General features: G+C 46.2%; 2 protein-coding genes across 2 annotated transcripts; one reads left to right on the top strand and one right to left on the bottom strand.

The window, feature by feature from the left end:
- Positions 1–470: 470 nt before the first annotated feature.
- On the top strand, positions 471–110230 carry REEP1 (receptor accessory protein 1). Its single transcript, XM_089922862.1, has 11 exons — positions 471–631; positions 53920–53992; positions 69568–69644; positions 77730–77850; positions 80350–80463; positions 90361–90546; positions 96619–96796; positions 101466–101501; positions 107627–107780; positions 108430–108531; positions 109781–110230. Exons 1-11 carry the CDS (start codon positions 600–602, stop codon positions 109854–109856), a joined length of 1149 nt encoding a protein of 382 aa, XP_089778988.1. The 5' UTR covers positions 471–599; the 3' UTR covers positions 109857–110230.
- Positions 110231–115994: 5764 nt separating this feature from the next.
- MRPL35 (mitochondrial ribosomal protein L35) lies at positions 115995–127415 on the bottom strand. The gene is made up of 4 exons (XM_022556004.2): positions 126762–127415; positions 119974–120163; positions 119186–119330; positions 115995–116340 (listed from the first exon to the last, which is right to left on the bottom strand). Exons 1-4 carry the CDS (start codon positions 126802–126804, stop codon positions 116152–116154), a joined length of 567 nt encoding a protein of 188 aa, XP_022411712.1. The 5' UTR covers positions 126805–127415; the 3' UTR covers positions 115995–116151.
- Positions 127416–129353: the final 1938 nt, after the last annotated feature.

Raw genomic sequence — 129353 nt, forward strand, 5'->3', positions numbered from 1 at the left:
CAGAATTTTAACTAGGGGAGACACAGGCCCAGATTTGTTTCTTATGCAGACAATGCCTTGTGGGGGACAACTGGAGGGGTCATATCTGGATACAGTGAAGTCCCTTATTAGGCTAGCGCAGTATCCGTATCAGAGCGAGGGATGACTGTATCTCAATCAGAACAGGTGGAGACAGGTTCCCAAGATCCAGGCCTCAGTTTCCCCACTGGAGCACAGATGGTGGGGCGGCCCCCGGGTCTCTGCCTTGCCAACTGGACCACCTCAGGGTCCCCTGTGAGCGGCGGGGGCACCGGGGCGCGCAGAGGAACCTCCCGAATTCAGCCTGGGGCCCGGGGCAAGCGGGGCGGGGCGGGCCCCGCTGGTGCCCGAACGGCTCGCCGCCCAATCGCCGCGGGCCCGCCGTGCCCCGGGGGGCTGGGGCAGCCGCCGCCGCCGCCGGAACGTGCCGCGGCTGCGCCGACGCGCCAGCGCCGGGCAGGGCGGCGGGCGCGTTCAGTCTGGCGGCGGCGGCCGTGCGCGGACAGACGTGCCCGGAGCGCCGCAGCCGCCAGCATCCGAGACGCGCCGCGCCGCCGAGCCGCGCCCGCCCGCCCCCCGCCATGGTGGCGTGGATCATCTCCAGGCTGGTGGTGTAAGTGGCTTTCTTCCCCGCGTCCCTTCCTTCCTTCCCCTCCTTCTCCGGCCCCCGGCCCCCGGGCTGCGCGTGCCCCTGCAGCGCCCGCCCCGGTCGTTCCGGCTATTAATACCCGGCGGCCGCTAAATTTAGCAGGTACAGTAGGTGCCGAGGTCGCGGGCGAGCGGGCTGCACAGAACGCGGCTGCTGCCCTGCGGGGCCCGGCCCGGGCGTGGGGGCCCGGCGGGCGGGGCCGCGAGGGCTGGGGGCGCACGGAGCTTCGCTGGGGTCCGCGTCGAGCCGCGCCCGGCCGCTTTGTTCCCCCCGCTTGGTGGGCTTGGCCGAGGCCCCGAGTGAGTGCGCCGCGGGGACACGTGTCCCTCTCCTTGGGAAGAAATGTTGGCCTGGGGTCGCCCGCTGCCGCGCCCCGCCGCCACGCTTTTGTCAGGTGAAAATGACAGAGCCCAAAAGAGCCTGGGGCGCTGCCTGGAGGGATCGGCGCGGAGAAGGGCGGAGAGCTGGAGGCAGGGCTCCTAAGGGGGTTGAAAAATACTCCTCCTTTTTAGGGTTCTCAAATTGACAGCGGCCTAGGCAAGTGGGACGGAGGATGACAGATCCGAATCTTGGGGTAGCCGCCCTGCGTACCCTTGTGTGATTCCTTGGGCGGGGGGTTTGAAGGAGAGATAGAGACGGGCATCTCCGGGAATTCACGGGAAATTTCCAAGTGACAGACGGCCACACTGACGGTGGCGATGACACCTGCCAGGCCTTGCGGGAGAGCGCAGAGTCATCTGGGGTGAGGCCTTGTGTGAAGCCATTGCGGGTGGGCGCGGGGGCGTTTTGCTCTGTCAAGCCCCAGAGCCGAGTGGACCTTTGAAGAGCTCCTTCCCTCGTGGATTTGTTCTCCTTTGGAGGTAGACATGGCCATCTATTCCAGTTCCCCTCCTTTCCTAACCATCCTTGCCTGAGTCAGGACAGATTTGCCACCTGCTTGGGGAGCCGGGGTGAAATTGTTCTGGGGTGTGGGAGCTGGTGGTGCCATTCCAGATTTTCCTTTGTCTGAGAAAGAGGGGCTCCTGACTCTGGTTGATTGTGTGCCATGTTGGGGAGCACCTCCCATCTCCTACCCTTCTTGCCTGATTTTCAAAGAAGCCGGTCAGGGTAGCCTTCTGAAGCCATTCTCAGCATTGTCTCCTGGCCACCATTATGGGCTTTCTTCCCAAGGCCAGTGTATGTCCCTCTCAGCCCCCAAGTCATTCATTCCTTGCTGGCCTCTCCACAGCTGTTGCCACCTGCTGGGGATTTGTGCTGTACATAGAGGAAGCATGTTAAATGTTTGGAAGATTCCTGCGGGCAGAGGTGGCATGAATAACCCAGGGAAGTGGCTGGCACGGCTGGCCCCGCCTCATGCCTGATCAAGGCCTGTCTTGCCTTCCGGGTGGTATTTTTTTTCTCCTGAAGTAGTGCCGTGATTGTCAGATTTGCAGGTGGCTTCTGGGGGGTGGGGGTGGGGGTGCCTCAGCGTGGGCCAGAGAGTTGAGTTGGCCAGGCTGGAGGACTCACTCCCTATAGGTCCTCCTGGGCTGGGGCTGGAACACTGAGCAGCCAGGGTTTCTGGTCTGGGGTCCATGTGACCGTCTTTAATTTTATTAGCACCCACCCCCTGTATACTAGACAACTAAGAGGGGTGAAGGGGAGAAACATATGTTTGGGTGGGGTCTCAGGGACTAGCAGTTACTTTCTAAAACAACCACACTCCCCAGAAGTGAAGAATTGCATTTCAGAGAACTTAAATGACCGTGAGAACTGCCCCTCAGGTCAGCCCAGGACCCTGTGCTCCAAGGGAGAATTTGTGAGATTTGGGGTTGTTATTCCCACTGTCAACTCCAAAAGGTCAGAGATAGGACCTATCCCTTCAGCCCCTAATGCTGTTTAGAAACCCAACATGGGTGTGTCAGTTGTGAGTTGTTCAAACCATTTTAATAAGCAGCACCTGTTTTGCGTAAATCATACCTGTTCACTATAGGAAAATTAGAAAATGTAGATCCATAGATGGAAAATCATCTACGCTGTTCCCATACAGAGATAGCTACTGAAAATTTTGAGAAGTATATTTGTCAAGCTGTGTTTCCCTAGGCATATATGCACATATGTTTATATTTACCATGCAAGGAAATTATCGATTCAGCCCAAATTTCCACAAACCTCTTAGCAAAGAGTAGAAACGCCATGTTTGGAGTCAGAAAACCCTTGATTCAAATCCCAGTTCTGCCTCTTGCCAACAGATCCCAGTTCACAGCTCAGATCACGGGAGATCCTAGTTCGCAAGCCCTAGTTAATCTCACTTTACTGTTGCAAAGATTTCGATGATACATGATTTCTAAATTGCCAAGTACCACAGAGGACATTCCGTCAATGAGTGTTCCCTCCCGTCCTCCGAGAGAGGTTGTAAGGGCTCTGGAAGGGGCTTTCAGACATTATTCCTGCAGTTTTCCAACTGGCTTCCCTGAAGGCCACTCAGCCTGAGTGGGCGGGCTCTGGGTTCCCAGCCCCGATTCCTTTTCTTTGTTTTATATACTGGGGTTCTATATAAAATATAATTTGGAAAGTACATGGGTTTTACTGCTAATAAAAACCACTGAGTCAGTCCTTCCCTCATCTGTAAAACTGTAGAGTGTGCTTTGCCCAAGGCCAGGAGGTGAGCTGGTGAAGAACACAGGCTCTGGATTTGGGGGTCAGTGCCCTTTCCACCTCTGCCTGTCCTTGACCTAAACTGATCTCTTTCAAGCTTTCGAGACCTCTAGTGTGGCATCCTATGATTTTGTCCACAGGTCCCTTTTCCTATAAGCAATCTTTTCATGGTTTCGTAAGCCTCTGTCCCATCAAAGAACATTTAAGGAAGACCTGCCACTGTGCTCTGAGGATGTGGGGGGAGCGTCTTCCTTCCAACCAGAGGCGTCAAGACAAGCTGATGGTGTCTGGGGACAGCCAGCTGTGATGGTGACTGTGTTGCCACGGGCTGTGAGCGTTTTTTAGGGCCATGGTGATAGTTTTTTCCCCCTCCCACCTCTCGCCCCCTCCCAAGGCTCTTTTTTGAAGCACCTGGCACTTCAAGTGCGCTCAGTAAAGTTGGTTGTGTTGAGCGAGATCAGAGATCCTAGGATAAGCAGGGGAGCTGGTCACTGTTATCCCCTGGGGACAGAGGTTAGTGGGCATCGGGACAGGCTTGTGCCCACTGGGCAAAGCTCTTGGAATGGGAACCAATTTGAGACGCTGCTCTCTTGCCAGCTGTCTTCCTCCTAACTGCCTTGGCTTAGCTTAGGAAGAATTAAGGAAGAAATATTAGTGCAGTAGCAAGGTTGGCCTTGTTGAAACCTGGTTGATATCTGCATGGAACATGGGAGCTCATTTAGGACTGGTCTGCTCGCCTCCTTTAAAATACTTTGTTTTCTTTCCAAACAACTCAAGGCCTAGGTGTGAAAGCATTTCAAACTGTGCACTGGAGCAGGCACACAGAGGTCGCTCTGTGTCTTCTTGGGAGAATGCACTATCTTGAAGCATTTATTCCAAGGAGCAGGTTTTGCCTCATTGTGTCTGGACAGAATTTTGGCTGAGGCCCACGGTGTTGGCTAAATGGATCCAGAGCTTCCCACCACTTACTGGGTTAGTAGACCAAAACTCCAACTCACTGCCTGGGGAAAAAGAGAGTCCTAATTCATAAGTAACCAATAGCTATGCCGAAGAATGTCATTTTTCCACCTTGCACATCTTTAAAAACCGTCATAGCTTTTAGAAAGTAGAGTCTGATGTTTAAAACAGCCTTGAGTTGATAGCTGAAGATCTAGCTAAGTCCTAGGACTGTCTCGAGCATGAAGTCTCTGTGCCTTGGGTCAGGGATGGACATGTAGAGAAGCCTGGAAGGAATGTGGGCTGTCCTCAAGATGTTCCTCAACTGTTGCAACACAAATGGAAAAAAAAGAAAAAAACATACACTCTTAAACATAAACTTACCTTTCTTTGGGGCCTGCTTTCAAAAGGGGAATTCAGAAAGATGATCCTGTTAATGGAGGGTTCAGGTTAGTTGACGATTTCTTTCCTGGCACTGGGTGTGGTACAGGGTAGGAGCTGGGTGACTGTTTCAGTTGAATTGTGAGAGGAAAGATGTTAGGTTCTAGTCCAAGCGCTGGTCTGACCCGCCTGCAGAATCCTAAGGGCAACTTGCACCTGCGCTGGGGCCCTGCTCCCGGTCTATGATACAATATTATTGGCCAACGTCATCTTGGAGGTCTTAATAATTCCAAGAGCCAGTGCTCCTCTGGGCCCCTTCCTTTCCCTCAAGTCCCCCAGCCGGCCTACATGCACTGTGTTTATTTATAAACAGGGGCCCTATCCTCAAGGAAGTGAAAAACATCAACCTAGATTTCGCTGCTGTTCTCCTGCCCTGGTCTTTGTTTATTAATCCTGCCTGCCTGCTGGGAAGTAGCTTTTGTGCACTTCCTCCTGCTGTGTCTTATTTCAATGGTAGCTGACAAGTGAGGGTCTCACCTGGTTATTAATGGCTCAGTTTTCCCCTTCCTTCTAAAGCGAGCTATCCTCTTTGTAGTGTATATTGTCTGGGGGGCGGAAGAGCCCTGGGAAGAATGAGAGAAGGTGGGTCAGACCCTCCGTAGCCACCTAGTGAGGCTGCCATTTTGTGTTGTGTATGTGTGTCGTGTGTGTGTGTGTGTGTGTGTGTGTGTGTGTGTATTTTCCAAGGGATTTCAAGAGGCTTGGGGATGGGGTAGACTTGGCCATGCAGTAGTCAGGGTGTATGTTACCTTTGCAGTTTTATTGCCAACAATGAGCTGTGCACATGCCCAACTGGTTACCAGGATTCTTGGTGTCTGTGGGAATTTTTCCGAGAACCAACAGGAGGGGGTTTGCATTTGGGCCATGAGAATATTTTCCTCTCACTTCAGGGCCTTGGGAAGGCCCTGATGGATTGGAAGATGGATAGTTACATACATACGGGTTTGTTCTGAACTCTCAGATCCCATCCATCTTCACATAGAAGCACACTGTTTTCCCTCTGGGTTGTTTTAGTCACACCCAGGGCCTTTCCTTTGATTTTAGAGAAAAAGTAAATATAAAGGACCAAGTATCTGGCACACAGTAGGGGTGTCTGAAGGAATCTTGACAGTTAATCTGGTATTATAGGCCCTCAAGCATGGCATGTGTACCTAGACCAGGATGGCTAGTAGGTTTTATCTCTTTTAATTGATGGGAGGCTGCCTGGGACCTGTCTTGAGATGGGGTATGAAGCTGAGTTGGGCTCAGTGGGGAAGGAGACCCCTGAATTATTCGTGCAGGGATGATGGTAACGGGGGCACACATGTTGGCTCAGTATTTGCTCCCCCAGGACTTATTTGGTGGTCCAGTGTTTAAGACTCCATGCTTCCACTGCAGGGGGCGCTGGTTCAATCCCTGGTCGGGGAACTAAGATCCCACATACCGCGTGGTGTGGCCAAAAAAAAAAAAAAAATTAAAAGTTTAAAGTATTTGCTCTCCCAAACTTGGCCTGTTCCTGATCACAGAAGGTCTGTCCCACTGTCAAGAGTTTTAAGAAGCTTCCCTAAATTAGTAGACAGGAGGAGCATCCTTTACCTGAGTTAACATCCCCTTCTGACACCCTGCCCCCACCAGGCTTTGTCAGTCACCTGGCAGTTCTAGGCCATAGGTACCTCCTTGACGCCAGCACAGGGAGCTGTCCAGCCAGTGGCTCTCCAGTCTGCTTCTTTCCTCTTAGGGTGATCACACGTATGCCACATTTTCCCTTTTTCCTTTGCCCTTCACCCATCACAGCTCAGTTACATTCTACCTTGGCTGCTCTCATGTACTTGTGCATTCACATCCTTTCCACCTCCTTTAGGGATCTGTGGATGGTACTCTGGGCTTCAAAATGCATTTCCCATTCCCCTCTGGTCACGTACCCCATCCTATCACCCTCCACTCAACCATGGAGGTGGGCAGGGACTCAGGCCTAGCGACACATTTCCTTGGGCACAGAGGTTGGTCCAGAGGTGGGTCTGTGGCCCAAATGGAACCCCTAGATCCTCCCTCAGGGTGTCTTGATTTGAAGCTGGGAGAGGAGAGCCTTGCCTATGGGACCCAGAGCTGGAAAGATGTGAAAGTGGGGCTGCTGGTGGCTGCCTGGCACATGGAGAAGGCATGGTATGACAAAGCAGAGGTAAACAGAGATGAGATACAGGCACAGAGAGCCGGAAGCTGGCTTGATTCTGGTGACCCAGGCCCCGGTTCCTGCAGCTCCTCGTTTAGGGCCTTGAGCTGTCCCATATCCTAGAATGAAGGCCTTGAATAGTGCTTGTGTTAATTAAGCATTTATTGTAGTGGTGAGGATGGACCGGGCTATGCTGTGGTAACAACTCTCAAATCCCGGTGGCTGGGGACAACACAGGTTGGTTTCTTGCATAATTATGCTGGCTGTGCGCTGTGGGTTGGCAGAGGCAACCTGCTTACTGTCATCACCAGAGGCTCAGGCTGACGGAGGCTTCTTTGTCTTAGGGCGCTATCATTGCAGCGCAAGGTACCAGGATTCACTGGAGTAGGGAAAGAAAGATGGAGAGTCATGCAGCAGCGCTTAAGTACCTCTAACCGGAAGTGACACGTGTCACTTCTGCTCACATTTCATCAGCCCAGGAAAATCATATAGCCAAGCCTGAATTCAAGCGGGTGGAGAATTACAGTCCGACTAAACATGTGTGAACAGCCCCAGTGACCACCGCATATGTCGAATGAATGAATCCTAACCAGCTTTGCAAACCTGTAAATGTCCTTTTTTGTTGAAGTTGGTGTAAGATGGCTTTTTTTTTTTCTTCTTCTTGCAACTGGGACAGTCCTAACACACTCCTTTACCTCTTCATGTTAGAAAAATCTCTCACTCTCCTTTTCACCTCTTTTCTTTATCTTGTTTTTGAGTCTTAAAAGGAAGTCTTAATTTTGAGGAGAAATCAGCAATTGCAGAGGACATGCTATGCCATGGATAAAGACCTTGAAGGTGCCCTACGATTGTCATTACACTCTCCATGTTGGCCTCCATCTACCTTCCTCCAGGAAACCTCCCTTGGGGCGCCTAACTGAAGAAAGATTTCTGTTCCTGGGGCCCCAGTGTGGCATTGTCGCTTTGTACCTTGTGACGTGGTGGTTCGTGCATTTACCTCCCGCATCTGTTTCGTAGTCTCCCTCTCCGCTCTTCGTGGGTAGTAGGTGCCCAGTGAGTATATGTTGGCTCGTGAATGAGTCAGGACCTCTCTATTCGAAGAGTGGTCTGTGCACCAACCACATCAGCATCACCGGGAGCTAGTTAGGAATGCAGAATCCGGGGCCCCACCCAAGGCCCGGGGAATATGCATTTTGACAAGACCCCCATGAAACTTGAGAAGCACTGAGTCAGGATTCAGGATGTCATCATCTCCCCTGTGAAATGAACAGAAATGGACTCGCCTGATATTCCCACTATTGGCTGTAAATGGGAATTCAATCCCAAGTCTTCCATTTGTGCTGGCTTGTGGTTCATCCCTCTGATTCCGAGAGGTCCCAACCCTGATTTGTACGAGTTCTGAATAGCCTAACTGGATTCCACCAACCCAGCGCTCGACTACAAACCTTTCACAAGTGGGCTGCCGAGCTGTGATCTATGTAAAATTTAGTTTTGCTGCAACTGGGGTTTAAACCGCCAAGACAATGCCTGTCAGACAGAATATTGCGGTGAGCAGCTCGTGCCATTCAAGAGGGTGGGTTACAACCCACCGTGAGAAAGAAGCTGGAGAAGCACAGTCGACTCACGCTGGGGACTCACGGTGGGTTTACAGGAACATGAAAGGACTTTTTCTCATGAGCACATGAGGCCAAGAACCACTGGTCCCTAGATGTCCCTCCTGAGGAAGCCACAGGACCCAGTGGGCTCTGTAAATGCTTCATGCCAGACACTGTGTGCTGTGGAATCCAGGCGTGTCAGTGAGTCCTCTCAGCCCTACCTTCAAACCCTCCCTGCCCAACCAACTCCCACCTCCACTGCCACCACCCTGTTCCAACCCCAAATTATTGCTCTCCTGGACCATTTCAAAACTCTCCTAATTGCTTTCCCTGCTTCTACTCCCATCTCTCCAATGCTACGTCGTTTACAATGTAAGATAGGGGAATTCCCGGGTGGTCCAGTGGTTAGGACTCCGCGCTTCCACTGCTGTGGGCGCGGGTTCAGTCCCAGGTCGGGGAACTAAGATCCTGCAAGCTGCATGGTGCGTCCAAAAAAAGAAAAAAAAAATGTGAGATAGGTCTTACATGGAAAACAAATTTATGGTTACCAAAGGGGAAAGGGGGTGGGGGACGGATAAGTTAGGAGTTTGGGGCTAACATACAAACTACTAAATATAAAATAGATAAACAATAAGGACCTACTGTATAGCCCAGGGGAACTATATTCAATATCCTGTAATAAACCATAATGGAAAAGAATATGAAAAAGAATAGATATATATATTTGTATAACTGAATCACTTTGCTGTACACCAGAAAGTAACACAACATTGTAAATCAACTATACTTCAATAAATAAATAAATTAATTAAATATAATAAAGGAAAAAATTTTTTTTAAAAAACCCATAAAGTAGGTCTTAGCTTTCCCCTGCTGTTTAAAAACTGTCTAAAAGGGCTTCCCTGGTGGCTCATTGGTTGAGAGTCCACCTGCCAATGCAGGGGACATGGATTCGTGCCCCGGTCTGGGAGGATCCCACAGGCCGCGGAGCGGCTGGGCCCGTGAGCCATGGCCGCTGAGCCTGCGCATCCGGAGCCTGTGCTCCGCAGTGGGAGAGGCCACAATAGTGAGAGGCCCGCGTACCGCAAAAAAAAAAAAAAAAAAACTGTCTAAAGAACTCCCGTCACACTAAGAATAAAATTCAGACTCCTTACCATTGTCAGCAAGACTCAGCAAGGCCTGGCCCCTGCCCACTGCCCTGATCTCACCTTGTACTGTTCCCCCCTCACTCGCTCAGTTCCATCATGCTCACTGTTCCTAGAAGGCGACAAGCTTATCCCACCCAGGGGCCTTTGCACTTGCTGTTTCCTCTGCCCTGAACACACTGCCCTGGATCATGCATGGCCCTTTCCCTCTTTCCATTTAGGTCTCTGCTTACATGTCACCTATTCAGGAGAGGCCTCTTTTGACCACCTTCTCCAAGATACACCCCACCCACACCTCTGTGCTTTTGTCCCTCCCTGAAACTATGCTTCTAATTCTTTTGCTTGCTTGTTTCTGGTCTGTCTCTCCACTAGGATTTGATCTCCATGACGTTTGAGACTTTTATCTTGTTCACAGCCGTTTTTCCCAGCAGTTCTAAGCTCATAGAACATGTTTAAAATGTATACGAATGATGACTTTGTATTCCCTCTGGGGTTAGAAGATCCTTTCTTAAACCTAGGTTTGTAGAACCTTGATTTGTGACCATGGCAAGTAACGTAACCTCTCTAAGCCTCAGTTTTCTCATCTGTAAAGTGAAAGATTTGATTTCTGTTTCTGGCAGTATAGAAAACTATATAGTCTGAAACCCCTCCCTAATAAAACTTGAATTGAACGTTTTTCTAAAAATTTTGCATGAAATATAACAGCGATCCCCTAAAAGTATAGCAGAGCTTTTAAGTAAGTAAATTTGCCAGGAGGCAAAACAGAGAGGGAATCATTTTGCAAGGCTGTAAACCAGTACTGTAGCAGCTGCACGACAGACTACCCTGAGATTTAGCTTAAAACAACAGACGTTTTGTTATCATCTCTCCTGGCTCTGTGGTCGGGAAGTTGGACAGGACACTGAACACAAAACTCATTTCTGCTCCATGATGTCTGGGTCTCAACTGGGATGATGCAAATGACAGTGGCAGACTGGCTGTCTCTTTCTTTTTTTAAAAAAAAAAAATTATTTATTTTTATTTATTTATTTTTGGCTGTGTTGGGTCTTCATTGCTGCACGCGGGCTTTCTCTAGTTGCGGCGAGTGGGGGCTACTCTTTGTTGCAGTGCGTGGGCTTCTCATTGTGGTGGCTTCTCTTGTTGTGGAGCATGGGCTCTAGATGCGCGGGCTTCAGTAGTTGTGGCATGTGGGCTCAGTAGTTGTGGCTCACAGGCTCTAGAGTGCAGGTTCAGTAGTTGTGGCGCATGGGCTTAGTTGCTCCGCGACATGTGGGATCTTCCCGGACCAGAGCTTGAACCTGTGTCCCCTGCATTAGCAGGAGGATTCTTAACCACCGCGCCACCAAGGAAGCCCTGGCTGTTTCTTTTTGTGTGTTTTAAGGCCTCTTCATTTGGTCTTTCTATGTGATTTCTCCAGCATGGAGGCCTCAGGATAGTCAAGTTTCTTACATGGTAGCTCAGAACTGCAAGAATGGGTGTCCAAGAAGCATCGATAGAAACTGCAAGACTTTTTATGAGCTGGTCTCAGAAGTCCCAGGATGATACTTGTGCTGCATTCTCTTGGCCAAACAAGTCACTTCAGGCCATCCTAGATTTGAAGAGAGGGGGATTAGACTACCTCCCCATGAGTGGGGTAGCAAATAGTTCGCAGCCATCTTTAATATACCACACTGGAGGATTGGCCTAACTTGGTTTTAATATCTCAATAGAGAAAAGAGGGGCCTTGAGTCTGTGGGGTATTAAGTCAGAGCTGAACGTTGGCGTAAAGTTCAGACTTGAAGGGCGATTCTGCAGCATAATCCTTAGTAAAAGAATAGACCCCCAAGCCCTGAGAGATGACAGTGAAGCTTGTCTGTCTGGCCCAGGGTTCTTGGTGGAGGGAAAATCTCCCTTGGGAAGTTGAAACCATCTATGGACCTGTCCTCATCTGGATTTGGGGTTTAACACATTCTGCACGGTCTGCGTACCCTTAGCTGAGAGATTAACATAAACATTGGTCTTGGGCCAGCGTTACTCCTGGGACATCTGACAGAAATTAATCCAGTCTCTCTAAGAGCTCTCAATACACATCATACAGAATTAGCCCCAAAGCACATGAATTCATACTCCAAAATTACGAACCCCGCTCCTAAGCAGGAGTTAACAAACACTACAAGGCAGGATTAGCCCTCCAGAAATAAATAAACAAATAGGTAAATAACATACCTATATTAATTGTATATTATTTATATAAAGTAGCTATCAATACTTAGAGACCTTAGAATAAATCTTTCTAAAATGAAAAAGTAAAGAACATACAAGAAGATAGCAGGTGCCGGGCTGGAGCAGGGAGAGGAATGGGCCCATGGGAAAAGAAGCAATTCTAAAAGTAAAAAATAAAGTATTAAAATTTAAAACCCAATGGATAGTTTGAAATGATGAGGGATTGAACACCAAGGGGGTGATGTTTTCTACCCCGCTTCTTGGAGCTAGAGGGGCTCTTAGTGATTTCAGGCTCTTGTTGACAGACAAGGAAGATGGGGCATGAGGGTTTCGTTTTAGGTCATTCATCAAGGTCAGTAACATGATCGGCTAGGCCAGGACTTGAGGCCAAGTCTCCAATTTCTGAAAGTGTCTTGATGTGGAAGAAAGAGGTTTGTTTTATGTGGTTAGAGGCTTGGACTAGGACTCGTGGGCGATTAGAAGACAAACTCCTGTCGTGATAGAAGGAAGAGTTTTCTAGTAATTGGTGCTAAAGTGAGGCAATGAGCCCCTGGCTTCCAACCCTAAGACCTTCCAACTCTGAAACTCTAGGATTTTAATCTTTTCCCTTATTATAGTGGAGGAAGAGAGATACGAGTTTTTGGAAAGATTCTGTTTTTCAGTGGGTAGGCCTTCTATCCTTGTTCGAGATTTATTGATTCATTGCTTGATTGATTGATTCATTCATTAACTGCCCATTTATTGACCATTTGCTTTGTGCCAAGCATACACTGGGCACCAGGGATAGAGAGATGAATGAATTCCAATTGCATCTTTGAGAAGTTTCTGAGTTCACATAGCCAGTCAGTGGGGAACTTGGACTTGGATTCCAGTGTCCTTCCTGCCTCGCCAGTGTTCTTTCCGTTGGGTGGTTATTTTGTGGGTGTGTGAACGACTTTTCTGGCTTTGGTTGGAAATTGTAGGGAGGAGCCCTTTCACAGGGGAAGTGGTACATCTGATGTGTGAAAGGAGATTAAACCACTGCTGTATCTCTGCCTGGGAGACACTGTGGCAGCCAATGTTGAGAAAGAAGAGGAGGCAGAGGAGAGGATGTGCTGCGTGAATACAATCAGGGACAAAGAGATGGGTAAAGTTGAGCATCCTTATCCACTGTATTAGTCTACTATTGCTGCTGGAAGAGAGAACCACAGAGTTAGTGGCTTAAAGCAGAAATGTAGTCTCTTAACAGATCTGGAGGCCTGAAGTCTGAAATGAGTTTTGGGGGGCTGAAACCAAGGTGTTAGCCGAAGTGTTTCATTCTGGAAGCTCCGTGGAGAATCCATGTTTTGCTTTTGGAGTGTCTGATGGCTGTTGGCTTATGGCCACATCTCTCCAGTTTGTGCTTCCATGGTCACATTGCCTTCTCTTCTGTCTTTATATCTTCCTCTACCTCTCTCTTAGAAGGACATTTGTGATTACATTTAGGGCCCACCTAGATAATCCAGGATCATCTTCCCATCTCAAAATCCTTAATTTTGAGACTCTGCAAAGTCTCTTTTGCTATATCAGGTAATATTCATAGATTCTGGGGATTAGGACCTAGACATCTTTGGGGACCATTATCCAGCCCATTAAACCCATGGCTGTTGGCCCTGCTGCCACCAAGCTGAGGGGAGTTAAGAAGAGCCTAAAGAAAGAACACTCTGGGGGAATTCCCTGGCGGTCCAGTGGTTAGGACTCCTCGCTTTCACTGCCAAGGGTGCAGGTTTGATCCGGTGCGGCAAAAAACAAAACAAAACAAAACAAAAACACTCTAATGTTCTAACATCTTATTTTGGTTCCATTTCCAGACTCTCCTTGATTTGTAAAAATTAATTATTGCACCAGTAGAAAAGATTACAAAGAAGTGGTTAGGGTATACAGTAATGGATAATAATACAATGAATACTCTTTTACTCACCAACCAGTTTAAGAAATAGAACATTACCTTCATTGTATCAATATACCACTGTTTACAGACATTTGGGTTCTTTCTAATTTTTGTTTTTCTCTTGCTCTTGAAAAGAAAAGACTTCTGCAGTGAACATTCTGATATGTGATTCCTGGCGCACTGGTGCACAAATTTCCTTAGGAATGGAATGGCTGAGGCATAGGGTATATGCATCTTTCGCTTGACCAAATAACATAAGTTTCGTAGACGTGTGGGTCTGTTTCTGGGCTCTTTATTCTGTTCCGTTAATCAATTTGTCTGACCCTGCACCAGGACCACACTGTCTTAATTACCATAACTTTTATGAAAATTCTTGATATCTGGCCTGCCAAGTCCCCTTCGCATTTTGTTCATCGTAAATTGCTATCCAACATCATTTTTCTCCAGCAACATAGACAATTTCAGTTGTTCCACGTCTTTACCATCACTTGCTATTGTCACACTTTAGAAGTTTTGCCAGTCTGGTGGGTACAGAATGGAATCTCATTATAGTTTTAATTTGCATTTCCCTGAATACTAATGAGATTGAGCATCTTTTCATATGTTTATTGCCCATTCATGTTCTCTCTCCTGTGAAGAGCCTGTTCAAATCTTGCCAGTTTTTCTCTTGTCCTTATCTTACTGATTTGTAGGAGTCCTTTAAATACTTTAGATGCTAATCCTCTGTCACTATGCATTACACATGTTTTCTCCCAGGCCCTGGTTTATTTTTTCATTTTCTTTATGGTGTGTTTTGATAAACAGAAGTTCTGAATATTAGTGCAATGGATTTATCAGTTTTTTTCATTTATAGTTTATACTTTTTGTGTCCTAGGAAAACCTTACCTAATCATGAAGGTATTCTGAAATCATGAAGCTATTCTCCTATATTGCTCCTAGCTAGCAGTTTTATAGTTTTTTCATTCACATTTAATTTCTTTTTTTTTTTTTTAACATCTTTCTTGGGGTATAACTGCTTTACAATGGTGTGTTAGTTTCTGCTTTATAACAAAGTGAATCAGGTATACATATACATATGTTCCCATATCTCTTCCCTCTTGCGTCTCCCTCCCTCCCACCCTCCCTATCCCACCCCTCTAGGCGGTCACAAAGCACCGAGCCAATATCCCTGTGCCATGTGGCTGCTTCCCACTAGCTATCTACCTTACGTTTGTTAGTGTATATATGTCCATGCCTCTCTCTCGCCCTGTCACAGCTCACCCTTCCCCCTCCCCATATCCTCAAGTCCGTTCTCCAGTAGGTCTGTGTCTTTATTCCTGTCTTACCCCTAGGTTCTTCATGACATTTTTTTTCCCTTAAATTCCATATACATGTGTTAGCATACGGTATTTGTCTTTCTCTTTCTGACTTACTTCACTCTGTATGACAGACTCTAGGTCTATCCACCTCATTACAAATAGCTCAATTTCGTTTCTTTTTATGGCTGAGTAATATTCCATTGTATATATGTGCCACATCTTCTTTATCCATTCATCCGATGATGGGCACTTAGGTTGTTTCCATCTCCGGGCTATTGTAAATAGAGCTGCAATGAACATTTTGGTACATGACTCTTTGAATTTTGGTTTTCTTAGGGTATATGCCCAGTAGTGGGATTGCTGGGTCATATGGTAGTTCTATTTGTAGTTTTTTAAGGAACCTCCATACTGTTCTCCATAGTGGCTGAACCAATTCACATTCCCACCAGCAGTGCAAGAGTGTTCCCTTTTCTCCACACCCTCTCCAGCATTTATTGTTTCTAGATTTTTTGAAGATGGCCATTCTGACTGGTGTGAGATGATATCTCATTGTAGTTTTGATTTGCATTTCTCTAATGATTAATGATGTTGAGCATTCTTTCATGTGTTTGTTGGCAGTCTGTATACCTTCTTTGGAGAAATGTCTATTTAGGTCTTCTGCCCATTTTTGGATTGGGTTGTTTGTTTTTTTGTTATTGAGCTGCATGAGCTGCTTGTAAATTTTGGAAATTAATCCTTTGTCGGTTACTTCATTTGCAAATATTTTCTCCCATTCTGAGGGTTGTCTTTTGGTCTTGTTTATGGTTTCCTTTGCTGTGCAAAAGCTTTGAAGTTTCATTAGGTCCCATTTGTTTATTTTTGTTTTTATTTCCATTTCTCTAGGAGGTGGGTCAAAAAGGATCTTGCTGTGATTTATGTCATAGAGTGTTCTGCCTATGTTTTCCCCTAAGAGTTTGATAGTTTCTGGCCTTACATTTAGGTCTTTAATCCATTTTGAGCTTATTTTTGTGTATGGTGTTAGGGAGTGATCTAATCTCATACTTTTACATGTACCTGTCCAGTTTTCCCAGCACCACTTATTGAAGAGGCTGTCCTTTCTCCACTGTACATTCCTGCCTCCTTTATCAAAGATAAGGTGACCATACGTGCGTGGGTTTATCTCTGGGCTTTCTATCCTGTTCCATTGATCTATCTTTCTGTTTTTGTGCCAGTACCATACTGTGTTGATTACTGTAGCTTTGTAGTATAGTCTGAAGTCAGGGAGCCTGATTCCTCCAGCTCCGTTTTTCTTTCTCAAGATTGCTTTGGCTATTCGGGGTCTTTTGTGTTTCCATACAAATTGTGAAATTTTTTGTTCTAGTTATGTGAAAAATGCCAGTGGTAGTTTGATAGGGATTGCATTGAATCTATAGATTGCTTTGGGTAGTAGAGTCATTTTCACCACATTTAATTTCTTAATCCTTTTTTTTTTTTTTTTTTTTTTTTTGGCGGTACGCGGGCCTCTCACCGTTGTGGACTCTCCCGTTACGGAGCACAGGCTCTGGACGTGCAGGCTCAGCGGCCACGGCTCACGGGCCCAGCCGCTCTGTGGCATGTGGGATCTTCCCGGGCCGGGGCACGAACCCGTGTCCCCTGCATCGGCAGGCAGACTCTCAACCACTGCGCCACCAGGGAAGCCCTATTTATTTTTTTAAACACATTTATTTATTTATTTTTGGCTGCATTAGGTCTTCGTTGCTGCGCAGGGGCTTTCGCCAGTTGCAGCGAATGGGGGCTACTCTTCGTTGCAGTGCTCGGGCTTCTCATTGTGGTGGCTTCTCTTGTTGTGGAGAACAGGCTCTAGGTGCACGGGCATCGGTAGTTGTGGCACACGGGCTCAGTGGTTGTGGCACATGGGCTTAGTTGCTCTCCGGCATATGGGATCCTCCCGGACCTGCATCGGCGCCACCGGGGAAGCCCTCTTAATCCATTTTGAGATGATTTTGGTATATGATGTGAAGTAGGACTCCAGAATTTTTTTTCCATAAGGAAAACCAATTGTCCTAGCACCGTTTATTATAAAGTATGTCCTTTCTCTTTACATCTGCAATGTCCAGCCCTGTCATAAATTCAGTTTCCCTGGATGTGTAAGTCTATTCTGGGCTCTTTATTCTCTTCCATTGAACAGTTTTTCTGGCCCTGTACCAGTACCACTGTTTTAATTACCATAACCTTATGAAAATTCTTAGAATCTGGCCTGGCAAGTCCCCCCACCTTCAAAAGCGCCTTAGCCCTTTCTCTTCCATATACATGTTTAGAATTATCTAGAATTATATACTACAACACAGACACACACACACACACACACACACACACACACACAAACACACTCACTCACTCAGAAATCTGTTGGGAGTCTGACTGGAATAACACTGATGTTCCTAAGATATTGACTGTTCCAATCCATATACATATATGTATACATATACATGGCATCTGTCTATATTAATTTAGATCTTCTTTAATGATTTTCAATATAATTTTATAATTTTTACTGTAAATGTCTTGTGCATCATTTGTTAGATTTATTCCCAGTTACTTGATGTTCGTTGATGCCAGTGTATTTGGTATCTTATTAAAATTTTCATCTTCCAACTGTTTGTTAGAACAATGCATCCTTGCCACACTGTACATCCTTTGGGGCTTTCCAGATAGAGTCATGCCATCTGAGAATAGCACAGTGTTGTGTCTTTCCAGTAATTCCTTTTTTTCCCTTACTCTTACTGTCCTGGTTAAGATCTCTAGTAAAAGATGACTAAAAGTGGTGAAGGCAGATCTTCTTGTCTTTTCCTGGTTTAAAAAGGAATGCTTCAACATTTTCCCATAAAGTATTGTGCTTGCTGTAGGGTTTTCAGAAATATACTTTATCACTAAGTTTTCTTCTTGTCCTAGTTTGTTGAGAGTTTTTATAATGAATGATACTGTATTTTAGCTAATGCTTCCATTGAGATGATAATGGGGATTTTTTTTTGGCCTTTAATTTGTTAAGTGGCAAATTGTATTAATTAGTTTTGCCATTAAACAATTTTACCTTCCTGGATAAACAAAATTTGGTCATAAAGTTGGGTTTTTGTTGTTGTTGTTAGAACAACCTAAGATTCAGTTTTGTTAATATTTAGTTTAGTCTTTTTTTTTTTTTAAAGCTATGTTTGTGAGTGATATTAGCTGTGCTGTCTTGTCTGGTTTGGGTATAAAGATTATACTAGCCTCATAAACCACATTGAGGGCGGATATATCCTCTTTTTTATACCTTGGAATAGTCTGTGTAAGATTGGATTTCTTTCTTGCGTGTAAAATACGTGACCTTACCAGTAAAATTATCAGGGATAGGTGTTTTTTCTGTGGGAAAAATTGAACCTACCTATTCGATTTCTTTAATGATTATAGATTTTCTCTATTTTCTTGAGTTAATATTAGTTTAGGAGTTTATTCATCTTAGTAATTTTTCAAATTTATTCATAGTTAACAACACTGCTTTTGCACTCCATTCCTTTTTTTCCTCTTTTCCTGGTACTCTCATTAGATATATGTTAGGTGTTCTTACTCTATCTTCTGTATCTCTTCATTTCTTATTTCCGATTCCTTTTTTTGTCTCTGCTGCTTTATGAATAATTTTCTTCATGTCTATCTCCTTAGCAGTCTCTAGTCAGCTGCTGAACATATTCATTGGTTTTAAATTTTCAATTATTCTATTTTAGGAATTCTATTTAGTTCTGTTTCAAAACTGGTCATATTTTATGGCTTCTGTTCCTTCCACATAGTTTCAATTCATGGATCTTTTATCCATGCATAATTTGTAACATCACACTTTGATCATTTAGAAACTATTGGTTTACCAAGTGAAATGCAGATCTTCTAAATGCTGACACATTTCATTATACAATATCAAAAATTCACATTCATTAATATCACCATCAATCCCATCAGGAAAGTCTTTTAAGTGTTGGGACACTGTCAGTTTCGTGGTAGTGGATAAAAATTTTCCAAAATTCTGGTTTTAGCTTGAAATTGAATATTATCATTGGCAACAAACACTATTGGTTTTTCTTGAAGTAATGGGCTCATTTCATCCATTTCCTAAAACCTGCTTGCCAGATACCCAACTCTGAATAACCATTGTTTGTCAGTCATTCAAGTAACTGTACTGTTCCCTGAAAAACAGTGGATAATCGGCACAAGGGTTTTTCCTCAAGACAGTCATCATACTTGGTATGCAGCAGTACTTAATGCATGCTTCCCATTTCATCACGAGATATTAAAAACACCTGTACTCCAGCGTCAAGATTTAATTAAATTGATGATTTCTGCTATATCATCAATGACATTCTTAAATGAAACAGGCATTTTTTTTCCTACTGCGTCATGGTGACGAATACAATGACTACGGGTAAAGTTTAGTGCCATTGCCTTGATTCATGCAAAGGCAGCGGTTTTACCCCTTATTGTTCTTACACCATCAGTGCAAGTTCAACACAGTGAAAAAGGCGTATGTTTTAGTATTATTATTAAAATTGTTTCAACCTCGTGAACCCTCTGCCAGGGTCCCAGCAACCCCTGGAAAGGGTTTTGGGGTCTCCGAGGAGTCTGTGGATCTTGCTTTGGGAACCATTCACTGTTCTGTACAATGAACAATCATTTCCATACCTAAGAAAATCGACTCTCATTCCACAGCTTCATCCAGCATGTGGTCCGTACTCAAATTAACCCCAATTAAACAAAAATCCTTTATTTATTTTTTTCTTGTTTCTATTTGGATCCAGTCAAAGCTCATACACTGAATCTGGCTGCCGTATCTTTTGATCAACGTAGAGCAGCACCTGCACCCCCCGCCCGCCAACTTTATGAAGAGTCTAGGCCGACTGTGATCTAGACGTTCTGGACTTCTCAGACTTGTCCTCATGATTAGACTCAGGCCATTGTGTCTACGTTGTGTAGATGATGAGGTGCACCTCCCACTGCCTTCTGTCAGGAGGACAGAATGTCAGGCTGTCCCACGATTGGTGATACCGAACTTGACCACTTAGTAAAAAAATTCACAATTTCTTTCTTTTTTTTTTTTTTTTGGTACGCGGGCCTCTCAATGTTGTGGCCTCTCCCGTTGCGGAGCACAGGCTCCGGACGCGCAGGCTCAGCGGCCATGGCTCACGGGCCCAGCCTCTCCGCGGCATGTGGGATCTTCCCGGACCGGGGCAGGAACCCGCGTCCCCTGCATCGGCAGGCGGACTCTCAACCACTGCGCCACCAGGGAAGCCCCTACAATTTCTTTAAATCCAGAATTTTTAGTTGTTGCCAATGGCAGGGTAAGTCAGAGTCTCTTGTCTGATACTATTGGAAATAATGGTCTCCTTTTGATTCTTCATTTTTGAGGTTCAAAGGTATAGCAGTTAGAATTCTTTTGGTTCCAAGAAAAAAATATACAACTCATGCTGGTTCACATAACTGAAAAGTCTAGAATGGCAGTGACCCAGGATCAGCAGCAATCCAGCAGGTTCTCTTGGTCTCTCCCCTGCACTCATGTTAAGGCTGGCTCCCCTTGTGGACACAAGATGATTGCCAGCAGCTTCTGAGTGGGGTGAATTTCTCATTGGCGTGTAGTAGGAAAAGGGCATCTCTCCCAAAAAGAGAGCATCTTCTATGGGACACAAGGAGGCTTCTTTCCCAGAAGCTCCTAGCAAGCATCTTGCTCTCCTGATTGTAGTCACACACCTGTCCCTGAGCCAATCCCTATGGCAGGGGGATGGGATGTGTAGCATGACTTACACCAGCCAAGACCCACCCTAGATCTGGGGATATGGTCAGCTTCTCCGAAGCACAGGGGCTACATGGGGCTGCGGAGAGGACCCAGAGAGCCTCTGCATCCTGTATCAAGACGAAGGCAAATATCCCCCAAGGATTAGTATCCACAGTAATGGAAAACACTTGACTGAGTACCTAATATGTGGCAGATACTGTTCCTCATTCATTCATTCAGCGAGTTCACTCAGTCATCTCATATTTAGTGCGATGCTCCTGTGGGTTGCGTGCTGGGCCACCACTGAGGCGAAACGGAGTCTTCGCCATCACAGCACTTCTCATGTAAGGCTCTGTGATGTTATTAATACAGCAGTCATACAAGGCGGGCATTACTCCTTCTTTCCCAAATGATAAAACTGAATCCCAGAGGGCTAGGTAGCCTGCCCCGGGCTCCCCAGCAAGTTAGTGGTGGAGCTGGACCCAGAGAAACATGGTGCTGCCAGCAGTGCCACCTGGCCCAGGACTGGGTGGGCCTTGGGGGGTGTAGATTCTGGCCCCAGCTCTACCCCTGATGGGCTGTGTGACCTGGGGCTTCTCTCTCAGAGCTCCTCTTCCTCTTTGTAAAATCGAGTGGGGTCGGGCTGAACCTCCTGGCAGGCAGGTTCCCTGGTTGTTCACACCATCCCACCATTTGCATCTCCTGGAAGTGCCAGCTGCTCTGAGCAAGGCGGACCTTCTCACAGCCTCTCAGCCTCTCTCCAGAGTCTCAGGGGCCCTGCAGGGTCTATGATATTTATAGTGAGGAGCTGTTGAGGACAGGAGACCCAGGAAGGAAAAGGCAGGACCCTCAGGAACTGCCTCCACCCACACATACCAGTCTCCCCATTCATAAAATGAAGTGGGGGGATTAGCTAAATGCTCACAGGGGTCCTGCTACATACGTCATTTGAGTAGTCATTGACAGTGTGCTGCTCGGTGCTGGAGGGTCCCAGATCTGCGCTTTGTTCCCAGACCTAAAGGCAAAACTTAGGTCCATTTTACTGTAATACAAATAAGTACTTTTATTGACGCATATTTATACTCCATGTCAGATGTTGCATTGGCAGTGTGCGTACATCATCTCACTTAATCTTGACAGTAGTCTGGTGTGATAGGTATGTAGTATTATTTCCATTTTACAGATGAGCAATCTGAGGTTTAGAAAGGTTAAGGAATTTGCCCAGTTCTTAATTGTTAGATCCATTGGATCTGTCTGATTTCACAGCATTTGCTTTGTCTTTGCTTCTGTGTTGCTGCATCCCCTTTGTCGGAAATGATCATTAACAGTGGAAGGCCAGGGGCTTCCCTGTTGGCCCAGTGGTTAAGAATCCACCTGCCGATGCAGGGGACATGGGTTCGAGCCCTGGTCAGGGAAGATCCCACATGCCGTGGAGCAGCTGAGCCCGTGCACTACAACTACTGAGCCTGCGAGCCACAACTACTGAAGCCCGTGCGCCTAGAGCCCCTGCACCGCAACGAAGAGTAGACCCCGCTCTCTGCAACTAGAGAAAGCCGCGCGCAGCAACAAAGACTCAACACAGTCAAAAATAAATAAATAAAACAAATAAATTTATTTTTTAAAAAAAAGCAGTGGAAGGCAGTGAGAGTAAGGATGCACTAAAACTCACGGAGATTCCAAAGTACTGTGTGCTGGGCTGGCTGGTCCCCAGTACTGTGAAAGAGGAATGAATGGTCTTCCAAATGCAGTTTGGGTTCCCTTCTGCAGGGAGGGAGGCCCATGCCAGGTGATATCGGGTAAGGTGTAGGGGGTGAGAATGTGCCAGTTGTGTTTGAAGGACCAGACTGGCTTGAGTTGAGAATTCATGTCATGCTGTCTGGGGAGTTCAGGTGGGAAAGGTCAGTTTGAGGTCAAAGTACAGGACTTTGCTTTGAGGCAGGAGTGAGCCAGTGAAGGTTTTTTTTAAGGGGGGAGTGATGTGAAAACAGTTATATCGATGTCAAGTTTGAAGCAATAAGGGTTGAACCAGAGTCTTGGCAGTGGGAATGGAAAGAGAGGACTGAATTGGTAAATCAGTAGAACAGAAGTAATTGACAGGACCTTGAACCCCACATGTGTATCATCGGAAGGATTTTTGGAAGTCATCTAGCTTTATCTTGTCCTGACGAGGGGATTCCTCCTCTGGTGACGTCTGTCACAGCAGTGCATCCAGTCACTTCCAATGCAGGATCAGGGAACAGTTGCTTACATGGCTGTTAGCTTCTGGAACCAGCACATAAGGGTGAGAGTTACGCAGTGTCTGCACTGACATGAATAGTGTCCTCCAAGGTTCGTGTCCACCCAAGACCTCAGAATGTGACTTTATTTGGGAAAGGAGTCTTTGCAAATGTAATCAAGTTAGGGTGAGCTCACGCTGGCTTGGGGTTGGCTCTAATCTAGTGACTGGTGTCCTTATAAGAAGGAAGTTTGGACACAGACTGAGACAGGCAGGAAGAATGCCATGTGACAACTGAGGCATTTTGGAGCGATGCCTCCACAGTCCAAGGAACACCAAGAATTGCTGGCAACCACTAGAAACTAGGAAAAGACAACGAAGGATTCTCCCTTTGAGCCTTTGGAGGGAGCATGGGCCTGCTCATACCTTGATTTCAGACTTCTAGCCTCCAGAGCTGTGAGAGAATAAATTTCTGTTATTTTAAGCCATCAAGTTTATGGGACTTGGTTACAGCAGCACCTTGAAAAACCTGTAGTCCCCTGCCGGTCTGTCTGTCGTAAGAAGAAACAAGGGCTGCCCGGCATGATTGCCCTCAGAGGACCTGTGCAGGCTCCAGGTACTTGTCTGTTTCCTTTCCAGCACTCACATTCATTCCATAATCCAGTCTAGAATTTTGCACTGATGTTCAGGGTCCCCCATAATGTATCAGTACTTCTAAACGACCTTATTTTTCACTGTTCCCCATGACCATCCCTACACATGTCATGTGTTTTCCATGCTTTGACTTGAGTCACTGCTACCGCACTCCTGAAGGCCATACCCCAGCCCCCACCACCACCACCAAGCTATATGCCACCCATCTTTAATGCCTACTTTTTCTTCCTGGACCATTTTAAACTAAAGTGGGTTCTCTGTCCTGCCACCTCAAAGCACATTCAGCTCGCTAGCACCAGTCATTGGGCAACATCCTTCCCAGCTGTCCTGAGACATCTCACATGTTCTTTTATTTCTTAACTCATAATTTTTTTTTTTATTTTGCCAGTGTTGATGGCTTGTCTCTTGGGCTCAGGTCTCAGTCCTTGAAGGTAGACAGTCTGTCTTTTGCTCCCTTTTCTGCTCTATACGCTTTATACATTGCTGTTACTCAACATACATATAGAGGAGTTTCTATGCAATGACAGGTGATCATTTTCTTTGTCTGGGAAAGATTAAAAAGAAGAAGGGTTGACTAGAAGGGAAATCTTCTTGACCTTTAGGGTGGAAAGCATACTCTGGCTCTGAGAAGGTGATGATATGTCTGTGTATATCTTTGGAGCACAGACTCTTTATCCTTCTCTCAGTAAGTGTAGCCCCGTTTATCCAAAAAGGCAACATCCAGGCACTGAACATTGTCTGTGTGCCTGCTTCCTTATGGGCATGAAGAGGTGGTGGTGGGTAAGAGAGAAATGACCTTTATCCTCCATGAGTGTTTAGTTTTGTGGGAAATATTGACCAAGAGGAATACCTCTTGACTTGCTGCCCTATGGCTTTTCATTCAGGTGACAAGGTACAGACAGGCCTGGAGATCAGGATAGGCTCCAGGCAGCCAGGTTTGTGCTGGATGATCTGTCCTCTCCACCTGGCTATGGCTGATTGGATCAGAGGTGGATACCTGACTCAGACTGAACCAATTCTGTTTTCCCTCTCTTGGCAACACAGAAGTGAGATTCAGAGGTAGCCAGTTGCCATGGACTGGATTGTGTTTCCCCCCAGTTTGTATGATGAAGCCTTAACCTCCAATGCGAAGGTATTTGGAGGTGAGACCTTTGGGAGATAATTAGGTTTAGATGAAGTCACAAGGGTGGAGCCCCCATGATGGGATTAGTGACCTTGTAAGAAGAGACACCAGAGAGCCCTGTCTCTCCTCTCTCTCTCTCTGTCTCTCTCTGCTTCTGTCTTTCTCTGTCTCTGCCATGGGAGGACACAGAGAGAAACTTGGACATCTGTGAGTCCTCACCAGAACCCAGCCATGCCAGTACCCTGATCTTGGACTCTGAGCCTCCAAGAACTGTGGGAGAATAAATTTCTGTGGTTTCAGCCCTCAGTCTGTAGTATGTTGTTACGGTAGCCCGAGCTAAAACACCAATTATTCAAGAGGCAGGAGCCGTAATAAGTAAGCGTGAGGAGGTGTGCAGGCTGTGTTCTGCCATGAGGAGCATGTGGAAGGTGGGCCAGCAGGGAAGGAAGAGTGACAGGAGACGTTCAGAAAACACAGAGGTGCCAGAAACACTGCATGGTTTCCCAGGCTCTTCAGTTCCTGATTCTAGACACTAACAAAGCCCAGCTGCCCTGGGGTTCTAGCTCTACCCCAGTGTCCTCCCCACAAATTCCCTTTGTTGCTTACTCCAGCTTTGTCAGTTTCTGTTACTTAAAACCGAAAGAATCTCTACCAAGACCCTCCCATTTTACAGATGAGGACAACAAGAGCCGAGGGCTACATTGGTGAGTGACAGAGTTCGGGCTGCAGTTCAGGTCCTCAGACCAGCTGTCTGCAGTCCTGCCCTTCCAGGCTAGCAGGGTGAACGTGTTAAGCAGACCCGGGAGGTTCTGGAACCATGAGAAGAAATGTTACTCCTCTATGGCCCACCGTTTAAAACACCACGATCTGTGTTTGCTCATACTTGAAAGTGCCTTTCCAACATCACATGTGTTTTCCCCTTTTTTCTGTAATCCTGTCAAATTGAGTAGCAGGGCTGTCACCACTTGCATTGTTTGCCTTTGAATCTTGCATCTAAGAGATTCTTAGCAGCCTGCACTGGCTGAAAACAAAGGTCTGCCCAGTCCTTCCTGCGTTCTCTGCATTTGTCTGCCTTTTGTTCTTGTAATCGGATACACGTTTCTATCAAGAACAGGTGATTTTCTCTGAGCTATATGATAGGGAACACCTGACACCCGTGCCCGGTTTGGTTTCTATATTTATTTTAAGATATATATTTTTTAAATGAGCTCATCATTAATTGGAAACACCTAACAATAGAAAGGAAAAGTTATTACTGTTTCTACCAGCCCACCACAACTGCCGATAACATCGTAGAGAATCTCTCTGGTAGTTTTCCACTTGTGAACTTAACTTGTAAAGATATGTAGTTGTGATTATACGTAGTAACAAATTTGTATTCTACTTTTCCCCTAAACATGATGCTTTAAACAGTTCTGTGCTCTTTAAGACATTTTGTAAATATCATTTTTTAATGGCTGTATCCATTCTAGTAAGTTGAGCACAATTAATTGTATAGTACATCCTTTTTGGCATGAATGACAAGAAATAAGTACGTGAATGTGAGAGCCGTGCCTCTGTGAGACATTTCATTTGTTTCTGATTTTGTGTGCGCCTGTTTGATTGTAGGGAATGGTATAGTCGCCTTTGTTTTTCAGATCTTTTCCTTGTACTAGTGGAATTACGGATAAACAGGTGTGAGTCTTTGAAAGGCTTTTGATATGTGTCATCGAATGGCTGTCACACAGGGAGTGCTGATTCCCATGCTAACCGGCAGTGAGAGAGGCCCTACCAGAATTTTGTTGTACGGCTCTCGGCCCTAGGCTCTGAATAAGTAACACAAGTAAGAACAAATAGCTGTTTCTATTAGTGTTCTTTGAGGTCTGTTAGGAGAACTCCCAGCCACTGGTTTGTAGAAGATCACATGACCCTTAGCAAGAGGGAGGGACATGCATTTTGTTCCTTCATTTGATAAAGTTATAGTAACTGTTTGTCTCTAGTGTATGGAAAAATGTTGCCAGTGTGGTACTGTAGTTTTTTTCTTTTTTTTTTTAGAATTGAAACTGTAGATTGTTTTACATAAAAATCCATCAGTCCTGTTTTTTTTGATGACTGGATAAAGACTAGGTAACAATGCAGACCAACTGGGAACATTTTCTTATGATCACACTTTTTCAAGCAAAGGTGGGAAAATGAGGAAGTAGATTGTCTTTACTTGACTGTTTTTGTATATTCTGTGTTTCAGGAAGAGAGGCCTCTGTGCTTTTTGGTTGAGGGTGGGTGGGAAAAGTCTCACAGAAGAGGTGGGACTTGATTTAGAGGGAACGGGACACAGGGTGAACACGATGAGGACCACGTGAGAACGCATGTGGTGTGTTGGGTTTGGCTGGATCGGCAAGTTGGGCCAGATTGTAGGATCCTGGGAAGCTGAGCCCAGGATTTTGGAAAAAGGTTACTACTCTGTATGGAGTCATTGAGAGGTTCCGAGCAGGGAGGGAATGCAAAGTGGTTCGGACACTTCAGAAGACAGTTTGTCAGTTTCTTATTAAGTTAAACATACTTATCATCTATCACAGCCATTTCACTCCTAAGTATTTACCCAAGAGATATGAAAACATATGTCCACAAAAAGGCTTTACTCAGATGTTCATAGCAGCTTTATTCATAATAGCCAGAGGTTATGGCAGGAGAGTGTCCTGAGGATCAATCTGGCCATGATGTGCAAGGTGGACCATTTTGGGTCAGGGCAAAGGGAAGGGAAGCAGGTCAGAAGGTTCTCACAGTCCTCCAGGAGTGAAATGAGAAGGGCCAGTGTCATGAGATGAATAAGAAAGGGCTGAGGGGCTTCCCTGGTGGCGCAGTGGTTGAGAGTCCGCCTGCCGATGCAGGGGATGTGGGTTCGTGCCCCAGTCCGGGAAGATCCCACGTGCCGCGGAGCGGCTGGGCCCTTGAGCCATGGCCGCTGAGCCTGCGCGTCCGGAGCCTGTGCTCCGCAACGGGAGAGGCCACAGCCGTGAGAGTCCCGCGTACCACAAAAAATTAAAATAAAAATAAAAATAAATAAATAAATAAATAAGAAAGGGCTGAGTAGAAGAGTCACTACAGAGGAAAAGTCCTGAGATGTGGGTTCCAAGGGAGAGAAGGAGGTTATCTGAACAGGGCAGGTGGTGGTATCTCAGATGGAAATAGGGCAGTGGTCTTCACAGTGTGTTCCCTGGGCCAGCAGCAACACTACCTGGGAACTTGCTAGAAAGGCAGACTTGGGCCCTACCTCAGACCTACAGACTCAAGACGCTCTGGGGGTGGCCCAGCAATGTGTGCTTTAACAAGCTCACTGAGGAATTCTGATGCACCCTCACGTTTAAGAGCCACTGACACAGGGAAATTGGGTTTGAGTGGGGGTATCTGATCCAGGAGGAAATGCTGACAGGCTGTTGGAGATTGGGGGAGGGGGAGGAGGCTGGGGAGGGGAGTGACGGGGCTGCTGTGGACACTGGGCTTGCCGGATCTGTGCACACAGGAGTGTAAGGGCTGCACTGCGGGACAAAGGGGCAGGGCTCCCAGGCAGTCTTGGGGTGTCTCAGTGAGACTCTTTGGTTGCAAGTAACAGAAATCTGCTTTAGATCTGCTTAAGCAAGAGAGGACATTTATGGGAAGGATGCTGGGACAGCTCCTGGAGTATGAGGTGCGAGAGTCCAGACCAGGAGCTGAGCATGGAGAGAACCCCGAGAGCTGCTCCCTCTGTCTCTGCCTCTCTCTTAATTCACTGAACCAGCATCTATCCACCTCCTTACTCTGTGCCTGTTTTAGGTAACAATGATGAGCTAAAAAAAGAGACTCAGCTCTGCCCTTATACAGCAAGTCTGTCTCTCTTAGCATGAAATATTGTCTGTGCTTCTCTGTGTTCCATCCTTCTTTTTGTCTCTGCAGACATCCATTTCTGCTCTGGTGAGCATCTGGCCAGCCGTGGCCACCCCAGAGCTGCTAGTTTACAGTGCTCATTTTCAGAAACCCGGAGGAAATCTGAGAGGCCCAGCTGGGAGTCAGCGCTGGTTGAATCAGCTCTGGCTGGAGGCAGGGTCCTTGGTACGTACCGTGAAGGGTGGGTGGTCCTTATGAGAGAGGCGAACGAACGCACGGCGCGGCTGTGCCAGTGTCTGTCCCAGAGTGCACTGTTTTCATCGTTACTGGTGTGATCCGTGGGGGAAAAATGGCTTTTGTTTTCTTTCATAATGAACTTAACGGAGCAGTCCCGCAACGTTGCAGGGCCCCGTTGAGGGTTTGCGCGCGCTAATTATTAGGAACCCTTGTTGGCCGAGGCAGGGGGAGGGGAGGAGCTTGTTGGTGCAGAGGGATTGACACGGTGCGTTTTTTCCTTTTGGGGGTGGGGCAGTAGCCTTTAAAGCCGCTCCCCTTAAGAGTCTGTGACTACACGTGAAGCAACAGAGTTTGGGCTTCCAAGCCTGAAGGATGGGTTCTGGGCTCAGAGGGAAGAGAAGGGCATTGCAGTGGTTTCTGTGTTTCTTCCTCTCAGCCAGAGTAGATTCACCTTCATCTGGTTGGTGCTGTGGTGAATTTGGGTACATGCATCTTTCTTTCCCGTGAAATCTAAGGCTTGGTTTCTAGTGGTTTTACAGGAATTGTTCCTTCGTTCTACTGGAATATTTATTTGAGTCCTGGGAGACCACAGGGCATATGTATGAATGGATCTGTTACCCACCTTCCAAAGAGGGGGAACTCCGACTCACTGGTTTCCTAGCAGTCTTGGTTGTAAATTGCTTCTTTAACCTCCTCTCTGCCCCTGAGCCATTCATTCATTCACTCATTTATTCATACCTTCTGGGTGCCAAGCACTGTGTGAGGAGATAGAGTTCATCCTACTTCGTATTTTCAGTCACGCGCCTTGCCACTTTCCTCTTTAGTTTTCCCCCCTCCCCTCAGCCTTTGGAGTGACCCTGGCAGAAGGTGCTCTGAGGAGTGACAGCTCCCTCCCAGCCTATGCCCAGCTAGCCTGGTCCCAGCTGCACTGAGCACCTTGTAGCCCCAAACCCACAATGTTCACCCCTGTTTCTGGGGTTTACTCATGTTCTCTCCCCTCCTGGAATGTCCCCTCCTTCCTCTCCAATTTACCAACCCCCTACTCATCTTTTAACATCTCCTGGAGCATCTTCTGCTAATGTAGTAGCCCAGCCTCGGATCACAGAGCGCAGTTGTGGGTGTGATGATCTGACTGAGTGTCATCCAGCTAGACTTGAACTCGGTGATGTCTGGGACTGTCCCACTCATCTTTATATCATGACAGTGATGGATAAAGGATCAAATGCTACTCTGGGCAATAGGATGAGGGAGAAAAGGAAAGGATAAAGAAGACAGTTTAAAACCACTCATAATTCCATTACAGAGATGCATCTGGAGGGATCCTTAAGACTTCTTGAATACAAAAATTTTGTGTGGTTGGAGTTATACTGTGTATCTTCCTTTCCCATTAACATTAATATATTAATATATCCTGTGTCCAAAAGATTTCTAAACAGGATTTTGGTGACCTTTTAAAATTGTACAGTTAATTCCTTTTTTAAAATTGTTGGACATCTATATTGTTTTCAATTTCTTATATAAACAAAAGCCATGGAATGTATTTGTGCCTTAATCTTTGTTTGCCTCTGATGATTTCTTTTGGATGGATTCCCAGGAGTACAATTACTAGGTCAGAGGGTAGTAAAGCTGTAAAGATTTGAAAGATAAGGGCAACTTGCCTCCCAGAAAGATTGTACCAATCTCTACTCCCATCTGCGGTTTTTGATGATTGGGTTTGTAAATTCTTAAAGAAGATGGAGGCAAAAAAATGAAGCACTGATAGCCTCTTAATTGGCTACGCCTTCCATCTGGAGGGAGTGGCAACTTTTCCTGTGTTAGGAGCCCCCGCGTGGAGAAAAGCCTGTTGCTCTGTAGCCCGCGGCCTGGACTTCGGCCCTCAGTGACAAGGGCCTGTGCTATCAGCACAGCTGCCCTTTCCAAGACTCCAGAGCCTCCTGCACAGCATTCCGAAGCAGGGAAAGAAGCTGCTTGCTGACCTGTGGTTAGGGGGCTCCAGGCAGCAGTGCACTGGCCACACATCCATCAGTGAGGAACTCAAGCTTCAGGAAGCCTGTCGGCTTTATAAAGCCTACTGGACATTAAAGGAAAATGGAGTGAGGATGAAGCATCTGTTGCCATCACGGTGTGGGGAGGTCTCTACTACTATGCATTCATCCGCACGGGGCCTCCTGGCCAGTTAAGCCCAGGAGCAAAGGTGGGTTCCAAGAAGTCATTCGTTTGCCTGATAGGCAATCGGACCTGCCTGGAAACTGAACTTGCAGCCTCTTGCACGTGTACATCTGTTGAAGTATTAAGTATACTCTGCTGGTATTGCTTATTTATTTATTTATTTTTATATAATTTCAGTTTTTTCCTTTTTTTAAATTCTTTTTTTTTTTTTAAACCCCACATTTGTTTATTTGTTTATTTTTTTGGCTGTCTTGGGTCTTCGTTTCTGTGCGAGGGCTTTCTCTAGTTGCGGCAAGCGGGGGCCACTCTTCATCGCGGTGCGCGGGCCTCTCACTATCGCGGCCTCTCTTGCTGCGGAGCACAGGCTCCAGACGCGCAGGCTCAGTAGTTGTGGCTCACGGGCCCAGTTGCTCCGTGGCATGTGGGATCTTCCCAGACCAGGGCTCGAACCCATGTCCCCTGCATTAGCAGTCAGATTCTCAACCACTGCGCCACCAGGGAAGCCCTGGTACTGCTTATTTTTGCTGACGTACTTTTGGAATTGGTGCCATTTCGAGGACACTTAAAAAATAAAATGAGTCCTGATCACGTTTTTATTTTCCAGCTGGGGATGATCTCTCATAGATTATGCTTTTAAACTGACATTATATTGTCACTTAGTAAACTGAAAAAATTAATTAAACCGTTGAATATGAACAGGAAGGGAGATGGGAAGCTAACACCTGGTGAGTATTAAAATTCTCTTGTTTTAACACTCTGGTCCCTTTAAAATTCTCGTTTCATTTAATCTTTGCAGTGGGAACTGTTGTTATTTCTTATTTTTGTAGATGAGGGAACTGGGACTTAGAGAAGTTAAACAGCTTAATCAGAGTCATTAAGCCAGTAAGTGGTAGAGATGAGATGGGAATCTGTCTGTCTGATCCAGAGCCCCTGCCCTTCTCGGTATTCGGGGGTGGCTTTTCTCCTGGCTCTGGCAAGGGCTGGAAGAAAGGGCGCCGTAAGCCAGCTGCCATTATCTGCTCCTGGGGAGGACAGGGCTATGCGCCGCTAGGAAAGTCTGTGGTACTTTCTGCTGGGGCTGAGGTCTGCTCTGAGAGGTGCTCAGAAGCGGCTTCAAAGGGAACCAGAGGGAGAAGTTGGACAGCTCCCGGCTTCTCCGGCCTTAGACCCTCACTGTGGGTGCTGGTGTTTAGTTGGGGTGATGTGAATTCTTACACAAACATACACTTTGGGTAGGTACTGCTCGACTGGATTTCTGGCTCAGCTCAGGAACTAAAGCCTCACCTTTTGGTATCATCACAATTGGGTTTGTTGGTGGTACTGAGGCGTGAAGGGCTTTGTGCACATGGATGCATAAAGCCCACCAGAGAGGCCTCCGTCAGCCCCAGTGGACGTGAGTTCATGTTGGAGAGAAGAAGGTTAAGGGGACCTGAGCTTTTAGGCATCCGTTGTCAGAGGCTGTGTCTTAGTCAAGGCTGCTTTCCCTTTCTGTTTTTTTGTTTTTGTTTTTGCATGAACCAGGATAGATAAAAACCAACTGGGGGACTTCCCTGGTGGTCCAGTGGTTAAGACTCTGCCTTCCAACACAGGAGATGCGGGTTCGATCCCTGGTCGGGGAACTAAGATCCCACATGCTGCGGGACAACTAAGCCCTCGCGCCACAACTACTGAGCCCGCGCCACAACTAGAGAGAAGCCCACGCACTGCAACAAAAGATCCCATATGCCGCAACTAAGACCCACCGCAGCCACAAAATATAAATAAATAAATAATGTTTCAAAAAATAAATAAATAATGAAAACCAACCAGACTTAGCATGATCCACAAAGGGGAATTCATTGTAAAGAGGCTGGGAGTTGCAGCTGGACTCTACAAGGTCCAAGCACCTGGGCTGGATGCTGTTGGGAAGCCTGCTGCTCTCACTTCCTCCCCCTCCCCCAGACCCTGGTCTCACATCTCTGCTTCTCTGGCCACATCTGCTTCATTTTCTCTGCGTGTGTCTGTGTCTGTGTGTACATCTGTGCTGCTCTCTTTCTGACTCTGTCTCTCTCTCCAGGTTTCTACTTTTCATCCATATAGGGCCAAACATGGGCACCTACAATGACAGTCCCCACTCCTGAGTTTGTATCTCTTTAGTCTAAGTATCCAGCAGAAACTGCTAACTCACGTTTCTCAGTCCCGGTGCCAAACCCTGGGAGCTAGACCCTGCCTGCTCAGGGTCAGAGGGAGGTCGTGTAGTATGAACCTGGCTGCTGGGGCCCACCCCAGTGTTTGAGAGGGGATATTCTCAGAGGGGAGGAAGGAGGGCTGGATCGATACCCTGTCAGTGGAAAACTGAGTGAGTAGATCAGTTGGGCTGAAAGAGGTAGAATTTGGACTGGACCGAGGAATAGAAGCTCCCAGGTAACAGGTTTCAGGTCAGCAGAAGAAAGAGCTCCTTAGAGGGGTCCAAGGTAGACCAAACTGCTTTGGGTGATTGCAAGTTCCCACACGTGCAGGGGTTCAAACAGAGTCAGGAGTAGCATCCTAGGAGATCCAGGTGTCTGCTGGGGGTGGACCATGTGACCTTAAGGGCCCCTTGTGGCCATGACAGTCTGGCTGTGAAATGCTGCCTCTGCTTGCAGATACTTCCCCTGGACTCTACTTGCATAGAAAAGATTGGAGGGACATGTACCAGTATTTTATTGGTATACTAGTAATGGAGGGACATATTCCGTATAGCAGTTTTTAAACTACCGTTATCGCTGGATGGTGGGATTCTGGGTGATTTTGATTTTTTTTTTTTTTTTTTTTTTTGCGGGATCTTAGTTCCCTGACCAGGGATCGAACCTGTGCCCTCTGCGGTGGAAGCTCAGAGTCTTAACCACTGGGCCGCCAGGGAAGTCCCTGTTTTATTCTTTTCTGTCTTAATTCTTTTTTCTACAACAAACGTAAACAAGTAACGTAAACAAGTTATGTTTGTGTTAACAGTAAGCAAGTTAAACCCAGTGGTTGAGTTTCACTAGGCCAATAGGTATCGAATGGCTTGTAGAAGATGAACAAAAGGTGGTCTTTGCCCTCAGGGAATTTATGGCCTAATAAGGAGGGGTGATATAAGCACACGTAAATCAAGCTAAAAGGAGGCTATGTTAAATGCTAATAGAATATTACAAAGGGTGTGGAAGGCACACATATATGAGATAACCCTCCTTCTAAGAAGCTCAGTGAAGGGTTTCATGAAAAGAGTAACACAGGATCTGGGTGTAAAATGGTGGTTCTCAAAACCAGGGGCTCTTTTGCCCCCAGGGGACGTTTGGCAGTATCTAGAGATGTTTTTGATCGTCACACCCGGGATGGAGGGAATGCTACTGGCATCTAGTGGGTAGAGCCCAGGGATACTGCTAAACATCCTTCAATGCCCAGGACAGCCCCCCGCCCCGAACAAAGAATTACCTGGCTCTAAATGTCAATAGTGCCAAGGTGTCTAATGCAATGCAAAGGATTCTGGCAGACAGAGATGGGGGAGAACCTTCCAGGCAAAGAGAATGATGGCAGCGCACGGTGGCAGAAACACGTGATGTGTGCACAGGAGTTAGCAGAGGCGCATGAGGCTGGTGGGGTGGGCCTGGCTGGATGGTAGAGGCCCTCAACGCCAAGGCAAGCAGTTTTCCGTGGTCAGTAGGGAGCCACGGCAGTGTTTGGAGCAGCGGAATCGCCCCATCAAGAAAGGTGTCATTTCTCGTCAGCCCAGCTTTGCCTCATCACTTGCTCACCTGCACATCCACAGACTAAAACGCACTTGTGTTTTCCTGTTTTCCACCCCAGTCTGTCCATTCTTTGTTTTCCATGCATCCGAAGGAAAGCTGTGTCAGCACTCTGCCTTGCTGGCCCATGATTCCCATCTGCTGGTGACAAAGGGATACAGCAAAAAACACGATCCCCTTTTGACCACTTCACTTCCCGCAGCAATTTCCAGGAATCTACCACGGCGAGGGGTGACTGTCCACCTCTGTCCTGATGGCCTTGCAGCAGCTTTGCTTGTTTGCTTATCACCCACCGCTGTTTGGGTGTTTGCTGACGTCCTCACTCTATCTCAGGATGCAGAGTGGAGCGGGGGGTGGTGACAAAGGGACAGTTCATGCTCAGCGGTGTCCCCAAGCTGCAAGCGGCCGAGCAGAGGCCGGGGCTGGAGCTGGGTCAGCCTGCAGTCATGCGATGAAAGAATGCCTGAGCTGGGGGAGGGGGCTGCCCCAGAGCTCAACAGGGTGCTCTCCCCATCTGTTCACTGCTGGCTTGTCAGCAGCAGAGTGGTGCTGGACACCTGCTGTACCAGGTCATGCAATAGGTACCAGGTCAGTAGGTCAGTGACTTCTGAATGGACGAATGAGGAGACCGAGGTCCGGGGAGAGATGGTGTGATGGCCCAAGATCACCCCACTGGTTGGGATCAGAGCCGAGCCTAGAGCCGTGGTTCCTGAAGCCCAGCTGGGAGCCCTTCCCCTGTGCTGCACCCCGCTTCAGCCCACAGGCACCCAGAGATGTCGTCCTGGGCGCTGGCTGTTATGGATCTTCCCCCAGATCTTCCCCCAGACCAGCCACCTCTACCCGGCGCTGTGCGCTGCAAACCCCTCCTGTTGCTAGGATTCCACTGCTCCCCAAACCAACCAACCAACCAACTAACCAACCTACCCTCAAAAGCAACTTGCCTGCTCTACACGCTGCCATGGCAAAGGAGCCTTAGAACTACTGCACACTACATCAGAGGCTTCCGGTTCCTTTAGTTATACCTCCCAGGATAGACTGTCCCCCAGGGATACCTCCAGGGATGCCTCAGTCCAGGCATATTTCTCCACAGACCAGTCAGGGCAGGGGTGCGAGGTAAGATCCTACTGGTGCTGAAGTTTGGGCCAACCTGTACCGTTTATAGTGAAGCCTTCTTGGTCAAATGCACATAGGGAGAGGGAGTGGTGTGAAGTAGTCCATCGTTTTCCCTCTCTATTTTGGGAGGGGCGCAGGCTGGACCTCAGGTGTCCTCTGAGACCCTCAGAACCTTCTGGAAGAGGCATTTCCCTGGTGTCACACAGCCAGAACGAAGCAACAAGTCAGGGTAAGGGGCTTTTCTCCCCACGCCTCCCAAAAACATACGTGTCGGAAATGTTAGTGGCCACTTCCCCACCCAGGCCCCAGGGAGGGGCTTGCAGGCAGTGCTGTCCTTGGTCTCCCAGCAGTGGGGCATTCCTGGGCCTCATAGGCACAAGGGCTTGACCCAGCCTCACCCAGGACTGGCTGGATAACTCCCACCGTGGCTCCTGCTTTATTCCTCTTGGTAGTGGGACACTACGGTCCTCTGCACAGAGCTCCCTTTCACAGATCTGTGCAGCCTTTCATTTCTTTTCAAAGTATTTTCTTGTGTATCATACCATTTGACTGAACTACCAGCCCCTGTGGGGACACCCTGTTGTGCAGAGGAGATAAAACCAGTGAGCCTCCTGGGTGCTGTCCAAGGACCGTCGTCTGGTGCGTGGTGCAGTACAGACCAGCCCTGAGGTCCCTGAGCCCCAAAGCCTCTAAGGCTGTCACTCCTTCCATGGGCAGATAAGGGTTCAAGCAACTTTACAGCCAGGCCACATCCCCCGTTCACAGGTGCTGACCAGCTCCGTGGACAGGGAAAGCCTCCGGATGTCATGAGCATGGGAGGAGATCCGGTGGGTGGTTTGCAGCGCAGTGCTGGGCACGGAGCAGGCACTGGGTCTGCGTGTCAGAAGGGCGTGTGGCACACACTCCCTGGGATAGGGGGTGGGGATCCTGAGGAGGAGGGGTAGACTCACAATGTGGTGGGATCCACACGGTCCCTCACGCTTTCCTTTGCTTTCAGCAGAACCCAAGTCGTGTTACCGTTTGCAAGAGCCTTGGGAAGTGGGGCTTATGTATTTCATATTCTCATTCTAGATAAACCAGCCCTCATGATGACTTAAAAAGATTTCCTCAGCAAAGCCTGAGGATTCCTCATCATACAGATAATATGTGATCAAAATATTTTACTGATTTTGAGCCGTCAAAAAAGTCAGGATATCAGTTTAGCACCGAGGCTTTGTAATCTCACGTTCTAGTTTCAGCCCTGACATGGACTCGCTGTGTGACCTTAGACTGATTACTTAAATTCTCTGATCTTCATATTCAGTGTGAGAAATGGAGATTAGAATCACGCCTACTTCGTTAGAGCCGTGCTCAGTAATTGACACCGCTTATTATGTGATGTTAACTTTTTTCCAAAATGTGAAGCAGTCCTTCTTGGTGTTGATTCCCTGGATGACAGGCCATCCCTCACCAGAACTTTCCCTTATGCCTGCCCTGTGATCATGGCCATCTGGGGCTCACAACAAATGGAAAGAAGGTGTATTGTTTTCATTCTGAATCCAACAAAATTTCTTATATCACCATCCTCAAAACCAGCTCTTTCTGTTATTTTGTGTTGGAATTTTTCTCTCCGTAGTGACCTAGTTTTATCCATTCTCTTCAGATCTGCAAAAGCAAATGGGACAGATGTCAGAAGTAGTTCTCATTCTGTGTAGTTGAGAGGAATTAGCTTTCTTTTCTAAACAAAGCAAACCATTTAGTGTATTTCAACTTCTTAACTCTTAAGCAGTATTCCACCATACCTTTTAGAGCAGTACCAAGGATTACCATTCCAAGCATCAAAACTAAGATGTTGTTACCCACACCAGGGTCTCGCCTTCCTCTCTCAGGGCCCATTTGCACTTGATGGCTGGGTCCCCAGGAGTTGTGCAGCCAGCACGGCCCCTCAGCAAGGCACTCGCTGGCCTTCTCCCAGGGGAGCCGTGGGCTTCCTTACATCAGCCGTAGGACAGTAGGACACGTGTTCCCGATGACGGGAGTGGGTTCAGAAGGCCCAGCCAGACCCGTTCTTTAGCAGCCAGCAGCTGCCTTTGTGCCCTAACCGTCCCTCATAATGAACATAACTCCCTCACCATTGAGACATGTGCTGGAGAGCCTCCTCTCAAAATTTAAATTTCACTCACTGGAGGAAACCTGGCTGTTTTCCACTTTGTTTTCTTTTCTCGGACTTTTATGGTCTCATTAGGGAGATATTCTGGGCACCGGCCAAACATCCCTGCTGCAGACAATCTCTGTTCTTCCATGAGCAGGTGAGTCAGGTCTGGATGTGATTGGCCTTCCTGTAGCTCCTCCCACTTTGGGTGAGATGACAACAGTGATTTTGTTAGCTCGATCCTTCCTGCTGACAAGCCCAGTGGCCTGGAATCGTGGTAATTTCTTATGAGCCACACAGTTTATAACCAGGTCACCTCAGATCTTTTCTGGAGCAAATCAAGGTATAAATATATATATATATGGTATCAATAGCAGGAACATACTTAGTAGTGAAACTTCTGGCTAGAATGTAATATACAGGCTTTTTTTTCCCCCTCCACAACCAGAACCATTTCAAAAATGCATATTTGATTTGCTTGCTAATTTTCATTCATCTCAAATGTCATTGTATCCTTTGTAATGAATTGAGATGGGTTTACAGTGCCTTCTAAAATTGGTAAATTTTATTTTGTTTGACAATTTCAGGAAATTAAATAAATAGCATTGTACCATGAAGCAGAACGGATGTAACCTGAAAAATTATAAATTTTGTTTTCTTCTAAATTTGTTAGAGTGAACCATTTATGGATTGAATGAGCCAGTGGCCTATACTCAGTATATTCTGTTTTTATAAAATTTTCAAGTGTGTAAAGATTTTTTGGGGGGGATTCATAAACATCATACATTTATTAATTTTAATTGTGGTAAAAAACACATAACCAAATTTGCCATCTTAACCATTTTTAAGTTGTTTTAAGTTCAGTAATCTTAAGTATGTTCATGTTGCTGTGCAATCAATCTCCAGAACGTTTTTATCTAACATATATAATTAGATTTTAAAGTATATATATACACCTATACATACATACATATGTACACATATATACATATACACATATGTACACATACATACATATACATAGAGACAGAACCATTTTAAAATCTGAGCTGCATTCTTTTTTTTTTTAGCTTATTTATCTATTTATTTATTTTTGGCTGCGTTGGGTCCTTGCTGCTGCCTGTGAGCTTTCTCTAGTTGTGGAGAGCGGGGCCTACTCTTCGCTGTGGTGTGTGGGCTTCTCATTGCGGTGGCTTGTCTTCTTGTGGAGCACGAGCTCTAGGCACGCAGGCTCAGTAGTTGTGGCGCATGAGCTCAGCTGCTCCGCGACATGTGGGATCTTCCTGGACCAGGGCTTAGAACCCGTGACTCCTGCATTGGCAGGCGGATTCTTAACCACTGCGCCACCAGGGAAGCCCCTGAGCTTCGTTCTATTCGGTTAACCTGGCTGACTTTAACCATAAAGAAATCAGTAACTCCACCCACAAGACCAGCCTCATTTGGCTGTATTTGTTCACTTAGTGTCACAGGATTGTCAGGATGAAGGGTGCCGCCTCAGTTTAGCTGAGTGAGAGGGTTGGAAGGACCTGGATTCATACCTGGGCAGGTGTGTCTACCACAGGCCCACATCCCTGCTGCAAGGGAGACTAGAAAAAAAGTGAACATCGACCATTTTCAGCTTCAGGTATGTAATGTGAAAGCTTCCCTCCACTAGGTGGTGGGGGTCATTGCTGTGTGGGGAGCCAGAAGAATGATAAAAGCTTGTTAGCTCACCAGCATCTAGAATTTTCACATCCTGTTAGGTCACAACAGTCTACCTGCCTTGAATGGCTTGGCGCGGCTGAGGAGATCACACCATGACACGTGCACTTGGGTGGTGAACATGAGTGTAGGACCACTAGGTTCCTGGTGCTCGTGTGGTCATGGGGAACCTTGGGAAACCCCTGCACTTGTGTCCATGCTGGTTCTGTTCCACGGGATGTCTTCCCTACCTCTGTCTCTGCCGGAACCAGGTCTTGCCTTTCTCTAGGGTCCCACTTGAGTCCAACTTCTTGGGAGCCCACCAGTCTTCTCTTTTTTAATCTGTTCTTGTAGTTTTATTCAGGGGTGGATCTAGGTTTCATGGAGCCTGAAGCTTTCACAATGGAGGGAAGGCGCTTTCTCTGAAAAAGTCATGACAAATCTGATGAACACATTGCGAGGACCCCTTCCAGGACCCATGCAGTTCAGGGGTCTTGAAACTTAAGCTTCATTAGCTTCACTGTAAACCTACTTCTGCTTTTTATGTTCATTCTCTTTTTCTCTTTTTTCCCCATTAAAAAAAATTAGAGTATAATTTGTATACAGTGATATTTACCCTTTTTACCGTGTAGCTCTATGAGCTTTGACAAATGCATACAATCATGTAACCATGGGACTTCCCTGGTGGTCCAGTGAGTAAGACTCCACGCTCCCAATGCAGGGGGCCCAGGTTCGATCCCTGGTCGGGGAACTAGATCCCGCATGCGTGCCGCAACTAAAAGTCTGCAGGCCGCAGCTAAGGAGTCCTCATGCTACAACTAAAAAGAAAAAAAGAAATTATGTAACCATTATCACAGCATAAATATAGGACAGTTCCATCACGTCCAAAAATTTCCCCATGCCCCTTTGAAGTCAACTTCTCCCCCCAACCCCAGCCTCTGGCAATGCATCTGTTTCTATCTCTAATAGTTTTGTCTTTTTCAGAATGTCACATAAATGGAGACAAGCAGCAGGTAGCCTTTTGAGTCTGGCTTCTTTCATTTAGCATAATGCATTTGAATCTCACCCATGTTGTTGCATGTTTCACCCACTCTGTGCCCAGCGCTGGAGATGCTGAGATGGGGAAGGCCCAGTCCCCGCCCTCAGAGAGCTCACAGTCTAATGGAGGAGGCTCTTGGGCGCATCATCATAGGCTTTTCCTTCAATATTTAGTACCCACAGCTTTGCCCTGCTATCTTATTCTGCTACACCTGGCACTCCAACCACTTTGTGATCACCCTGAGGATAAACTCTCTTGCCTTCTTGAGGTATCACTTGGATTGGAAAGAGCAAGGGGTTTGAAGCCACGAAGACTCTTTGAATCCAGCTCACCCACTTAGCAGCTGTGTGACCTTGTGTTAGACTCGGAATTTGGCACTGAATGAATATCAGTCGAGTGAATGAATATAACCTCTTAAGTCCCAGGTACCGCCTGTGGAAGAAGGGTATAGTAGTCTCGACTTCACCTGACTGCTGTGGGGGTCAGTGCCTGGTGCAGGACCTGGTGGGCATCAGTAAAGGTTTGTCCTGTTCCCCTCCCTCCCCTGGAGCCCTTTGACACCCTCCTCGGATGGGCGCGTGCACCCTGTGTAGACCTCCAAGCTGGGCAGGGTAACACCAGCCTCTGCCACGTGGGAGCCAGGAGGGGCATGAGCTGAGCAGACAAGTCCCCAGAAAATCCCACAGGTACTCCACAGCTACCACCCCAAGTCCAGCTCAAAGCAGCCCTCAGGCTTATTCCCCCACCTCCCCTTTCATGGTACACACAGGAAGGCCCATCAGTCCTTTCCTCTCACCAAGTATATTCCTTGCAGGGGGCTTTAGAGAAAGTCCACCAGGAGGAGAAAGCCATAACCCTGTACCAGGGGACCCTCTGGCTGAGGGTCAGGTGTCTGGTTCTCAGATCCTGGGAGGCAACACAGGCTGGCAGATGGGTGGCCACAGGACAGTCATTGTAAAGCAAATCTGTTCTTGCCTTCCAAACACACTCAGCAAGACTCAACACATTAGTTGTCGTTAATCAATTATTTGTATAATTATCTGTTTGCTGGCTGCCTTCCCTACCAGAGGGCCCAGGGCACATAGTAGATGCTCAACAAATACTCAATGATTAGATGAAAGCTGTTTTGTGACTAAAAGAATTGGCATTCGCAGTGACTATTTCTGTAGAAGGAAAGGGAACTAGGATTTGTCATTCCTCTACAGTGTGTCTGGGATGTTAAATCCTTACCTATGGTCTCCTTGTTTAATCTGTGCAGTGGCTGTTGAATGTGGGTGTTTTTCTTTTTTATACTCAAGGAAACTGGCTCAGAGGAGTTAATAAACACTCACAGTCCCATAGCTAGTCAGTGATGGAGCTGGATTCAGACTCAGGTCCAATGCCAAAGCTCAGCCTCTGGATTTCTTAAGAATAGAAATCTCTACAATTTAGATTTTAAAAAAATATTCAAACTGATACTTGAGCAGGATATAAGTGGGTTGGATTGCAGAGCCTAACGCTTAACAGCATGAATTGAAATTTTGCAGCATGTTCTGTTTTGTGCTTTTCTAAATTGGATTCAGGGGTAAATCCGAATTTCAAATTCAGATTTTTGCCACACACACAGTCCACACAGCCCTACATAAGCAATAAACCCCTCTCTGTGCTAGGGCAGTGTGGGCTGTAGAATGGTCCTGGACTTGAGGGCAGGAGGCCTGGGTTTGGGTCTTGTTGGATAGGGAAGGGGCCTTTGGCAGGTCCCTGAACCACTCTGAGCCTCAGGTTTTCATTAACTGCGGAAAGAGCCCCAGTTATCTCAGAGGGTTGTGGTGTGGATCAAAGGAGCAAATAAGTGAATGAGATGTTTGTGAGGGCGGTTCCCCCAGGAGGAGTTTTGTATGTGATTGTTGTCCCAGGTCTGCAGAGAGGAGTAGGGCTTGAAACACACTGAAAAGAAAGAGTCTACAGACAGGGGTCAGCAGAATCATGTGTCAGGCTGAGAAAGAAGGACGTGGTTGGTTTCTGTTCTGCTGAGATCAGCTTGGGCGGAGAGAGAAGCTCGTTTGTGTGCTCGGAACCCTGTAATTATACTGTCACCTCGTGTCAGCAAATATATAATGCAGGGCCAGAGTGGAATTCTCTTGGGCAAGGAAGCAGGCAACATTCTTCCTCCCTCTCTCCTGGTCCTCACTCATTCATTCATTCATTCAGGGGCCACTGCAGGCTCTGAGCCATGCACTGAGGTCAATAAAGAAGGCAGTATGTCATGGGCAGTAGAGTCAGATAGATCTGGGTTTGAGTCTGACCCCCTCCCCCGAACAGTTGTGAAACTCAATTATTTGATTTAACTAAACTCCAGTTTCCTCATCTATATTATAAGGAAAACAATTTCTGTCTCATGGGGCCATATGAAGATGAAAAGTGACGACGCTTATAAAGAAGTTTGCACAGTTCGTTGTACATAATGAACACTCAATAAATAAATAGTAGCTTATAAATCATAGTAATATAATCTCCACGGAGCCGAAATGCACAGTGGGCCGGTTTCGCTGTTTCCCCCCTCTAGCCTTTTAGAAGGTCACTGTGGGTAAGCAGAAGCAGAGGCCCAAGGGTTGGGACCCATGGCAACCAAAGCCTAGGGGGCTTGCTGTGCCATGGGAACCTTGAGCTGTGCACCCAGCCTGAGAAGCTGCCCAGCTTGAGCTTCTGAATAACGACTGTGAGTAAAGATGCTCCCTGCAGCGGCACAGTAAAGATCAGGCTTTTAGAACCCAGGCCCATAGTGCATCTAAGACAGTCCTTTCAGAGCTATAGTATTAACAGGAGGTGTATTATGTTTTTCGTGAATCCTTGTTTTGTCACACATGGACCCCTGATATCAGGAAGTTGTCTCGGGGCTTGGAGGCTAATGCCTGGTCAGCTTTATGCATTTCTGGAGACAACTACACACACACACACACACACACACACACACACACACACGCTTATACTTGTGAGTGTGGATTCTTCCAAATGCTTTTTCTTTTTAACGTCAAGCTTATTGAGATGTAATTAGTAAAATTCACCCTTTTCAGTATGAGTGTTTTAAGTGGGAGCTTGAATTCTGAGTTTTGATAAATGCATACAGTTATGTAGCCACCACCATAATCAAGATGCAGGAAAGTTCCATAATTTTCCAAAATTCTTTCACTCTCCTTTGTAGTTAGCCCTCCCACCGTCTCTAGTCCTGGCAACCGCTGGCCTGTTTTTGGTCCCTGTAAACTTTCCTTTTTCAGGATAACATATAAATGGAATCATACAGCATGTTGGCTTTGGGGTTTGGCTTCTTTCATGGAGTGTAATGCATTTGGGACTCCAGATGCTTTTGATTGCAGCAAGTTGAGTGGTTCTGAGATCAACGTGGAAAACCAAGAGCATTCCTGTATACCATTAATAACCAAGAGAAAATCTGATTTTTTTTTAATTTATTTTTTTATTTTTTAATATTTATTTATGGCTGCGTCAGGTCTTAGTTGCAGCATGTGGGATCTTTCGTTGTGGCACACGGGCTCAGTACTTGCGGCGTGCGGGCTTAGTTGCCCCACGGCATGTGGGATCTTAGTTCCCTGACCAGGGATCAGTCAATCCCACATCCCCTGCACTGGAAGGCGGATTCTTAACCACTGGACCACCAGGGAAGTCCCAAGAAAATCTAATTTTAAAAATGCACAATACCACCAAAACCCCCCTGAGGTACTTAAGAATAAAGAAAGTGAAACATGCCCAAGATATTTTTAGAGAAATTTATAGCATATCATGAAAAGACATTAAAGAGGACTCAGTGGAAGAGACCGTGTTCATAAAGAGGAAACCTGATAAAGATGGTGATTCTTCCCAAGTAAATCTGTAACTTCAGTGTACTCGCAGTCAAAAGGCAGATAAGGTTTTTCATGGAACTTGACAAACTGTCATGAAATTCATATAGAAAAACAAAGGCTAAGAATAGGCAAGACAGCTTTAGGAATATCATGGTTTATTATAAAGCTGTGGAAATTAATACACTGTGGTATAGGTGCACGGCTAGTCGGTAGACCAGGGTAACAGAATGGAGAGCTGAAATAATACCTACACATGTTAGAAAACGTTACAAGTGATGGTAGAATTGAAAATCAGTAGGAAAGAATTCAGTAAATGTTATTGGGACAGTTGGGATCTGTACAGAAAAGAATAAAGTTGAATCCCTAACTCATAACATACATAAAGATAAGTTCCAGATGAATTAAAACCTAAGAGTGAAAAAGCAAACATTAAACACTTTTATGAGAAGATGTATGTGACCAGATTTCCTCAACAATATATAAAAAAACAAGCAATAAAAGAAAAGATTGATGCATTTATCATATAAAATTTAAAACTTCTGTACAACAGAAGACACCACAGCAAAGTTAAAAGAGCTTTTTATTGGGAAAAGATGTTTGCATTGCATATGTCCAAGGCATAATTTATACCCAGAATCCCCAAAAAGTCCTAAAAATCAGTAAGAAAAAGGTGAATAACCTAATGGGGTGGCGGGGAGACGGAAGGGATATAAATAATTCAGTTAAGGGAGCCAAATGGCCAAAAGGCATAAAATGTTGATCAACTTCACTTGTAATTGAGGAAATGCAAATTAAAACAAACATGATATACTGTTTCACATCAATCAGACTGGCAAAAAGTTTTAAATCTGACTCTATTAACTTGGCAAGAATGGGGAGCATCAGAACTCGTTTACACTGCAGGAAAGAGTAGAAACTGGTACAACCTCTCTGGGGAGTGGTTTTGCATTGTCTAGAGGAAGATGCTATGCCCTGTGACCCAGCAGTTCCACACTGTGTGTAAACCCTAGAGAAAGTGTCACATGTGCCCAGGGAGACATGTATAAGAATGTTTGTTCCAGCCCTGTCTGTAATAGTGACAACTTGGAAATATGCATCAATAGAATGAATAAGTAAACCGTAATATATTCATATAATGAAATAGTATAAGAGGTTAAAAATGATCTAGAAAGACAAGTCTCAACCTGGATCAAAATTTCAAAAACTGGCAAAAGGAGGCATAAATTATTCACTTTGGGGAAGAAAATGTGTCAAAGTATATCAAAGTGTTTAGGATATAAACCCCTTGACCCAATAATTCTATATCCAGAAATTTATCCCACAAATATATTCATACGAGAGTGCCAATATGTAAATACACACAAACACACACACAGATTTCTTTACAGCAGTATTTATAACAATAAAAACTAAGAAGCATATTAGGTATCTATTGCTACACAGCAAAATACCTAAAAAGTTAGCTGGTTAAACCTACAGTAAACATTTATTACCTCACATGGCTTCTGTGGGTCAGGAATTTGAGGAAACTTGAACAGGATGGTTCAGCTCAAGCTTTTTTCATTAGGCTGTGGTTAAGTTATATGGGGTCTGCAGTTACTGAGGGCTTCACTAGAGTTGAAGGATCCACATCCCAGATGGCTCCCTCACTTGACAGGCGTGTTGGCGCTGGATTTTGATGAGAGATTCACTTCCTCTCCAGGGCTGATTGTGTGTCCTTGCAACATGGTAGCTGATGTCCTGCACAGAAAGTAATCTGAGAGGGGTGAAGCCACAGTGTCTTGTATGGCATAGTCTCAGAAGTTACACACTGCCATTTCCACCTTAGTCTGTTCTTTGGAGGTGAATCACCAAGTCTGGCCCACATTCAAGGGGACCTAAATTAAGCTTCACCTTTCAAAAAAAACGAATGTCAAAAAAAAAAGAATTTGTATACGTATTTTAAAATCATTACAGGAAAAAACCTTAAACATCTATTAATGAAAGGCTGGTTCAATGAACTATGACTATTATCCCTAAACTTTTTTTTTGTAGCACAACCCTTCAGTAAAAAAAAAAAAAAAAAAAAAAAAAATTTAATACACACTTCTAATATAAAAATATGAACTACAGTTGACACTTGAACAACATGGGTTTGAAGTGCACAGGTCCACTTATATGCAAATTGTTTTCAATAAATATATTGGAAAATTTGGGGGGATTTGCAACAATTTGAAAAAACTCACAAGCCTAGAAATATTGAAAAAGTTAACAAAAAGGTATGTCATGAACGCATAAAATATATGTAGATAGTAGTCTATCCTCAAATAAGGTATGATATTTAATATAAATTAATAATGTGTTAGTTTTCTTACTGTTTTATAACTTTGCTTTCAAAGAATTACATTATCATGCAGTATGCCTCTCTCTCTCATAATTGGAGAAATTGTGTATCACCCTATCATCACAGATAAGTGGGTTTTTTTAATGTAACAATGTTTCCAATCCTGTATTAAGAATATTACTGTTGGAGTTCCCTGGTGGTGCAGTGGTTAAGAATCCACCTGCCAATGCAGGGGACACGGGTTCGATCCCTGGTTGGGGAACTAAGATCCCATGTACCACGGGACAACTAAGCCCACATGCCACAACTTCTGAGCTCGCGCGCCACAACTTCTGAGCTCGCGTGCCTCAACAAGAGAGCTTGCGTGCTGCAAACTAGAGGACTCACATGCTCTGGAGCCTGCTCACCACAGCTGGAGAAAGAAAAACCCACACGCCACACTAGAGAGGGACACACCACAACTAGGGAGAGGAAAACCCGTGTGCCACAACTAGAGAGAAGCCCGCACGCCACAATGAAAGATCCTGCATGCTGCAACTAAGACCTGACACAGCCAAAAAAATAAATAAGTATCTTTTAAAAAATTTCAAAAACAAGTTTGAGTGAAAAAATTTCAGTGGAATACATATAGTGTGATTCCATTTATATAATGTTTAAATAGATATAAATACTTCTTTTGTTTTTAGGCATGGCTTATGTAGTTGATAAAAACATGGTGAGAATGATAAGCACCAAATTCAAGATGGTGCTTATTTGGGGGAAGGAGAGAGAGAAATGTATGAGGAAAGAGTATATGGGAGACTTCAAATATATCTCTCACGTTTTAAGTTTTCCCATATTAAAAATTGTAGCATATTTATTGGAATGCCGAAAGGAGCTCAAGGACCAAGGAGTACCCTTCTGTTAGAGAGTAAAACTGGTCTTGGAAATTAATTCTCAGAGAAATAAATCAAAATTGATTCATAAACCGTGAGGAAAAAACCTACAGAGGACAGTAATTAGAAATTGTATATTTTTTGCGTCAATGCTGAGCGTGTATCGCTGCCAGCCCTGGGGCCCCAGCAGGGCTGGGAAATAGTGGAGCTGGCAGAGGCAAGGGCGACCGAGTGTTAAGGGGAACCTGTAGACTCGGCTGAGATGGAATCGGGTGCGGGCTCACCCTCTGCGACCCTCCACTTCCAGTGGCTGCTGTTCTTGGGTTTGGTGAGCCCAGCCCTAGGTGGGGCTCGGTCAGGCTTTCAACAGACCTCCCATCTCTCTTCTTATGAAATTGTAACTCCTTGGAGATTAACTAGAGAATGAAGGGAAGCCCCTAGGCCCTACTTAGAGCAGGTATCATGTCATTCAAGCTGAAAGAAAAGACCATATTATTCACTTGGAAAGGAATAACAACTCCCCTCATTAAGTGCCTGACTGCTAGCACCACCCAGCAAATATCCCCTGAAGAACGTCTTTTCTTTCCTTGAACAAGAAGGGAGACTGACAAAAATTCTCTGCTTGACCAAACTTTTCGTCAGGTTCCTGAACCGTCTCCTAGGCCCATCCGCGTAGTTTGTTGTAAAATCTGGTTTTAGCAAGAACCTCCCCCCTGCCCCCATATCTGATCACCCAAGATGTCTGATCAGGTTCTTTATCCTCCAGCCCGCTTCCCCGCCCAGTGATGTCTGATCACCCCGACTTGTCTTCAGCAAGAATCTGTTAGATTGGTTTAGCCAGAATACCCCTCATCCCTGATGTTTCCTCTTAATAATTTTCCATCCACTGACCCCCACCGCACGTGCTCCTTGGCTATAAATTCCCACTCGCCCATGCTGTATTTGGAGTTGAGCCTGGTCTTTCTCCCCCCGCCCCCCTGTAAAATCCCTTTACAGTGATCCCTATACTTACATCGATGATAAAGTCTGCCTTACCATCTTCAAAAAAAAAAAAGAAAGAAATTCTATATTTTTCTGTTATTAAGAACAAAAAGCACAAAATGTAATCAGTGTAAATTTTAATACCTTTTAATGTTCGGAGGAAACAATGTACCTTCATGACTTGGAAGACCTTTAGTGAAAATTCATTTTTTAAATATTTTTTATTGAAGTATAGTTGATTTACAATGTTGTGTTAGTTTCTGGTGAACAGCAAAGTGACTCAGATACATACATATATATATATATATTATATGTGTGTTATATATATATATAGTTTTTCCTGTTCTTTTCCATTATGGTTTATCCCAGGATATTGAATATAGTGCCTTGTGCTATGCAGTAGGACCTTGTTGTTTATCCATCCTATATATATTATAATAGTTTGCATCTACTAAATCCTAAGCTCCCAGTCCATCCCTCCCCTACCTCCTCTCCCCCTTGGCAACCACAAGTCTGTTCTCTACGACTGTGAGTCATTTCTGTTTTGTAAATAAGTTCATTTGTGTCATATTTTAGATTCCACGTACAAGTGATGTCATGTGGTATTTGTCTTTCTTTTTCGGACTTACTTCACTTAGTATGATAATCTTTAGGTCCATCCATGTTGCTGCAAATGGCATCATTTCATTCTTTCTTATGGCTGAGTAGTATTCCATTGCATATATGTACCACATCTTCTTTATCCATTCATCTGTCAGTGGACATTTAGGTTGCTTCCATGTCTTGGCTATTGTAAATAGTGCTGCTATGAACATAGGGGTGCGTGTAACTTTTCGAATTATAGTTTTGTCCGGATATATGCATAGGAGTGGGATTTTTGGATCATATGGCAACTCTATTTTTAGTTTTTTGAGGAACCTCTATACTGTTCTCCATAGTGGCTGTACCAATTTACATTCCCACCAACAGTGTAGGAGGGTTCCCTTTTCTCCACACCCTCTCCAGCATTTGTTAGAAAATTCTTTTTTTTAATATGGCACATTACTTAATAAAAATTATATATAACGTGTACATACAGAAAAGTACATAGAACATATGTGTACAGTTTTGTTTTGTTTTTTTGCGGTACGCGGGCCTCTCACTGTTGTGACCTCTCCCGTTGCGGAGCACAGGCTCCGGACGCACAGGCTCAGCGGCCATGACTCACGGGCCCAGCCGCTCCGTGGCATGTGGGATCTTCCCGGACCGGGGCACGAACCCATGTCCCCTGCATTGGCAGGCAGACTCTCAACCACTGCGCCACCAGGGAAGCCCTGTGTACAGTTTAATATACATTTGTGATTAAAAAGCAAAACTCTGCATAACTACCATCCAGGTCAAGAAATTCAGTATTCTGAAAGCCCCTTTGTGGTGTACCATTTCTTTTTTTTCTTTTTTTTTTTCTTCAGGCTCATTTAATCCATACAGCAAACCATGATACAGTTATTGTTTTTCCCCTTTTTACACATAAAGAAATTGAGATTGAGACTGAGAGAGCTTAAAACATGTGCCAGAGCGCCATGTTGCCATAGCATGAGCCGTAATTTGAATTCAGTCTGTCAGACAACCTCGAAGCCCCATACCCTATTCACTACACTACAGAGACCTCTCCAAGCTGGGGTAGATCTTGCTTCCTGCTCTTATGTGTACCACTTCTTAAATTCAATTTGTTATATCATAACATGGACAACTGTACAAATAGGCCTGTTGTTTTCATTTGAAAATTAATTTCAGAAAAAAAAATATTGCTAGTATTGATTTTGTTAAATTTTCAAGATAACTTGGCATTGGGAATTGTTGGCCCGACACTAAGACGCCTGAGAAGACTGTGGAAGATACTGTCGTTTCATGATTTACAAAAGCCTTGGCCCCAGTTGGTAACGGTGGTGCCACAGCGTGTAGCTGAGCCCTAGGCCAACAGTTGCTCCCCTGCAGTCACTCCAGGCTCCGGGAAGTGGTGGGCTGTCCTTCTCGGTGACTATAACTGGTGCCTCAGTTAACCGTTAATTCCTGTGAGCAATACCTCTGTTCCTTGGTCAGAAGTTGATAAGTAGTTTGGGCTTCCCTGGTGGCGCAGTGGTTGAGAGTCCGCCTGCCGATGCAGGGGGCGCGGGTTCGTGCCCCGGTCCGCGAGGATCCCCAGTGCCGCGGAGCGGCTGGGCCCGTGAGCCATGGCCACTGAGCCTGCGCGTCCCGAGCCTGTGCTGCGCAACGGGAGAGGCCACAACAGTGCCCGCGTACCGCCAAAAAAAAAAACAACTAAAAGTGAATTGATTGTATAAAAAATAAATTCCCCAGATTTAAAAAAAAAAAAAAAAAAACTCTTGGGACAGATTGCCCATGATGGTTGGGTGAAGGGTCCAGGACCCAAGGACCAGGAAACATCACACTAGACCAGAATTTCTCCGCCTGAGCACTTCTGATGCTGTGGACTAAATCATGCTTTACTGGGGCTGTCCTGTATGTTGTAGCGTGTTTAGCAGCATCCCTGGCCTCCACCCGCTAGATACCAATAGCTTTCTCTCAGCTGTGACAACCAGTTTCCAGACATTGCCCAGATGTCCCCCAGGCAGCTAAATCACCCCCAGTTGGGAACCACTGCCTTAGAGGCTAGAATTCACATGAGGCTCATGGTCCCTCCACTGCAGCTGTGGAGGAGATGGGAGAGACAACCTGGCTGAAGCCCCCTAATTTGGAGCAGTAGGAGGAATTAGGGCACAGATAGGAGGAATGCAGCAGGCAGATAGATGGAGGCAGTAAGTTGGGGAGGGGCCTTCTGGGTAGCAGTAAATGGCAGTGGGCAGAGGGAGGGTGGGTGCAGAGCTCTGCGGCTCTGAGGTGCCAGGCAAGGCTCTGTTCACAGAAAGCTGGGAGGCGTGTGTTAGCACAGAGCCCCGTCTTCCCTCTAGAGAATGGCACTCAAGCCTTCCCTTCCCACTCTTGAGCCGACCTTGAGCTCTTAAGCAGCATTAGATCTTTCTAAGAATTTTACCAGCTTTCCTCTTGAGCTTGTAGAGAGAGTCATGTGAATCTCTCAAGTGGGCTGGTTCCTTGGAGAGAGATTGCAATCGTTTGACATTTATTCACCCATCAGACACGTGTCCGGCACCCACTTGGGCAAGGGCTGTGTGAGGTGCTAGGGAACCCACTGATCACCCAGGCCTGGATGGTCTGGCTCAACCAGCCCAGGCAGCCCTGGGAGAAGACAGTAAGCCTGTTGTCAGGCTACCCAGGTCACATCCCAGCTCGGCTCCTGGCTGTTGTGTCTCTTTGGGCCTCAGTGTCCTAGTACCTAGTCTGTAAAATGGAGTAGTAAGAATTCTTATCCCGTATGGGTGTTGAGAGAATATACAGGCTGTAGAGCAGTGCCTGGCATTAGTGAGTACTCAGTGATATTAATATCATTGTTTTTAATTTTTTTTAAAATTACAACTACTACATAAGGACTGTAATAGACGTAACAAGTGTCAGGAAAATTCTGAGGGACAAGTGATCAAAGACGCACAGAAGTGGCTCTTTTGAGGTGGATCTTAAAGGATTAGTGAGACTTTATCGGGGGAAATAAAAGGGTTGTGGGAAGATCATGCACTAAAATTCAGGCAGAAGAGGGAGACAGCAGGAAGTCACAGATTGTGAGCTTGTGAGCCCGGCTCACCGGGGGGCAGCTGCTGGCCTTAGGGTCCGGAGCTGAGGGAGGAGGGTCTGGGAGGCCAGGAAGGAGAAGGGCCTTGTCAGGGGCACTCAGTCTGAATGGACATAAGTCCCAAGCCCCTTTGGCTTGGGCCTGCTTCATTTGTTACTTCTTTTCTCCAAAATAGATTTAGAAGAACTCGCCATTTTCATCCCATTCTCCCTCCCCTGGGCAGTGAAATACTGAGTCTGCTCCCTTACATGTCAGTGTTTCAGAGCTTTTAGAGACTGGAAAGCAAATTCGTCTTGCTGTCCCTGCGCTGTCCAAAGGGAACCAGGTGGGGGGGATGCTGGCAGCCACTTCACATGCGAGTCCAGCAGACGGACGGAGTACTGGCCTCCCTCGTCTGGGCGCCCGTGCTTCCCACCTCTGTGACCACTCAGGAGGTGTTTTTGGCCATCGGGGTTCACAGAGGAGCAGATCCGTGGGCCATTGGGTCGAGATGCATTTTCCACCTGTCTCTTCTGCTGCTCACACGCTGCCTCAGGGCAGGGGCTGGACACCACCCTGGCAGATGTGGCTAATAAGCAGGGCATCTGTGCCAAAGGACGGTGTGTTTATTTCTCTGGAGCCTGTGGTGTTGTGCCCGAGGCTCTACTGAATCAGACCGGTGCTGTCCGGCATCCCCTTGCTGCCGAGACCTCAGTCCCAAGGTCACGAGTGTCCCCTGGGTGGCTCTGGCCTTTGCTTCACCACTCTCTGAAACTTCCCAGAATGAACATATATTTCCTGAGCACTTACCAGTCCCAGGGGGTGTGGTTCCATGAGCGAGATAGACACCATCCTCGACTTCGTGGAACTTAAAAGGCTTGTGGGAGAGACAGACATTGAATAAACCATTGCACGTGGTGTGGATAAGGGCTAAGAAAGGGGACTATCTAGGGAGTGGCAGTAACGAACGGGAGAGGAACCTAATCTTCAGGGGGTGCTGAGGTCAGGAAAGGCTCACAGAGGAAGGAGGATTCTCCCTGGTATCTGAGAATACTGCTTAGGGGGCGGGACATCACGGGGGTGTTGGGGAGACCCCCCTCTCTGAGCTGGCTTGTGACGGAATCCAGTGGGCTTCCCCAAGCTGCCTGTGTCTTTGGCGCTGTGGCCATCCCTCTCTTTCTTAAATTTCTTGCTTCCTTTCAGACTACTCGTTTGTCCCCTTAGCTGTCTTATCTTGTTCCCCAGATATAATTTCGGCCTTTCCAGAGGATGGCCCCATTTTTGGCTTCATGACCTCAAACCACCCTGCTGTGTTGCCAAATGACAGATTGAAGGAGGTCGGTGTGGATCTGTAACAGGACATAGAGGTTCCTAAGCACGTCCCAGCCATGAGCAGAAAACCTTCAGGGCATTCAGAAAAATTAATCAAGCCTCACAGCAGCATTTTCTGTAGCTTGGAGGATGCTTCTTGCATCGAAGATGACATTTTCCATCAAATAGGATGAATGAAAATCACATTTCTCTTTTTTCCCCCTCTCTCTCCCCTCCAGGCTAATATTTGGCACCCTTTACCCTGCATATTCTTCCTACAAGGCTGTGAAATCGAAGGACATTAAAGAATATGTAAGTAGCACTTTTTGGGGGCGGGGTGGTGGTGGTGATGGGGTTAGATGGGGGAAGCTGGGCGTGAAGTGCAGGGGCGGGGCGCAGATGCCCTCTTCGGTGGGTACTGGGAAGCAGGGCAGTACGGCGACCTGCTGGGTGTGACCCAGGCGTCCTCTCCCGGCTAGACCTCCTCTTTAGGACTAGAGTGTGGAAGTGAGCACGGCGGGGAGGCTTGGCAAGAGGAAATGGCACCTCGGATTGGAGGCCCCCAGTGGCCACAGGCCGCTCTATGGCCTTGGAAGAGTGACTTCACCTCTCTGAGCCTCAGTTTCCTTGTCTGGACTGGAAAGCAGCGTTACTGGGAGACAGTCTGGCATTGGAGGCAGGAGCACAGGTCCTAAAGTCCAGCAGACCCTGCCTAGCAATTCTGATCCCCATGCCGGTTCTGTGATTTGAACACCCCACTGTTTAAGCCCTGTTGCTTTATAAGCTTTTAGAGGGCAGGAGTTACCATCGTCCTATGACTGTTTCCCAGTGCACCTCGCAGAGGGCTGAACACACGGGCAGGGGATTAGGAGTACTTACTGGTTGGAGGATTGTATTACTGTTGGGTCATTTGGGTGCCCCAGTCACAGCCCTAAATGTGCTGGGCACCTCTGGGCAGGAGAACCATCAGACCACACCTTGATTGATGAAGACCTGTGGGGGGGTGGCTGGGGAGGGAGGAGTGTCCCTCCCCAGGGGGGACAGTATCCCAGGTCGAAGTACAAAAGATATAGATTTTATCATCAAGAGACTGAAGTCAAGTTCTGGCTCTGACGTCTGATTGGCACCATGCTTGACAAGAATCTTAACTTCCAAGAGCCTCGGTTTCCTCATCTGAGCAGTGGGTGGATATCAACAATCCTAGCGCCTAGTGTTGTGAGGGACAAAGGGTCTTTGCTCCGCTTTTACTCAGAGGAGGTCACTTGGCAAGTTAGGCACAGGCAAAGACATCATTCAAAGCAGGTTTGCAAGTTCTCAGCTTTCCCAGGATGTCCTTAGGTTGAAACCAGCCACCTCCAGATCAGCTCAACCAGAGCTGCCTACACCCACTCTCTGAGTTTCCTAGAACTGCTTGCCCGGCTTGCATTTGCTACGAAGCAGGGGATCCAGAGGATCCAGACGGGGCGTGTTCTCCTGTGGAGGCTGGGTCCCCAGTATGTGTCTGTGAACGCATCTCAGAGTGTGAACTATAAGTAGCTGTTAAGTTGCAAGCACAGAACCTCATGATTCCTAATGGACTCGGCCCAGGGGAAAGCACTGGGCAGCCTCCTCCAGGTGTCCCTTTCCCCGACTGCTTCCAGCCTGGGGAGGGGGGATGCTGTGCCAGGAAAGGAAGCAAAGCAGGGGTCACCGCAGTTCAAGGTCTGATCCTCGGGATTTGCAGGGGTAGAAACTCAACGCGGTCCGCTCATCCGGGAGAGAGCAAACCCTGTTGAATTGTTTTGCTCTATCTAAACTCAACAGGAGCCTGGTTTATGCCTAGAACGGCAATCATTACTTTAAACTGAAAAATATAACTGACGAGCAGAGCAGCTGTTTGTGTTGGCGGTGAGCACGTGCTTTTCCCAGGAGGGAAAGCTTGAGAGCTAAGATTAGACAGCTTCTCAGTAAAAATGGAACTGGAAGCAAGGCACCCAGTGGTATTACGGGAGACCTGCCTCCTTTTCCTGCACTTTTTCACATGCGCTCAACTCACACACTTGCATGCATGCTCACATGCTTTCTCCCACATGCATTTGCACTCACTTCTTTCCCTCCTTTTGACCAACAGACCCATTTGTCCGAGAGAAAAACCTTTAACTCCTGTCCTTTCCTCACCACCCATCCCCACCCAGATGCCCAGGTGGTGACTATGACCCTTCCTCTGTATCCTCCTTAAAATCTTTCAAACCAGGTCTCTCCTTCTGTGCTGCCTCTCTCTTCAATGAGGCTGTCATCGTCGTTCCCTGGAATGTCACAGTGGCCTCCTGTATTCGATTTTTTTATTGCCACGGTAACAAATTACCATGAATTTAGTGGCTTAAAAGAACACAAATGCGGGACTTCCCTGGTGGCCCAGTGGTTAGAACTCCAGGCTTCCACTGCAGGAGGCACAGGTTCAATCCCTGGTCGGGGATCTAAGATCCCACAAGCTGCACGATGCAGCCAAAAAAAAAAAAAACCACAAATGTATTATCTCACAGTTCTGGAGGTCAGAGGTTGGATGGGTCTCACTGAGTTGGAATCAAGCCTCCTTTTGGAGGCTGTAGGGGAGAGTCCATTTCCTCGCCTTTTCCAGTTCCTGGAGGCCACCTGCATTCCTCGGCTCGAGCCTCCTTCTCCATCTTCAGAACCAGCAGCATTGCGTCTCCCACCGTTCTTCCGTAATCCTGTCTCCCTCTGACCGCAGCCAGGAAAAGTTCTCCACTTGTAAGGATCATGTGAATACATTGGGTCTGCCTGGATAATCCAGGATAATCTTCCCATCTGAAAGTCCTTGACTTAATAACTGCAAAGTCCCATTTGTCTTATAATGTAATATACTCACAGGTTCTGGGGATTAGGGCGAGGACGTTTTGGGGGCAGGGGTTGTTATTCTGCCGGCCATACCGCTAACTGGTTTCTCCACCTCCTGTCCCTCATCTCATGCTCTGTTGTCTACATCACTTCGACAAGCCTTTGAAAAATGGAAATCTATTCATTTTACTCCCCCTGGATCCTTTCATGGCTGCTTATTACTTGCAGGATGAAGTCCAAACTCCATTAGACAGCGTTGAACCTTCTTGATCTTTCTCTCTCTACTTTCCAGCCACTTCTCTACAAGCATTCAGTGCTTCTTTTTTATAAAAAAATATTTATTTATTTTCTTTATTTTTTTGGCCGTGTTGGGTCTTAGTTGCGGCACGTGGGATTTTTTGTTGCGGTGGGCGGGCTTCTCTCTAGTTGTGGTGCGAGGACTCCAGAGCACATGGGCTCTGTAGTTGGTGGCACATGGGCTCTCTAGTTGAGGCGTGTGGGCTCAGTACTTGTGGCGCACAGGCTTAGTTGCCCTTCAGCATGTGGGATCTTAGCTCTCTGACCAGGGATCGAACCCGCATCCCCTGCATTGGAAGGCAGATTCTTTACCACTGGACCACCAGGGAAGGCCCACGTTCAGTGCTGTTGTTCTCAACACCCAAAGTGTGGTCTGTGGACCGGCATTATCAACATCACCCGGGAGCTAGTTAGAAATGCAGAGTTTCAAGCCCTACCCAGACCTCCTGAATAAAAATTGGCATTTTTAACAAGATCCTCAATTTGAGAAACACCGCTCTTGATGTTCATAGCTTTTTATGTCTTTCCAAACTTACTGCAGTAGTCAAAGATTTGAGACAAAAACTTAAACAGAAAGGAATTTATGGGAATTTGTAGGATTAACTAGAAGCCGGGGGAAAGATATTCAGAAATTGGGGAAGATCTGAGAAGGCTGGGTGACAGCCAAGCTTATACCTCAGGAAGGGTCTGGTTCGGAAGCTGCTGCCCAGGTCACCACCATGGAACTGTCTGCCAGCTGCCCATGGCTTTGGAACATTTCATGAAGATTCAAAACCCTGGATACGGGCATTTGATTTTTCCAAGCCTGGATAATAGGCCTTGCCTCCCATAAAGACCTGCATGCTGGGAGACACCCTCCAAATGAGAAGGCTTTGGATGCTGGTAGTTTAACAAAAATACATACGCGCGCGCACACACGCGTGCACACACACACACACACGCACACACAGCCCCCCTCAGAGATACTGCACGTTTGGTTTCAGACCACAACAATAAAATGAATATCACCAAAAAGTGAGTCACACAAACTTTTTGGTTTCCTACTGCGTATAAAAGTTGTTTTTTACATTATGCTGTAGTCTGTTAAGTGTGCAGTAGCATTATGTCTAAAAAAACGCTATACACACCTTTATTAAAAGGTAATGCTTTTGGGCTTCCCTGGTGGCGCAGTGGTTGAGAGTCCGCCTGCCGATGCAGGGGACACGGGTTCGTGCCCAAGTCCGGGAAGATCCCACATGCTGCGGAGCGGCTGGGCCCATGAGTCATGGCCCCTGAACCATGGCAGCTGAGCCTGCACGTCCGGAGCCTGTGCCCCGGAGACGGAGAGGCCACAACAGTGAGAGGCCCGCATACCTCAAAAAAAAAAAAAAAAAAAAAAAAAGGTAATGCTTTTGGGAAAATGGCACCAATAGACTTGCTTAACCACAAACCTTCAGTTTGTAAAAAAAAAAAAAAACCCCAAAAAACCACAGTATCTGCAAAGTGCATTAAAAAAAGCACAGTAAAATGAGGTATGCCTATATATTATATACATGGAAATATATAGTATAATGATCTAAATTACAGTTACTTCTTGGGCTGCACAACATCCACATCCACTTTTTTACCCAGGTTTTGGCTTTTAAAGAAACCTTCCAGGGACTTCCCTGGTGGCGCAGTGGTTAAGAATCCGCCTGCCAACGCAGGGGACACGGGTTCGAGCCCTGGTCCGGGAAGATCCCACATGCCGCGGAGCAACTAAGCCCGTGCGCCACAGCTACTGAGCCTGCGCTCTAGAGCCCGCGAGCCACAACTACTGAAGCCCACGCGCCTAGAGCCCATGCTCCGCAACAAGAGAAGCCTCCGCAATGAGAAGCCCGCGCACCGCAATGAAGAGTAGACCCCCCGGGCTTCCCTGGTGGCGCAGTGGTTGAGAGTCCGCCTGCCGATGCAGGGGACAGGGGTTCATGCCCTGGTCCGGGAGGATCCCACATGCCGCAGAGCGGCTGGGCCTGTGAGCCATGGCCGCTGAGCCTGCACGTCCGGAGCCTGTGCTCTGCAACGGGAGAGGCCACAGCAGTGAGAGGCCCGCGTACCGCAAAAAAAAAAAAAAAAAAGAGTAGCCCCCACTTGCCGCAACTAGAGAAAGGACGTGCACACCAACGAAGACCCAACTCAGCCAAAAAGAAAAAGAAAAAAAAACTTCCAACAAGAATTCTCTACCACTCATTTATTGATGCTTGCTAAATCCAATTCTTCATCTGAGTCCAGCTCCAGATCCAGTATCCTCCGGCTCTGACAGGATCTAACCTTAATATTCAACCCTCTAAAAATTAAATTGTCAAGTGAACCATCACTGATACACCGTATGTACTATGTTGGGGGAGAAGGAGAATAAATAAAAATAAAATTAGTTAAAATATTTCAATCTATACATAACACAGAAAGGAAGAAAATGGATAGAAGGCACAGTCCTTATTTAGGCAAGTGGTCATGAGTTCATAGTTGGTATTTATGTCTTTTGTTAAAAGATGATTTTTAAAAGGGTAAAATAATGATTCTTGTACAAATATAAAATTAACACATGTTGAAAATTTTACTTAACTCCTTAAGTAATGAGGGAACCAGTAAGGTGTTAAAAAACAGTTCAAAGGAGACTCCAAAGAACATATATATATATAAGCATTGAGGAATTACTAAATGAATTTGTTCATAGATATTCAACTGATTTCTTGGGAAGTAGGGCCATTGGGCCCAATTGTACCTCCATTGGACAAAATTCTTTGGCACATCTATAGACTAAATTATTTGCATTGTAATCAGTTTTCTGTAACTTACAAAGTTGCAAAATAGCTCAAAGACATTGTAAAACAAGACACCTGCAGAATTAAGATAACTCGGAAGGCTGCTCTGGACAGCACGTAGCATTCCACAGGACACCCATTCCGAAGTCTTTCACAACTTTTCCTATTACTTCCCTCTTCCACCATCCAATCAGTGCTCCCCTGTGCCTTCAGTGTGGTTTCTTCTCCAAGTGTGTGGCCTAAATCTTCGTTCCTGAGGAATCTGAGACCTTAGTAGTCTTACCTCTGTAGGGTTGTAGTAGTGATCCATTGACTTTACCTCTGAATAAGACAATACTAGGGGATCCCCTAGAGGACCCTTAAATTCCATCCACCCTCCTTCCTGCCACATTGTGTAGTAGCAACTCTAGTCCCCCTTAATAGGCAGGATCAGTCAACCCATGAAAGCCCATGAGTCCTTTTATTATCTATTTCCTGGTGGCATGGTGGTCTTGAAATGGCCAGGTGACCTTCTAGTCTCTGCTTCCACTTCATCAGAACCATTTTATATCCCTCACGGAAGCATCCATCTTTCAAGTACTAAAATTATTGAAAAGCAGAGTTCAGAGGTTTGAGGATGAGAAGCAGAAGTGTTGTGAGTGGGTTAGACCAGTGATTCTCAAACTTTAACATGCATATGAATAAATAGAGAGTTTTACTAAAATGCAGATTCTGATCCATTAGCTCTGGAGTAGGGCCTGAGATTCTGCAAGCTCCTAGGAGTTTCCAGTGAACTGGAACCACAGCCCATGAAGCACACTTTGAGTTACAAGGAGCTAGCGTTAGGCTTAATCATAAGAAACACCACCCTCATTTCCTTGGTTCCTGAACCTTTAGATTCTGGCTAAGATCCAGTACCTCGTGTTGGTCACTAGTTCAGAGAGGAAACTGCATCCTCTAGGACAGCGTATCACCTCACAGAATACTGACTCCCACCTGGTTCTTTTCTGGAACTCTCCAAAGCTCTTGTAGCATTGTATAAGGCCAGCTGCCTCAGGGCATTGGGGTACATGATTAGATCAGTGATTCCCCAAAACATCAGTCTACTGTCATATTTCTTCTGCTGTAAACGAGGGCCCTTGGTCAGAAGCAATGTTGGGATACATCAAAATGAACAGGGCACTCACTGAGTCCACAGCTTGCTGTATGGCTGCCAGAAACATGGCAGTGGGAAAAGCAAGTCCACATACCCAATAAATGAATATTCCAGAAAAGAGTCTATGCTGCCCTTTCTATGAAGGAAGGGGCTTGTTATGATGAGCCTGCTCCCAGGATGCTGGCTGGTGCCTTAAGATATGGTACTGTCCTAGAGATACTTAGTCACTACTGCTGGCAACTTGGTGTCTGAGCAGGGTCATGGCCAGGTCGCCCTTGGTGAGAGGGATGAACATTGCTGAGCCCATGTGTTCCCTCTGTCTACATGACCACTGGTCCATGAGCCCATTGAACATGCAATATCATGTTGGGGTAAAAGGCTCATAGACATGCAAAGGGCTGGTCATCTCATCCGCCTGATTACCAAGAGCCTCCTCTGCCATCAGGACCTTTTGGTGAGCATTAGCAAGGACCACAAATATTTGCGTTCTGTGGGCCCATTCGTATAATTTCCAAAGCACCTCAACACCAATCGCTCAGTCTTGTCCCTTCCAAGTACCTCATCATCTATCCAGATTCTTACCTGGTGTTTTAAAATGTATCCCAGATTGGTTTTAATCAGGTATGGTAAGGCATGCAGACACAGAAATGGCTCATGGAGGCAGAAGCTTTTACTCACAGTTCCCTGGAAGTAGGAGGCACAACACCCCATGCAGGGCCACATGGAGAAGCACCAGGGTCAGTGAGGGGAAGATGTGGGCAATGACCTTTATCACGGTTTCTGTGGGAAAGGCAAAGCAAGGCAGAGTAAGCAAGCTTAGAACTGGCTAGTTGGAATAATTTCAGCAGGCTCTGGGGTGTAGGGGCTGCCTCTAGGTATCTGGTACCAGGTCCTGGGGTGATTAGGGCTGGGAAGTATTGGCTACCTATGAGAGCTCCATAAAGGAGGTAGTTTGGAGTATGGATACTGGATTGGGCAGTTTGCATGTTTGCTCTGGGGCAAGAATGTCTCAAGAATTAGCTAGTCCTAGAGGGGGCAGTCTCTCTCCAGTCAGCAGGACCCCAGATGCCACAGCATCAAGACTACAGAAAATAAGAAAATACAGTTAATAAACCTGGTGGCAGTATAAATGTATTACCTCAGGACATTTCTTCTTCCAGGCTAACTGTGCTGCTCAAAGTTCTGCCTGCAGGGAATTTCCTTCCCCACTCCCTCCAGGTCACCCCTGACTATACAGTTGTCCACTGTGAGCTCGTGCCAGCAGATGGTACAGACTCATCTGTCAACCAGCCTCACATTTGTCATTTCTCGGTCATTTGGCATAGGGAATTCCCCGTGAGGCTGAAGCAGGGCCCGGATGCAGGAGGAAATGTGAGAGGCTCAAGAAATATTAGTGTGACTGCATCGGAGAGGCTAAAGGTGAGGCGAAGCTAAGAGGTGGCTGACTTTGCTGTCTCCACAACTCATGGGGGAGACCTTTTGCAGGCTCCCAGGAGCCCTGGGAGCAGGGTCTGATGGGCTGTGGGGTCTCAGCCCGCCTCTGTGGCTCATGGAAGGTCAACAAGCTCTGCTTCCCACCTTTTATTATGGCCTAGGGTTACCACTGCTCTCCTATCTTCTCATTCCTGTGCTTGACCAGTCCAGAGGGAGTTCCCAGTTATGCTGTCAACTCTCCACTCTAGAGTTGCCCCCAGTGATAACCTCGCAAATCAGCAATAACTTTCTGTCTCTTTTTTGGATGCTGGCCCACCCAAGCTCCCCCTCATCTTGCAAGGAATTTTGGGTAGAATCCCTCAAACCTGGCAAGTTCTATTTCAAATCTTGGAAAAATAACTTACATTTGGTTTCTCTGAGGCCTAGGGGGGAAAACCATTTCCAGGTAATTTATTTATGGTTTCCGTGAATGAGTCACCAGTATTTCATTTACCTTGTGAAGCTCAGTGAGTCATTCTCAGACCCTTCCTTCTGCATGAAAGTGTTTTAAAGTGGAGGAGTACATGATGGAAACTTCTTTTAGGCTAACACTTCCAGCCTCCTCTCTGCCTTGGCTCCCTCACCTTTGTCTTCAGCCCCAACCCCCCTCCTGAGATTTAGTTTTGCCTTTCCAGAGGCCTGTTGGGCATTCTTCTTGGATGTTCTCTGGGACCCTCAGACTGTCCTCTGCCTCATGGAGCTTAGCTTCTTCTCCCTAAATTGGCTCTTTCTTTACTTTCTTGCTAGTGTGAGAGGCTCCATAACTATCCATCACTCATGTCCTGGCTTCACCAGGACCCTTTCATCCCATGTATACCTAGCAATCCATCTCATGGGGAGCATCTGCGGCTTTGCAAGCTATCTAATTTTGTCTTCTCAAAAAGCCACCTAGACCAGTATTTTCCAAAGTGTATTCCATCTCAACCTTGTTGAGACCGTTCTTTCTTTTCCATTCACAACACCCAACATTCTAATCCAGGCATTTAAAACATATTCACCTAGAACCTACTATGTGCCAAGAACTGTTTTGGGTACAAAAGATATAATGATGTGCAAGAAGAACTGGTCTCTACTCTCAGGGAACTTACAATGTAGGAAGAGAAACATCAGAATAAACAGATACTTTCAAAGCAGAGTGGTAAGTGTTATGACAGGGAACATGTATGATACCATGGGAGGAAGAAAGGAGAGGATACGTGAACTTTGGGCACTTCCTGGAGGAAATGACAGTTAAGTTGATATCTGAGGGCTGAAATCTGGAGGCAAAAGAAGATGCTCTATTAGGAAACTGAAAGAGGTTCGTTATAATTGGAGTGGAAAATTCGAGAAGGTATGTGTGAGGAGGAGAGCTTTTGGTGGAGGTAATCAATGTCCAGTTTATGCAAGGACTTGTAAGCCAATTTAAGGAATTGGGGCCTTATTGTAACAACAATAAGGAGCTATTGAAGGCTTTAAGCTAGGAAGGAGAATCATCAAATTTGGGTCATTCTGACTGGAATATGGAGGACGGATTGGGAAGGGGGTAGAGGTATAAAAACCAATCAAAAGGCTGTAGTTTTGTTCTAGGCAGGAGATGGTGGTGGTCTGAAGTAATGGTAGAGGGATGGAGAAAAGATAAGTTCAAGAGAAATAAGAGGGTGGAAGTGACAGAACTTGATTCATTGGCTGCGTTAGGTGAAGAATGCAGAACTTCCTAAAGGGAGAATGTCTAGTCTAGGGTTAGAAGAGGATGTCAAGAACAAAGCCCTGGGGAGGAATTGATGAGCCTGAGAAGTAGCCAGAAAGTTGAGAGGGAAATCAGGTAGTGTGCGAGAGCTTTTCAGTAAGTGATAGTTTCACATCTAGCTGAAAAGTCAAGCAAGTCAAGTGAAAAACTGAAAAAGGGTCCCTTACACCCCCTTGAAATATGTTTCAAAGACCCCAGTGAGGGCAGTTTTGATGTAACGGATGCAGTGCACTGAGTAAGTGAGGGATGAGGAAGTAGACACTGCAAGTGTAGGTGACCCACTGGAGAAGTTTGTATCTAAGCGTTGTGTCAAGGAAAAATATTTTTTTATTGTTGTTATCATTTTCCTTTGTTTTTAACCAAAGATACTAGAGTGTGGTTTGAACACTAAAAAGAAAAAGCCTCCAGAGAGGGAATTCAGGCTCTTGGCAGTATATCTGGATACCAGTGTTGGGAATTCCTGGATCTTGGGCCCCAGTATGCCATGGACTTTACAGCTGGACTAGATCTTGTTTGCTCCCTGATAAGGAGCCCGTTCTGCTGCAGATAACCTTGGTAGCATGTAGCATCTTAGATAGTAGTTTCTTTCTTTTTTTTTTTTTTTTGCGGTACGCGGGCCTCTCACTGTTGTGGCCTCTCCCGTTGCGGAACATAGGCTCCGGACGCGCAGGCTCAGTGGCCACGGCTCACGGGCCTAGCCACTCCGCAGCATGTGGGATCTTCCTGGACCGGGGCACGAACCCGTGTCCCCTGCATCGGCAGGCAGACTCTCAACCACTGTGCCACCAGGGAAGCCCCAATAGTAGTTTCTTTTGATGGACTAAGCCAGCCTTGTTTCCAGGGGACTGTCTTGTTTTTCTAAATAGAGAAGTCCTCTAATTAGTCTATTGTGCCACATGTTTCAGAGTCACAAAGACAATGGAGATTCACCAGAACTGCCTTCATGTTTGAAAGATATTTTTGCTGGGTATAGAATTATAGGTTGACACTTTTTTTTTCTTTTAGCACTTTAAAGATGTTATTCCATTTTCTTCTGGTATTCATTGTTTCTGATAAAAAGTCAGTTATAATTCTTATTGTCATTCCCCTGTATGTAATGTCTTTTTTCCCTTGCTTAAGATTTTCTCTTTGCTTCTTAGCAGTTTTACTATGATGTGGCTAGGTGTGGTTTTCTTCATATTTATCTTGCTTCAATTCATTGGATTCCATGGTCTTGTGGGTTTGATATTTTGGTCAAATTTTGGAAATTTTGAGTCGATATTTCTTCAGATAATTTTTCTGTCCAATTCTCTTTTTGCTCTCCTCTAGAATTCCTATTCCATATGTGTTAGACTGCTTGATGCTGTTCTACAGGTATTGAGACTCTTCATTCCGCACCTGCCCTCCTCCAATCTAGGCTTCAGCCTGGTTGACTCTATTGTCTTGTCTTCAAGTTCACAAATCTTTTTTTGTGTCCAAGCTGCTATAAATTCCATTCAATAATTAAAAAAATTTTTTTTCAGATATTGTATTTTTCAGTTCTAGGATATCGTTTAGTTCTTTTTAAAAATTTTCCTTCTTTCTCTTGAAATCTCCCATCTCTTCACTCATTATATCTACCTTTCCCTATAGATTCTTTAACATATTTCTGCTTTTTAAAGAAAATAATATTGAACCCACCCTTTTTCTCCTAGGATAAGTGTCTTGTTAAGTGGTGACAGAAGAAAAATTTAGCTTTATAACAAAATATTTGTTAATAAGTTGCTGTATATCTTCTTTGGTGAGGTGTCTTTCAGATCTTTTGCCATTTTAAAAATTGGGTTATTTTTGTTGTTGTTGAGTTTTAAGTATTCTTTGTTTATTTTGGATACAAGTCCTTTTTCAGATATATGTATTGCAAATATTTTCTCCCAGTCTGTGGCTTGTCTTTTCATTCTCTTAACAATGTCTTTTGCAGAGCAGAAGTTTTTTATCTTAATGAAGTCTAACTTACCAGTTTTTTTCTTCCATGGGTCACACTCTTGGTGATGTATTAAGATTCATTGACAAGCTCCAGGTCACCTAGATTTTCTCCTGTGTTATCTTATAGAAATTTTATAATTTTGCATCTATCATTTAGGTCTGTGATCCATTTTGAGTAATTTTTTGGAAGATGTAAGATCAACACCTATATCTATCAATTTTTTTTGAATGCAAATATCCAGTTGTTCCCAGCACCATTTATTGAAAAGACTATCTTTTCTCCATCGATTTGCCTTTGCTCCTTTGTCAAAGATCAGTTGACTATATTTATGTGGTCTGTTTTGGAGCTCTATTCTATTTGTCTAGTCTATCTGACATATTTATCTGTAGTTTCACTAATACCACACTGTCTTGATTATTGTAGCTTGTGTCTTGAAGTTAGGTAGTGTCCATTCTCTAACTTTGTTCTTCTTCTTCAGTATCATATTGGCTATTCAGATCTTTTGCCCTTCCATATAAACTTTAAAATTAATCTGTCAATGTCCACGAAACAATTTGCTGGCATTTCAATTGGGATTACATTGAATGTATAGATCAAGTTGGGAAGAACTGACATCTTGATAATACTGAGTCTTCCTATCCATGAACATGTAACACCTCTCCATTTATTTAAATCTTCTTTGATTTCTTTCATCGGAGTACTGTGGTTTTCCTCATACAGAGCTTTTGCATATTTTGTTAGGTATATTCCTAAGTAATTAAATTTTTTGGTGCTACCATAAATGGTATTTTTCTTTTAAATTTCAAGTTCCAGTTGTTCTTTGTTGGCATATAGGAAAGCAATTGGTTTTTATATTTTTTATATGATTATTTTATATATTAACCGTGTGTCCTCAAACCTTGCTATAATTGCTCATTAGTTCCAGGTTTTTTGGTTTTGTTTTTGTCAGTCCTTTTAGGTTTTCTATATAGACAGTCATGCCATCTGAAAAAAAAGACAGTTTTATGCCTTTCTTCACAGTCTGTATACTTTTTATTTCATTTCTTGTCTTATTGCATTAGCTAGGACTCCCAGTATGATAGTGAATAGGAGTGTTAAGAGGGGACCTCTTTATCTTGTTTCTGATCTTAGTGGGAAAGCATCTAATTTCACACCATTAAGTGTGATGTTAGCTGTAGTGTTTTTTGTAGATGTTCTTTGTCACGTTGAAGAGGTTCCCCTCTATTCCTTTGCTGAGAGTTTTTATCATAAATGGGTATTGGATTTATTAATTATTGATTCATTTTCTAAAAGATATGGGCCCTTGGCACATTTTAAGTTGGGTTTTGTCTTTTTATTATTGAGTTGTATGAGTTCTTTATTATTTGGATACAAATACCATATCAGATATTGATTTGCAAATATTTTTTCCCATTTTGTGGGTTGTCTTTTCACTTTCTTGATGGTATCCTTTGAAGTACAAAAGTTTTAAATTTTGACGAAGTCTAATTTATCTATTTTCTTCCTTCATTGCTTGTGTTTTTGATGTCACATCTAAGAAAACATTGTTTAATCCAAGGTCACAAGAATTTACTCCTGTGTTTTCTTGTAAGAGTTCTTACACTTAGGTCTCTAATACATTTTAAGTTCATTTTTTGTATATGGTGTGAGGTAGAAGTCCATCTTCATTCTTTCACATGTGAATATCTGGTTGTCTTAACACACATTTATACTTTTTAAAGTCTTTGCTAATTATAAAATCTAGGTCAAATATGGATCTGTTTCTATTGACCAGTTTTTCTCTTAACCATGGAGTATGCTTTCCTGTTTCTTCATATATATAGCTTTTCTTGTTTATTGGACTGTTATGTATAATACATCATAGGAACTCTAGACCTGCATTGCCTTCTCGTGAAGAACGTTAATTTTTGTTCTCACAGGCAGTTAAATTCTGACAGATCATCTTGACCTTGTGGCAGCTAGGTTTTACGTTTTATTGGGGCAGGTGTATTTCAGTTTTGCTCTTAGTCCTAGAGCTAATCTCTTAGTCCTAGAGCACAATTTTTATTCCTAAGGTATGGCCTTTTAGGTGTTTCACTGGAAATTCCCAAATGTTTACCAAGCTCCTCTAATTTGGCAGAACTTGAACTCCAAGGTCTATTTCTCCTCCAGTGGCAGAAACTGAATCTCTCTTCAACTCTCAGTTTTCCAGCTGTATTTTACTCAGTCACCTTGGAATATTACCTGATTCTGTGCAATTCAGGAGCCAGCCAAGAAATTGAAAGGAATTTATATGTGGATTTGGGGGCCTACACCCTTACGGCTTCCCTCTTACTGGGGATTTTTCCTTTTCAGTTTCCAGCACCATTGGCAGTCTCAAACTCTATTTACCACTTCCTCAGGCAAATAAGACTATGGGTTTCTTCTGGAGTTCTATCTGCCCCATGATTTGCCAGCTAGGGAGTTTCCTTAACTACATCAGCATGGATTTACTCTGGTGTGGTCCCCTTATTTCAAGAGTTGGATCCTTTCCAGTTTCTGCCAGCTTTTGATAGCTTTTCTAGCCTTCAAACAGTTGTTTTAACACATTTTGTTCAGGGAATTCCCTGGCGACCCAGTGGTTAGGACTCTGCGCTTTCACTGCTGAGGGTGCGGGTTCGACCCCTGGTCGGGAAAGTAAGATCCTATAAGCCGTGTGGCGCAGCGCGGCAGGCAATCAATCGATCAATCAATCAATAAAATAAAATATTTTGTTCAGAGTTTATTATCGTTATTGGCAAGAGGATTAGTCCAATACAAACTACCCCACCATTTCCAAAAGCCAGAAGGAACAGACTAAGGAATTTGGACTTTATGCTGCAGGCTAGAAGATTTTAAATGGAGGATTAAAAGGTTGAGTTCATGCTTTTGGGGAGATTAGTATGGGGATCGTTTGTAGAATGGATTGGTGAGGGGAAAGCCAAGAGACAGGGAGGCAGTCAGGAGACCCCTGCAGTAGTTCAGGAGAGAGGGGACCAAGGCCTCAATTAGGAAAGAGAGACAGTAGAAATGGAAAAGTATGGTCACATGGGGGAGATTAAAAGAAAAGATCCAGTTTCTGAGAGGGACTATGGGGATTTCCCACATGGAAGGGTTTTTTTGTTTGTTTTTGTTTTTGCTTATTTGCCACACCATGGCATGCGGGATCTTAGTTCTCCGACTAGGGATTGAACCCACGCCCCCTGCAGTGGAAGCATGGAGTCCTAACCACTGGACCGCCAGGGAAGTCCCTGGAAGGGTTTTTAAATGACCAATGAGGATTACCATCATTCCATATCAGAGAGTCTGGCCAGGTTAAAGTTTATTCCAGGGTGTGTCTCTGTGGAGGCTTGAAAACTTTATTCACCTGGTGTTAGTCCTGGGCAAATGACCTGACTGAAACCTGAGTCACTGCTGGTCTTCAGGTCTCCCTGGCTCACCTGAGGGCTATTGAAGGCCACCTAAAGTCTACTTAGAGCTTGAGCCTGGGTCAGTTGTGGAAACAGCCTGTTTGCCCCCAGCCCCAAGGTCTGGAGTAGAACTGGACCAACCAGGGGAAAGATAGGAAAAGGGGTTACCAATGCAGGCCACTCTGCCTGGACACATCTCAGCATCCACTGTCGGGGCCTGTTCTCTTCAAGTTGGCAGCCATTCCTCCTTGACCTTTTCTGCTAGCTTTGTTGCTTTCTCCTTCAACAGGTCAAATGGATGATGTACTGGATTATATTTGCACTTTTCACCACAGCAGAGACATTCACCGACATCTTCCTTTGTTGGTAAGTACTGCAGGAATTGGGACTTTTCCAGGAAAGATGTTGCCAAGTGTCAGGGAGAGGTGGGAAGGTCTGAAAGCAGTCTCAAACCTTATTAGCACAGAGAAGCAGGTGCAGGAATGCTAACTGGAACATTTCAAATCAATTAGGCTGTAAAATTGTTCTTCAAGTAAATAGTTATTGGATGACCATGTAAGAGCAGGTATTGTTCTTACAGTGATATAATGATGGGCAAGATAAACACAATTCCTCAATTAATGGAGCTGGTAAAGAAGCATTCTTATGTGAAAAAAATAAAAAGGAGAAAAACAGTACACAAAAGTGTGCAATAAAACTAAGTTTCTCCCCTACACCATTCACTCTCACCGTTACTGCTTTTCACAGTTGTATATACTTTTTAAAAATGTATGCGTGTGTATACGTACACACATATACACATACTTTTCCTTTTTTAAAAAACAATAGTACTGTAGTATACCTAACAGTTCTCACTTTGTTTCTTAAATTTATTTTTGAAATACTTTGACATAAGCATAAATAGATCTACCTACTTTTTTAAAGGCCACATAGAATTTCATGGTATAGATGGATCATAATTTATTTAATCAGTCCCCTTTCGATGGACAGCTTTTTCTCTCTCATAAACAATGCAGCTATTACAGCAATGGACCAAGTGAAAATCATAAGCTAGGTGTTTGTATTCATATATTGTGTCTTAGCTGAAAGAGGCTGTGAATAATATACAGTATCCTGTTTGTATCTAAAGGGTCTGAGTTTGTGCACATGTGAATGTGTGCTAAAAATAGTGTGGAAAATACTTGTCTGTTAGCAAAAGTTATTTCTGCAACTTGGGATCATGGGGTCAGTTTCACATTTGCTGTGTTGTATGAATGTTTTACCATGATCAGGTTTCATCAGGGAAAATAATAAAGATATTTCCATTTTGGGAAAAAAAAAAAGTTCTTACCCCAAAAAGGATTAGCCTGGACTTACCCTCTGGAATGTCCTAGATCAAAGACATCCACTTCTCTGAACACCACTTCACTGAATCCTGTCTTGGGTCAGTGGCCTTAATGACCTCAGTGTGTAGTTTTTCCCCTGAAGGAGCCTGGCTTTCATCTCTACTGGGAGAGATAGATGTCTCAGCTATTATGGCCTTAAGCTGGAAGGAAGGAATCTGGATTACCTAATTCAATATGCTTGTGCCGTTCTGCCCTGTCCTGTGCCCAGATAAACGACAGACTGAAGACGGGGCTGGGTCTCCACCACTGGAGACGGAGCTCTGCTGAGCCATTTTTGCATCTTCCCCAGACCTCAGAGGCTGGTACTAGGAGGTGGACCTCATTTTGTGCAGAGCTACAGTGGGGAGGTTCCTGTCTGTCCTGCAGAGGTGAGAACAGGCCAGACCCAGTGAGGATTGTGTAGTCGATTAAAGAGCATGGCCAGCACTTCATGTCGTGCAGCCTTCTTAATGATGCCCTCCTTCTGTCTGGTGCCAGGTGGCCTCCTGCTGTCCTCCTGTCTCTTATCATGAACAAAGCGGGGAGAGCGTTAGTCTCATGAGCTCTTTCCCGGGGGTTTCGGGCATCTCAGCCTTGCTGCTCTTTTCTGGGTGGAAATCCTGCCTGATGATGGATATGCTGCTCCCTGGTAGCTGGAACATGTTTTACCCATGGCCCTGGAATTTTAGTCTCACGCCTAATAAGTGCTCAACAACTTTTTCTGGGATGGATTTGATTTTGATTTGGGGAGATGTATTACTTTTCTTTTATTTTTTTAATTGAATTTTTGTTTATTTATTTCTTTCTTTTTGGCTGCGTCGGGTCTTGGTTGCGGGATCTTCAATGCAGCATGTGGGATCTTTCGCTGTGGCGTGTGGGCTTCTCTCTAGTTGTGGTGTGAGGGCTCAGTAGTTGTGGTGCGCCGGCTTAGTTGGCCCGCGGCATGTGGGATCTTAATCCCCCGACCAGGGATCGAAGCCACATCCCCTGCATTGGAAGGTGGATTCTTAACCACTGGACCACCAGGGAAGTCCCAGTGTATTACTTTTCTGTTGCTGCAGTAACAGATTACCACAAATTTAGCAGCTTAAAACAATACAAATTTATTATTTCACAGTTTCTGTGAGTTAGAAGTCCAGGTAGAGTCAACTGAGAACTCTGCTGAGGAACTCACAAGGCCAAAACCAGGGTGTGGGTCAGCCTAGGCTCTTATCTGGAGGCTCTGGGGAGATTCCACTTCCAGGCTCATTCAGGTTGTTGGCAGAATTCAGTTCCTTGTGGCTGTAGGACTGAGGTCTCCATTTCCTTGACGTGTGCCACCCTGTCATCTTCAGGCCAACAATGGCACGTCATCTCCATCTTCTTCTGTTACCAGCCAGAGAAAGATCTCTGCATTTGCTTTTAAAGTCTCAGGTAATTAGATTAGACCCACCTCAGTAATCAAGTATAATCTCCCTATCTTAAAATCAGCTGAGTAATTACCCTAATTACATCTGTAGAATCCCTTTGCTACATAAGGTAACATATTTGTGGGTAACATGGGGAGGAAGGCCATAGGATCAAGGTCATGTGCTGCATGCCACAGGAAGGCATCTGATAACTAGGGTATTTGGAGCATGTGCACAGGTATGGGTAGAATCGAATCCCCCTCTCTTCCTGACCCATGTGGAGGCCTCTTCTGGTCCCTCGTTAGTCCCTCTGAACTGGTGCTGTCCATGCAGTTTGTGGGTGGAAAGTGAGGGTCCCTTTCCTCTCTCCTGGCACCGTGGGCTCTGCTTCTGCAGGGAATGGTTCGTTGAGGCCCTTCCCTGCCTGCCTCGGCACAGCCTGGACACACCCTCAGTCTGCTTTCTCTTTTCCTGCCAACCTCCAGGTATTACAGATCATGGTCTCCTTCTAGGAGAGTCCTTCCTCTCCATCCTCCCTCTCGCCCTGGGAATGGACATGGGATAGACCCATCAGACACAGGGCCCCCTTTCCCTTCCAGGGAATGGACACCAACTCAGCTGCTCTAAGCTCTGTTTATAATTGAAAGGGGGGCGGGGTAGTCCTGCACCTTCTGGCTTCCTAGAAGCATCTTTAACTTTTGTTTACTTCCAGGACTGGAGATCACCCCTCATGTGTATACTCTTCCCGTCACTCTTCACTCATCCCCATCCTGCTCTCTTCACCCCTCCACCAGGGCAGTTCCCTCTTCATTGGTAACTTTTAGAAACTTTCTGTGTTGATGAAAACAGCAGTTGTGTATGGTCACAGAAGAGATAGGATGGGGGCTTCCCTGGCGGCGCAGTGGTGGAGAGTCCGCCTGCCGATGCAGGGGACGCGGGTTCGTGCCGGGTCCGGGAGGATCCCACATGCCGCGGAGCGGCTGGGCCCGTGAGCCATGGCCGCTGAGCCTGCGCGTCCGGAGCCTGTGCTCCGTAACGGGAGAGGCCACAACGGTGAGAGGCCCGCGTACCGCAAAAAAAAAAAAAAAAAAAAAGATAGGATGATGGCTTTTTTCACAATTTGTATAAGTGATTTCATTTAATTTTTTAAAAACTATAAAATAATACATACACATGACAAAATAAAATTGAAACAATACACTAAAAAGTAAGTAGGTGCCTCTTCTTGTCCTCTATTCTTCTATGTTGGTGGCTTAGGGGCAGGATTCTTTTTTCCGCTGTAGTGTGTGTGTGTGTGTGTGTCTGTCTGTCTGTCTGTCTCTCTGTCTAGCCTCCCTCTGTCCACGCTCTTCCCTTCCTTTCCTGTCCTGGCTAAGATACACAGCCTTTACTCCTACCCAGGATATCTCGTTCCACAGTAGAGAGGTAGGGAGGTTTCCCACTTATGTTCTGTGGCGTGAGGCTTTAGATTTCAGCAGTAGCTCTCAGCTTCTTTTGATACCACGGGGCAGCTGGCATCCCCAGGGACCTTCTCAGGTGGCCTGCAGGCCTTACCGACAGTCACTGGCAACTTAGACTAAAACTTGAGGCCCACTCAGTCCTAAGCTCATTTCCTCACTTGGATCTGCAAAGGGGAGAGGGCCCTCACCCAACAGAGAGTAACGTGTAGAGACTTCTGAGAGATTTGCTTTGGGCCTACCAAGGTTGAGCTGATGCCAGGTACATAGTAAGAATTATGAAGTGGATGTTTGTGGGCGGCGGATGGAGATTTGGAGAGAAGCAAGGCTCTTGATCCTCACTGAGACACCGTTCCATATCACATTGCACATTATGGGGTCACCTGTTGGTTTCCGCTCTCTCGCTAGATGATAAACCCCTAAGGGCGAGGACATGCCTAACCTAGCTTTGGTTTCCCTGTATTGCTTAGCACAGACCTTTCACCTCATAGCTTTGCAATAGAATTTTCCCCACTGAATGAATCAATCAATAAGCTAGTTGTTATCTTTGAGTAGAAAGTGGGGCAGGAAAAAAGCTTGAGGAGAGAAATTGAAAGAAAATGTAGTGATTGCTAACAGTAGGAGGCAGTCTTGAGATTCGAGTTTTGCTACTAGGACTCTAAAGGAGCCTACTTTTAACCAAAGTCCTGGAAAGGTCGAGAATTAGCAGGCTGTAACCTCTTCCTTTTTTCTTCTGTGGATATTCATGTCAGCTTTCTGCCCAAGGAACAAACCCATTCCATTGTGATTCTTCTATAGCTAGTGGATTTCGCTTCAAAGGAAGCTCCATCACCCAAGGTGGACAGGGGAATACAGAGGAGCCCTCTGTGTCCTGGTCTAGAGATGCCAGGGAGGGCGGTATCTTGGTGGTCTGGAGACCACCAAGTGAAGTCTGCTACCGCAATTGGTCATTGGAGATGCTTTGCCAGCCTGACAAGAGAAGATTTGGGAGGTGAAGCCAGAAGGTTAGGAGGCAGGAAGGTTTTCAAAGGCTGCGTCAGCATGGATGGGGCACACGGGAAAGATCCTGAAGAACAGGAAGCTCAGTAGCAGGCTGGCCAAAGAACAAAGGGTCTCTGGCAGCCCAGAAGGATTGCTCAGGATCTAACATTCTCCCCCCCCACACCCCCGTCCAGCCTGGGGCAGGCTCTTACGGTTGGTCCTACACTGTGAGGGTGTGACTGTGGGCAATTAGCCTCTTGTACCTATGTCTGCACAGAAGTACAACCTCTATCTGTAAATTAGATGCCCGCAGAAATTCCACTTCTGGGCATTTTCCTAAAGGCACGTTAGCATAGGTACATAAAGAAGCATGCTCCAGGAGATTCACTGCAGCTCTCTTGTAGTAGCCAAAGATTGTAACCTTTTGTAAATATCCATTCATGGGGGTCTGGGTAGATGCTCACGCCCCCATACACAGCCATTAAGAAGAGTGAATAATAAGAACCTGCTGTATAAAAAAATAAATGAAATAAAATTAAAAAAAAAAAAAAAGAAGAGTGAGGCCTGGGGAATTCCCTGGCGGTCCAGTGGTTAGGACTCCGTGCTTTCACTACCAGGGCCCGGGTTCGATCCCTGGTTGGGGAACTAAGATCCCGCAAGCCACATGGTGCAGCCAAAAAAAAAAGAAATCCCCAAAGTGCACTGTTAATCGTGTGTGTGCAGTAGGGGGAAGCAAGGCGTAGGAGGGGGTGCAGCGAATGCCGCTAGGTGAGCATGGGGGACATTACGGGAGTCATATGTACCCACACAATTGTATATCTTAGCCCTAATCCACTTCTGGAAGGATGCACAAGACACATGCTGCTTATGCTTTTGGAAAAGCATCCAGGATGGGAAGGAGACTCTGCTATATACTCTTTTGGACTTCTAGAATTTTTTAAACTATGTGCACGCATGACCTATTTTTTACAAAACCCGTCTTTTACATAATAAACAAAAGAGCAGCAGTGTGACAGAACCCCTGGGATTATCTGTGAATCTTGGGTTGATGCCTGAGCTTTGCAGGTTCATTTGTCCCTTGGGGCTGACAAATACTTGTTTTCCAGACCAAACTTCCTTCACTGTTCATCACCAGAGTGTTCAATTACGGGAGAATCACACCTCTGTTCCTTCAGCTCCTTCTCTTTTCTGGCTGTGAAACATTAAGCAATCTTGACATGAAAGTGTCCTATAGTTGCTAAGGGAATATTCAGGAAGGGCCTGCCAGAAGAGAAGGCCGTGAACTAGGACAAGGAGAGGAGGAGGGGGTGGGGCCGCTGATTGGAGTGACATGAGAGTTAAAGGGCTCTGAAATGACTTGCTAGAAATTGCTCTTTGTTTGGGCTCTTATCAGGGAGGATGCCTGGGAGGGGTTTACTTTTCTGATGCCTCAGACTAGCCCAGGTGTCACTTTCCTTCATCGCATCTGTTTTAATGGTACCCAGACTTTGTTTTCAGGTCTGGTAAGACATGCAGACACAGAAATGACTATCATGAAGGAATAAGTTCGTTATATTCACAGATCCCTAGAGGTACAGCCCGCTGCACAGAGCCACATGGGGAAGCACGGGGCTGATCAGGAAGCAGAGGCAGTAAGTGTGGGCAAGAGACTGTATTGTGGTTTCCATGGGAGAGGCAGTCTCTCCAGAGTCAGCAAGGTCCCAAGATGTCAAAGCATCAGAGTACAGAAAATTTTAAAATATGGTTAATACACATCCGGCCTGCCAAGTATGGTTGCACAGGTTGTTCATAGCACAAGATGTCTGGCCAAGGAGGCGAGTGGAGCTGAAATTCGGATGAAGCCCTGTTTGCAAGCCATGTGCTCCCAGGACTGCATCCAGCTGAAGGACTTGGCTTTTTCTCACACGTGCAGAGGCACCACGTGGGTCAGCAGAGGCCCGTGATGGCACTCATCTCAGGTTGCTATTCTATATTAATCGTGATGATTTGAGCAATCTCTGTTTCCTTGACTGGACTACCAGTTCCAAGGACGCCAGAACCTTGTCTATGTTTCCCGCTAGACTGGAAGCTCCAAGAGAGCAGGGGTCAGGTCTTCTTTGCTTCCCACTGTCTCCTTGGTGCTCAGCACCGGCTGCCACGTATGGGTGCTGGGTGAGTGTTTATGGGATGCATAAACACATGGCACGCAGGACTTTAAACTTCAGAATCGTATGTTATCTGTATCCTGAACTCTTCTTTCTTCCGGCACCAAAAAGATCAAGACCTTTTTGCCTGCTGTTGGTTTCTTTAATTAAATTTAATTTTTTAAATTGAAGTAGAGTTGATTTACAACGATGTGTTTGTTTCAGGTGTAAGCAAAGTGATTCAGTTATATATATTTTTCAGATTCTTTTCTCTTATGGGTTATTACAAAATGTTAAGTATAGTTCCCTGTGTTATACAGTAGGTCATTGTTGGTATCTATTTTATATATAGTAGCATGTATATATTAACCCCAAACTCCTAATTGATGCCTCCCCTCCTCCCCGCCAGCCTGCTGTTGGTTTGAATAGGGTGAGTAGCATCCTCTTTCCTGGCAAGAGTTGGGCTCCCGTCCCTGCCTTTTGGGGACTAAGAAGATAGCCGAGGAGGGGAGGCTTTCACTCTCAGTCTGGCGATTCTTTGTCAGCTCCGCCCTACTGTAAATCCCTACTGTAAATCCCTACTGTAAATCCTGTGTTTGTGCCTTCGTGGCCTCCAGTGAAGAGTGAATGACCGGGAAATTGGGCACGGCTGGTTGTGGCATCTGGGCCTACAGGAGCCCCGGCTCCAACCGAAATGAGCAGAGCTCGGACGGAAGCTCCAGCTGTTGTCAAGCACGGTCATAGGGTGATTGCTGGAGAGACCCCAGGTCCCTGGCTTGCTTGACAAGGAAAGAAAACACGAACCGGCTTTGGGAATTCCCTGGCGGTCCAGTAGGTTAGGACTCAGTGCTTTCACCGTTGAGGGTCCAGGTTCAATCCCTGGTTGGGGAACTAAGATCCCACAAGCTGAGCCGTATGGCCAAAGAGGAAAAAAACAAAAAATGAACTGGCTTTCAAGAGGCCTTGGGCTTGTGCCTCGGATGTGCTTGTGTGTGCATACACCTTCATGGGAATCTGGGGGCCAGGCGGCCCTGTGCAGGCAGGAGAGGTGTCTGTGCCCCCAGGTCTCATGTTTCAAAGGCTCAGGGCGGAGTTGCTGAGAACCTAATGGAATGTGTATTTTCTCGTCTCTCTCCAGGTTTCCATTCTATTATGAACTAAAAATAGCATTTGTAGCCTGGCTGCTGTCTCCCTACACAAAAGGCTCCAGCCTCCTCTATAGGAAGTTTGTACATCCCACGCTGTCCTCAAAAGAAAAGGTAATTTATGTTGCTCTGCCTTGCACTCCTTCCAGCGAGTGAAAAAATTTTAAAAAGTGATTAAAAAAAAAAGGCAGGTTGTTTTATTGCAGGAGGCTCTAAATTGACTCTTATTTCCCCCGTCCAACATTCGTTCCTTCTAATCTTTCTTTTTTAAGTCTATTTTTATGACCTGTTTAGAAATAGTGGTGAAATTCTCCAAAGGATGTTATTCATCATTATTTATTGTAAAACATTGCCATACATTGAAACAAAAAGCAGAAAAGATTCACTCGTAATTCAACTCCCCAAACTGAATTTCCTTCCTTTCATCAGGCTCAGCCCCTATCCTTTTGCAGATAGGATTTTTACATAGACTATTAAAATACTTTAAAAACTTAACATAAACAGGAACGCTGAAGCCTAGAGAGATTAAATGATTTGAACTTGTACCCAGATAGCTACTAAAAGAGACTGGAATATAATACATTTCTAGTATGTTTGCTTTATTGCTCAATGATAAAATGTATGCTACCAGTGAAATACCTGCTACTTTAGTAATTATCAGTCAATAAGTATTAATGAGAATAGTCATAATAATTTGTTTCATGCTGTTTATCTTTTGTGTTTGTTTCGCTTCAAAGTACTTCACATACATCCTTGAAATGAAAATGCAGGTTTGTCTATTGTCAGAGATGGAAAACATAAGATAGGGAGAGATTGCAGGAAGGGGTCAACAATAACTAAGGATTCAAGGGGGAATTACAACTTACACCTCTTGAAAAGAAATTTAAGCTACTTATAAGATAATGTCACTGTCTATAAAATTATTTTTTGTTTAACATCTCCACTGAACCTAATTTGCCGGATTTGTTTTCAATGGATTGTTCCATTGTTTTCTTAAGATCTCATACAGTAATAGATGCCGAGACCACTAAAATAAACATGACCTCTGTCTTATTAATTGGTTTGGTAGCTCCTTTTTAAAGTTCAATCCAGTCTGTGAAATGTTTCTTTAAAATAAAATTTTAAGCGTACATTAAAAAAAAAAAAAGTCACTCCAAACCAAGAGGCAACAACAAAAAAGCTGAGCAGATGCAATATTTATCTTCTGAGATCTTAGACATGATGGCATAGCATCCTTTTTCACTTGGTCTTCCTAATGACCCACGACAGTCACCACACATAGTATATAGTTCCTTCTGTTGACTTCTTATCTTAGAATAAATTCTCAGGACTGGGATTACTGGGTCCAACATTGTATAACTCATTAATGATATTATATGACTTTCTAAACTGATTGTGTGGTCGGATCCTACAGTATGAATTAGGAGCACTGTTGGTGGCTTGATACATTCATTTCTATTGCTTCTGAAAGTTGGATACTTTGGACTTCCAGGGGAAGCCTTTGAGTATATCGGTTGAATGAGCAGGCTCCTGTAGACGTTTCTGAGAATCTGTTTAGGAACTAGGACACACTTCCCATCTCAGAGAGTGAATTTTGAGGAATGGTAATCCCTGTCTCGACCTGGTTATCAAATCTCTATTCTTCCTACTTCCCTTTCTCCAAACGCTGGACTTACCCTGAAGCTGCCAGTGTAATTTCCATTGAAACGAAGGTGACTGACTCTTAAGCGCTGCCAAGAATCACTTCTGGAGTCGGCCAGGGGTCGCAGTGGAAACTTAGTGTGGTGACTTCTTGAAGAAGCTTAAACAAGGACAAGGCAGGGGGTTGACTGCCCACCTGCATACCCCAAAGCAGGAAGGAAGTGCACCGATGTGCTGAACTTCAAATGAAATGCAGGGCAAGTGTCATTGACTGAACTCTGCAATGAGCTCCTGTGATTCCAAAACAACTGTTTTCTTAAAACAGTGACAACAACCACCCAAACCAAACAAACAAAAAGAATGAGCCAACGTTGATTCAAATTTGAACAGAACCAATATCTTACTTGGTCTCGGTCCCTGAAGTAGATGTCAATCCTCTTTCCCACCTCACCTTTACCTTGTGGTATGATGCTGGATGACTTCTAATTTCTGCTTTTATTTTGTTATCTGTAAAATGATCTTCTCTATCAACAAAAATAACACCTATTTCTTTCTATGTCCTAATCCCTCCCATCGATATATACATGGCGAGGGATTTGGGTATCGTATGAAATAACTATGGAATAACAGAATTTCAGAGCTGCTGGGGCCTGACCTCCTTGAGATAAGGAAGATGACAATGGTTCTTGGTTATTGAAACCAGCCACTGTGTCAGGTGCTTTTCTGGAATGATTGCATGTAATCCTCACCTTGCTCCACAAGTTAGGTGCTACCAGGGTCCTCATTTTTCAGAAGACAGAACCATGAATAGAGGCTAAGTTCTTGCCCAGGTCTGACAGCCAGTTAGTGGCAATGCCAGAGAGAATGAGTGATTGGGCACAAGCCCCCAAGCTCAGCGCCCAGGAGAAGGGAGAAAGAACAGAGATTTATTTGAGCTTTCCAACTCAGTGTGCCTCTGTTTTCCTTTGACAGGAAATCGATGATTGCCTGGTCCAAGCAAAAGACCGAAGTTATGATGCCCTTGTGCACTTTGGGAAGCGAGGCTTGAACGTGGCGGCCACGGCGGCGGTGATGGCTGCTTCCAAGGTACCATGCTGGGACCTGACCACCATGGCTGTAACTTGCCCAGAGACAGGCTAAGGACCGATCAGGTTCCTCATCCCTTTTGGGGTCCCATTGAAAATCTGAGGGGAAAAAGGGTGAATCTTGCCCCCAGAAAACTGCACACCCCCACACACAAATGATTTATGCAATATTGAGAGGTTCCTAGAGCCCCTGAAGCTCATCTGTGGGTCTCAAGAACCTCTAAAGTACTTGGAGTGTAATCCTTGGATGCAGAGAAGAGAGAAGGGGAGGAGAGGGAGCTCTTCTCTGCAATTTCCTAGGGTGCATTGGGAGAGTCACCTAAATAGACAGGTGCAGAGACTTATTACCTGAGTGAGTGGGTGCACTCCATGCTCACGTGGCCCCACAGATCCAGGGGAAGGAACCCAGGGTCCTAGAATAAGTTGAGTGGTTGAAACCGGGAGGATGATGATATGTGTAGCAGCAGTAACTAGAGGTAGAGGAGGTTTGAAATAAATACTGGTCTTGTGGGATATTGTGATATAAGCAATTACTTCTTTTTTCCACCCAGCCCTGTTCAAAGGCCCTCTGTGTTCCTTCCCAGCTTCCTCTCCCATTACATTCTCCTTGTCGCTTTGTCGATTTCTCGTTATGTGCTCAGCCCTGAAAAATTAAACTGGTAGATGTTTACTCTCAGAGCAAATTCAGCAGATTGCCCTAGTGTTTCCTGGTGACAACACCTTCCTCCAAATCCAGAGGTACAGTAGGGGTCTACAGTTGGCTGAGGGTGGAGGAAAGGCAGTTATGCTTATGTCTGGAGAGATACAGTGGTTGGGAGGTGAGCTGTATTAGCAAAGGGAAGCTATGAATCCTGGGTGGCAATGTGAGGGTTTGGGGGAAAGAGAGGGTAGAGCTGTGGAAGGGTTTGGAAGAGGACAATTAATACAGATCTTCGTGCTCCATGGGCTCCCAGTGGATGGTGGGATGGAGGGTGTTGATAGCCAGTTGGGTCAGGGGACTGAGCTGGGTTTTCTGGGCACTGAACCAGGGAGAGGCACTTTAGGAGCATTTCTGGGAGAAAAACTTAGCACACAGGGCTGGGAGTTTGAAAAGCACCTTCCACATAAAGTCAAGGAGTTCTGCAGACAAAGGCTGGTGGGGAGACAGGAGAACCAAAGGGGAGTGATTCCTATTTCAGAGAAGGACCAGGTGCTTCTGTAACACAGAACCATAGTGAAGTGTTCCGCTGGTACCTGGAGGGTCCCTGTCCACCTTAGGTACAATAGTAGCTGGCAAAGTGATGAATCCCAATGAGTATCATTGGAGGGGAAATTCCGCTTTGGTATCTGGAGGAGATGTATCAGGATTTACAAAGAGCAGTGAATTCTAAGATCCTTCTGTTTGAGATGCAGTCGTTTTAGGCTTTTGTGTTTAAGCTGACAGAAAAGAGAACTCAGAATTGCTAAATTCTGAATTCATCAGGCTAACTTTGCCACATAAAGCTACAGAAGCCTCCCAGGCCCTCTCCCCACCCCATCTTTGCTTCTGCACCTGAAGGAATATAGGTTACTGCTCTTTTCTCAGCTCAGTTGTAGAGTATCAGTGTGGTATATTTATCAGGGTGGCTCAGTACCGGTCACCAGGCCACTCAGCCGTGTGTGTAAATTATATTCTTATGGTAATTCTGTAGGGCCATCCTTTTCCAGGTCTGCCTCAAGCTAGAACCTCCTGAGTCTTGATACCATCTTGGCCAGTCACCGCCAGTCCCTCTGACCACCGGGGAAGCCCGTGAGCCTAGGCCTCCAGCCGGGCACCTTACAACTAACCTGAAGGAAGCTCTAGATAGTCTGAAACTTGCCTCAGAAAATAGCTGCTCATTAGTTCTTTCTAGTTGGGCTAAAGTAGTGAGGGACGCCTGCTTCCTGCTGAATTTGGTTTCAGACAAGAAAATTTTCTGCCTTGTGGGGGCTTTGCTTTTCCTCTCTAAATATCTTGAGAGAGAAAACACTCTTCTTTCCCCAAAATAATGCCCTCTGTTTTTGAAACAGATGTGTACTTTAAAAAAGAAAAGAAAAGAAAAAGAAGTAAAATTCAACCTGGCTGAGGGATAGATCAGTGGTTTCCATAGTAACAATGGACCACTCCAGGCCGCGGCCAAAGGATGATACGTTACCACTGGGTTCAAATCTGGCTTTAGTATCCAAACCACCTGGGAAGCTTTGTTTTTCATTTTTAAACAGATTCTCAGATGTGCTGAATCAGAATCTCAGGCAGTGAGCCCTTGAATCTCTATTTTTAACAAGTTCCCCAGATGATTTTTAAACAGCCAACTTGGACTCCCCTGGTGGCTCAGTGGTTAAGAATCTGCCTGCCAATGTAGGGGACACGGGTTCGAGCCCTGGTCCAGGCAGATCCCACATGCCGCGGAGCAACTAAGCCTGTGCACCACAACTACTGAGCCTGTGCTCTAGAGCCAGCAAGCCACAACTACTGAGCCTGTGTGCCACAACTACTGAAGCTCCTGCGCCTAGAGCCCTTGCTCCCCAACAAAGAGAAGCCAGCTCGATGAGAAGCCCTTGCACTGCAACGAAGAGAAGTCCCCGCTCACCGCAACAAGAGAAAGCCTGCGTGCAGCAACAAAGACCCAACGCGGCCAAAAATAAATAAATAAATATATTTTAAAAAATAAGTAAATAAAACAAACAGCCAACTCTTTACATGTCGCTGCCTGAGGGCCCATCCAGAACCATACACCACAGGTGATGAGGGTTAAAACAGGTAACTTTTTTAACATTCCTGGAATGCAGATTTAGCTCCTGACAAGCATTAACCTTGAGAATGAGAAAGCTGCGTCCAGAACAACCTTGTCGATTACCCCCAGGGGAGCAATCAAACCAATTTTGTGAAAAAAAGACACTCTGCCCAGTCACAGTGGCTAGGGTGACCATATACTGTTCAAACAGGACACATCTGAGAGTGAAACGGTGCTGTAATTATTACGCTGGGACAACAGGTAGAAACTAGGTCTGTTCCAAGCAAACCGGAGTTTATGGTCGCCCTACTCATGGCTCCATTTTACATCTCTTGGACCCTGCCTGTCTCCTCCCAGAAAACACCCTCAGCCTACAAGTTCTTACTGTAAATATCCACTACATTTAGCCAAACAGCTGCAGGAGAGAGGGTGAGGGGACTGAGAGCCTCCCTCTGAGTTCAGACAGATTGAAGGGAGGCTGGGACCAGGTGACCGGATGAGGGCGGTCACTCCTTCGTCATCTGCTGTATTTTCCATCCTTTGATGGCTCCCCAGGAGGAAACTGCAGAACTTAACCAGAAGAATGAAAGATCTTCTGCCTACACTTTTAGTTAATCCTTTTTTTCCTTATAACTTTGGACCCAGAGCCCTTTCTCTAAAAAAATGAATGTTTGCAGGGTTTTTGGATCATCATGAAGTGTGAAGAAGCTTTGTAAACCATATCATTGTACAAATATAAGTTGTTATTAATGTTAATGTTTTATCTTAGAATAGAAAAGCTAAAACAAACAAACAAAATTACACGTTGGAAATTTCTCCCCAGGCCTATTAACCCCCAGCCCATCCCTCAGTTTTCCCCAAGTTCTAATCCTTGTCCCCGGGAAGTAGTGATACATTTTTTCTTTCAGCAAAAGCTGCTCTGTCTCCTTCCTAGGGACACACATCGGTAGTACCTTCTTTCTAAGTGTCCCTAGTCTCTTGGCTGGCTCTGAGCTTAGATATTAGCTGTTTCCCAGCCAGTAATTCCACCCAGAGGGAAAATTGAGCCCCACGTCTTTTTAAGACTAGAATTGGAAATCTCTCGCTTTTTAAAATTAATACTCTAGAAACTCATTAGTTAAGCAAAACACATTCTCACGGGAAGAGAAACAATAGTGAGAAAAACCAATTGATCAAGAGTTTTAAAACTGTCAGGTGTTTTAAAACTGACTTCCCTGGCGGTCAAGTGGTTAAGACTACGCCTTCTAATGCAGGGGGTGTGGGTTCGATCCCTGGTCGGGGAACTAAGATCCCACATGCCTCGTGGCCAAAAATTAAAAACATAAAAAAAAACCAGAAGCAATATTGTAATAACTTCAATAAGGACTTGAAAAATGGTCCACATAAAAAAAATCTTCAAAAAAATCCCCCCAAACTGTGAGGTATCCAGGCCACCTTATTCCCCTTGACATTTGAACCATATCCTAGGTCTCTTCCACCTTCCCACTTCTCAGGCCTGGTAAACCAATCTTGCTTTTGACCTGTCTCATAACTTGAAAAATAATGCCCTTTTACTTTCCCTGGAGATCCTATCCCTAGAACGGTTCCAGTGCTGACAATAGTGTTATTAAAGTCACCTGTTTAAGACAGCTGGTCCAAGTAAAGCTGGCGTTCTGTGAATTAGGGATGCTTCTTCCCCAGATTGCGTGTGGGCTTTTTCCCCCCTAGAATCTAGTATTTCCTGTTAGATCGTGAGCTTCTGGCCATGAGTGACTCTGGATTCTTTTCCTTTGTTTCTTGCTTAGAAAAAACCCAAAACCAAACTTTGCTAACTTGTCTGGTGTTTTGCACTCATTAAACCTTGTTGATGGATCTGAAGAATAAACTTTTTGCTGCCTCCAATCCTGCTCTGCCCAAAATGGTAGCCACTTGCCGCGTGTGGCTATTTAAATTAATTGAAATTAAGTAAATTTTAATATTCAGTCTTTACTCACCCGCTTTCAAGTCCTCGGCAGCCAGTGTGGCTGGTGGCTGACACAGGGATAGAACGTTCCCACCATCGCAGAAAGGTCTCTTGGGCAGCACTGTCCCAAGCCTTCTGTTAAGCCTCTTGGGTTCTCCTTTGCCTTATTTCCATCTTCTCGCCTGCAGTGCTCTGCTTTGACAAGGGCCCCTCCCTTACCCACTTGGCCCTTTGGGGCCTCTGTATATGAGGTTCACGAGGAAAACGGGCAGATGGAGACTCAGCCTACGGCATTGCCCATGGTGGATCTTTCCGTTTCTTCATCTTCTCCCCTGGTCCGGCTCTGCTTTCACACCGTGACCTCCACTTTGCTGACTTGCCAGCCAAAGCTCAGGTACTTTGCCTGCAGTTATGGTCAGTGGCCACCAGGGTATAGCCCAGCCTTGGTTATAGCCCTAGCATCTGAACACCTAGGCACAATCACAGAGAGATAAATTATAGTGTTTTCCCACTCATTTAAAAAAAAAAAAATTCCCACTCAATTTTGCTTTAAAAACAAACTCTTTAAACAGTTCAACATAGTTTTAAAAAGTGTCCTCTCCCTCTGATCCTTATTTTTTATCCATCACTGCTTTATCTAAACCTCTTGCTTGAATAAAAATACTGCTTTCAAACGACATGGAACTTTATTCTTGGAACCAGAAGCTCATTCTGGAAAGTTCATAAGCCTAGTGATTTGGGGCTTCTGACCAGACTGGAGTTGTTTGCCTTTGCCTTTGTTTTCTTTCTTGCCAAAAAAAACCCCACAATAGACAAAAGCAAAAACTACCTGTTTACGATTAATCAGAGGGCAGGTGTTAATTTTCTTTTTATAAAACCTCCCTGTATCCACTCATGCTTTGAATGTATGTCCAAGGAAGAAGAGAAGACTGCTGTCCCTTTTGGATCCCTGTGTCTCCCTTGTCTGGCTTCGCACACTTGTGTCTGCTGAATCTAAGTGGCTGAGGACTCTAGGAAGTTTCATGCTTGTCCCTTCACCCCCTCAGAGGAACATTTCCCAGCCTCTGCGCTAGCTTATGTCAAGTTAGCCCTCTTTCTTCTGTTTAAGCCAAGGACTGTGTAACATAAAATTAATATTTAGAGTTCACCATGGCAACCATTTAAACACCAAGATTACATAAACTGTTATGGACAACCTGCTGAAAAAATTTAGGTAGAGGGTAGGGAATACTTCCCTCCCAGACAAATCAGCTTGCACTGGAGCTTATTTCCAAAACCTGAAGCAGCACCAAGCAGGCCTTGTCCACTGTGGTTCTACCACACTCGCCTTTGTTCCTCGACACCCTGTCTTCCTCCCGATGTTTCTACTTGGAATGTTACCTCACCTTACTCCACTCCATAGATGGTGAGGTGGATTGAAACAAACAAGAGACTCAGTCTCACAAGTCAGCAGAAGGCGGAGTTGCCGGTCTGATATTACTTGCCAAATCTCTGTTCCAAGTTTGTCTGTGGAGATCATATGTAGCTGGAGGCATCGAGGGTCCCAGTGGAAAGAGAGAAGCCCACCTGCCTGCATGACCTCTGAGAAGAGCCTGGTTGAAACCTAGGAGGTCTGAGAAAGCACTTGGCTGTGGTGATGCACCTTCCTTCCTGGTCACCTCCTCCCCCCTGACTCCTGTCTCCTGGCTCTCCCTCCCTCCTCCCGTCACTCCCTCAGTGTTGGGGGGAATTCTCCAGGGCCCCGCCTTGCTCTCCTCTCCATCCCAGAGCCACTCATCCTTTCCCTCACCTTCAGCTGTCACCACCTGTTGCTCCTGGTTCCCAGATCGGCTCCTCTCCCAGGTCTCAAGTCCAGCATTTCTGGTTCTCTGAACATCTCCTCCCTGTCTCCTGGTACCTTCAGTCAGCATCTCTCTAACTCCAAGTGTATCCCTGCTCTTGTGTCCCAAATTTCTGATGACGACAAAATCACCATCCTCTCTGGACCCCAAGCTCCAAATTTCAGTCATCTTTGAGTTCCTCCTTCCTCCGATTGACTCTTCGAGTCCTGCCCATTTGATACCCCTTCCTTCCTTCCTTCCTTCCAGGCCCTCTTCCAGGCACCCTCCCTTCTAGCTTGGACTGTTGCAGTAGCCACTCAAGGGGTCACTGCCACTCTCCCTTCCTGTTTGAGGCCTGTGCATTTGGCCCTGATCCCAACCTTCCTGTCTAGTCTCTCCTGACCTTTCTGGTTCTTGTATACTGTACTTACAGCAACACCTTCAGTGCTGTTCTAGAAATAGCAACTCTGCTGTTTCTAGAATTTTCTCTTTCCTGCCTCTACTGATGCTAGTTCATCTGCCCCTGTTCCCACCTGTTTGAAATCCTGTCCACCCTTCAAGGTCAAGAGCCACCTCCTTCACAGCAGCCTCCTTAGATTCCTGGTGGAACTGGTCTCTCACTTCATGGCACCCCAGTGGCCCTCTTGTAGTCATTTATATCCATGTCTTATCTGCACCCCTACTAGGTGCACAGTAAATGGTAAAGGGATGAAGGATGGCTGTTCATATTTTTAGCTGTCACAGCCAGGAGAGCAATGCTTAGCAACAAGTATGAGCTTTGGAAATATGCAGACCCAGGTTAAAAAAATCCCAGCTCCAGGACTTCCCTGGCGGTCCAGTGGTTAAGATTCTGTGCTTCCAATGAAGGGGGTGCAGGTTCGATCCTTGGTCGGGGAATTAAGATCCCACATGCCACGCGGCCTAGCCAAAAAAACAAACAAAAAAACCCCCACCTCCCCCACTTGCTGTTGCACCTCTATGAGCCTCAGCCTCTCCACCTGCAAAATGGGCATGATAATGGTTTTTGCCACAAAACAGTCATGAGTCGATGTCCATAGAGACTTCCCAGGAGGCAGAGCTCATGCTGAGGCTACCTGTTGGTCACTTCTCCTGGGTCAGTTTGCTCTCTAAGGTTGACCATGATCTTCACTCACTGTTGAACCAATAAGAGAAACAAGTCCGATGCTGGCATTGGAAAGTTATTTACAGTCCAGACTCTTGTGGAGAGGAGGCTGTCTCCTGCTTGTGCGGATCTCTTCCCGTCTTTTCTCTGTGGTGCGGTAGCTTGGGCACAGTTGGGGCGTTGCCTGTGCCCTTGTTCCTCCCTGTCCACCTTGCCTGTGCTGTGTGGCGCTGGGCAAGCCACTCTCCCACCCTGGGCTTCAGGTCCCTCATCCGGTCGGGCTCTGGGCCCGACTTCCGCCTCCTCGTTCAGCCTTGAGGAGAGCAGTGTCCGAGTGGCAGCGTCTATATAACACGTAAGCCCCTGCCCCAAACCCCACCGAGAGAGAGAGGAATGTCAACCTGTGGGTTGTTAGGACAGGAAGGAGCCTTAGGTGCCACTTACTTCACAGGGGAGGACACCGAGATCCCAGTGCCCAAGGTCATGCTGCTGTTGGATGCCGAGCTGGGCTGAGAGCGATACTTCAGTTCCCAGTCCTGTGTTCCTGCATCACTCCAGACACCCCCATGGCCCCCTCCCCTCCACACACACTGAACTGACAATTCCTGGCCACATTCTGCTTGGATCACACCCCCAGGCCGTGAGGCCCCATGGCTGAGAGCCTGAGGGATGCCTGTCTGCCACTGAGAATTCTAGAGCGAGTCCCAGCCCAGGGTACTTTTAAGGTTGTCTGCCTGCGCTTCTGACCGTTTTATCTGGAGCACCTCTAGGAGTCAGGAAGGTACATTCATATACAAGAGACAGCCAGCAGCTGCCCCCAAGGCAGACTCCCACTTTGCCTTGAGGCAAGGCTGGGGCCACACTTAAATGCAGGTGGTGGGTCACAAGTTACCTTAAGAGACTAAAGATAGTTTCTTTAAAGCTTTATCACTGTGTCCTAATATAACATGGTAAATCAGCTGTACTTCAGTAAAAAGAAATTAGGATATTGAAAAGCAGAACAAATAAACAAAGCGTATCACTGTGATAAAGTGGGAAGTTCTAAACGCAGCTCCACTTTTCACTGAGCAAACTTGTCTTGTTGGATGCCCCACCTTTGGGTCCCCTACCTGACTCCTACTCCTTGAAGAGAGATCTGCCACAACTTTAACCTCCCCTCAGGGCCTGGCCTCTCCAAGGAGGAAGCCTGGACCAAGCAGAGCTTCCAGCTGGGTCTCACTGGTGGCCTTCTACACATGAGGGCTGGACAGCTGCTGCGTGTGGAGTCCTTCCCGGTGACCCCCAAACCCCATCACCTGGGTGCTGGCCTGGCTCAGATGACCAGGCCCTGCTCTGCTTTACAGGGACTCTGCTCATCTGTGTGCTGTTACTGTCTCGCTTCCCAGATCCAGGTCTTCATCTCCTCAGCAACTGCTGTCAGCACCTCAGATCCAGCCTGGCCTGAGGTGTTGGCCAGTGTCCCCAACCGGCCTCCCCTCACCAGTTAATGTTCATTTTTGCGCTTCATCTCCCATTAGGGGCACTTCCGGTCTTTATTGCAGACATCCATGTGCCCAGCTCCAACCTGAGGAAGGAAGGCAGAGCAGATACCGGGGGCCGCTCTCCATGTGTGCCACGCAGTGTGTCCAGAATGTTCTCATGACTCTAAAATCCCACTGTCTTCACTTTGCTCACTACCCAGAAACCTTCAGTGGAGCTCTCATCGAAGTCCAAGTTCAGGCAAAATACAGTTTTTCCAGACTGATCTCCCACTCGTCACCGGCACCCGAGCCTCTTCTCCTCAGACTGGCTCAATCTCAGTTTCCCAAATGCACCCGGGTTTTCCACTCTCACACCTTGGCTCCAACCACTGTCTGGCCACAATGTCCTTCCCCTCTCTTTCTGATGGTGCAGCCCTTGCCTCGCTCAAGTCTGAGCTCTTGGACGAGGCCTCCGCGGGTATTCTAGCCAACAGTACTCTCTCTCCGTCCCCTGAGCTTCTGTCGTATGTTTTGTCGTCTGTCATTTGCTGTCTTGTACGCCTTTGTGCCTTGATGCCTCAGCCAGACTGGGAGAACCTTGGAGTAGGAACCGTGTCATGTTTCCTATTCATGTTTGTTTCCCCTGCGGGGCTTCACTCAGCGCTTCAGGAACTCTCCAGCAGCGTTGACTGCGAAGGAAGGAATGAAGAAGTGAGTGAGTGAATGAGTGACTTGTAGGAGGCCAGGGCAGCATGGCTCCCTTCAACCCATTTTGTAGGTTTGGTGCCCATGGCTTTTTTTTTTCTTTTCCCTTTTATCAGGTGGTTCGACTCTTTCCTTTTGTCTCCTCTTTGGACCTCAGAGAAGGGCAGGTAACCCCGCTGAGAGATGTGACTAACTCCAAACTGAACCCTTCGGGGATGGAAGCCAGCAGCCACCTGTGCCCACTGGCCCATGGTCTGGATCGGAGCCAGGTGTCTCTCCTCCCGACAGCTGTGTGTGTACATGTGCGTTAATCCCAGAGCCGAGGCCCTGTCAGCCTCCTCCCAGAGCCTCTTATTGTGTTGATTTGGTAGCATCTAACATGCAATTAACTTATTTGGTTTTTTGGTTTGTTTGTTTCATGCCTGGAGAATGAATTGAATTTGACGATTGATGCTACAGTGGGAAGAATCCTTTCTCTCTCTTTTGTTTGTTAATCCAATTCTATGTCACGAACGAGGCCCTTGCCTTCATGCAGCATGTTGAGAAGGAGCCTGCTTGGCCTCGACGTGGAGCATGTATAGCTGTAGAGATTAACTGTTTTAGCGAGGTGGGAACCCTTTGGGAATTTAGAAGGAAGTTCTAACTCTTTCTTTTTTTCAAATATTTGAATCGCCAGTGGGAAATGTGGTTATGCTGGTGGCCTTGTTATCAACTGCCTGACTCACTAAAGCCTTTTGTCTTTATTCTCATTGTTATCAGTTGAAGGCAGTAGAAACCATGTGAGGTGAGGTGGGCTAAACTTTGTGCTCTGCTGGAGCCCCCTCCTGTCACTTGTGTCCCTGTCACTGGTGTCCCTTCCCCTGTGTGTCCCTCTGGAAAAGAGGACCTCGTCAAGGGCTTGCAGCCAAACTTAGTAACTGTTGAATCGGGGTTCTGTGGGCCCTAATGGCAGGTATTCTATTAGTGGTAAATTGTTTTACTTAGAATATCAGCTTTTTAAGGTTTTCCCAGGAACACACTCCCTCCTCTGACTAAGAGAAGCATCAAAATATAGAAAATTTGCTGTGTGTTAGCTACATGGATTTCTTATTCCTTACAAATTGGGGGAAGGATGAGGAATTAAAGTTCTCAGATTCACAACATTGTAAATCAACTGTACTCCAATAAAAATTAATTGTAAAAATTAAAAAAAAATTTACAGTACCTGTACATATAAATATGTATATAAAAGTACATATAAGTCCCTAAGGTTTATATCTTGAATCCATCTATAAAATTAGAAAAATGTAGTAATTAAATACAAATGAAAAACTACATCAATAAAATTAAAATACAAAAAAGATCTCAGATTAATAGAAAATTCAGTGACACAGTTTACTTTTTTAAATTTACTTTTATTTATTTATTTTTGGCTGCGTTGGGTCTTTGTTCCTGCACACAGGCTTTCTCTGGTTGCGGTGAGCAGGGACTACTCTTCGTTGCATTGCGCGGGCTTCTCGTTGTGGTGGCTTCTCTTGTTGCGGAGCACAGGCTCTAAGTGCATGGGCTTCAGTAGTTGCAGCACGTGGGCTCAGTAGTTGCGGCATACAGGCGCTAGAGCACAGGCTCAGTAGTTGTGGTGCACGGGCTTAGTTGCTCTGCGGCATGTGGGATCTTCCTGGACCAGGGCTCGAACCCCGTGTCCCCTGCATTGGCAGGCGGATTCTCAACCACTGTGCCACCAGGGAAGCCCCCACAGTTTACTTCTTAAAGTCCAATTTTCTAAGAGTTTTAGCCAGGAAAAAGAAAAGATTAAAGTAGTCAGGAATAGATTCCCCTCCCCTGCCCCCAAGATACTTCTGTGGGATTTCTGGGGCTCTAGGAGCCCAGCTGAGAGAGCCACTGGGCCATATGTTGTTGACGTGCCCAGAAAAAAGCAAGGTGAGCCTGTTAAAACAAACAGCATGTAAACAAGCAGCCACAACAAAACTGGGTAGACCCTGCTTATAATACTGTGGGGAATAAAGAGGTCAAAATATGACAATACAAGTAGGAGATTAGTTTTCATGGAAGGCTGTGGATGTGTTCCTTTCTGGTCCCATGAGGCTGGGCTCTAGAGTGCACGTGGGCTCAGCTGCCCCGTGGCATGTGGGATCTTAGTTCCCCAACCAGGGATCAAATTCGTATCCCCTGCATTGGAAGGTAGATTCTTAACCACTGGACCACCGGGGAAGTCCCATCTACTTCTACTTATTAAAAAGACTCTTTTGGAGTCTTTAGACATAGATTTTTCTGTGTGTCACTTTTGTATATGCAATAAAGGATATAGGCACCATAAATTGATTGAAGTCTTTCTAACCTTCACTTTCAGAATCTGATTCTTCTGAATCGCTTTGCAGCTCCATTCATCAGTATCCGTTTATGTTGAGGCCACATCACTCTGCTTTCTAGAGCGTTGGTGATGCAGAGCTTTTGTCTCTGAGATTTTCATCCATGCTGCTGATACCCATTCTGCCAGCTCTGATGTTGCCACTTTCTTCATCTTACTAGAAGGTGTCAGTAGAACGTGTTTTAGGCAACCTAGACTCAGATTCCTTCTTCAAGTGGGTCTTTTTTTAAAAATCTTTTGGCGGCACCGCACGGCATGTGGGATCTTAGTTCCCTGACCAGGGATTAAACCCAAGCCCCCTGCATTGGAAGGGCGGAGTCTTAACCACTGTGCCACCAGGGAAGTCCCTGTTGGGTCTTAAATGGTTTGTTAACAGTGAACAGTCAGGAGTTTCCATTGTCTGGTCATGCCTTGGGGAATAACAACTAAGTGCATTCACCTGTAGGCAGTGACAACAAAGACAAGGCAACAGCAACCGTAAGACCCTCCCCAGTTTTCAGAGGTGAAAAAAATGTATGTCTTGTAATTGATGATAATTATCCACAAGAAGTCTAGGAGTAAATGGGCACTGTCGGTATTCCAGTGACTTAGTGATGCCAAGGCTCCGGGTGGATGTCTCTGCGAGTCTCCTTGTCACAAGGTGGCAGTTCCCACACTCAAAGGCAGAAAGCAGGGAGCAGGGTCAGGCCTTTCTCCTGCATGTGAGAGGGAGAAAATATCTTTCCCAGAAATCCCTTAGCAGATTCCCCTTACCTCCCATTGGCCAGAACTGCATCACATGGCCATGCATAATAGCTAGGAGGGAGTTTGGGAAATCTGTTTTTTTTTCTCACCACTTCGAGAACGGAATTGGGAATGACTTTTGGATGGTCAACTAACAGTCTATCCCACTGTGGTCAAATACATTTGGGATATGCTGAGTCGAACAACCCAAAACACTACGACTTCTCAAAGCTTTTAGTATGTGGCTCATTGAATTATAGAATATGTTTTTAAGCTTTTCCAAATTTAGGGAGTCCAAATTTATTTTCCCAAAAATAAGGAACCCAGTTTTGCAGAATACCAGAGAACCACTCTTGGCTGTTCCCAGAATAAGAAAACGAAGGTTCTCAGAGCAGAGCTGAATCGGCCAGTGGAATAAGGTCTGTGGAAAGTGAATGGAGATGAGGTTTGGAGTAGAGACTGAGCAGGGCTGAGAGGTTTACAGCTGAAAGGGCTATATTGATTTGAACCGTCTCAGATTGTTTTGATGGGTACGGGCTAATTTGTTTTCAAGAGCCTATATCCATGCTGCCGTGGTTTCTTCTGAGACAGGACTCAGTCGATACTGAGCTATTATTATCTCCTTTTCTTTCCTAACCTTTGCCACTTCCTGTCTTCATGATGCTAGTGATACTGGAGCAGGCCAGCTGGCTTCTGGGACTGGAACTGAGTGCTTTGCTGAAATGGTCATGGACATGTGTGATGCTTGCTGCCTCTTTTCCTCAGATACATTGCTGAGCCTTTGTGAGAGCTGCCAGACCCAGGGAAGGAGTTAATCCACCACCATTTATTTGGACTTAGAATCATGAAGCCCCTCCTAGTTTTTTTCCCAGAAGTGATCCTTTTTTTTTTTTTTTTTTGGCTGCCCCCCCGCAGCATGTGGGATCTTAGTTCCCCGACCAGGGATTGAACCCGTGCCCCCTGTAGTGGAAGCACGGAATCTTAATCACTGGACCTCCAGGGAAGTTCCTAGATGTCATCTTGAATGTTTCTGAGTAGAATAATCATGGGTCATTGGCTGATGGATTTGGAGGGGATTATACTGGGGAGCGGGTCTCCCCCCTCATTTTCTTGGCAAAGACCACCCAGCTGTTACGTCTAGAAGGTGAAGCCTCAAACCCCTTGCCTACCATCGTTCAGGAGCTGTATCTGAGGCAACCAGGGAGATTTCTGCCTTTCTCACATAATGCCCTCCAAATACCCCTTTGCCTGGATTTAGAATTCTAGTTGTATATATTTTTTATTTTATTTTATTTATTTATTTTTAAATCTATTTTTATTTTTGGCTGCGTTGGGTCTTCGTTGCTGCACGTGGGCTTTCTCTAGCTGCGGCGATAGGGGGCTACTCTTCGTTGCGGTGCGCGGGCTTCTCATTGCGGCAGCTTCTCTTGTTGCGGAGCACAGGCTGTAGGCGCACAGGCTTCAGTTGTTGCAGCACGCAAGCTCAGTAGTTGCGGCACGTGGGCTCTAGGGCGCACAGGCTTCCGTAGTTGTGGTGTGTGGGCTCAGTAGTTGTGGCACACAGGCTTAGTTGCTCCGCGACACGTGGGATCTTCCCGGACCAGGGATCGAACCCGTGTCCCCTGCATTGGCAGATGGATTCTTAACCACTGTGCCACCAGGGAAGTCCTGTATATATATTTGATTATTTAAATAGTTTTCTTTCTGCTGTTGTTAGTTTCCTGGAGACATGGTTTTTTAAATATCTTTGGTAGGCTGAGAACTTATCATTTTCATATTTTAATGCATCTTTGTTTCATTCTGACATTTTTTCTAAAACTGTCTGCAAGCTCCTTTGTCTTCCCCCGTTGCCTCTAATGAACTCATTCTGCGTTTGCTCCTTTAGCTAACTGACTCTTTTGCTAAAGTTACTTCAGTGAATTACTGTGCTTTGTTGGCTCATTTTCATTACTATTTAAGTAAAGTGAAAAAAAAATCTCCAAACCCTTCTGCCATCTCTGAAAGCCTCTTAACTAATGCTGTCATGGCCCTTGTTGGTTTCATCAATCCCACCCCCCAGCCCAGAGCCCTTGTTAGCTGCTCTCGCTGATTTTGTGCTGATTTGTTGGTTCTGTTCCATCTGCGGTGCCTATGGTCCCCACGTCCTCTAGCCCTCTAGGACTACTCTTTCCTTCATTATTCAAATAAAATACCTCCGCCCCCGATCCATGCACCCCATGTACCTATGGGAAGTCTGCATGCCCATGAGTGTTTCTGAAGATACCCACGTTTATCAATTTGCCTAGTGGTTACTTGCCTGTCACCTCTTGCTCCAAACCCCAGCCCAGTTCTCAATAATCCACGTGTCCTTACCAGCCCCTCCGCCCTTGGGTTTCCTTCTCCCCCAAACACAAGTCTCCCCCTCCAGCCCCTGAGGCACACCTAAAGCAATGCTATCATCCCTGTGCCTTCCTTATAATCTTTTCACTTTGACAGATTCTCTCATCCAGATGGCGAGGCCCTTCCCTTTCATAAGTATAATGGATTGATCTTGCTTTTCCTAAACAAAAGAACAGTTTCCCCCTGAGACAGCTTCTGTGGCTCCTTGAGAATAAGAAATGGTTACGGTCAACAGTGTTTTGTTGCGTGTGTGTCTTTTTTTAATATCATCTTTTTCCTTCCTGATTCATTACCTTTGGGTATTTTATGGAGCTCAAGTGTGACAGTGGCAGTCAGTGTGACTCATGAACAGTCATGTGAACAGATAAAAGAAATGGCTGTTGTCATACATTTAAAAAATACTGTCTGCATTTTATTTCCTTTGAAAAGAGTAAGGACTGAGCACATAGATTATTAAGTTCTGATATTCTAGCCAGATCCTTGTGTCCTGGGAACTGAGCAAAATGTAGCTCTATAAGGATTTTGATTTATGTAAAGCCGGAGAAGCCCCAGACAAGCCCTGGAGAGTAGGAACCGAAGGCAGCAGTCGTTTCCTCGGCCCTGAGTCTGGCTGAGGCTCGGGCTTATCGTGGGGGGGGCGTCTGAAGGAGAGGAAGGAGCCTGGAGCCAGAAGAGCAGTTCCTGAGCCCACAGGAGGCCCTAGAACATTCTGGGCCTGGACCCCCTCAGTGTTCCCTGCAAGTACACCAGGCAGCTGCCCCTCTGCAGAGTATTCCAGGGGACTGACCTCCACCTTGCTGACCGCCAGAGCCCCCCTCTTGGCCTCGGTTGCGTTCGCCCGCCACAGCTGCCCCGGTCTGTGGGGCAGGCCTCTGACGTGTGCCCCGTCCTGTGTTGTGTCCAGGGACAGGGTGCCTTATCAGAGAGACTCCGGAGCTTCAGCATGCAGGATCTCTCCACCATCAGGGGAGACGGCGCCCCTGCTCCCTCAGGCCCCGCGCCACCGGGACCCGGGCGGGCCAGCGGCAAACATGGCCAGCCTAAGATGTCCAGGAGTGCTTCCGAGAGCGCTGGCAGCTCAGGTAGGTGTCACTTCCCTTCCCCTCTTTTCCACCTCGTAGGCCTTGCTTTCGTGAAGGGAGACCCAGGCCCCCCTAGGGCCCTTGCCCCAAGGACTCGCCACCCATACAGATGTCCATCAGACCGTGCCAGGCCAGCCAAGGGGCAGAGCACCACTTGGGCCAGGGCAGAGGGCTGGCCTTGGGGACTCTGATCGGGGGCAGGTTTAGGTCACCTGCACCAAAGGGCCCCATCTCCTCCATCTGATTATCTGGGGGGGGGGGGTGGGGGGGTTGAGTAGTAGTACCTGGACCAAGCCTAGAGGTGACAGGCCCAGCTGGACCTGGACCAAGGCAGCTTTCTCTGTGTTCTTCTTCTCTGACCCCACACTCCCAGGAGGGCTTACCTGTCGTGAGCACCTGCGTGTCTCCTCCCACCCAGCCAGGGCTTACGGCACGGTATCCCTTTTCCCTGCACGGTATTTCCTGTCCTGTCTCTCACTCTACCATCTCCTCCCCTCCCTGAGCCACCATGCCCCATGCATAACCTCGGCCACCACATGCAAACACCACACTAGCTCTGAGGTCTAATTCCTGTGGAGGCCGGGGCTTTACGGAAACCACACCTCTACCTCGATGTCTACCCCTGGTAGAGGGGTACCTGGGCCAGGATTGGCCTGGAACTTTGTTTAAAAGTGCAGAGTCCTGGGCCCCCCCACCGGGGGATTCAGTAGGTCTAGGGTGAGCCCCTGGTATGTGATGCTGTCGAGGTTGCAGCCACATTTGGCACCCACTGACGTCTGATCCCTCAGTGGGTTTCGGGCTTGTGGAAGGTAGGGGCAGGGATTAGAGGGCTATGGAGTTGGACCAGGACTCAGGGTTTCCCAGACTGTTCCTTGGGAAGATTACGGGGCTTGGCTTTCGGGAGCCGAGCACTGCTGCTGCCAGCAGAAGGTTGATGGGGAAGGGGCTGCAGGGGATCGTTCTGGATCATCACCTCAGCCCCTCCACCTTGCTGGGAAATTGAGCCTGGGGGCTGAAATTGGGCCACTATTGGAATCTCTGGCTGTGACGTGTGCAGGTGGTTAGCCTGCCCTTAAATGTATAAACAGGGACCTCCAGGCCACCTAGACCTAGACTGGGTGCTGTGAGGTACAGCCTACAGGGGCATCTCAGTCCTGTGCCTGGGCTCCTTCCAGGCCCCACCTGACTTGAGGGTCTAAGACATGGATGGGAAAGAGGGAGCCTCACCACTGCCCTGGGAATGACAACCCATGCTCCCTTCCAGGGAAAGGAGAACGGCTCAGGGCCCGGCCCAGCGTCTGCCAGGTTCCAACCCACTCAGGAATGGCCTCTCTACCCCCGGCCCCAGGATTGAAGAATGTGGCTTTTCTGTTGGAAGGGAGAGATTTTAACCCTAGCAGGGCTGGGGAGGTGGAGGCTTGGCCATGGGGGTGAGGTCTACCTCAGGTAGGGGAACCCTGTCCCTGTGCCAGGGGAACTTAGCATGGAATCCCAAAAGGCCAGGCAGGAGGGGACCTTGGGGATCACGCAGTCTAATCCTCTGATTTTGCCAATGAAGAGACAAAGGCCCAGGGAAGGGAGCTGTCACCAGGGTTGCCCGCCGGTGGCATTCTCCTGTGGCCCCCTGACTCCTAGGCCAGGGCCTTCTCTCCACTCACCTGCTGGCCATCAGGTTTCCCTGAGCATCTACAGCTTCTGACCTCCTGGGCACCGTTGCAGAAGTAGGGATGTGAAAAGCAATTAGATATCGCCTCCACCCTCGGTCAGCTTCCCGGCTACGAAGCCTCAAATGAAAGCTGTCATTGGAAGAAAAAGGGCCCCAGTTCTCTGAGGCTCAGTGGGCAGAGCTAGAACCAGTGGGGTCAAGTTCCAAGGGGGTAGCCACTTACCAGCTGTGTGGCCTGGGCAAGCTGTTTATCCTCTCTGCACCGCAGATTCTTTATCTAAACACAGGGAATGACAAGCCCCATTTGTAGGGTTGTCGTGAGGATTCAACCATAATAATCCATGTAAAGGTGCTTAGGGTCATGCCTGGCACTCGAGGTCGTAGCTGCTGCCAGTTTTGTTCTTCTTGTTGATATCTAACTCACCTACGAAAGTACTTTATAATATGAAAGTATCCAGGACAGAAATGGGCTGCCTTGTGAGACAGTGAGATTCCTGACGTTGGAAGGGCCCAAACCAAAGTCCAATAGTCATATACCAAAGCTCTAGGGAGGGATTCCTGCTTTGGCTAGGAAATGGGCCTAGGTGGCCCTACAGTCCCTTTCCCTCTTAGAGTCTATATTGTCATTATAGAGGTGAACGAAGCAGAGGAAGTAGGCTCAGAGAGGTCACACACTGTGCCAAGGCCACACAGGACTGGAATCCAGGCCTCCTGCCTACACCTCCCCTTGGTGGATGATTCGTGGCAGCTTCAGAACTAGGAAAGAGAGAGGTTTGGTAGGATCTAAAAGGTGATGGATATTACTCAGCCATAAAAAGGAATGAAATTTTGCCATTTGTGACAACATGGATGGACCTGAGGGTATTATGCTTAGTGAAATAAGTCAGACAGAGAAAGACAGATACTGTATGTTTTCATTTATATGTGGAATCTACAAAATGAAACAAACAAATGAATATAACAAAACAGAAACAGACTCAGAGATACTGAGAACAGACAGGTGGTTACCAGAGGGGAGAGTGGTGGCGGGGAGGGGTAAAATGGGTGGAGAGGATTAAGAGCTACAAACTACCAGATATCAAATAGATAGGCTACAAGGATGCAATGCACAGCACAGGAATATAGCCATCATTATTTATAGTGTCTGTATATGGAGTACGATCTATAAAAATATTGAATTACTGCACCTGTACACCTGAAACTAATATAATATTGTAAGTCAACTATACTTCAATACGGAAAGGAAAAAAAAAAAAGGCGATGGGAGGCATCCCCTGGGCTTTGAACATCTTCCCAGACAGTCACTAGATGGAAGCGGATTTGGGCTGATTTGTTTGGTTCTGACCCTGCTGCCCTCTGTCCTCTGCTGTGCCCCGTGGGGCAGGGGCAGCGCTCTGGTTGCAGGTGTGCGGGCCAAGCAGGTGGAGTTTGCAGAGAACCAGAGAGCCTGCGGTGCTGCCACACGACCTGCTCTCCTCATTGCCTGACCATGGCCGTGGCGCCTGTGATTTCAGGGGGCCCGGCAAGGGAGGTGCTGACCTAGCAGGGAGGGCAGGGACCCTTGGCCTTCGCCCTGGCTGTTCTGGGCCTAACATAAAAGTCATCTCAGAAAGAAAGACCAGTGAAAGATGGCCCAGGGTCTGGGCGTGGGGCAAAAGCACCCAGATCAGAGGCTCTGGGGCTGTCGTAACCCCAGAGTGGAGGGTGCGGGTGACTGGGAGGGAGTCAGCCAAAGGAGACCCAGCTTTGTGTACCCTCTCAGCACCCAGCCTCGGACGCCAGGCATGGTCGGGTCGGGGAAACGGCCCCCAGTCTGGGCTTCCATCCTGGCTGAGTGACCCCGGGCCTGCGCAGAGACGGTAAATGCAACACAGCGAGGCAGACGTCAACAAGCAGTCACCACACTTGTTCCCTCTGGGCCTAGATTCAGCCTCAGAACCTTCCTCAGAATGATACCCCAGGCGGCTGCTATCAGAGGATTTGACCTTGGCACAGAAAACGAGCTCAGTTGCCTTCAGGTTTCCTCTGGAGAAAAGGCGCAAGAATCCCTATCCCTCCTACATCTTAGGCTTGTGAGGAGAGCAGTCACAAGTCACAGGGCTTATTTGCAAGCCCTGGCAGGTAGCACCTGTTGCAGGCAGGCTGGGAGAGGATGGGCAAGACGCGGTGGCTGCCCCCCCCGTGGAGTTGTGTGCAGCGTTGGAAGCAACAGTTTCAATGTACATATAGGTAGAGTTTGAGAACACGAGGCCTAGTGAAAAAAGTACAAAACGGAATAAGATATTATATAACAATTTATGTAAAATAAAAATGTAGGCCCATTGGTGTAAAATAGCACTATGCAGTTTGCATCGCCCACCCTGCAGAAAGGACTGGGAGGCGTTTTGTCAGACATCATTTATTGAAAGTCTGGCACTGAACCCCAGGAAGGGTACAAGGGAGTTGAAAAAATGATCCTTGCCTTCCATGAACTTGGAGACAGCCTGTATTTAGTGAGCACCTACTGCATACCAAGGGCCAGATGTGCACCAAGACCAATGGACTGTGTAAGGTAGCAGCCAATTAGCTGTTTGAGCACTTTGAGGGTTCAGCGGTCCGTTTCCTGCAGGTCATTCTGAACTGGGAGACAGAGAGAGGAAGGGCATCTGGGCAGGCACAGTTGGAGTTATTTCTCAGAGGAAACTTTGACGTCACCCTCTGCCTCCCCTTGGGCTGCAGGACACAAGGACTGACCTCTGTGGGCCAGGCAAGGTCATCCTTGGGCTGCAGGACACAAGGACTGACCTCTGTGGGCCAGGCAAGGTCATTTTCTAGCACCCGAGAGGAAGCTGAATCTGAAATGATCCCCTCCGCCACCTCAGTGTCTCTACAGAGACCCACATTCCTGGGACCCCTGTATTGAACACACTGGGATCCCCACACCTCCCTGGGACCTCCCGGTTTGCCTGGGGGCTGGTTCCTGTCAACTGGGGGCTATCACTGATGGTGCCCCCATCCCCACAGTGTGTACCTGCTGCTTCACCTGCAGGACCTGGAAAGGTGAGTAGACAGCCAGCATCTCTGCAGCGTGCGGGACTCGCCTCGGGAGGAGGCTCTAACCATGAGCTGGTGTCAGACCTGGGGGCTCCCTTTCAGCTGCAGGGTCTGGGGGGGTGGAGTCAGGAGGTTACCTCCTCCAAACAGCAAACATGTATTACCCTACAGCGAAGCCAGGCTAGACATTTGGGAGCGGCTTAACTGGGTGGTCTGGCTCAGGGACTCTCAAGAGTTCCAGTCAGGATGTCGGCCAGGGCTGCAGCCATCTGAAGGCTTGACTGAAGATGGCTGTCTTGTGACTGTTGGCTGGAGGCCTCAGATCCTCACCACGTGGGCCTCTCTGGGGCTGCTTGAGCATCCTTACGACACGGCAGCTGGCTTCACCCAGAGTGAGTGATGCAGGAGAGAGAGGGCAAGCAGGAAGCCACAGTGCCTTTTAGGACCTGGTCAGAAGTCACATACCACCGCTTCTGCCTTATTCTGTTTGCGGGAAGTGAGCCATTAAGTCCAGCCCACACGCAAGGGGAGGGGAATTCATCTCCACCTCTTGAAGGGAGGAGCATCAAAGGATGTGTGGAGCCATTTTAAAACCATCCCAGGGTCATGGTTCCTTGTGCTCTGGGTGATGATAACACAGGCACTTACCCAGCTCCTCTGAAGTGCTGGAGCCCCAGGGCTTTCGGCCCTTGTGCAGCCAAGGGAGCCCTGGTCCTGCTTTGCCACTTAACCAGCTGTGTAAGTATGTGCAAATCACCTAACCACCCTAAGCCTTGATTTGCTTCAAATAGAGAGAAAGATCCCCGCTTCCCCACTCCCCTGTGCTGTTGTGAGAATGTCTGTGAAAGGACTGTGTGAAGGGCGGCGATGGTGATTACCGTTAGAGCCAGGGGACCTCAGGGAGCCCGGCCGGCCCCTGCTGCCACCCTCCCTGGGTGTGGGTGATAGCTTAGCCACGCTTTCCCTCCTGACCTGCTCCCGCGCTTTCCCTGACCTTAACTAGACATGCGAGGGACCAGAAATGGTGCTCAGCCCCCTTTGCTCCCCCCGCACCAAGGAGGTGCCTTTGGCTCAGAAGGCGAGAGGGGCCGCCCCTGGCCTGCAGCTGCTGGCTGGTGTGAGGGGAGGAGAGAGGCACGCCTGGCGCCCTTGTTGCCTGTGCCCCCTGCCCCGGTGCCACTGAGACGTGGCTCGCGCCTCCCATGTCGGTGGAGGGAGAAGGGTCCTGTTTTCCCTTTAGTTCTTCAGTTTTAAGACTTTTCAGTGCTAAGGTTTTCAAAGGTCTGTAGAAGACATGGGGGTTTTGGAGGCCATAAACCTAATGAGAACAGATGGTCCAAGGAGTCCTGAGCAGGGCTGCGGGGAGCAGCATCGTGCTGGAACAGAGGAGTGTATATATGCTCAGCAAGGATAAAAGAAACGGAGGGGCTGCACGCAGCTGTTTCCAGCGCTAGCAGCCGAGACTCGGGCCTGGTGGACGTGCTAGTTCGTGGGAAACAACCACAGCGTCCCAGGCAATTATGGTTCTTTCTATCTAGTCACCCTTTACAATTTTGAGTTTGTAAATTCCATGAGCCGTTCAGAAAGCCTCTCGTTCCGGGATCTTGTCACTTGGGGGACCGGGGAGAGGAGAGCTGCCTTCTCCTCCGTTCTTGCCTCGTGGGCCTGTCCTGTGCAGCTGTCCGCGTGGGGAAGCCCTCGCCCTCCCCGTGACCCCTGGTGGTTCCCTAATCACAGGCCGCCTTTCCAGTACGTTCAAATAGAATTACCGCTGATTGTGGGAACTGAGCAGAGTTCGGTCTTCCTGGGAGCTGCGGGGATGGGGGCTTCTTGGGGACTGGACAGCAGGTGGGGCTCGGTGGAGGCCTCCGGCTGGGGTGGCCCTGCTCAGGGTTGTGATCTGGGAGCCTTTGCCCCAGCCCTGCCTTTCTTGGCCCTCTTGACACCCAGGGCCCTGGAGTTCTTCCCCGTCTCCTTAAGGTCTTCTTGCGAGGAACCAGCTAGAGATTTGTCCACCCCACTTCCCTCTGTGATGGTGGGAAAACCCCTTGGCGCTCCAGGCCTCAGTCTCCTCCTCTGTAAAGGGGGGTGGGGTGGGTTGAGCTCGATGGCCCTGGGGCCCCGTTTTCTGCGGGTGAAGGGTGCTGAGTGTGAAGTGCCAGCAGACGGTGTCGGGGGAGGTTGGTCTCACGCCCGGGGCTGGGGCAGTGATGCTGGGAGAGAGGATTTCAGGGGGTCACAGACGCTTTGGTCAGAGGGGCCCTCCTGGTCCCCGGAAATGACTTCCATCTGTGCGTCTTGGGCCCCAGGAGAACATTCTGCTCCATTCCCGCCCATCTGTTAATCGTTTCCTGTTGTCTCCTGCACATCTGTCTCTCTTCTTCTGTGCTTCTGTTATTCTCTCTCTCTCTCTCTCCCGCTCATACCTACCGCCCTTTCTCCCCTCTTTTCTCTCTACCTGCCTTGATGTTATATAGAGCTGAAAACTGAATTCTATTACTGCTTGAAATTAGTCATAGAGATGGGGTTTTTTTTTCCTTTTTTAAAAAAAAAATCAAGTGTGTGGGACATATAAAAAGCAGAGTCATCTCTTTTTATCCTCTCTATTAAAAGAGAGAGAGAATTGCCTCTTTCTTGAGGGTGGCCCCGCGGCAGTTTCTTTCCTCAGCAGCCGGAGCCGCCAGAGGTTTGGAGCATGGGCAGAGTGTGAGCGTGTGTCCGTGTGTGTGTACCTGTGTGTGTGCACGAACACTCACACGTGTGTGTGAGTTTCATCCCCAGAGGTCCTTCCCTAACAGAATATTCTCTTCTTTCTCCTCGGTGGCTGTCGGGGACGCTGACGTGAGTGTTCCAGATGGGCGTGCTCTCCTCCAGATGCCTTTGCTGACTTTCGTGAACGGCTCCCACTAACGTGTGCTGCGGGGGAGTGTTTGCTAACCCGGGGTGTTTGCTGCACTGGTGGGATGGTGGGGGGGGGCGGTCCCAGGGCTCCTGCAGAAGGATCAGCTCGGCCTTGGAGGGCTGGGAGTTTCTCCCTCCCTGGCCTCTCCACGGAGAGAAGAGGTGCAGCTGCTTCCTAGCCTGCTGTAGACACGTTTGCTAATACAGAACGTCAGTCAAGGCCACACACTCACTCCCCCGCTGTGGAAAATAAGGGCGACCCCTGTCCTTTCCTAGAGGCTGCGCAGCCTCGGGCACCATGGTCAGCTCTGCGGGCTCAAGGCCTTGGCTGCCGTTCCTTGAGATTTGGAGGTGGTTGTGGCCATGACCTTGCATGAGATGTTCCTCATACAAGTTGTCTTCAGGAGCCATCAGAGTATTAAGATGTGGGCAGCAGTACCCTTTTGGGTGAGAACCTATTCAGTCACGAATTCTGTTTGGATCTACAGGGAGAGGAGTGCTGAGGAGGCCCACCATCTAATTTTCTGCCCAGCCACTCACCTTCATCCTGGTGCCCATCTTGATGGGACCAGGTTCTGTGGGGTTTATATCTTCATTTATACGCCTCCCTGTTTCACAAAGGATTTAAGTCTGGTTGTGGAAATAGAGATGATAAATTGAACCAACTAAGAAAAATGAAGCTTGAGAGAAAGGGAATAGGCAGGTAAGATGGAGTCAGAGTGAGAAGAAAAGTTTAAGTGCATGTCACAAAGTCACAGACTGTCCAAGATGCTGGGCTTCCTGGCAGCCAGTGCAAAGAGGGAAACGCAGTTCAGAGGTTCAGTGTCACAACACGGTAGCCAGCCGGAGGCTCAGAGGCTCAGCTTGTCCACAGTGGTTATTCTCACGGGTCCCGAGAGTCAGGCAGAACATTACAAACAACATTCTTGGCAAAACCCCTCCATGAACACAGTAAGCAGTAGGATTCTTCTCTTTTTAGCAGGTTCTCCCTGTGGCTTCCATCCGAAGCTACTTCCAGCCCCCAAGCTGCCCGCACTAACCTCCTTTGTTCCCCACCTCTGCTGAGTTGAATGATTGGTTTCTATTCCTGCCTGGATATCTGGGTTCCCCTTGATCCATCACTCCTAGTGGGCCAGAGGGTCACTTCTTTTCTACCCTTTAGTCCATGCTCAAGGATGCAGTAGAGAACAAACTCGAAGCCATTTTTGTTTCAGTCCAGAGACAGTCGTTGTTGTTGTTATTATTATTACTATTATTATTTTGGTAACGTGTGGGTTCATTGCTCAGTCTCGGTGAATCCAGACCACGTGAGCAGGCTGAATTGTTCGATGCCTGAGGATGTTTTGGTGACTCTGGGCTGCCCTCTGAACCCCAGAGTGATCGGTACAGAGAAAGCCCTGGCCCCGGATTTAGAGGGAACCACGTGTGCAGAGGCACAGACTCAAACCGGTCCCCTACCCGTTCTCAGGATGTGGGGTTCTGTGCTGGTGCGGACGGAGCTGGCCAGGCTGCTTCTGCAGTTTCTGGCCTGGTCCGAGAGTTTTCGGGCCTGGGCTGGCCTGTCTCTTTTTCCTCCTGTCAGGTGTCCAGAAGGAATGTCCTTGTGATAGGTGTCGAGTTCTGATTTGGGACAGGAGCCAAGCCCTCTGAGATGATGTCAGGTCTCCACCTCGGTTAGTGGACGAGCAGCCACTGTGGGTACAACCCCAGGGTCAGGTGCTCCGAGGGGCCCAGGAGGATCAGCCATAGCTCAGGATGCTTTCTGTGGGGCTGAGGCAGTGAGACTGACGGACAGGAGAACCAGGGTGCGCAGCACAAGCCATGTGGTACACATCCCAAGCCCCGCTGGGAGTAGAGAGGCAGGCAGGACCGGTGCATTCAGGGAGGGCTCCCTGGAGTTGCCAGCCTTCATGTTCCTCGGTCCTAAGGATGCAGCTGATTTGGCCAGGGGAAGGGACCAGAGGGAACCTAAACCCGGAGGAGACAGGCTGGGGGATGCACTGGAGCAAAAAACGCAAAGGAAGTTTAATGATCTCGGGCTCTTACTCAGGTGCTGTCTGAGCGGGTTGCTCCCAGCCTACGATTCAGCTTTGAAATCCGTGGTTAAGGCAGCTCTGCTCTCGTGCTGCCTCCTGCCGGCTTTTGGGAGTATAGCAGCAATGACCCGGAAAGCGGCTCAAGATTAGGCTTCCGCTGTTAAGTTTTACTAAGCCCACACCGGTGCTGTTATTCCCCTTTTGGTAGAGAGAACACATTTGGTGGCTGAAAATGTTTTGGGGAGAAGTAGCAGGGTGTCCCAGAAAGAGCTCTGGTTTTTATCTGCAGGCCTTGGGGTGGTCGGACCAGGTGATCTGAGGGCCCCCTGGCTGTGCATTCTGTGATTCTAGGTAAACACAATATACGAAGCCTAGGAAGATGTGTCTCTGGGTGTCAGATAAACTGGGTATGGGCAGGAAGTATTTTATATCTCGACTGAGATAGGACCACATGGCCAGATGACATGGGATATGCTCAGCATTGAACATTGCAAAAATACCGTGCACTCAGAGACATGAATCCATTCTGGTGCTCTCCCTGTGGATTAGTCACGGCAGACCAAAACAGGAATCCTGCTGTCGTTTTGGAGGGGAAGACTGCTGCTAGATTCTCCTTCCACTAGGCTCCTCTGCTCCTCTAGGACTTGGCCTTTGAAATGAAAAATCTACATAGCTTTGCTTAAGGTTCTCTTTGAAGGCTTCCTGGCATTTTACATCCCGTCTCTTAAAGAATGCTTGGAGTTGAATGTGCAAGTGTAATGAAGGCACTGTCAGCATTGCTGGTGTGTATTATAGAAAACTGTGCTATTCCTCTCCAGAGGTCACTGCCACCATCTTTCCTAGAGATTCTTTCCCGGAGCATTCTTCTGGTATGGCCTCACAGCTCTAAGCTGCAGGGTTAGACATGTCTCAGTTGGGGCAGCGCTGTCCCCACCTCCCCTGGTAGCTTATCAGTAGATTCTGAAGCCTGTGCCCGTTCCCATGCACGGCGCCTGACCAGTCTCACAGTTGCAATGATCCTGGATCCTCTGCAGTACCGCTGGAGGATACCGGGGCCTCGGCTCTCCTAACCGGCCTGGCCTGCCGTGCTGTGTGCCTAACTTTGACCTTGCGTGCCCTTCTTCGCTCCTTTCGACACTGATCCCACCTCGCTGTACTTTGTCTCCTCTGCATAGATTGTAAATGGACATTCAGTGGTTGAGGGGGATGTGAATGAGGGTGGTGTGAAGGCATGGGAGCCTCACCAGGTCCAAAACCCATTGGCATTTTCCGATGATGAGGAGGAAGACCTGCTGGATTTCATGTACAAGTATAAAGCGCCTCGAAGGACGGAGTTCCCCCTGGAGGTACACGGTGTTGGGGGCTGCGGGGTGGAGCGTGTGTTTGCACAAAGGCCTCTGCCCTGGAGAACTGGGGCTCCTGGGGGCAGCATCTCTTCGGGCACCCAACGCCTCCGGAGTGCCTGGGGCGGGGAGACCTCCCTCCATCAAACAGGCAGGACAAGCCACTAGGTAGCGTCCAGCTACCTGCCAAGGGGTAAAAAAGACCCTACTACTTTTATTTGGAAATAGGAGAGGTGAGATAGTGCCTAGGGATTAAAAAAACAAACAAAAAACCCAACTACCAACCTAAGGTGATGTGTGAATGAAAAGCAACCAAATGAGTGTTTGGGAGGAAGAAAAACTCAGAATGTGTTATATGACAAGTTTTTATAAAGCGTGTTCATCCCTGTATCTCCATGACACAGCGTAGTGCCTGGTACAACACAGATGTTCATAAAATGTTATACAAGGGGCACAGCCCTTCAAAATGACCAAAACAATACACTTGATGTGTGTACTCTTGCCACTTGTAGATGCAGATGGAGTTTTGGCAGCAGGAGGGCCAGGCCTAGAGCCTCAGGGCCTTGCTCTGTGCAGGGTCACCAGCCTTGGGCTCGGGTGCAGGGCCCGCAGAATGGGGGGACCCCAGAGTCTTCCTCTCTGTCCCGTCACATCTCCCCCCCCTTCCCCTTCCCCTGAACACTGCGGCCTGAGAGTCCATCTGCGGCAAGTTGGGAGTCCCCCTGCCCACAGAGCAGAGACCCTTGTGAGCCTCAGGTGAGGCAGTGCATGGAAAGGCTGACCTCCTTCCCGGAGGTGCCAGAACCATTCTAGGTCCTGAGGCTTTGTGCCTTTTTGCTTTTGTTTTTGTACAGCTGCGCAAGCTGCTTTACTGTTTATGGTTAATCTGCTTGAGGCAGATCCCTAAAACAGAGGTTTCACCGATTCTTTTCTTACTGTGTCCGGAGGTGGCTGGTAAACATTTCCTAGTCGCAAAGGTGTAGCGTGAGGACTCAGGATGTGGAAGGCCAGAGCCTTCCGTTCCTGCTTCTTTCTCTTCTGCCTCCCTTCCGTGTGCCCGCTGGGCACCAAGCTCCTTGCTGGGAAACGGTGGTGAACTCGGCCCTGCTCCCAGGAAGTCACAGCGTGGCAGGGGACACAGTGCACAGAGCAGGCACGCTCCCCCGTGGGCGCGAAGTCCTCTGACGCCCTGTCACGTGCTAAACAATGTGAGAACCAAGGAGCCGATCCTGGCTGTGAGTGGGCCATGTGGGTGGGGCTCAGGAGTGACTTAGGACTGAGAAGGGAGGAAGGACCTCTGGTCAGAAGGGATGGAGGTATGAAAGGACAATGTAGAAAACGAAGCTGAGTACAGAGAGTTGGGGCCAGTTGTGAACCCCCTTGAGTGCTATGCTAGAAAATATTTCCCTTTTCTTTTATTGTGATAGTAACTTCCCCTGTGATTTGTGTGTCCCATGGAAGGAGGGGTCCCTTGATAGCCATTTGTAGGGAAGATGAGGTGGAACCCTTCATACTTAAAGGCAGTGTTTCCTCTGTTGTGTGGTTTGCTGTGCATGAAGGGATTTCACCTCCAGAAAGAGGACTGGAAATTTGGTGATGGAAATTTGAAGCACGTACCAAGTAACACGAGGCTGGTTCCCAAGGGAAGAGATGGGGCGGTCTTTCTGCTGAGTCACTTGGTAAGATCATTTCGCTCTCAAGGCAGAAACAAGATGTGTCATCCTTCTGTGTAGCCATTCACTTGGGAGATCCAGGGACTTAAGAGAACATGAAGAGGGAGGCGCCGGGCTCCTCAACTGGCTCAGCTTCGTGGCGATGCTTGGGCTGTGACTCCGATTCCTACTGTGGACACTCCGAGTGGGCCCCCAGCCGCACCAGCCTCTTCACACACACGTGCATTTGACCAAAGGAGCTGGAGTCTCAACACAAACCCAGCCGGGTGCTGTCCTCGAAAGCTTCCATGCTATGCCAAATTGAGGGGTCCTTTTTCTGTTTCCTCTACCAGGCACCGCCTAGAATCCTTCGACCTCGCTTCAGGAAGAAAAGTACCTCATCCTCGGCCACTGAAACCACGTGAGTGAGATGAGCCAACAGCACTGGATCCACAGAATGTTTCTTCTCTGCCTTAAAGAGCTATTTATTCACTAATAACATAGAAACCCGCAAGCTGGGGTACTGAGTGTGCAGCCTCGGACATGGCCTTTCCTCTCTCCCCTGTTCCGCTTTTAAGAGTTTCTCTTCCCCCCTCCTTTTCTTTCTTTTGCTAGGGAGAGGCTAAAGGGAAAGGTAGTGTGCCAGGGGTCAGCAGTTTTCCACAACTGGACCGGCGTACAGACAGCAGTGTTTTAGAAATAGAAGAGAATCACCCCCACTGCTGGGATGCACATTTGTAATTTCTTGGTTGCATACTTTGTTTTTAGTCCTGTATATGCAAACAAAGCAGTTTTCTTTTTAACTTCTTTTTGTCCTTGGTACTAGTACTTTGGACTCTACAGTGTACATATTTATGGCTTTTGGCTTAATATAGTGGACTTGCAAGGGCTGCCAGAGGTTCTGATGTGTAAGAAAACTGCAAAAGCAGACGTGCAAAAAATTATTTTGATTCTAGAGGATGTCTCAGATGTGCTTATGAGGCTTCCAAATACAACTCGAGTACAACATCCCTTTTCCTGCAGGGCGATGGTCCATATCCTTCAGACGGTTAGTCAACAGACCAGAGTGAAGTTTAGAATGAAGAGAGGCAACATTTTAGTGACAGGTGTGAGTGTAACGAAGACAGGGGAACAGCCTAGAATAAGAGAAAAGTCACAGGAAGCTTGTCTCTCCCATGGATCCAGGATTAGGAGCTTCTGAATCCTTACAGGGGATTTATCATGGTCTTAGGCAGGAGCCTCGCCCTTGGTAAAACTTCTCTCGGGCGTGTAGACTTACAGCGCTGTTGTAAGGAATCATTTTGAGTGGTTCCAAAGTGCTTGACGATGACTGTGTCTCCATAATAGGACCCAGTGCTGTGACTGATTTCCCCAGGTAGAGGAGCCCACAGTGGGAGCGCCTCGTTTCAGGAAACACTAAGCGAAAACCAACCCATCCACCCAAACAAAAGCAACCCTACGATCATGCTTTGTTTCAGATACGCGGTCAAGTACATCTGAGACACCCGGGTAACAGTCCAAACGCTGGGTTCTAGAAAGGTTTCAGAGGTCGAGACCTTCATGGATGTGACTGGCTCCCCAGCTCACGGGCAGCTCTGGCTCATGCCCTCTGTTCCTCTCCTGGCCTGTGCAGAATGTGAACCAGAGAGATGTCGCACACTCGTGGGCACTCGTACTTCATACAAGCCCGCGTCGCTTAGGGAGAGAACAAATCACTGTCTGAGGGGACTCCCTGCTTAGACTGAGAATGTTATCTGAAAAGAAGAATCTGGTTTAAGGTAGCATTTTGGTCTGAGGCAGCTGCTCTGGTAGAGCCGAGCCTAAATGCAGGACTCATATACTTACGCTTAGAGTGGGCGTTTCCTTTCAGTGTGATGCATGCAGTGGTCACAACCCAGTTACTTATAATACTTGGATTGTGTTTGTTCGTAGATAGGCCCTGAACACTAGAGAGTGTTACGTACCACATAGAACCTACTGTCAATCAGCTATAAACAGGCCCAGTTAAAGACTGAGCTACGCAAACACACATCAGTCTTTGCTGGTGACACATTGGCTGGATCTTAGCCACCTCCGAGAGGGTTTTACTTGAAGTTGCTTGTTACCAGATGTGCATATTTAAATCCCTTTTCCCCACAATGCCTCTGAAGGTGACTTTGTAATTTACAAAAGGATTTAGGAAAATAAACCTAAAAGCAAATTTGTGGTTCAGAGGGCAAACAGAGGCTGTCTGTTCATTGTCTGTGCCCCACACCCACCAATACCCAAACCCCCGAGGGAAGACAGAAAACCTGTTTTCTTCAAGCTCACTGAATAGTTTCAGACAGAGGAAAAATATATGCTTTAAAATGTATTTACCTGTCATTGGGAGTACCCAGAATTATCAGAAACAAAAGCAAAAAAAGCTTAACTCATTAAGCAGCTTTTTAGCAATTTTTTTTTTTGCCAAAACAATAAATGCCTTTAGCAGCAGAGATTAAAATCCTATTGTGAACAAGCTATATTTTCACCATTTTACAATGGAGAGTTTTAACAAGTACGGGATATGAAGCTTGCACTCAACTATACCAGAAACAAGCTTGAAGCAGGCATCCAAACTGCTGTCTTAATGTAACTATTTTTCCTTCAAGCGTTGGTTAGGGAGTTGGATCCTCTCTTAAAAACACCCACTGTACAACTGAGAGCAGCTGTCATATTTCTGGCAAAACATGTTTACTTATCCAACAAGCTGTATATTTGTGTGGACTGACGTAAAATGTGAACGCCTCAAAGTGTACAAGTAGTGATGTGGAGTTCTGTCTAGAGGATAAAACTGAATGTTTTTAATTGGCTGATTTACAGACACAGGCTGTTTACAAAATGCTAGCTGGAAAGTCTGTACTTTTCATGTAGTAACTTTCGGTTCTTTGCTATTGAGCACCTGTTCTGTTTCTGAGAAGATGAGACGTGGTATTGTACTTATAAACTGGAGAGTTAGGCATAATCCCTCCTGGCTTTATGTGAATAGCTTGCTCACTTCGCTGGCCTCTGAAATGTGTGTTCTCTGTAGTATACTGTCCATGTGTCTGTGATAACAGTGCTTGTCAACCACGACCACCACCGAGTACCTTCCTAGTTGTTCACCTTGCGCAGTATTGGAAATGGTAAAGGATGTGTGCTTCATTCACAAACGGCACACACTCAGAGAGCTGGCATTCTGGACGGTGACTGTGTACACTTGCCCTTGGTTTATTTCTGTAATCCCCATAGAATGATCTGTAATCAAATAGTATACTGAACTGTGCATCAAAGGGATGTAAAGTTACAGTATTCCAAAGGTTGAAGTTCTGCTGTTTTGTTATAATGCCTGATATATATCTTGAATAAAGTCTTAACATTTTTCTTTTAAAAGACATCTTTGTAATGTTGGGCTTATGAGGAAAGAGAAAATACTTTAAAAAAAAAAATGTATTCGTCAGCAAGGATTAGAAGCTGAGTACTCAGCCACTAACTGACCTGGTGCCTGGTGCCTTGGCTCCGTGCCTACTGCACAGAATTGTTGCAAAGAGAAAAAAATTAATTGATATCTGTGCTTTGAAAACCAGTTGATCACATCAATATAAATCTGGTACTATGTTTGTCTTACATTTTTAAAGGTCACCAGTGGAAACCAGGTATCTGTGAAAACAGGGTAGTTCATCTGCAAGGCAGTTTTAATTCTGCAAACAGACCTTTGGTCTGTCGCTTTCCTTCTAGGAACCTGTATCCTCATCTGCTAATGCGGGAGAAGGGATGCAGGTCAGAAGAGGGCGGGGCACGTGGAGATGCACTGGGAGTTATGGATGCCCTTAATGCCACTGCAGCCCTTGCCTTGAAGATATAAACGGGTACATGGACTTCCCTGGCGGTCTGGGGGTTAAGACTCCGCGCTTCCACTGCAGGGGGCGCGGGTTGGATCCCTGGTCGGGGAAGGTCCCACATGCCACGTGGTGCGGCCAAAAAAAACAAAAACAAAAAAACCCCCAAAGACTTGGAAACTCAAAATCTGAAACGTCACAATGAAACACTCATTTTCTTTGCCTTTATAGTCCTATATGTTTGGCACGAGGAATGTAAAGCATAGCAGCAGCAGGTAAAGAAGACGATAGAGGACTGAAAGAAAGAAGAGATGCAAAGGAAGGCTGAAAATCCACTCATTAATCATTTCCTGAGCCAAGTCCAATGTCAACAGAACTGATATTAACCAGGTTAAGAGCTGACAAATAACAAAAAGCAAAGTTATAAAATTTAAAAGCTGACTTGGTTCAGTGTCATAAAGAAGTATTTAGTATTTATGGTGCTAGATTACAGTCACTTGTTGATTTCGATGTGAATTTTCATATGTTGTTAGAAGACTTGGGGAAATACACAGGATTCCAAGGAGATGGACCCGGGTTCTGTGACTTACTAGTCGTATTTTGGGTAACGTATTTAACCTTCTGTGAGCTTCAGTTTTTGCAAATCTAAACTAGGGACAGACAATATCTCCCTTGCAAGGTTGGTATGAGGGTTAGCCGTCTTGTGGATCCATGCTGGGACGTAGTAGGTGTTAAATAAATTCCACTTTTACATATACTTGAATGTCATTTAGATAGACCCTTTAATGTAATAAGATGTTTTGTTGTCAAACTATAAAATCACTGTAGATGATAAGCCCTGCCACCCATAAAACAAAAATTACATGTATGAAAATTCCCTTTCCCCTAAATCATGTGCCTGTCAGCCCTTCCACTTCAGTCCGTCTCTGGCTGCTGGGGCCTTAGCCAGCCCTTGTCTCTACCTCTCCTGCCCCTGGCCTAGAGGGGAAACCAAGGTGCTCTGACGCCCACAGACCCTGTTGTCCACGTTGCACTAAGAAGTCACGGAGGTGGTAGAAAAGGCTCCTCCTCAGCTTCTTCGGGCGCCAGATCCATCCCGCTTCCGGGGGTGAATGGAAGAGGTGAGGAGCCAGGCAGGTGAGAAATGATGTGGAGGCCTTGTGAGGGACTGGCTTCTGCTACCCCAGAACAGGAGGAAATGAAAACCCATCAAAACAGAAAGCCGTTCCATGCGTCAGGTTCTTGAGATTCTCGTCTCGAATCAAATGTGCGTTCTTTATTAACTGGTCCCATAAACACACACACACTTGGCCTTGGAGTTTTAGAACACTCTCTTGTCACCCTTTTTCCTTTTAGTGAACACACGCTGGTTTCAAGGAGTTCCTCCAATAATCCTAGTCTGACATGCCACAGAATTCCAATTTGGTTATCTTTTTCTTAATCTGTTAATAGAGGAACTGCATCTTATCATCACCAACTATTATATTAAAGGGTCTGAAGCAGTAATTGAGGCATAATTGTATTTAATAATGGTTTTTCAACCAGTCAAAATGCTCTGCTCTTTGAAAATGCTTCCCAGAGATTCTGACGGGAAAGCGGAGAACCACTGCCCTAGACTGTAAGCATCCTGAAAAGCTGAATTTCCCTCAGCGCCGCTTACCTGACCCTCTTCATGTGAACAGTGCTTAACTTCTGCATCGTTTCTAAACATGACTGAGATTACTTTTCCCCTTTAGATTCTACAATGTGTCTTTGGAAAATTTTGGAAAAAGTTTACCCTCACAATTAAAAGTATGAAATCTCAAGTGGATAAATGAACTTTTATAAAATATAGTATCTTTTAATTCTTGGTTAAAAAGTTTTTGTCTCCACTTATACAGCCTCTTTAGCTTCACGAATGGGCACACTGAAAGGCTATTTCATTTACTCTTCTCTCAATGAAAATCCTGTTCCAGTAAACTAAGTGAGAACTGCTATGAATGCAGTGAACCTAGTAGACCAGACGTGTTAGCACCCCAGGCTCACCTCTGAGAGAAAACTGCTCACATGACTATTTTTTGCTCCAAGTGGACCTGCTAGCCCAATCAAATGGACCAGGGTGGGCTCCTGACCTCAGAACAGCCAGTCCCCACACTGGTCCGTGACCCCTGATGAGACCTGGTGTAAAAGGACAAACTGACCCAGTTAGAGTCTCTTTGCAGTTAGTTAGAGACTGGAGATAGGAGCTGAGGGTCATGATGTAGAAAAGTACCTCAAAAGTGCATGCTAGCGTTATTATGGGAAGCAGACACTAAGAGTAAACAAAAGCTGTGAATCAGAGAAGCTGGTGAGGAAAGAGAATGGAGCCAGTGATGGAAAAAGAACTGAGCCCCGTGCACGGCAGACCCCAAGCCTAAAGATCCACCACTCCTGCTGCTGATGCCCCTGCAGGTGCCTCAGATCCAGTATCACCATGTAATTTCTGCTCTTCCTGAGGCCTGGGGGTTAGTTCTGGGTGGGAGATGGGGGTGTGAGGTGTTCCTGCGTTCCCAGGCACATATCCTTAAGATAATGTCACACTGCTTGAGCTAACTTGTTAGCTTTACAGTCTTCTTACGTTTGTCCTAACTGGAGATTCCTTGCAACTAAATAAGCCTAATGGGAAGAACTGTTTAAGCCATTACCATTTGTTAAAAATAATCAGAATTTAAAATTTCTATTTCTCTGAACAAATCTGGGAATGTTTAATCCATTAAGTTTTAAAACGTTGGTAAGTTTAATGTTGGTACTACATGTTTCCATATCAGTTGGTACAACTTACATCACGTCTTATACTATTTCATCTTTGCAAAGACATCCTATACACAAAGATACACATTCAATAACTGGGAAATCATAAAACTTCTGATCTATACTTTCAAGTTTGTTCGGTCATGATACTTCTGATAAAGATCATCAGCATACCAGTTTCGCCTCTTCCAGAAAGATGTTGTCATTTTATCTAAGAGCTTACTTTGGGTTTTATTGCAGAAGACGAATTCCCTCAAGCGTCTTTTTCTTGCAACCGTCTTCTTCCATAATTTTTTCTTATAACCAGCCTGTTAGATAATATTACAAAGACAATTTAAAACATTATATTATACAGGAAACAACAGATATGTTAACCACTCATGGTTCATAGGCTCGCTGGAAACAAAGACTAAACTTTCATAGGGGCTGGTATGTTTTTCAGAAAAATGTGATTCTCAGTGTGGGGGTAGACAGAGAAATCGTGTGTAGTTTGAAAAAGGAATGTTAATAATTTAAGAGTTTTAAAAAGATTATTTAAAGCCACAGCAAATAAAGCTAAATAAATCGTTGTGCTGGTGAAGTACAGGGTAATGATATATAATTGTAACAGCTAAATTTATATGCATTACCTCATTATCTCTTCAACAATCTTCAACAATAGCATACTATTATTCTCATTTTACAGATAAAAGAGAAACTATTAGAGCAGTTAAGCAGCACACTGAGGTCAGAGAATTAATAAGAGCTCTTAACCACTACACTGCTATCTTCCTAAAGTGGAGGACGATGAAGGGAGTACTGGCTAGTTGGTGACACTTATGTTCATTTAAGGGGGCCTAAGTATGACAAAGGCTGAGAAGCAGAGTTCTCAAGTATACTGTGTCATTTATTCTTTTCACACACTGGGGGGACCAGTTTCTACAGTAAGTACTTTTCTAAGGAATAATGACCGCAGGAAAACTATTACTGGGAGTGGTGAAGGAATAATCCATGCATTGTTAATTTTGAAGAATTAATTTTTGAAGAAATAGATAATTAGATCGAATACAAAACTATAACCATAGCCTGTTTATTTTTTTTTCTTTTGGCCGTTCTGCACAGCTTGTGGGATCTTAGTTCCCCAACGAGGGATTGAACCCAGGTCCTCAGCAGTGAAAGCGTGGAGTCCTAACTACTGGACCACCAGGGAATTCCCAACCATAGCCTGTTTAAACTAGAAGAGACCTTAGTTGCCACCCAGGTTAATGCTTGGCTACAGTAATTTATAGGAGAGGTGAGACTAGAAACGCAGCTATTGGTAAGAGCATTTGGGTCCTTTCAAACCAAGGGCTCTTTAGGGCTGCACACTAACTGAACAAAACCACAGCTCTTTGCTGAGAAGGTGCCTTGGGGTTTCTGACATGACTTAGTGTCATCACTGTGACCAGCAACTTCTATAGTACAGTGATGCTTAGAAATAAGGAAGGGTCATTTCAGAGTTCTGGCTTTAAAATGCCAGAGATTAGATGGTTACTTCTCATTACTTACAATTCTAAGTTGAAAGAGTCAAAGAAAAATCCCCATATTTGTGTAACAATTTTCTAGTTTGCAAGCCAATCTGGGTCCCTGTGGATCTCTGACATACAAACAGCTAGTTTGCTGTCCTGCCCATCAACAGCAGAATAATCTCCTTTGAAGATTATTCTGTGGAATGTAACCACTGTGAAAATGCTTGAGACTTTTTGGACAATCTACAAGTTCAGAAATGGAAGGAGGGAATAAGCAATAAAAATTAGGGACACCTGGATGAAACTGTGCTGCAGAAAATACTTTCTGTTTTCATACATTAGTGTAAATTAACCCACCCAGATTTTTGTTTTCTTCTTAAAATTAGATTTTGATAAAGCAGGCCATTCTGCATATGGAATACTTTTGGGGGCCTTGAGCAGGGACTAGGTATTATGACTGGAGAATTCGATCAGGTCATTTATAACAGTGTGAGGGTTTCAGGGCCCAGTAAAAGGGATGTGGAAAGGAAGGCAAGGAAAACCACCCATTTTATTTTATCTAGGGCCAGATGAGGACCTGGAAATAGTTAGTATAACAAAGGGGAGGAAATGTTTCCAATGGTCCAAAATTCATAACTATGTGCTGAATTACTTAGTTCAGCTACTTATGGATTACATGAGCTTCCACTGACTAGTGTAGGAAACTAACGACCACAGTATTGTTCCAATGGAGAAGTGAGCTGAGAGTTCCAATTAACTTATTTGTCTACAAATTTAGGATTGTTTGTAACAGAGTACCTTTCAAATAGTGAGAAAATGCTACCAATTATCTTATTTTCACAGGGAAACAAATTTTGATCTTTAAAGAATTATTTGTTTGTTAACTCCCAAGTAGTAAAATGGAATTAGGATTTGAAGTTATCAAAACTCAAAGGTGTTTTGCAAAACTCTGGTCTTCAGCTGCTTTCTAATTATCACCTACTGTTTCCATGAATAATAAGGACATGAATGGAAAAGACCTGCTGCTGTGGGAGAAGACAGAGTAGGAATACTCTGTCAGAGTCCCCCTCTAGAGGCCATGGTCCCTGGCCAGAATAAATATTGGAGTTCTGTCTGATATGATCACCAATCATACACACCAACAGAGAAAAACTTACAAAGTCAAATTTAAAACAAGTATATGAGGGGTTAATGTTCCGCCATAAAGAGTAAGCCACCTGGAGAACCCAACCCAAGGTAGGCTGGAAGCTATTCGGTCCCAAATCTGCACCACGGGACTAAGTCCTCGCTGAAGTCCGCTCCGCTGTTTTAATGCTCTGGGCTTAAACAGAGCCTCCCCACAGGTTATTTACATTTCGGGGGCTTCAAAGGGATTCCGGTAATCACCAGACAAGACAGACATGTAAGAGACCTGGGATGAACCCGTCCTGCAGTGAAGACTTTCGCCATTGTGAATAATATTTTGTTATATGAATAGTTAAAAATGTTTTCTTCACACGTATTCACTGACATGAAGAGATGCCTGCCAAGCCGGGACTTAAGCACAGCACTGTAAAAGCTGCTGGTAGGATGGGGGGAAGATGCGTCAAGGAACAGGCTGACTTCTGCTTCAGCTTAGTCTAACCTCACACTCCTTTTCTAAGCAAGTAACCGTGTGAAGACTCACCTTCCTCCTTAGCCACAGGCCAGAATGAAGTCGAAGAAACCTATAGATGACAGCTTTCACAGTCTTTCTCTTGCCTTTTCTTGAACTGTAGTATGTTACAGTTCTGACTGGTGGCTTCAGGACGTTTGGGAGCAAGGGGACCACTCTAAAATATATTGAAAAATCTTTAACTCAGCAGTAAGACATTAAAGGATAAAATCCACTTCTGTACTTAGAAATGAAAGCAGCAGCTCCACTGGAATAGAGCTCACTTTCAATAAACATTGTTACCCCAGATGATCCGTGACACTACACATAAGAATGGCAACTACCATCAATTTGCAAGTCCTCCATAACCTACCCTCTCAACCCCTAGGAGAGAATTTATTCTGCTGTATTTTAATCACCTGATTCCTTATCCATCTGCCACTAGATTATAAACTCCTTGAGGACTTTAGCTTATTTTTAGCTTCGCATCGTTTCTGCCAAGCATGGTGCTGGGCACCCAGGAGTGCTTAGCTCAGTATCTGCTGACTGAATAAGCACCACACGCAGCCGAGCCTTGTAAGTTGAGCACCTTGTTCACCCCCCCACTTTGGCTGACAGCTTCCACCCAGGAAACCACATCTTAGAACATCAGAAGCAGGCCCTGTGTAGTCATCCCTGATGCTGGCATGTATCTTCTCCCATCCTTCAGGCAAAGTCTATATAATAAACCGGCAAAGAATACCATCTACTTCTAAGATGTTGTAGGCATGAAGATTTTAGAATTTTTGTCCAAGCATCATGTTTACTGAAATATACTCAACCTATTGAGGACTGTGGCAGTCTGCCCACATGTCAGGTTTCTGACAGATGTGATCAGTCTGGGAGCAGAGGACACAACCAGTGTCTGAATATGACTGAAATGTCGGGAAGACAGTGCAGAACTAAGACAGGCATTCTTGGAGCAGTTTCGATAGGCTGAAGATGCCAAAATACTCAGGGGCCGTAAGATTCCTGGAGAGAGAGAGAAGCATATATACTTAATATGACACTCCAAAATACACATGCAGGGAATTCCCTGGCAGTCCAGTGGTTAGAACTTGGCGCTTTCACAGCCGGGGCCTGGGTTTGATCCCTGGTCGGGAAATTAAGATCCCGCAAGCTGCGGGGCGTGGCCAAAACAAAAACAAAATTATGCATCCAGATATGTAAAACAAAGTAATGTACCGAAGCGACCAAGTATTATATGTAATTAGTGGGTCCTGAGCATCAGACTCACGTGTGGAGCTTTTTATCCTTATTGAGGTATAGCTTACACATCACAAAATTACCCATTTATGTACAATTCAATGCTTTTTAGTAAATTAGAGAGTTGTGCAACCATCATCACAGTCCAGTCTGATGTGTCCTAGCTCTCCATCCAACAGTACGGGACAAAAGACATGCAATGTTAATTCCCACCACCAGATCTTACACCGTGAGTACACAGAACTCCTGCACGTAGGGAATGGCAAGGCAGAAACACAACAGCTCCTCGGCTCCGCAGAGAGACAGCAGGTGGCAGGAGGAGGATTCATAAAGAAAACAGAAGAGGTACTTGAGCTTCCCTCTAGCAAATGAACAGGCCATGAGAGGAGGCACAGAGTCCAGGTAGCATGAACAACGTACGCAAAGGCAAGGAAGCCGAAACAAATCCATGTCGGGAGCGGGGACTGGACCTGCCACAGAGGCTGAGGACTGTTTGCCTGACTATCGGAGATGCCTGGGGAGTAGTGGGTAACAAGGTGGGCAGCTCAGAAGGCAGATCATGGGAGGCCTAGATGTGTGGACTGAACGCAGTCCTCTTTATCAATCCTTCACACTATCACCAGATTCAGAGTCCACGGCTGCAAAGCAGAATCACTCACAGAGCTCTGACTCCACTTGTAAATTCTGAGTGAGGCTAGTGTGGGGCTTAAGAATGTGCATGTTGGGGTTCCCTGGTGGCGCAGTGGTTGAGAGTCCACCTGCCGATGCAGGGGACACGGGTTCGTGCCCCGGTCCGGGAAGATCCCACGTGCCGCGGAGCGGCTGGGCCCGTGAGCCATGGCCGCTGAGCCTGCGCGTCCGGAGCCTGTGCTCCGCAACGGGAGAGGCCACAACAGTAAGAGGCCCGCGTACCGCAAAAAAAAAAAAAAAAAAAAAAATGTGCATGTTAACAGAAAGAGTCACAGATATAGAAAACAATCTATGGTTATCGGGGGGAAGGGGGGGAGGGATAAACTGGGAGATTGGGATTGACATATACACACTACTATATATAAATAATCAACAAGAGCCTACTGCATAGCACAGGAAGCTCTACTCAATATTCTGTAAAAACCTATATGGGAAAAGAATCTAAAACAGAGTGTACATATGTATATGTATAACTGATTCACTTTGCTGTACAGCAGAAAATAACACAACATTGTAAATCAACTATACTCCAATAAAAATTTTAAAAATAATAATAAAAGAATGTGCACGTTGATAAAACTCCACAGGATGATGGAAATGTCTGAAAAGAGGATTGTGGTGATAGCTGCACAACTCACTACATCAAACTGTACACACAGGGCCTCCCTGGTGGCGCAGTAGTTGGGAATCCGCCTGCCAATGCAGGGGACACGGGTTCGAGCCCTGGTCTGGGAAGATCCCACATACCACGGACCAACTAAGCCTGTGCGACACAACTACTGAGCCCACATGCCTAGAGCCCGTGCTCCGCAACAAGAGAAGCCACTGCAATGAGAAGCCCGGGCACTGCAAAGAAGAGTAGCCCCTGCTCGCCGCAACTAAGAAAGCCCAGACACAGCAACGAGGACCCAACGCAGCCAAAAACAAAATAAATTTTAAAAAAACTGTATGTACAAAACAGGTAATTTCATGGTATGTAAATTATACCTCAATAGTTGGTTAAAAAAAAGCTCCACAGGACTTCCCTGGTGGTGCAGCGGTTGAGAATTCGTCTGCCAATGCAGGGGACACGGGTTCGATCCCTGGTCCGGGAAGATCCCACATGTTGCGGAGCAGCTAAGCCTGCGAGCCACAACTACTGAAGCCCGCGCACCTAGAGCCTGTGCTCCGCAACAAGAGAAACCACCACAATCAGAAGCCCGTGCACAGCAACGAAGAGTAGCCCCTGCTCGCCGCAACTAGAGAAAGCCCACACGCATCAATGCAGCCATAAATAAATAAATAAATACTAAATTTATTTATTTAAAAAAAGCTCTACAGGTGAGTCTGATACTAAGTGAGGGCTTGGAACCACTTTCTTATTGTCCACTGCACTGATTTCACATGACAAATGAGGGGCAGTGTGGAGAAGTGAAATGCCAGTGTTTGAGGCAGACTGGGTTCATATTCTTGCTCTACTACTTACTAGCTGTGTGACAATGGGCCAGTTAACCTCTCTGTGCCTCAGTTTCCTCAAATTTAAATGAGGTTAATCATGGGCTTTCCTGGTGGCACAGTGATTAAGAATCCGCCTGCCGAGGCAGGGAACATAAGTTCGAGCCCTTGTCCAGGAAGATCCCATATGCCGCGGAGCAACTAAGCCTGTGCACCACAACTACTGAGCCTGCGCTCTAGAGCCCGCAAGCCACAACTACTGAGCCCATGCACCACAACTACGGAAGCCTGCACGCCTAGAGCCCGTGCACCACAACAAAGAGTAGCTTCCACTTGCCGCAACTAAAGAAAGCCTGTGTGCAGCAATGAAGACCCAACGCAGCCAAAAATAACTAAATAAATAAATGTACTGAAAGAAATAAATGAGGTCAACCATGGGCAGGTAATGAGAATTAAATAAGATAAAATATGTAAAGTACTGGGAAGAGTGCCTGGCATAGAGAAAACATTTAATAAATGCTAAAAGCAGACAACAGAAAAGAGCTGAGGAGTGCTTAACAAAGATGGTATAATGTTAATAGGTGGCAGAAGGAAGATGGAATACTTAAAACCCTTATTTTGCTTTTCTCTTCTCCATCAGAGATAACAATTTCCAGTCACCTGGTGACCCAGTGGGTAGGATTCTGGGCTTCCACTGACGTGGCCCAGGTTCAATCCCTTCAAATCTCCAAGTATAAATAATTTATATCTCAAAGAACTGAAACTCTTTGCAGACATGATTACATGCCAGGAGGTAAACTTTGAAAGATTAAGTGAATAGGAGGATTGCAGACAACAAAATGTCCCAATTTTCACAGATCATCGGAGCTTGATATATCTCAATTAAAAAACACAACAAAACTCTCAGTTCTTGGAAACTGCCCCTGAAGGAGGTGAGCAGATGGGAGTCCAGAAATAACTGGGCAAACTACAGGCTTATCTGTAGAAAAAAAACAATGTTAGAATGGATAAATAGAAATGCACAGAAAAAAAATTTTTTTTTCGTCAACCGGGAGTGAACTGTTCCTTGAAGAGAACTTCATTTCACTTTTTTTTTTTTTCTGATTTCACTTTTTGATGTAGTCACCAGCCTGAGAAATCATGAGAATACCTAGACAGTGTATCCTGTCTAGATAGGAAGGCATGTGAAAAGGTTTCTTATATTCTAAATAAATATAGAAATGTGGGCAGGACAATAAATTAGGTAAATTCCAAGCTGATTGGAAACTGTACTCAAATTAGTTGATTGCTGTTCTCCTGGTGGAAGTGTCTTCCTGGCTCCCTAATTGACTCTTATTTTTCCCCAATTTATATGAAGGTCCTGAAGCTGTACAAGGCATGTTTAGCAAATCTGCATAAAAAACAAGCTGGGAACCATGGCTTATTAACATATTTGTGAAAAGATAGACTAGCTAGACTCAAAGTGATCTCAGTAAAAGGAAAAACAGACCAAAATTAACAAAATGAAACCAGGGATAAACCAACTGAGGTTAGAAAAAAATGGTTCCTGGAACAACAGGAAGGGTGACTGTGGCTTGAGAGCAGTTTCTGGGAAAATGACTTAGGGGGCTTTATCCACCATACCCTCTCCTGGACCAACACTGTGATTTAGCTTGTAAAAACCAAAGTCCAACTTAGACTGTGTTAACCAAGGGCAGCTCACAAATCAAGGGCAGTGATTAACTGCTCCTTCAGTCTTCTGCCCTCTTTGGGAATTTTAGTACAGACAGGCTTTCTCTTAAACACCCTCTTGTATGGAGAACACTGATGTTTTCATGAAGGAGGTGACACAAAACCAGTTTCGAAGGAGTAAGAGAGGAGGTAGTGGAAACAGGAGGCCAAAAATGGAATACGTAGTACGTAGTACGTTTCGGGAGCTCTGTTTGGGTAATTACAAATAGCCCCCCTGTGGCAGGAATCAAAGGAATGTGGGGGTAGGGGGAGGTGAGTGTGACAGTGTCTAAACTAGTGGTCTTCAAGGTTTTTTTTTGATCCCATACTCTCTAAATGAATTTTGAAAAATTATGTACCCTTTCACAAAATTTCAATATCTAAAATTTTAAATAGTTTAAAAAGGATATAATTTCCAGTATATTTCTAAAACTGACATTTAAAAATAAGCTGTCACACCACTCTTTTAAATGTTTTCAGTGGAATCTAAATACCATAGTGAGTTAATACCCGCCTACATCATCAATTGTTAAAAAACAAGGACAATAAATCCAAATTGATGAAAATAAGAACTTTTCATCAAAAGATACGTTAAACAAACTAAAAAGGCAAGCCAGAGTGGGAGAATATATTGGAAACACATTTAAATGAGAAAAGACACACATCCAACATACATAAAGAACTACTATAAATCAGTAAGACAATTCAATAGAAAAATGGGCAAAATATTTGAGTATTTCACAAAAGAAATTCAAATGGTTAACACACATGTAGAAAGGTATTCAGGCTCATTACTTATCAGGGAAATGCTACTCAAACCACAACAAGACACCACTAAATACTCACCAGATTGAAAAAATGTACAGGTCTAACAATACCAACTGTTGATGAGGATATGGCACATACAGTGATGGGTGACTTTTTTTTTTTTTTTGCGGTACGCGGGCCTCTCACCGCTGTGGCCTCTCCCGTTACGGAGCACAGGCTCCAGACGCGCAGGCTCAGTGGCTATGGCTCACCGGCCCAGCCGCTCCGCGGCATATGGGATCCTCCCGGACCGGGGCACGAACCCGTGTCCCCTGCATGGGCAGGCGGACTCTCAACCACTGCGCCACCAGGGAAGCCCGTGCTGGGTGACTTTAAATAAGCGCATCACTTCGGCAGCATCAGGCAATACAGAATATATATTCTCTGATTCAGCAATTCCACAGCTAGTTTTATATGTATAAACACACACACACACCATAGAGAAACTCTTGCACTCATGCACCATGACACAAGGCCAATCAGCTTTGTACCTAACCGCCCCAAAGTGGGAACACCCAAATGCCCATCAATAGTAAAATGCAGAATTGGAGGGTAGTCCCATAAGAGACCATTCTATAGCAATGAGAAAGCATGACAGCTACGTGTAAAATGAATGAATTTCACAAAGAAAGACACAAGAGTACATACTATGTGATTCCGTTCATGGAATGTAAAAAAACAGGCAAAACTAAACAATATATTGCTTAGAGATGCATATATGGATCTTAAAACTATTACAGAAAAAAAGACAAGGTAATAATAAAAGTGAGGGCAGTGTTTATGTTTGGTGGAAACTGGCAATTTTGGTTGAAGAGGCACACAGAGGTGAAGGCTCCTGGTACTGTTCTATGTCCTGGCCTGGGTGTTAGTTATACCCATGTTTGCCAGAGTTATTTGTTAAGGTAGTCATGTCTGCTATATACATTTTTCTTTATATGTTATATTTCACAATTGAAAAATACCCCACATAAACCAGCTCTTCTGTAACCGTTGGAAACTTGACACTTTTTCCTTTCTAGTCTTGTTCCACAGAATTTTATCCTATTTTGTGTGAACGTAATTTACCGATCATCGTATCTTATTTGAACGATCTTTAACTTTTGCAAGAGTCCCTACAGTGAAGGCAACCCTTCACTTCCGTCATCTCTCTCTGTCAAGAAGTCCTCAAGGCTGCCCTAGGGCCGCCACTGCACTGCACGTTGTGTGCATTTCATACAGCCACGCTTACCATATGCCGGGTACTACACGAGGCGCTTTACGTGCTCGAGCGCATTTAGTCCTCAGGTGGATAGTGTTATCCCTATTTTAGAGCCGTAGAATCTGAAGTTCAGAGATATTAAATAACTTTTCAAGGTCACAGCTCGTGAGTGGCGGATCCTAGCCTCGGTGGGACTTTTCTGTCTTCCTCGCCCCCCACCCGCGCCCTTCTGCTTTGTTTTCTAGGGAAGGCGGAATGGCTAGGAGCCGGTAAGGAAGCCAAAACTGCGGGACACCCCGGTTCGCGAGGGTCCAAGAATCTCGGAGATCTCTGGTGCTGGCGGCCGAACACAGGCCGCCCCGGAGAAAATTCGGAACAAACCTCTGGCCTCATATAACGATCCCCCTCCTTTCTTTTTTTTTTTTTTTTTTTTTCCTGTTAACCTCCACGCTAAACGCCCACTCCATCCCGCGCCAGTCCCCCCTTCTGTGAAGGCGTGAATCGAGCTCCTCGCTGCCCACTGACCTGAGGCTGCTCTCACAGTACACGCAAAAGCGGAGGCCGCCATCTTGCCGCCTTGCCTTACGGCAGCCGAATTGGATCTAAAAACTTCAGAGCAAGAGGGCACTAAAGAAAAGTAACCTGGGCGGAGTCGGGGAAGGGAGTTAAAAACATGAATAAAGGAACGTTGAAGTCTACCTTTATTGAATATCTTCTTTATGCCAAGCTGTCCTTCACCGCTGTAAAACAAGTGCCTATAGAATAGTGCCTGGCATATAGTAGGCTCTCAATAAATTCTTACTGAGCATTCGATTGAAAGATGTATTTAAGTACCAGCATATTTGAAAGAATTTCTTTTTGCTCATTTCATTAAATTAGTTTGAAAGAATAAAATGTATCCTTCCAAAGCTGGGATATGTTGGGCTAAATTGACAGGAAATAGCAACATTATTCGAATTTTTTTAAAAAATTGAATGCCAACTCTAATCAAATAAATGTAAGTATCCCGAGGACATCAGATACACACACACATTTTTTTTTTCTCTCTCTAATCAGTAAGACTGCTATTTGGTAGAACAGCACCTCAACTCTTCCTGAACAATCTACATACCTTATCTTATTCCTGAAAATCAGTGATCATACATTTTTAAACAATGTTCATTTAAACAGAAAATAAACAGCAAACCTCTCTCCCATCCTTGTAGTCTAAGATACTTGATGCATATTCAGTATATGGCACTATTTACTGGTTGAAATGGGTAAGGGTCAAACACTGAGTCTCAAGGAGTTCACATTTAATAAGGAGACAACTACAGACCATAATAGGCAGATAAATGACTGATGGGGCAGTTCAAAGATAAGGAGGGAAGGCTTCTGGTTGGGGTGATCAGGGGACAAGGAGATAGAGTATAACACGGATCTTAAAGAATGGGGAGGATTTTTTAACGAGGGCAAGGTCACTGTTGGCAGTAAGAGCATCAAGAGCTAAGGTGAGAAGAGAGGAAGCCAAGACAGAGAGACACAGGATATATTTAGAGCAGTGGTTTTCAAACTTTTTGGTCTTGGGGCCTCTTTACATGCTTAAAAATTGTGGATCCCAAAGAGCTTGTAATTATATGGATTATATCTGTAAGAATGTATTATATTGGAAAGTAAAATTGAGAAAAAATTTAAATACGTATTGTACTAGTTTCCTATTGCTGCTATAACAAATTAACTCAAATTAGGTGGCTTAAAACAACACAAGTTCATTATCGTACAGTTCTGTAGGTCAGAAGTCCAAAATGGGTTTCACAAGGCTAAAATCAAGGTATCCAGGGCTGTGTTCCTTCTGGAGGTTCTAGAGGAGAGTTTGTTTCATTGTGTTTTCCAGCTTTTAGAGGCTTCTTGCCTCCTTCCATCTTCAAAGCCAAGAATCACATCACTCTGACTTCTGCTTCCATTGTCACACCTCCTTTTCTGATTCTGACCCTCCTGCTTCCCCCGTCACCCCTAAGGACCCTTGTGATTACGTTGGGTCCACACAGATAATTCAGAATAGTCTCCCCATCTCGAGATTCTTAATCACACCTGCAAAGTTCTTTTTTGTCATGTAAGGTAACATATTCACAGGTTCCAGGGATTAGGAGAATGTGGACCTACTGGGCGATAAGTATTCTGCCATTGCACTTATTAATTCATTTTAAAACAACAATTATAAGGACTTCTCTGGCAGTCCAGTGGTTAAGAATCTGTGCTTCCACTGCAGGGGCACAGGTTTGATCCCTGATAGGGGAACTAAGATCCCGCATGCTGGCGTGGTGCAGCAAAAAACCCCAAAAGACCTATTACATATTGACACAGATATTTTTATGAAAAATAACTATTTCAAAATTTTTAAAAAATTAGCAAGAGTGGCATTGTTTAACCTTTTTGCAAATCTCTGTAAGGTCTGGCTTAATAGAAAGCTGGATTCTGAAATTTGCTTATGCATTCAATTTGTTGTGGTATCACTTGTCATGTAGTCTCTGGGAAAACTCTACAATTATGTAAAATGAGTAAAAACAGCAAATAATATCTTAACATTACAAAGGTTGTTTTGATTTTTTAAAATATATTTATTTGGCTGTGTCCGGTCTTAGTTGCAGCACGTGGGATGTTCTTTGTGGCAAGCAGGATCTTTTAGCTGCGGCCCGTGGGCTCTCTAGTTGTGGCGTGCGGGCTCTAGAGTGCACATGGGTTCAGTTGCCCCGTGGCATGTGGGATCTTAGTGCCCCAACCAGGGATCAAATTCACGTCCCTTGCACTGGAAGGAGGATTCTTAACCACCGGACCACCAGGGAAGTCCCATATGAAGGTTGTTTTGATTTTGTGGACCCTCTGAAAGGGTCTCAGGCTCACCAGGGACCAGGGCCTTCCGTGCGGACCAGGGCCTCCCATACCACACTTTAAGAACCACTGAGTTGGTTATATTTTAGTTTCTCCGAGTTTTAGGGTAGACAAGCGGGTGATGAGCTTGAACCGCTATTGTTGCTATCTTGATCTCCCATCTATGGTGGCCACTTTGAGCCATAAAACATGCACACAGGCTGGAAAAGTACTCTGAGACATTTCTTAAGGGTCTTTGAATTGGCAGTG

This window comes from Delphinapterus leucas, chromosome 13 (genome assembly GCF_059928025.1).
Source record: "Delphinapterus leucas isolate spDelLeu-1000000601 "Yukka" chromosome 13, BTC_Dleu_Yukka2, whole genome shotgun sequence".
Classification (NCBI taxonomy): domain Eukaryota; kingdom Metazoa; phylum Chordata; class Mammalia; order Artiodactyla; family Monodontidae; genus Delphinapterus; species Delphinapterus leucas.

Coding starts and splice junctions, on each gene's coding strand:
- MRPL35 (XM_022556004.2), bottom strand. CDS start 126,804: ATGGCGGCCTCCGCTTTTGCGTGTACTGTGAGAGCAGCCTCAG. Junction 120,164..126,761: donor TACTGTGAGAGCAGCCTCAG/GTCAGTGGGCAG, acceptor CTCTCTCTCCAG/GAATCTTACGGCCCCTGAGT. Junction 116,341..119,185: donor GCCTGTGGCTAAGGAGGAAG/GTGAGTCTTCAC, acceptor ATTATCTAACAG/GCTGGTTATAAGAAAAAATT.
- REEP1 (XM_089922862.1), top strand. CDS start 600: ATGGTGGCGTGGATCATCTCCAGGCTGGTGGT. Junction 90,547..96,618: donor CGACAGCTGTGTGTGTACAT/GTGCGTTAATCC, acceptor TGTTGTGTCCAG/GGACAGGGTGCCTTATCAGA. Junction 108,532..109,780: donor GAGACCCTTGTGAGCCTCAG/GTGAGGCAGTGC, acceptor TTCCTCTACCAG/GCACCGCCTAGAATCCTTCG.